Source organism: Hesperophylax consimilis, chromosome 9 (genome assembly GCF_061612785.1).
Source record: "Hesperophylax consimilis isolate HC1 chromosome 9, BYU_Hcon_1.0, whole genome shotgun sequence".
Classification (NCBI taxonomy): domain Eukaryota; kingdom Metazoa; phylum Arthropoda; class Insecta; order Trichoptera; family Limnephilidae; genus Hesperophylax; species Hesperophylax consimilis.
In genome coordinates, this window is record NC_142844.1 from 31,599,049 (window position 1) to 31,716,319 (window position 117,271).

At 33.6% G+C, this 117,271-nt stretch overlaps 3 protein-coding genes across 8 annotated transcripts; 1 reads left to right on the top strand and 2 right to left on the bottom strand.

Annotated features, from left to right (window-relative positions):
- The first annotated feature begins 3,885 nt into the window (after nt 1-3,885).
- Nucleotides 3,886-87,250, top strand: mv (lysosomal-trafficking regulator mauve). 4 transcript variants are annotated; one of them, XM_089635906.1, is made up of 50 exons: nt 3,913-3,948; nt 4,296-4,451; nt 9,607-9,692; nt 11,975-12,305; nt 21,609-21,754; nt 24,930-25,022; nt 25,108-27,752; nt 32,077-32,255; nt 34,985-35,119; nt 35,232-35,358; nt 36,273-36,396; nt 36,495-36,700; nt 36,813-37,022; nt 38,192-38,299; nt 40,486-40,689; nt 40,799-40,939; nt 41,033-41,184; nt 42,338-42,592; nt 43,052-43,126; nt 43,556-43,673; nt 43,778-43,941; nt 45,367-45,540; nt 46,514-46,663; nt 47,712-47,966; nt 51,330-51,473; nt 51,915-52,393; nt 52,688-52,791; nt 54,274-54,401; nt 54,490-54,615; nt 54,892-55,152; nt 55,900-56,034; nt 56,145-56,321; nt 56,900-57,161; nt 58,232-58,411; nt 58,533-58,601; nt 58,753-58,967; nt 59,808-60,028; nt 60,380-60,714; nt 62,076-62,247; nt 69,900-70,130; nt 71,348-71,609; nt 73,062-73,215; nt 73,624-73,764; nt 76,643-76,857; nt 80,131-80,286; nt 81,016-81,208; nt 81,547-81,683; nt 82,561-82,808; nt 83,651-84,160; nt 85,587-87,250. In XM_089635906.1, exons 2-50 carry the CDS (start codon nt 4,371-4,373, stop codon nt 85,717-85,719), a joined length of 11,547 nt encoding a protein of 3,848 aa, XP_089492032.1. In that variant the 5' UTR covers nt 3,913-3,948; nt 4,296-4,370; the 3' UTR covers nt 85,720-87,250. The 4 variants fall into 4 exon arrangements, with proteins under 4 accessions (XP_089492031.1, XP_089492033.1, XP_089492034.1 ...); XM_089635905.1 differs by having other exon boundaries at nt 3,886-4,451; XM_089635907.1 differs by having other exon boundaries at nt 3,886-4,451; nt 56,900-57,113.
- A 68-nt stretch (nt 87,251-87,318) lies between these two features.
- On the bottom strand, nt 87,319-100,260 carry LOC149421243 (aminoacylase-1-like). Of its 2 annotated transcripts, XM_089635435.1 has the most exons (11): nt 100,186-100,260; nt 93,025-93,148; nt 92,438-92,607; nt 92,156-92,327; nt 91,596-91,742; nt 91,306-91,376; nt 91,111-91,227; nt 88,413-88,508; nt 87,857-87,990; nt 87,469-87,667; nt 87,319-87,356 (listed from the first exon to the last, which is right to left on the bottom strand). In XM_089635435.1, the coding sequence occupies exons 2-11, from the start codon at nt 93,116-93,118 to the stop codon at nt 87,330-87,332; spliced, it is 1,227 nt and encodes a 408-aa protein (XP_089491561.1). In that variant the 5' UTR covers nt 93,119-93,148; nt 100,186-100,260; the 3' UTR covers nt 87,319-87,329. The 2 variants fall into 2 exon arrangements, with proteins under 2 accessions (XP_089491561.1, XP_089491560.1); XM_089635434.1 differs by having other exon boundaries at nt 87,346-87,667.
- A 1,656-nt stretch (nt 100,261-101,916) lies between these two features.
- Nucleotides 101,917-109,536, bottom strand: LOC149421244 (aminoacylase-1-like). Of its 2 annotated transcripts, none has more exons than XM_089635438.1 (9): nt 109,416-109,536; nt 109,041-109,210; nt 107,286-107,457; nt 106,672-106,695; nt 106,354-106,424; nt 103,369-103,485; nt 103,101-103,196; nt 102,499-102,632; nt 101,917-102,371 (listed from the first exon to the last, which is right to left on the bottom strand). In XM_089635438.1, exons 1-9 carry the CDS (start codon nt 109,507-109,509, stop codon nt 102,167-102,169), a joined length of 1,083 nt encoding a protein of 360 aa, XP_089491564.1. In that variant the 5' UTR covers nt 109,510-109,536; the 3' UTR covers nt 101,917-102,166. The 2 variants fall into 2 exon arrangements, with proteins under 2 accessions (XP_089491564.1, XP_089491563.1); XM_089635437.1 differs by having other exon boundaries at nt 106,549-106,695.
- Nucleotides 109,537-117,271: the final 7,735 nt, after the last annotated feature.

Below are 117,271 nucleotides of genomic sequence, written 5' to 3' on the forward strand. Positions count from 1 at the left end.
ATAAGTATTATATAGTAAAATAAAACCAATTATGGATTTCCTCCTTGTGACTTTACCTCTACTGAGACAGCATAATAAAAGGTTAAAAAGCAGATAATATAAGCTCAAATGCCAGAACCAGGGGATGTAATTATTGAAGATGATTATCGAGAGATGGTTGGAGATGTTAAATGTGGCGATTGAGAGTCTAAACAAACTCACGTTGAGTTAGCTGACTCTGCCTGAGGTTATTGTTGTGTTGATTGTTAACCCTAGAAGCCTAATCTATTTTATAGGTATATAAAGCCTAAACATACGTTTTAGAGGCGTACAAATGTAAAGGACAGCCTGTAGGCCAACATACACCTACTTGTGCCCTATTTTTCGATGGAAAGTTAAGGTTGGTATATAAACTAATAATAAAACACAGTTTTATCAATGAAACTACTATCACAGGTATTTATTACAATGAATCAAAACGTTATGCTTATATTCAAACAAAAAAATCAACTTGAACATATGTTTTTTTTTTAATAATTCAATATTTTTTTAACGATAATTACTTATTCTTAGGGCAAACATTAAAAGTAATCATGCTTTTATCACAACCTACACCAGAGGTTCCCAAAGTGGTCTATATGGACCCCCAGGGGTCGATATCGGCATGCTGGGGGTCAATGTCAGCGAGAAAAAAATTTGGGGGTCCACGAGATTCAAATGGGGGTACATACGAGCGGACCCCCATTTACCTCTAGTCAACATTTAGGAGTTCCGTAAATGACACAATAGACCTAAAACAAATATAATAGAATGAGAAATTACTTATTTGATATTTGTATTTTATATTTCGTAAAGTTGTTGATTGAGGTATATAAATAAAGTCTACGTTCCTTTTCTCGTCAGAAGTAATATATTGCACATTGGAAGCCGCGAATTTTCCTAGTTCCCCAAATTGTTTTTGAAAAAGTCCTGGGTAATAATGACGTTCAACATTTAAATGCACTTCACATAGACTCAAAACTAAGTTTAGGGACATTTTGATTATGGAAATGAAACGTTGAAGAATCGGATATCATGTGACAAGAAGAACTGACCGGAATAAGCACTGACAAAAAAATTAAAGGGCAGTTCTGTAGGGCCAGTTACAGAAAGAACTTCCCGTTGCTTATCCTGCTTCATTTTCATTTGGTGTAAAACCTCAGAAGGCCGCCCCTGTCTGCACAGTGTAAAGACAGAGGAACTATGTATACCGCCACCCGATTGTTGGAAAGGCAATGAAAGGGAATCTTTTTACGAATAAAATAAATGATTATCATTTATTTTTACCTTAATAGTTTTAGGAAAATTCAATATTCGGCAGGCAGGGGGTCTACGGAAAACAAAAAATTTGGCAAGTAGTCTACGGAGCAAAAAAGTTTGGGAACCTCTGATCTACACAGATATCAACTTTGTGGTCAGAACATACTGACTTTTTGCACTTACAGCACACTAATTTCGACATTCTCTTTCTTTTTAGCAGCAAAAAGTGCAGTATTTACGTTTTTGCTCCTAATTTGTAATAGCCTTAATTTAACTTCACCGCAGAAATTAATCTAATTTCTTTTTCGGACAGTATCCGTGTTCCTACCAGGATTGTGAGTATTGTGAAGCCCATAAATATACCACTCTGTGAAGCCGTAGTGTATCGTGATTATATCATGCAAGGTAGAATTCTATCGTTCTACCTTATTCATTAACTAGCAGACGGGTACCTGGCCATTACCCGGCGTTGCTTGGGGTTGTGAATGATTTAAAGCTTTGAGGTTGTGAATTCTAGGATAAACATCGACTTTTCTCTACTTTCCATAAATATTATATATTATAATCTTCTGGTTTATGATTCTGAAAACCCTATCAATATCCGTTGCGTAGTTTAGAAGAACCAAACACACAGACAGACGCGGACTTTATTTTATACTATTTAGAGAATCTGTACCTATAATTTATTGTTTTGCTGAAATAAAAAAGTCGCTGAGTTTTTCATTTTCCCATAAATAAACTACAGCATAAATAAACCACTCTAACTCCACTGTATCATAACTGCATAAATAAACCGAGATGCATTACCATAAATATACCACTATCTGCATAAATAAATGCATTACTGTATTTTCCTGTCGCCAGGTAATATTTTGACATTTCACACATTTTTTTTAAAATATCTTAGGATAATGGGGTAGGTTCTGAATGAGAACCATATTTATGGTCGCGCCTTTTTTTGAGTTTCCTCTATCTTCGTCGATGGTGTGTGACGTAGCGAGAGTGTCTTTATTTATGAATGTAGCATGAATGAGAGTGGTTTATTTATGGCATGAATGTAGCCATGGACCTAAAAAAGCCCGGACGGAGCTATTCGGGAAGATGTATGGAAAATACAAAAAAACGTAATTTTTAATGGTGTATTCCTTGTCTATTGAAATACCCCCAAAAATTATAAACCATTACAACTGCACGAACAACACAAAAATAAAATAATAATTGTTTATTATGCACCACTTTGCATACAAATCAGTTCAAAAGTTAGTCATATTAGATATTTTCTCCCACCCTAGATTTGGCTTCAATATCATTCATACAAAATCGCACTATTGCTCTGTCAAAATTGTTTCATACTTCTCCGCCTACATTGAAACCTCCCCTTCCAATGAAATTGGTATCCAGGATAATAATTACAAGATTTGATTATTGAAGACAAGGACTAGGTCTTAGATGTAAACGTGTCTTTACTGATTTTTATATTTCAAATTTCCGTTTAGGAACCGCTAATATTGTTTTAAATAATGAAATATTACAATTTGAAGTTTCAATCATCAAGTTATCCCAAAAAATAAAAATACATAAAATTGTTTTGTTGTTTTTATGACGAATAAATTTGTTGTGAAAATTCGTGGGATGAGTTCATATATTATGAGTTATCATGAAACCGAAAATGTTAACTTATTGCAAAACATTTTTTTAAATCTATTTCACTATCAAAAATATTTTTTTAAACTCTACCTCCCCTTAGGGATGCTCTGGAAAAAATAATTTCCCTCAGGGCCTGTGTCGTCTTTTGGGATACTGGGAAGGAAAAACGTTTTAGGGGCGTGTAAGAATCTGGGGGTAAGAGGGTCCAGGAGTGACGGTCTTACGAAACTATTCCTCCCACTGCGGTGCAATGCGATTAGTCCGGCCAGAAAGGTCAAAACGCCTCCCTCACGATCCAGCCCACCACGCAGCTGGTGGGCAGGCGCATCCTCCACCAAGGCCTGGTAAAACCTTATCTCAGGAACCCCTGCTAAGTCACTAAACGTCGCTTATCACTTGCGGTGACCTATGGCAGAGGTGTTGGTTATCATAATCATTATAATTAGTGATGGACGTATGAATCCATCCCTCCCACTGTGGTGCAGGCTATGTGTCGAGAGAGTCCGGTTGGAGAGGTCGAAGGATCTCCTTCAACTAATCTCTCCTTATCCAGTCCGCCAAGCAGTAGAAGGGCAGATGCATCCGCTACCAATACCTGGAAAAACCTTACCCCATGAACCCGGGCACTCCTACTAAATCACCAATAATATTGCAATAATACCCAAACTAAAATTTCGGTGATCCATTTAATTTATTCGATTTCCAAATATCATTATCGATTAAAAATCAGTTGGATTTATTTCCCCCCTTGCAAATTTATGCAGGTACTTTATTTGGGAAACTTTTTTGGCCGTTATTTTGTAGTTTTGGAATAGGAAATAGATACAAATAAGTGAGTCTGTTTTCGCAGTCAGAGCAATAGCCACGGTCATTACTATTTTTAGGTATGTAAATATTTGCTCCGTTTTTTTTATAAGTGCAACATTATTTTCCCAGATTTATTATTATTTTTGGCACTGACAACTGACAGTTCGTGTAAATAATATAAGAGAAGTAGCTGGTATAAAAAAACTAACTTCTATTGTAATGCTATAACACGGAAATTATACTTAATTTAGAATTCATGAATGTACAACTTTCGAAAATCTATAATGAGTTTAAATCAACTTCCATTTTGGGAGTATAACTAGTGCGCCATATTAAAAAAAGTGTATCCTTAAAATATTGTGAAACAGTATTATAATATAGTAGACTATTGAGTGATTGTTTATTTGTTTTCAATGAAAACAACACATTCTTTAAAATTTTATTGATTAAACGTCTCGACTCTATTGAATAAATAAAAATAACCCGTTTTTTTCGCCATCTATTGTCCAAAAGAGCTTATTGAGTGATATTTAGGAATTAATGTGATATTTATAATATTTTAGCAAAAAAATTTGCACGGAGATGTAACATATGTAATGTCGAAATGTTGTGATATTGTTTGATTCTATTATGTGAACATGTCTGCGAATTTGAGTCCAGCAAATCAAATTAAACTATTTTGGGATCATTTCTTCTATGCAGAAACTGGAACTTATGAGGTAATAAGAATTTTTAGATAATAGCACAAAGTTTAACCAGATAATTATTTTGAAAGATTAATTATTTCTGATATAATTTGTGAAATTTTTATTTGTATTTAGGACTAATATGCTTTGTATTGACTTGCGGAAATTTTATTATTACACTAAATATCTTGGAAAACAAGAGATTTCTGATCTGTAAATCAAAAAAGTAAATATTCGGGATCGCTGGCCACGCATAATACGATTTAAAAAAATTAACTTTTGATTCACCTTAATTACTGTATAAGGCAACCAGAGATGTGCTTTATTTCAAATAAATTCATTTCAAATGGAAATGCAAAATGCGAAATGGGTATTTTCCATTTTGCATTTTAAATGCTTTTCTAAAAACCATTTTGCATTTTGCATTTTAAATGCTTTTCTCAATGCATTTTCTATTTTAAATGCTTTTTTGCAACATTCTTCCTACTATCTCCACTCATCTTTTTTTCATAAGCCCCAAATATCAGTCGGTCCTCAACCTCGCTATGAAAGATAATTTCCATTTGTCAAGTTGCTCCCTGGTAGGAGCCCTGGCAATTGAGTGATACCATTACAAAACTTACTGATTCAAATACTGAACATGGGGCCATGACGCTGTAATATTAAATGTTAGATAGCAGTTTCTATGTTTTTACGTTGGCAACATTAGTCCCGCGCAAATTTTTTGTGGTTTCATAATCTGTAGTCGTGGTGTTTTTGGATTTACCATCATGTAACATGTTTGTTCTACATTGATTTCCATTATTAAATGACAAAATTTTTTAAAAATTCTATAATTATTTTAATTGTTTGACCTGAGAAACCATTTTGCATTTTCAATGCATTTTGAAAATGGGTATTTTGCATTTTGCATTTGAAATGCTTTTCTAAAAACCATTTTGCATTTTGCATTTTCAAATTGAAAAGTTTTGACCCATTTCCATTTTGCATTTCAAATGGTTTTGGGTACCCTTTTTGCACATCTCTGAAGGCAACTAATCTGCATTTGGGAAATTTTTGATTTTATCATTCAAATTTTTAATTACGTAAAATGAAAATTAGCTTTCGTTGTATGGATGACAACCATTTAGAATAATTTCTGTCTACAATATTTTCATATGTTGGTATTCCTGATACTGCATACGATGCTAGAAGAAACATTATTATTCATGCATATTATTTAGGCACTATTTTGGTGGTTACTCTGGAAAAAATAAAATAAAATTAGGTTGTTTAGGCAAGTTTTTTCAGCAATTTTTAAATTTTTTTTTGTAAAAAAAACCAAACATAAACTACCCTTACCTAATCTAACCTAACCTACCCTTACCTAACCAAACCTAACCAAACCTAACCAAACCTAACTTATACCAACCTAACCTATACTAACCTAACCTAACTTAACCTATACTAACCTAACCTATTAAACCTAGACTTTAAAAAAATAAAATTAAAAAAAAACTCACCCAAATATTATTATTTTGTTTCCACAGTTCGTCAAAATTAATAATTTACACAGAGTAAATGGTAATAACGTCTTTTCTAGCCACTTGTATAATATCGGGAATAACAACATAAGAAAATGTCATCAACAGATTATTTTAAATGGCCGTCATCTCATATAACGAAAGCGAATGTTCATTTTACATAATTAAAAATTAGAATGCTAAAATTAAAAATTAGAATGCTAATCCCTAATAATTAATTACCACAAAAAATTGCCCTTTATTTTTTCATCCATTGTTGTAATTTTATGCATTACTCTTTTCTAAAATACTAAATTATAGGTTATTTTCGGTTATCAAGCTTATTGGGTATCGTAAATAATATAAAAACACCAACCTTAATTGGTTGTGAATCTTGTAAAACAAAAATTGTCTTTGAATATTGCATGGATCAATCATTATTTTAACCACGTTGGAAAAAATATTTGAATTCTGTGACGCATTCCATTGAATAAAAACAAATGAAAGAGAAAATTTTAGTTATTTTGAATGTAAATACCTAGCAGACGTAGAATATAAATTGTATATTTATTATCTATGTACGTCGTCATGTTGTTGTCTCAGGATTTAAACTAGTTACATAACATTTTTATTTCATATTATTAATACATTCTTATTGTTGTGGAAAATTACAATCTTTTCTGGAATGTTCTATTTCTCACACACCTACGTTTTTGTGTGTTTTAATAAGTGTAATATTTTGTCTTATTGTTTAATGTTGTTGTGTAATGGTAGGAAAACTTCAGCCTGTGGTCTATCTGCAAAAGATTTGATGAATTTCATATATAATTTTTTTTTATATTCAATGAATAAATTTAATTAGTTTGCATTTGATATGTTCCTGTTTACGTCTCTCCTATTGTTTCACTAAAAATGCAAAATTTCTGTAGATTTACTGATTTCGTATTAAAGGTACCAATCTACCGAAAATTATTAAAATATACTGAAATTTATTAAAAATAGGGTTTTTTGCCCCCATATTTAGTTTACTTAAGACTTACTTAGTTTGATTCCAATTTAATATTTTGTAGATTTCTTTGAGATTGTGGAATCTATCTTTCAATATTCTATAAAATGTAAATGTTTTAAATCTTATATCTCCGAAAGTTCTTCACCTTTGATTGATTGATTTGGAATTTTGACACAACATTGCATTTGAATACGCACATGTTTTTATATACCTATATTATATAGATGTCACCTGTGACAGGTAAAAGTATGATTTTTTTTTAAAACAGCGCAATCTGTTGGACAAACATGCTTTTTTTGATAAACAGTGCATCTGTTGGACGTAAAAGCAACATGTGCTTATTGTTTCTCTATCTGCACAGACAGACTGAGCTACTTATTAATAAACTATGAATTGTTACCAAGCCTTTGTTCATCTTCCTAGTTTGAAATAAAATTTCCCGCCTTTTATTCATTGCATTTTCACGGTCTTCGCAATCAGGATAATATCCTTCCATAGATAATAGCCTATCTATGATAATAATTAATTGTTAAACAATCACTTTTAGATATTGTCTATACCAGGGGTCTGCTTGTGAGTCTCATGCGGCTTTTCAAACACCAATTTCAATTTCATCTCCCCCGACCAGTCTTAAGAGATGGAGCCGCCTAACGATCTTTGACATGAACAGCATCAGTGTCGCTAACTCAGCTCTTTTAGAGCTAGATTTAGTTCCAAATCTATATCATCAGTTCCAAATAAATGGTTTATCTTCCCCTCAGGATACAAATATATTCTTAGAAACCAGTTTCTTTTTTTTTTCAGAAATTCTCTAGCCACCCCTAAGTTGCTAGAAAATACAATTCTCTTATACAGCACTTTAAAAAAAAAACGCTTTGGGCCTGTAACGTAGCTCAAAGTCCCAAAACTAGAGATGGTTGGTACCTGAAATACTTTGTCACTGCGGTTCCAGTTACCGGAAGCCGGCATGGGATCAGTTCTTTATCCATTTAAAAAAAAAAAAGTTATGTGAAACCGCACAAAAGTCCCAAAAGCTCCCAACCGTCTGAAGCCAGTGAGACTATGGCATCCCCAATTGGGGTGTGTTGTGTGGCTGAAGGTAGTGGGGAGGGGAAGGAGATGGGGAAGCGGAAGGTAGGGAAGTATCTGGCTATTCAGAATATTAATATTATTCCTGGTATTCTGGAATGTGGCGCAAATATACTATATGTTATTTTTAATTAATAATTTGTGAAATAACACAAATTAATCAAATATTTTTTTGATAAAAATTTTTCTAATATTTTAAAGTTTTAAAAAATATTTAACAAGGAACTCGGAGAAATCATATCTACGGTTCCAGTGACAGCAAAGGATCCGGTTCCATGTAACCAGGACAGGAGTATCGACCATCTCTACCCGAAACAAAAGATCACTTAACACATTTCTGGCGGGTATTTTTTGCGCTGGCGTTACGCTGTCTCCGCCGAAAATAAAGGTCCCGCGCGAATTTCTTTAATTTGTTTTAAATCACTATAGCTTCGACAATAATTAAAAATATTTTAATTAAAATTTCTACGTAGTAACTAAGCATACCCAAGCTATAAAAGTACTAAACAGAAATCGAATATTATTTAAAATGCAACTAAATTAAACTTCTAATATTTTTATTAAGGTCTGCCTATTGGTATTTGCCCATACCTGCTATCTTTAAATACGCCTGACATCTCTCGCTCGCTTGCACATAGGAGTCGAGTAGGGCAGGACAGAGAAAGAGAATCGAATTCGGTTTCACGGTTATAAAAGCCCTCATTCCAGGAACTGAATTATTACAATAACAAATAATATACTATCCTTTTGTTGAAATACCGATGTAAATGAAAGGCACGAAGATAAATATAAAAAGAAGATTTGCATTATGATTCGACAATTATGTACATATAGTTGGCAACTTTACAAATAGATTGGTATATAATATTAATATAAAAACATTGAATAATTCCGTCTTCTCTGCCATTGAAATGAGGCTGGTACAAAAGGTAGAATTACCCTTCCAGGCCGAAGTGTGTTAATACTTGGACATTCTCTATATGTACAAGCCTGATAATACTTTGGTAATTTTGGTACTCGGCTTTGCTGGGGATATACATATACAAGCTTAAAAGATAGACATATACCAACCCGGAGTTTTCTGTAGGCCTTTTCAAGATATACAATTCCGTAGTACATTATTTTGATGTATCTCTTAAGGTTTAGCCAGCGTTAGAATGTAAGTGCCTGAAAATATACTATAGTTTCATTCCGAATACTAGTTTTAATAAATAATAGTTTGTATAATTACCAAGTTATTATAAACAAATCATTTGTAAATGCATTCAGAGTTACTTGACGCAACTTGTTTTGCAGTAAATTCAAATCTCCTGGTGGAAAATGGACTTCAAGCTATGTCATGACTTTCTAACCTTCACTCTACCCCCTCGATGAGTGAACTTCGTAAAGTATTCTATGAACCTTGAATAATTCAAATGGTTGTGAAATAATACTTACCTACACCATTTTTCGGTAGACAAGCTTTAACTTGTTTGCAAAGTTCTTCCGAATGCTGTAAATAAAAGGCAGAAAATTTTATTTTGCTTTGGAAATCATCAATTCGGTGAACTTATTATAGAAATGTTTTAAATACAAAATTTTATTTCAGAAATCCTCCTGGTTGGACCTTTTTTTGGCAGAATTCCTCATTCAATTAAAAGATGGAGGAGAAGTTTCTTCAATATTATCATTCTGGTGAGTCTATTTTAAGATCTTAAATTATTTAGAGGTCAATAACACCTTGCACAGTCAGCTGTGATTATATATAAACACAGATGGTTTCTAAATTGAAAGACAAAATCTCAAATACTAACAAACATTTACAATTTTTCTTAAGTTTTAGTAGCGACATTTTATAAATTAAAAATTCTTTTCAAATTTAATGTTTCTGTGATAATTAATGTAAATAATGTCGCCGGTAAAAATAAACCGATTCGTGGTAATTTATCGGGGATAAACAAATACATAATAACAATTGTTGTTGGACTGAAACCAAAGATGCCTAATTACATAGTTCAACAAATAGTTTGTAAACAAATAAATAAGTAATTTACAATGTTCATATTATTAATGTGTGTCATCATAAAATAATCATAGAAAAGCAATACATGCATACAGCGAAACCTCTATCCCATTGAAATAAACTAGGAATGCCAGAATATAGAAAAAAGCTACATTCATACTTGAATAAGGACGGGTTGTTTCGGAGAATTTGAACAATTCATCAAATTTCAACGTTCATTTTCAAGTTCTGTGAAAGATTTTTTCAAATTCTGTTTTTATTTCAGTTTTGTCAAGCAACTAGCCTACAATGATATAATAACAGAATAAGTCTTTCACAGAACCCGAAAATGAACGTTGAAATTTGATGAATTGTTCAAATTCTCCGAAACAACCCGTCCTTAATGTTTAATATTCTGAGATATCTGATTTCACATATAAATGGATGTGTTTAAATAAAAGTGCTGTGATTCTCAAGGACAACTAATGTCAGAAGTGGCCACCAGCAGCAATCAATTAAGTAAAATAGTACAAAAACTGAGTGCTTTAAATGATTAATGCGATAAACGATGCTCAGAGGAATGATCTATTATTGCAATTTTTTTTATTAAATTAATTTGGTGTTGGAAGAAATAAACGCAACGTGCGGGAAAACGATTATTTGAGGAAAGATCGATCGATATTTATGATTTAGATTAAAAAATACTCTTTGTATTTAAAATAATAATAAATGTTTTATTATCTTCGTTTTTTGTAATAAATAGAGATAAATATATCTCACTGGGATCTCATTAGCTGAGGATTTAATTTACATTTTAAAATTTAATTATTTGGAGTTACAATATTATTATGTAGTGTTTTTTCAGTGTAGTTGGGTGGTTACTGTGTTATGATTTTTGAATTTGGGTGGGATTTTGTTTTAGTGAGTTTAGTATTTGTAGTTGCTTGTTGGATATGTTTTTGTCTAGTTGTATTCGTAATTGCTTGTTGAATATGTTTTTGTCCAAATATTGTATTCGCAGTTATGCACTAACTTCGGGGGTGATTCTAGATGATAGTGTAAGTAAAAAGATAAATAACTTTTTTTGAAAATCCAACGACTTAACACTTTGCAGGCCTTTGCACGCGTGCTAAGCGTATCCGGCCGCGTCCGTACGCAGTTTGTGACACAGTTATCTCCCGACTGGCCGAGTTCCTTCAAGTAAACATACCTCATCCGTCCGGCCTTTTTAGCACATATTCAATAATTATTCATATTTACAAAACCATTATTTAAATATATATGTTATTCTTTTTGAATATCTTAGAATGATTCTTTATTATTATATTTTCAAAATAAAACAATCCATTTTATAAATTAGTTAATTTTTATTTACAGACAAACGCAATCTAAAAACGAAAACAAAAAATCCGCTAACACAATTTATATTGTAAAATCTAAATGAATAGTTCTCGTTCAACCCGATCTACAAAAAAATTGCAGTTAGATAGTTACAATATGTCAACCATTTTACGCGTCTATCACACACCAAGCTTGCTCAGCAACTGAAGCACTTGAACTCTCGCCGTACAAAAACAGTTTGTTATACAGCAACGATTTTGGGACTGAGTGTAATTTATGAATCCCACTTGACTCTAAACTTAACACCTTACGAACAGGACGCGTAGTTTATTTAGGAAAAATATGCAAACCATACACAAACACAGTTCGGACTCAACTCAAAGAAAAAGGCATAACGAACAGGGTCCGGGCATGGCCTGGAAAGTGTTAATGTAGGTTTCAGGTGAAAAAAAGTTTAATTTTTTGTATGAAAAAATATTTTTGTAGGGTAAAAATCTTGAAAAAAGTTATTTGTCTTTTTTACTAATGTCCATTATGTAGAATCACCTCCAGAAGTTAGTGCACTTAACGCCAGAAATCCTGCACAACCATGTTAATATTGGGAACAATTCTTTAATGCAGCCTTTTCTTACAGTCCATTGGGAGGTATCGTGACACTGGTCGGCTGTGAGCTCCTATGCGGGGTCCACTGCGTGACGTCTTCCTCGTGTGCACAATACCTTCAGCTGGCCAGGAATGACTTTGCGCCCCAGCCGTGTCTTCCCAACTTTCAACTCTGTGAGAAGATCAATGGCAAGGACTTTGGCAACAAGACCCCGTCACCCGGGACAAATTCATCCTCTGCTCAGAATAGCTTTCCGCCTGTCAACTTTCCACTGCCTTCTTCTATACAATCTCTGCAGAAATACATTCTCAAAGGATCGGCTTGGAGATGTCTTGCTTTGTTGCAGGCTTTGGGAGTTGAAGTAAGTTAACATTTGAAAATATTTTTTATACCATAGTCAATGAAAGCTAAGAACATATAGCGAAACCCACATATAAGGTATTATCAACTGCCTCCGTAGTTGAGGGGTAGGACTCCTAACTAGGAATCTGGAGGTCTTAGGTTCAAATCCCGACATGCGCAAGTAAATCTTATTTATCGTTTCACAATTAATTGATTTAGATAATATAGGTAAGTATTGTATATTTGAGGCACATTGCAAAGTTGCCCTGGTGAAAGAGCATAATTTAGAATTGAAACGTTGCTTGAAATGGTTTTAGCCATGTTTGGTGACCAGATCTAAATAGCCAGATACTTCCGCACCTTCCTCTTACCCATATATTTCCCTCCACACTACCTTTAGCCTCACAACATACCCCAATTAGGGATGCCATAGTCTCACTGGCTTCAGACGGTTGAGAAGCAGTTGGGACTCTTGTGCAGTATTCATATAAAAAAAGGTTCCCACGTAAGAAGTTTCCATACTCAAGTCTTTCTGTTTTTCAGTCCCTTGAAGTATGACATTAAAAATAGCCCAATTTATCCCACACAAGATTTTTATTCTGGTGCCTTGAAAAACTTTGTAAGAGAATTCATTGTATACAGAAAAAAATCTAAATTAGCCTGAAATAAGTATTGGAATAATATGACTTGTTTTGATTTTCGAAATAGACTTTTATTTAATGGAATTTTATGCCTCTTTGTTCTATCTCCATATACATTTTGCGATGTATTAATAATAAACAATAGTGCTTCTCTATCCCTAATAGGGTAGTTGTGGTTAGCAGATTTTTAGAATTCTGTATTTCAGAATTCTTCCATCTTTAATCGGTGATCTCCCCTACTATGTATGGGGAGCACATTACATAATAAAAACATTTTTTTATAATCACCTTCTCATAATCGCATTATTTTTGCCTGATATCAATTTTAGGAAATGGAGTTGTATTTCTATCCATAACTATTTACTATGTATCGTATAATTGATCAATGATTTTAAAGTAAAAAAAAATATTTTTGTAAACAAGATTTTAAGGTGATAAAATTTCCCTAATATGAACCTTAATCTATCTATCTATCTATATAAATATAAATGTTCGTTTGTTCAAAATCTTAAATCTTCAAAAGTTTTTGGGGATCAAGAGAGAGGCACGAAATGAAAGAAAGTTGTGAAGGTCACATGTGTTTATTGATGAGTCAGTTGCCGTGACGAGGAGATGATGTAGGACAAATGTTGAATACTCCGGTTGCTGCGAGGATGTGCTGGTCAAGCGCGGGTCAGTGAGTAGACGCCGGGCGCTGGTGACCGGGACTCGATGAAGGTCAGGCACTGGCGAAGAACGTAGGTCTTCAGGCACTCCAGTGCTGACGAGACGGCCGAAGGTGCGGCGGACCTTGTAGGCGGTTGAGCGGGAACGATGTAGACCAGTGAGGATGCTGCGTGTCCTCGTGGTGGTCATGGTAGCGTGGAAGAAGCGCTGGTCAGAGACACTGGAACCAGGGCGCTTGTAATCCGAGTAGCGCTGGCCACGGACGTGGCCGAGGCGCTATGATGGTGTCCCGATGGAGTCCACGATGGTACGGGCGAAGCCGGGAATATCGTCCTTTGCGCTAGTAAGAGTAGCGCGGGTTAACACTCGTTGATCCTTGTAGACTGACGGCGGAATGATGACTGACTGACTCGCTGCGTCGGGCATATTTATACTACACGGCCGACGGCGGCAGTAGGTAGGTGGATGGCAACTAAATTCTAGGCACTCGCACAGACTGTGTGTTTCGGGAACCTTCGATAGCGCGGCAATTATGCCTAGGCCGTAGACTCGTTCCTTCTGGCGAGTTCTCGTATGTGTAAGACGGCTCGTGACGTATTGTCACCTGGTAGACAAGTAGGTGTTTGAAGTACGTAGGTTGTTCTGTTTACGTTGCGGTTTGGACTGCAGGTACATAATTCGGGAGTAGGTACTAAGTAGGTCGAGCGGTTTATTATTAATTATTTAATTTAGATTTTTCTCGACGCTACAAGTTCTTCACCGATTGCTTTGAAATTTTGACACAACCTTGCATTCGAATACGCATATGTTTTTTTATACCTATATTATATAGATGTCACCTGTGACAGGTAAAAACATGGCGGACCTAAAAGCAACACGCGCTATTGTTTCACTATCTGCACAGATAGACGGAGCCACAACAACACGTGGCGGGGTACAGCTAGACTATTACATATATTTTCAATATGGTTTGACCAGTTAAAGTTGACATCTATCGTAAGATCAAGGCATGTATAGTTGTACACTTTTATATGTTTAGGCATTTACTTTGCATAGATTGGTTTTTGTATGCCAACAGTCGTACATATGACTTTTTATACACATTTAGTATTATCAAAAAAGCATATTATCCTAGGTGGATATTTTCAATTGCGTACTTACCAAATACAAGATATCCATAAAATAATATTTCTCTGATGGTTTGTGAATAATGTTATGTCTCTATTGTTTATATTTCTATTATGATTTAATTTATATCTACAACCTCTCTCCATGGATATAAATGTATTGATAATTGTTTTGTTTTGTAATTTTTCGATCTATATAATCTTATGTTTTGTATAAATTTTTGAATTCATATTCCTTTCTTACAAACTTAATTTACTTATTCCTTATTATTCTGTTTCAGTAGAGGTAAATTCACAAGGAGGAAATCCATAATTGGTTTTATTTAATATTTATGTTCAAACTGAAATAAATGTAAACTGTCGATTTCCCGAAAATAAATAAATTTCCTTATTCTGACAACTTACATATTGTGAGTGTGTAAGCATATATTCATTTTTTTAACATAAATAATAATTCCTTTGTCGTAGGACTATTTAAATATATTATTTAGATTTGTTTGCAAAAATTCCACAATTTTGCGTGGATTTGTTACCCTATTACTTATGGTCTACTGAAACTACATAATAAATACATAAAATTTAAATTGTATGAAAATAAATAATAACACTTGAAGTTGTTTGTTGTTCTGTTTTCCTTTGGCTGACTTGTGTCAATCATTATTCAAGATACAAGACAACATTATATGAAAAACAACCAGCATGATGCTATTGACCCTGAAAAAATTTACTAAATATATAATATTACGTACATCCAACAAAATTTTGGGAAATCAACAACTAAACGCGTATACATGTGTAATTTATTTTTATCTCATAAGTTATCAGGGTACGTGATAAATGTTACGAACAATGTGACATGTGTTAAATTATGTCAAATATTTATTCAAGATTAAAATATCAACTGGTGGTTTATTACTATGCAGTTAACATAGTAATAACTTCCTGATTGCAGGGCTTTAAAACCGTAATAATATTATTTTTATTCTATTTTTCATTTCATTTTATTTAGGAAACAGTCATTTATATATTTAGCATAAACGGCAATTATTTACAATATTAGACCAATAATGTTACATTAATTCTAGTCGTTGATTCAATATTTGCACCTATACAATATATTTATAAGTGACAAAGAAATACAGGGTTTTCCAATAAGAGGTGTTATTTTGAATAGCCCGCTATTTCGGTAGATGTTACTTTTGAAGCTGTCATTTTTTGACATTTGACAAGTAGAAACTTTTTTTTCTTCTTATATTAACTCCACACAGGAGGCCCTGAAGAAAATAAAACTACGCCATTAATAAAAATGGAACGATACACCCTTCAACAACGCATTGAAATTATTAAAATTCACTTGAGTGAATCAAATGCAAATCATCTTGAGTGATGAGGCCCATTTCCACCTCGGTCAACAAGCAAAATTGTCGCATCTGGGGCTCGGAAAACCCAAGAGTTATTGTTGAAAAGCCTCTCTATCCTCAACGTGTGACTGTTTGGTGCGGTTTATGGTCCGGCGGAGTCATTGGACCTTACTTTTTCGAAAATGAGGCTGGAGCAATAGTTATGGTGAATGGATTGCGCTATCGAGAGATGATTAATGATTTTTTATGGCCGGAATTGGATGGTATTGATCTGGACAACGTTTACTTTCAACAAGACGGCGCTACGTGCCACACAAGCAACGAAACCATTGATCTTTTACGATTGAATATCAAAATAACACCTCTTATTGGAAAACCCTGTTTAAAGAATAAACACTATAAGGAATTACAAAATGTTATAAAAACAGTTAAAGATAGTTAGTAGTAATACAGTTTTCGCATGGTTATAATAAAAACAATAAAATAAACTAAGATGATAGGATTATTTCACAAAATAAAAAATCAAGTTATCAGTTTAGTAAGTTGCATTTTATATGTTTTCAAGTTACACTTGAAAATGTCTACATCTCTAGAGGCATTGTGAGTTTTACAGATACGTCCTAAAAGAGTTTTGTGCATATTTGGCTTTACAGTGTTGTGTTCTAAATAAGTTGTTTGATCCGGTGTTGTGTTTAGGGAAACGAAATGAAATCTTTTCCAGCAGATATGATGAATCAACAAGACTGTTAACGATTTTGTATAAGAATAAAGCATCAGAAATTTTTCTGCGTTTATATTTTAACATCCTTCCATTATATCTAAAAAATATTGAAGATATTCAGGAATTTAAAATAAAATTAAAAAATTACCTAAAACTACTATAAAAGTCCATATCTTACTCTTATTATTATTTCCTTCAAATCTTGAAACTGTATTATTGATAAATCTTGCCTATTTCTTACTTATCCCTTTGGTTTTGCAAATATATTATTTACTTACTTACATGATTCCATATAATTGAGCTAGGATTCACTCACCAAACACAAGAGCCTCGTCTCTTTATGGTGAGGAAAAGCTATTATTATTTACCTTTATAACACTGTATAATATGTATAATTGTATATTTATTGTAAAAAACATACAAATATTAAATAAAAAAATAAATAAAATATATATAAAGCGGTAGGGTCAAACCGATGATCGCTAAAGCGATACGATAGGTGTTTAATAAATTTGGATTGGATATTTTCAATGTATGTTTGATATTAACATACTTATTTTAGCTAGTCTTAAATCCTGTATTCGTCTAGGATAACTTGAAGCCTGTAAATTTGACTGGGGAATCCTTCCTAGTTGGACAGTCAAAATCATAAAATGTAATCAATATTATATTATAAAAAAATAAAAAATATTGAGGATTCCAAATGACTGAGGCAAACTCGAGTTGTGACCTTACATATGACATATATAGCAGAATTAGTGTGTGTGCTTAGTGATAAGCTTTGTAAGGCGTATAATAAATCCCAATTGTTTATAAGCTTTTTCTAAAATATGTTCAATATGGTCCTTAAATAACATTTTAGAATCTAGCAGTACTCCAAGATCTCTGATTAAGATCTTTGAAATCTTATATATGAGTCGTGTAATTTCTATACCCGCTATATCAACTTTCATTGATTTGGAGAAAACCGCAAAAAACTGTCACATCTCTAGCGTACATAAGTAAATGCATTAAATTTTTTTATATAATGAATTGGAGTAATAAAATTTCGAAAAGCATTTATTTTTCTATATATGTCTAGCAATAATTAAGTAATTTCGATAAATAAAATGGATATAGCGGATTTTGATACTCACTTCGTGATTTTGAAAGTCAACTGAGGCGACATGGCGGGTTTAGAAACTCACGCGTAGATCATTTTGACACAAGAGCGTGGCGTCAGAGCGGCGGCCATATTGTATTTTGGCAAAATAACTGCTTGTGATTCGTTGAATCCGATATAGCGGGTTTTGATAGTGACTTTCTGTATGATATAGCGGATTTGGTTTCTCACTCGCAGTTTTAACATGGTTTTTGGTCATGATAAGGAGGGTTTTGAAACACAATTTTAGGCTCCTCTTGTTGCTCGCAAAAATGTGAACAAGATGTCATACTCAGATCATTTTGTCAAAAAATCGGATATAGCGGGTATAGAAATTATAGGATTCATATATAAATTAAAGTTTTTTGTTTGTCCCATACACACTCCTATACCATTCATCTGACTGCGATTAGAATACCAAGAGTGTTTAGAGAGTAAGTTTGAATTGTAGAAGAAGTCGGGGATGCCCGATAAAGACTTGACACACCATTTCTGCACTGGAATGAGATATGGACTCGAATAAAAATCAATATAATGTAGTTTTTTAATAGAAACATTGTGGCATAAATTAGTGAGTGGAAGAAAAAGTCAGAGATGCCCCAGGAGGATTTCATGCATTATCTCCAAACTGGAATGAAATACTTATTTATTTATTTTTTACATTAACTCCACACAGAAGGCCCCGAAGGAAATTATTTCCTTCAGGGACTATGTCATCTCTGAGAATGCTGTGTGTAGGGTCTTTTTGAGGAGAAGGAGGAGGTCTTGAAGAGACCCATGTTGTAGGAGGGAGAAAACACAGAAACCGGCAAATCGTTCTGCCGCCGCACTGTTGAACTTAAGAACGAGTCGTAGAAGTGATCCGTTCTGTGACAAAAGTTAACCTCGTATATATGTTCGGAGCGTGTTTGGCGTGTTTCCCGATTATGCACCGGTGCCGAAGGGATCAATGAAGCTAATTCCTTCCCTCTTCCATTGTAATACCGGTAGAGCAAGGACAACATACCTACCTGACGCCTGTCCTCTAAAGATTTTAATCTGCTTGTTAAGATAGGGGAATAAGAATCAAGAAGTTACTTTGTACTTTTGAAATTATAGATTTTCCTTTGATATGCATCTTAGTAAATTTTAAATGTTCGACTAAGGAGCCACATATCACTGCCGCAAAGTAGCGAAACAAATAACAATATTTAAATGTTCCATTAAGGTGCCACATATCACTGCCGCAAAGTAGCAATACAAATTACAATATTTTTAAATGATTATGTTAGCTAAATGGTATGATTTGAGATTTTCACGGCCAAAAGTATTATAGTGATTTGTTTTTGGGGTATTATGCCATGTTGCGCTACCTCCTTCTTTAACCAACTTTTCGAACAACATTGCAGTGTCCATCATAACACATCTGCCCTGATGATGGACACTGCAATGCTGTCCGAAACGTTGGCTAAAGAAGGAGTAAGCGCAACACGGCATAATACCCCAAAAACAAATCACTATATGTTAGCTAAATGTTTATGTTATTTTATTTAGCAAATATAAATAGAATCGATAAAACAATATAATGAAGTTGAGGTGGCAGAGTGATTCAGCGCAACATTGCTATGCGTACTTTGTATACATTTTGGTGTTAACGGCCCTACTAGTGGCGAAATTCCTGTAAAATTGCATGATTTTTTCAACATGAATATGGCTCTCGTAGGGCCGTAACACCAAATAGTGTACACAGTACGCACCTCTAAAATTCTGATGAGAAATATTTTCCATATTTACACCTACGATATTGCCTAGTAATGCACCTGCAGTTATGTATAAATTGTTTTCGTTACTTTATTTCATATAGCATTGAAAGAAATTGATGCAGCTGTTTTACTTTGCCTTGGCAAAGTAGCAGTTTTACAGATTTGCATTCCGAACTACGCCGTAAAAAATGGAAACAAATAATGCAAACAACATTTTATCAATATTCTTTGTGCTCGGCTAAATATTAATGTGGGAAATAAATCATGTGCTTTTATAATTTGAAAGTTAATCGATAACCTCGGCTCATGTGAACGAGTTGGCAAGTTGATAAGAAGTCTCCCGACTCTAATGGGTTCTCCATTTTACACAATCGAAGTAAACATGTTAATGTAAACAATATAAAATAGGACGAACAACTTCAAAAATCCATTAAAATATTGCTACATACATCATCCACGAATAGCAAAATATTCTACATAGTTTTGTGTCAAGTTGTCTTTACTTTTAATGGGCTGTTTCCTAGTTATATGGAATATTTTCAGTAAAATATAATTACATATATCTGTTAGTCTTATCTTTGGTGTACATTGCACTCTACTTCTTCATTAAGTTGTGAATCAGTAAAGTTGATTGTAAAGTTTTTTTTTAGAATAAATTAACAAGTAAAACCATAAATTGTAATATTTATTCATTGAAGACAATATTAGCGACTCTAGCTGATTCGGTCGCATCTAGGAATTGAACCCAAGACCTCACCCTTGCCTTTTGCGAATTACTCAGTGATAGAGCAAATCTTTTTAATTAGCTCAGTGATAGACCAAATCTTTTTCTGATTTTTCTGTTTCAAATTTTCGTTTGAGAGTCGCTAACATTGTCGTCAATAAAGTTCTTTGCATTCACATACATAAACCTGAGTAGTATTTTTATCTACTGTAGACTTAACTTGTGATAATATTATGTACATATTTATTTTATGACCATATTCACATGTATTATTATCTTAACTAAATTTTTTTTACGCGCTAAAAAATCAAATTTTTGTCATGCTCCATTTTAATGTGTGGTTCGTTGAACTTGAAATAATCGTATATACCTTTGCTCTGAGCGAAATTCGAATTAGAGTCTTCGAAGTCAAAATTAATGCTTAGACCACCTATGGGTTAGCCAGCTCCAAAAATTGTCACAACCAAAGGGTTACATATTTTTTTTTTGTATTTGAAGGACAAATAAATACCCCACAACGATGTATCGTAAAAAGTATCATTTTCCTTTTAAATTTACTGAGAAAAGTCAGTTGAATACAACGTTGAATTCTTGAAATAAATGTAATTAAGTTTAACACTTGCATACTCTTGCATACACTTTCTGGGTTTTTTGTCCCGCTTTCTAATTTAACCTACATTTCAGATCCTAACTCTCACAATTTTAAAACGCAAACAGCATCGTTGATAGCTAAAGCAGTTCTTTTTTATTTGTCCATGTATTGTAAATTTTTCTGCTAATTTATGCAAAAATCTCATTTGATGTCTAAACCCGCTGAACTGATATTCTAGAAGTGTAAACTTTAATACCAATTTAATAACAAAACTGATGTCGCCAATAAGACCTTTTGATTCCTAGTCCCCATACAGGTTGATGAAATTGTTTGTTTGCTCAAGAAAGATTTGCGTTTTTCGAATTTGAAAATGTTCCATCGATTTCACTAGGATATTCAATTTCAATTTCCGCATATACATGCCCATAATATTATTTTTTCAGTTTATATTTTCAGTGGTGTAAAGGGTAACCGGATAAAACAGAAAACTGTTAAAAAAGATCATGATAAAAAATAAGTTAAGTTGGGTTAGGTTTGGGCACAGTTATGTTTTGTTCATGGAACCAGTTGAGATATAACCACTTAATGTAATATAATTGATTGGCAGGGCCTATCATGCAGCCGGCAGCTGAGTGGGGTGCTGGTTTGGCTGTACGGAGAGCTCAGTGGGTCAGGCGGAGTGTGCCACGGCCCTAATCCCTACTTACCCCGCTCAGAGGAGAAACCCCTCATCCACCAGCTGTTTGTCAACAAGTAAGTGAAAGTGTCGTGTTTCAGCACGGCTTGCTAAATCACTCTGTTCGATTTGTTCATTTCATGACTACATTTTACTGATTTAGGTTGAATTTGATAACCATCAAATCGATATTTTGTGTTTTTGACACTTTAACGGTCCCTGTTTAATGTCAATTCTCGACCCGTTTCGGCTTTTGATCAACTTTTGATAAGCTACATTATATAAAAGTCCCAGGGAGAGAAGTTGTACGTATGTCATCGGCAAAAAATCTTCGTTCCCACACATCTTCTATGAAAACAAAATGGACAGAAAGTACTAGAATGATGATGTCACGTACAACCTCTCTCGGGACTATTATAGCATGACCGCTACGCTTGTCAGTTGATTCAGGTACAATTTGATCAAAAGCTAAAACGGACCGAGAACCATTCAAACGTGGAAGCGAAGTCCATATGAAACCGATTACAATTCGAATTTGAATTTAAATTCGTTCCAAGAAGAGCAACGATATCGGATTCCACATTTGATTCAGATTTCGTTAGACTAACGCTAAAGATACAGACGCACCCCAAGGTTCGTAGAAAATATATACTTAATGAGGTTTACTAATACATGCACTTTTCCGGAAAAATAACGTATTGGGTCACTCGCAAGCTCTGAAAAAACTGGAGCTCTGATTTGGATTTCAAGACATGTTGGCATTGTGAGTAATGATATTGAGGATTTGTTGGCAAAATAAGGAGCATCCAACCCCATTTTTACTCTTATATAATCTGAATGATAGATCCCGCAAGGTTTGGGCAGGGTATTGGCAAATTCCTAGTCAATCAAAGGACTATCCCATCAAATCACCTTGGTTTCAAAAATTCCCCCATTTTTTCAAAAAAATAAATTTTCTTAGTTCTTTGAATAAGAATTGGATATATTTCTGTTCCTTCTCACCTTTTCAAAATTCACTTGCTTAGTTCCACATATTTTGGTTCGTCGTTGGTTGTCCCTCTCTCAACAAATTTCCTCGATTCTATCGAGCCTAATCCCCTCTGTTTAACATCTCTTCTCGTCTGAACTGGACTCCAATCTTACATATGATTATGAAATTCGCCTATTTGAATAAAAATATTACATAAATTCACCTTTCCTCTCACCATAATTTAAAATGATGGCCTAGAACCCCCTTGAAGGGTGAAAAAAATAGTTAGATATATCCTTGTCATGGGAGTTTGCTAAATGAGACATTCAATTTGATAATTTGAATGTCTTTGAAGGCAATATATACAAGGCGCTAATAACCTGTACATCATCAATGTAGATGTAATTCTGGAAATATTTCTGGGAATTTTCCAGATATTATTCCGAATATTATTTTTAAAATAATTAGTATAATATTACAAACGTATTATAAATAACTCATTTGCGAATGCATTCAAAGTCGCTTGACGCCACTTGTATTGTAGTAAATATAAATATTTCGGTGGAAAATGAACTTTAAGCCATGTCTAGACTTTCTGACCACTCATCGCTCTACCCTCTCGATGAGCAAACCTTGTTAAGGTGATGCACTACGAAGTAATGCAAAATTATGTGATCACTTAGGAAAATCTTAAATGTTTTAATTAAATACTGCTAATGCTTACTATGCCCGAACATAAATAAAGTATCAGGCCTTGAAAAAACAGCTTCAAAGTTAAAAATCTCCTGCTTACAAAACCCCTTTCGGTTATGATTTTATTGTATAATGTGGGAAATTAAGTTATTTAGAAAATGATCATAAAACATTTAAATATTTGTGTCTGAACTTCGAAAATTAAAATAAAATAAAAAATTGTTATTGCCAGCGGCCCGATTTAGAATGTTACAGGACGTGGTGCATTGCCTTGAGTACATATTTTCTACCAACCTCAGAATCACCCCCCCCCAGAGTTTGAAACCGTTCTTACCCATTTAAATCTCAAGTTTATTTTTACAAACTAATTTCTAACATTTATAAAAGTCAGTTCTTAGATTAAAACAAAGCAAACTGGAATGTAGTGTGCATATCTGTGAAATTCATAAATCATTCTGTTTCGGATTGCCACTTCAGTCAAACATAAAAACGGGATATTTGACCCTTGCGAACTATGTTATAAAAAAATTGATATCTGCATATAAACAAGAATTCCATTTGCAGCATAGATACTGACAATATTTACAGTTAGTTGATACCATAATAATTCATCTAATTACTGTCAAACATCCGTAAGCCTGATTTAATTTATTTGCTTACTAACACTCAACTATTTTTAGCTTTTATAAGAAGACAAATGATTTATACATATTACATAATTGTTTATTAATAGATATTGATACCATTGTTAAACTTGGTAAGTTTTTGGCCTCTATACCAGGTGTGGCGAACCTTTTTGGGCCCGCGTGCCAAAAATCCTCAAATATTATTTCTAGATTGTGTGGCGTGCCCAAGCTGTAAAAAAAATTAACCAAATAGATAAAATAAAATAAAAAAATATTTTTATTAATAAGCTTAAAAATTACAATAGAGTTTCATAAAAATAAAGTCATAATCAATAAATGTACATATTAGTTATTTATCAATGAGATTTTTGCTGTTGTACATTCGATGACAAATTCTTAATTTCTGGATCATATTTCGTCACTTTTAGTAACACACACGACCAACTGGATTCATCAGTCATTCTCGTTCTTGAATCACATTTTATGAAATTCATTTCTGAATATAATGACTCACAAAAATATGTAGAAGAGAAAATTGATAATATTGCTCTCGCTAGTTTTTTTAAATCGCTAAAGATTTCTGGAATGGCTTTCCAAGTTCTCATTATTTCTTCTTCTGCATTTTTATTATTTATGTTCGTTAATCGATCGCTTTCAATTATTTCCAAATCATTTCTCAAATCGGGCACGCGTGCCCTAGGTTCGCCACACCTGCTCTATACCATTCATTAAGTTGGATTTTTGGTTTCTATGCCATTCATTAAGTTGGAACACATTTGCATATCAATATTTGTGTTAACACTAATAACTTACCCTAGTCAAAACACATCTCGGCTCAAAATATTTATTCACCAGGAAAATCAGAATTAGTTCAATGTGTGTTGACCTCCCTGTTAAAATGTGTACTACCAATTACATTGGTTGTAGTCATATTTTCATAACAGCTTATTGTTTTTCTGTTAGAATCTGGATCAGGCAGAAAATCAGTGGAACTAGTTTTTCTAGAAGTGTTAGTATTAATATTGGGAGTCATGAACGAAGTGCAAACCAATTTAGGTGAGTAATTTTACAGTGTTCTTTCATGCTTTATTAATTAATATTTCTTAAATCAAATGATAATTAATTTAATCTAATTTTTCAGCCGAAATCGTAGAAAAACATTAACAAAGGTCTCAAATGGTGATCTTAAAAAACCAAATGCCCGAAGATCGTTATTTTCTAAAAGCAAAGCCAACACAATCAAAGATGCCCAGCAGTCGAGTGATTCTGAAGAACAGAGTGACGAATTAGAGCTACTGAATCGTTCATTCACATTGAAGGCTCGATTCAATCCTAATGACTTTGACTATTTCACATCCGTCGTACGAAGTGATGAAGAAAAATCAAATGATTCACTTTACAGTCCATTGAGAAGATCCCAACAGAAAAAGAAAACAACTGTAGAAGATTATATAACAGATAGACACAGGGAAATTCTTAAGTCAGAGATAAGCCAATTTGAGTTCAGCGAAATGGCAATAAACCTTTTATACAAATTATGCAAGGCGGAATCTAATACCTCAGGCTCAGAAGCTCTTCATATCAATGTTCAGTGTGTCAACTTTGCTGTCAGATTCTTGTGTACTCTTCAGTTTGAGTCATCTCCGGCATCGCGAATTAATCTGACTCCACCTGAGGTGGCTCATTTAAAAGCGTCGCTCACCGAACTCTTGGTCGCATCATTTGATAAAATTCTCACTCATCCTGATTTATTTATCAAAATCATACACAATGGTATATTGCCAATGCTGTTAAGGCTTCTTGAAGATTCTACATACAAATTGTCAGTCCGCTTACAACCCAAAGATGAATCAAATCCAAAGTTAGACTATTCAAGGGGTCACAGTGAAAATAATCCTACAAATGCGGCAGTTATGGAAGCGGATGAAGCCGCGGATTTAATAAAATATTTGTTTGGCATTAGTTACTGCACAATTGTATTTTTCTACTGCTTATTGATGCAGCACCGATCTTTGGATAAAATACACAATTTCACCGAACAATTCAAACTATTTGGAGACTGCCGTAAAGGGCTAGTGCTGAAGGAAAGTATAAGTCTTATATTGAGGATACCGAGTATGGATAAATCACATTCAGTCATGTTGGTAAAGAAATTGTTAGATTTATTAAGTAGGCTGGTGATTGCCATGAAACTGGTCCGAAGTGAAGCCATCCACTCAGCATCCTGTTCCCGGACTAAGCACAAGATGTGTCGGTCTAAAGTTTCCCTCATGATGCAGCACCACCATGATATTCTAGGTACGAGCTTCTGCCACGCTGGGAACATGGGCTTGTCTCCCGTGTGCTGCGTGGCGACTCTGTATGCCACTCTTACTACACTGCTAAGTGACGAGGTTCTGACGCAGTATGCTAATCTGCGCTCAAAGTTACTCCGCTGTATGAGAGTCTGCGGCTCTTGTTGTTGTTTCTCCCCGCAGTTTTTGTTGGACAGAGTTATTAGAATAATCCGCACACACCACGGCATGGCCAACTTATGCTTTTCCGTATTGGAGCAAACTCTTTACGGGGAACTAGGAGCCCTCAAACTCATTCAAGACATTGAACTAGTGCCTTGTGCTACTTGCGAGAGATATTTTATTTCCGAAGAAAACATTGCCAAAGAAATACTGTCTTCTTCAGTTAATCAAAATAGAGATGGCCGCAGTAAAAATTCACCATACAATTATTTGTATGACGAAAGTATTAATAAAAATGCTTTGGAGGCCTCTGAGAATAAGGCAATATGGCCATTCTTATCCAAATATCTCCCCTTACTTCAAATAGAAGACTATTCAATCTTGCATGCCACCATGAGTCACTTATTACGAATGTCGGTTCAATGCAAAGAATTCATTACGCACGATCTTCTCTTCTGCATTCTGTATCCAGCGTTCATGACTTCCAAGAAAAGATACCTAGTGACAAGTGGCGAAGCATCATACTTTGTGACTCTCTCTTGCCTAAATTCATTCTCAAGTCTGCTAAGCTGCACCTCCTTTGCTGAAGAATTCATTCAAAGAGGCGGTTTAACTAATATATTGGAATTAATGGGTCTGCCAGAATTTTCTAAGCAATGTTGTTCTATCTTAGAAATAACAGCTATCGTTGAGATATTCAATATGAGAAACGACTCAAATATTTCAATGTCTTTGAAAATGTCTCCCACGACTTTGAAACCAAACGAACTGGAATCGCTGTCTTCCTTGCAAATGCTATTCAAGTCTTTAGGTGATGTAACAGACAAGGCGTTCAAATATTTTAAATTAAAGATGGAAGAACCAGTGTTTTACAGTCTTATTGATCTATCGAAGGAAGTCGATGCGCCTTTCAGTAATGTAGAAGAAGATGAAGAGATTTACAGTAACGAAGCTGGAGAAGATTCTAATATTGATGAAAACGGCTATCCTTTAGCCCTTAGGAAATCACGACCGATCAACATTATAGGGAAAAACAGGTCACATAACAACGCTGTGTTTGATATGCAGTTTGGCTCCCTGGAGCAGAGTATGACCCATCACATAGAGCTGCTGAAGAACATCTGGACGTATTGGAGGACTTGCGCAGCTCTCTGCCTCTACTGCCCTCTGTTGAGGAGGTATTTAGTTAGGCAGAAGATATTCCGTGACTCGTACAAGATGCTGAAGTTGCTGCTTCATTGTATTTGCTTTGTGCCGTGCACCATGGCAGAAAACAAGCTTCTCATCAAGATACTAGAGTCCATAATCTCCATCAACCTTGCAGTCTCTGGTGAGTCAAAAATTCCACTAAATACTTAAGTAACTTAAAAAGAAATACTTTTGGGAATTTTTTAACCAACCATACGAATTCAACAATAAGGTATCATTTTGACTTTTGTTAGTTGGTATGTAAAATAAATAATACCTACATGATTAGTTTGACAATTTAATATATTTTATCACCTGTCAAACATAAAAACAAAGTTCAGAAAAATATTTTTTTACAAAATAAAACCAGTTTTAAGTGTTAAAAAAATAATCAAGTTTTACATAGATATGTAATGTTGAACATTGAACTAAATATCATAAGAATTAGTCATATAAATAGATTATTTTTGTTTTGTTTGTGTGAAAGTGTCTTTTTATTAAATTTGTAAGTAAATCACTTTCTGAATATTTTTAATAATTCAATGACTAAAACAAATACGCCTTTAATATTAAATTTTTGTCAAGATATCTTCAAACTTCTATTACTTTAACAACCTTAATCTTATTTACTTCCCCTATTTACTACATTTGCTCTAGATTTTGCATTCTAGATTACGTAGATTTTCTTATTCTGAAACAAAATTTTATTCTGACAAGGTGACTGGTATGCAACTTTCTAAATTGGTCTTTAATCGATAAAAGTTTGCGGATTCACAGTTAGTAGATGTCCCATTTTAACTTCATACTCTTAGAATAAAGGCGCTTTGCAAATTATCCAGTTATTATTACATTGTTTTATTGTTAAATCACTCACTATATTTGTTTGGTGCACTGTCCAACATCTAATAAAAGTTTTTATGCCAATGAGAAGACAAGCAGTTGTCCGTGACATTGAAAAATACATTGTGCTAATCATCAGAGCAGATATATTGGACACTAACGCTGTCCAAAACATTGGCTAAAGAAAAAGGAACCACAACACAGCAAAGTAACCCAAAAATTAATCAGGAAGTAACAATTAACCAATCAAAAATGAATGAGCCGTGAAAATCTCAAATCAATTGATTGTGAGCTTGTTATTGCCATGCTCAAGTGGTAGACTTGAAGCTATTAAGAATCAGGCAATAACCTTTTTATAAAATATACCACTATTTTGTTGTTACATTTCTCTTTGACGGCCTCTTTTTGACGGAAGTTACTCTCAGTATAGCCCTGATGTAAGACCACCATTCTGAATTGAAACGTTGCTTGAAATGGCTTTGGCCATGTTTGGTGACCAGATCAGAATAGCCGGGTACTTCCCCAACCTCCTCTTCCACATCTCCTTCCCCTCACCATCAGATATGTGCTTTATTTCAAATAAATCCATTTCAAATGGAAATGCACAATGGGTATTTTCCATTTTGCATTTTAAATGCTTTTCTCAATGCATTTTCCATTTTAAATGCTTTTTGCAACATTCTTCCTACTTTCTCCACTCATCAGCCCCAAATATCAGTCGGTCCTCAACCTCGCCATGAGAGATAATTTACATTTGTCAAGTTGCTCCCTGGTAGGAGCCCTGGCAATTGAGTGATACCATTACAAAAAATACTGATTCAAATACTGAAAATGGCCATGACGCTGTAGTATTAAATGTTAGGTAGCAGTTTCTATGTTTTTACGTTGGCAACATTAGTCCCGTGCAAATTTTTTGTGGTTTCATAATCTGTAGTCGTGGTGTTTTTGGATTTACCATCATGTAATATGTTCTACATTGATGTCCATTGTTAAATGACAAAATTGTTTAAAAACTCTATAATTATTTTAATTGTTTGACCTGAGAAACCATTTTGCATTTTGAAAATAGGTATTTTGCATTTTGCATTTTAAATGCTTTTCTAAAAACCATTTTGCATTTTGCATTTTCAAATGGAAAAGTTTTGACCCATTTCCATTTGCATTTCAAATGGTTTTGGGTACCCATTGTCCACATCTCTGCTCACCATTACCTTCAGCCTCCCAACATACCCCAATTGCCAATGAAAAGAAAAAACAAAATTATTATGGATTTTTCATTTTTCAACAATAATTATTTCTTTGAATGCATTCTTTAATTTTGTTAACATCCTTATATTTACATATATATTTTGATGAGCATCGGAAAAAACCAATCTTTGTAGTGGTATAATGTTTGTACCTACGTAAATGAAAGTAGTAAAAAAAAAGCTCTAACTATTTTTATCTTATATAATAATAATTAATTATCTGTTTCCTATGACACCAGTTAATGGTTTACTCGGGCCATCATGCAAACCATCTTGAGTTTATTCTGTTTGTGAATACAGTAACATGATAATATTGTATAACAGGTTTTATTGGAAGTGGCAATAAATTTGAACTAGTTGGGTAGGTATGGTAATTTATTTATGTAATGTTAATATTATTATTTTCGATAGACCATCTTCTGTAAAGTTACGCAATATATACCAGGCATCATTCTATTAGGTTGTCAATGTTACTTGTAATTTATATCATTATTATTATTTTATCACAACACATTTTTTTTGAAAATTCACTATTTAACCCAAATTTAATATTAACTTTACTGATCTGTAGTTATGAGCACCAAACTGACCTAGTGTAACTCTACAAACATGCAATGTAACAGAATTTTTTTTTCTTTACTAAATAAAGAATGTAATGGCAACTTTTGGAAGATCCTATGAATTTAACAGTGAACATTGCAACTTCACAATATATAAGTTACCTTGTGTGCAGTATTTAAACACAATTTTCAGCATGTTTGACTCCCGTCCCTGGCGAGGTAGGTTCAATCCTGTCAAAAAAAATATATATATACATATATTTTTTTTAATGTTTTAACCTCCGGAAAGTCGTTTGTGTACCAGTAACAAGATTTTTTCTGGCTGATAAACCGTTCATGCGCTCCTGGCTTTGGAATTTCGCCCTAGCTGGAATTTTTTGATATGCGATTTAAACCTGTATGCCATGAGAAAGTGTATAAAATTTTTGAACAGAATCGCTTGCACTTGAAACACTTTAAGTTCATTTATGATTCCATTTTTGAATTCCTTCAAATAGGGTCTGGTGTTTTAAAGGTTAAAGGACATTTTATATGTTCACAGCAGTTACGAGCCAGCCAAAAAAAAAAAAATATATATTTTAATCAACTCGTAAAAACAAAGTTTTTTTGCTGTAATACATCTCTTTTTATTAATAGATATGTAATGGTAAAAGACTTGATTTTTTAAATTTATGTGTTTTTTATTAAGTTCACAAATACATTAACGAAATAACAAAAACCTTTACAAGGCTATAGAACTGCCTCTCAGATCTTAATGTACCCACGCACACGCACACAAGGTTTAGTTCTTGAAATTTGATACTTTCACCTTGGTGAACAGGAATCCTTACAACTAACCAATACATGTACCTGTGTATACTTACCTGAATTGTTAGTTTATCTTCCGCCCAACCTGGTAGTGTTTATCTTCCCATCCTCTGCTCTTTACTTTCTTATTAAATTTACAACTTAAATAGTTAAATTTAATTTCTTTAATAGTTATTCTGGTGAAGGCATTGTGATATTAATGTTTTTTCATTTATAAATCCTTGCTAACAATCTGTTTTGTGTATCTAATTTTGGTATTTATATTTTAGTTGAATAAAAGTTAAATACGCAAAGTAAAACAAGTGAAGTGATGTCATGTTGTTAATTAAGGTAAAGGGACTAGACTTTTCTTATCATCCGATAGAGATTACTTAATTGATTGCTAAGAATTTTCTCTTAGGTTTAATTTTTAAGAGATATTTCCAAAGGTCTGCTAGACTCTCTAAAAATAATAAAATGTTTTTACTAATTTTTTTTACGAAGATAAGGAAGCAAATTGTTTACACCTGCGTAAGTTATTTTTAGAAGCACTGCCATGATCAAGAGAATAAACAGGTTTAACAGGGTTATTATTATTCAATATTGTGCTTCTTTTTCTTTTTTAGAAATTAAAAACATGTGACACAACAAAACCAATTCTTGAACAACATTCTTGCATGGTTGAGTTGTTGAGGTCAGCTCTAAAAAAAACTTGTGTTTCCACTATCCCAGTACTTAAAAGACTCGTTATTCCCCGTAAAAAATCTCCTTAGAAAATCCCCAAAGATGACACAAAAACCTCAAGGCATCCTGTGAAAATTAGCAAAAATAACAAAAACGCGATTTGAGATCATGGTAAATAATCAATGATGAATTTCTTCCTTTTTGTCGCTCACATACGTTCCCAAGACAACTTATTCTACAACTGTTACCGTATGCTCACAAATCAAACAAATGATTTATATAATATATTATTATGTACATACATATTTATATGCAAATCGAAAAATAATTATTTTAATTCTATTGACAGATTGCACCATGGACCGCTCTAAGGGGACTACCGTAGCATTATTAAAAGATGCTCTTTTGACGGAGAAGAGTAAAAGGCTGGACTTGAACAATGTGAGGTCTCTGTGTGAGATGTTGATTCGAGCAGCCACTACGCAAGCCAGTCCTGAACAAGTTATGCCGCCTGTTAATAAGACCAAGGTAATTATGCACTTCATGTTTTTATCAAGAAGAGTGTGTTATAATATTATTTTCAATAAAGCATCAAGAAATGTGTGAATAAAATTATATGAGGGCACTTTGAAAGGTTAGGTTAAATAATTTATTTTTCAACATAGTTTATAATAATAAATATTTGGTAGGTAAAACAGTTATTCTACAATTTATCAAATCCGTAAGTTTTGGAGTTGAAAATGTTGAATGTACATACAATAGCTGCTTTTCATTGTAAAGTTTAACATTATTTTGTTAATGGGGCTGACAGATTAAGCTATAAGCATCATGGCTTGGCCTATTTCAGCATATCGCTCGCCATACAATCCCAATGGGAATGTATGGTGAGCGATAAGCTGAAATAGGCCAAGCCACCAGAATATGGCGTGATCTGTCACAGTTCCAAGGGTTAAATGATAATGTAAAAAAAATGTTATGTTAAGTTTAACATATGTTAAACTTTACAGTGAAAAGCAGCTTGTGTATTTAAAAATAAATTATATTCAATAACCCTTGCCACAAAACAAAGCCTTAGCAATTTTCATAGAAGTTACCTTCGATAAGTGATGATTTAAAATTTGGCACACATAGCATTATTAAATGATTATAATCATAGAACAAAGAATAATAACACAAGAAGTGCCTTGTGGGTGTGTTTCGTGATCCAAATAAAAGGCCAATCTGGGCCAAATGGGATGGAGATCTACAATGTCAGGAGAGTGTAAGTGAAATGGAACGATGGGCAGGTGGGCTAAATGAAACATTTGTTTTCATTCAAATTTGAATGGAAGGCACTTCTAGTGTTATATTCTTTATTCGATGATTACAATCCATAATTTTGCGGTTCCATGGCAACTGAAAAGTGAAAATTCAACACCCTTTCTAAAAGTGATATTAAGTTTTTAAAAGTGATGAAAAAATATGTAAAACTCTCCTATAAATCTAACCTAACGTATCCTATTTCACACAGTGTTTTTTCAATACTTTTCTCCTAAATATGCGGAAAATGTTGCTTGTGTCATGATGGAGAACTTAGCCAGCCGAGTAATTGAACTCACGACTCCTGGGTGGGACCCAAACGCGATGCCAATTCAGCCCGTGACCAGTCGACTTTATATCACTTTTCAAGAGTGTATTGAATTGTCACTGTTCTGAGTTACCCTGTTACCAATTTTGCATATCTGCTGTCCTAGATAAAAAAAACCTATATTCATAATTAAAATATTGCTGGAAATGGTTTTAAAGATGTTTTCCCCAACTTTTTTGCGAATATTATTCCCTTTCTCCAATATTACATTATTATTATACAGGGTTAACAGCTCGCACCCGAAAGATTTTAACCAGCGATTCCTGAGCAGATTTGAAGTAAAAAATGTAGATGATATTTTTTTCAAGAAACAGAGCGCGTATCACGTCACTCGCTAAGCTGATACCAATTTACCCAGTGGCAATGTGTGATGGAAAAAAATATTATTGAAAAAAAAATGACATCTACGTTTTTAACTCCAAATATGCACAGGAAAAACTGGTTAAAATCCTTAAGGTATGTTCTGTTACACCCTGTACATATGTATATTACTTTCATGTCATTCTTGGTATTAATCATTCATTGATTTATAATCCCTCTGTGAACTCATGTGCAACACTCTAACTAGATTCATGAAGACATTGCATATTAAATTACAACCACAGTATGTATATTGTTAGTAGGATATTATTAATCAGGTATGTACTTACTTGGCAGGGTCACTTGGAAACCACGACCAGAGACAATTTTTTGTGCAGTTTACTGAGACATAACAAATAAAATTGTTCATGTGAACATAGTATCAATTCTCAACCATTAATGAATCTTAAAAAAAGATATATGTATAAATTAATAACTAGTTTTGCTACCCGACTATGTCTGAGTTTCAACACCTTTTTTACTTAGTGAACAATAAAATTGAGAAGTATGAACTAAATTATGTTTCTTATTTTTTGGCAATTAAATGGATGTTTAAAGCTCAGTAGCTCATGATAGAAATGACATTGCATACTAAAAATACATGCATTGACCTTCCAGATAGAAAAAGCTGTGTAAGTTTCATTATGCCAGAACTCACCTTTCAAGAGTTTTTGCTACTTCAGATTGTCAGTGGCATAGCAGCCATTTAGAAATCGAAGAGCGTTGAATTGTATAAAAATTCTTATATTATTGAGGAAAATTTACATAATCTCCTCTACCGTAGGTCACCGAAAGTGGTTTGCTATGTTTGGTGGCTTAGCAGCAGGGGTAATTCTGGACTTTTCGTGAAATATCTAAAAATACAATGTTGTATTTTTCAATCTTATCTCTCTACCTACTGAAAAGTCACGGATGGCCATTGCTTAGCAGGGGTGCCCGAGTTCATAGGGTGAAGTTTGCTTAGGTCTTGGCGGCGGACGCTTCTGCCCTCCGTGACGGGCCGGATTGCGAGGGACTTGTTGAGGGAGACCTTTTGACCTCTCCAACCGGGCTCTCTCTACCCATTGCCTTGCAGTGGGAGGGATGGATTCGTATTGTAATATTGTAGCGCCCTTCGTGGCAGCCGGACGCGTCTTAACGCGTCCTAAGCGTCAACCGCTTTGTGCTTTTTTAGTATTTTAATAGGGAAATGAGGCAACATCCTTAGCATCCACCTAGCATCGAAACATCATGCATTTAAAGAGTTAACTATTCATTGTTATTATTTCAGCTGCCGCCATTGCTATTTGCCTGCCATAGCGACGATGAGTCTCCTTCAAGTGGAGAAGATGATGAGTGTGCTAAACTAAAGCCTTATATGAGCGAGGGGAGTGATGTCTACCACTCAGCAGATGAAGGATATGAGGTTCGTTTTATTCCAATCAAAACATATTCATTTTATAACATGGTGTGTTTTTTGTAAATTATTTATTGATATGAAATCAGCAGTTTGTATAATTTAAGTACTATGTTTACAGGCAGATGTTGATGTAGGAATGGTGGAGCAAATACTGCCTGATTTGGGCTTGGAACGTGTGTTTGTTTCTGAAAATATTAACCAACATTTGGAACATTCTATTCACTCAATCAACAGTCAGCAAGCTGGTAAGAACTTATTCTCGTAAATTTAATTTTATTGCTTAACCCCTCAATCCTCTGGCAAATTGACCGTCGTATGTCTTAAGGTCGCTGTCAGAAGGTTGGAGAATTTGGGTGTATGTCCACTTTGCAAAGGTGATGAAATACGCTTATTGATAATAAATATTAGCATTTTGATTGTAAAGATAAAAGTTTTAATAAAAGGCTCACCTTATGTTTTAAATGTTAGATTTTGAATGCAAAGATAAAAGTTTTAATAAAAGGCTCACCTTATGTTTTAAATGTTAGCATTTTGAATGCAAAGTTAAAAGTTTTAATAAAAGGCTCACCTTTTGTTTTTTCACCTAAACACTGAACTAAAATTACTGATCCCAAAAAAAATACTATTTAAAAATATACATTTTTAAGACAAATTTACTATAAACTTTATTGTAACCTCACTTTTTTGTCATTCATCAGTAACAAAGTTTCACAAATATTCTTCAAATTGCTGTCGGAACCTTTGGTTTCATTAAGGTGTACATTTTAATTGTTCTGTGGTCAACTTCTAAAAAGCAAAGCCTGGTTTTTTTCTCTTTTTAACATCATTTAGATCATATTTATCACCATGATAGTAAGGGAGACAATGATTTCTATGAGACAAATTGACTCTACGGGTGATAGCTGTTTCTCCACAAAACTGAACAAATTAGCCTGAGGGTTAAGAATATTCAAAGATTTTCACTTATTCTGTTGCTTTAGTTATTTTTCCGTTACTTTATTTTCCGTCAGGTCTTCTGGTCAGTGAAACCTAGCATGCTTTTAATTTCCACCCAATGGTACTTTATTCTCTTGTATTGTAACCATATTTTGTATCCATATTATGTTAGTACAGTATTCATTGGATTTTAATGTGTTTATAATATTGAATTTAATTTCAGGTCCCAGCAGTCGACCTGCCAACTACAACGTACTAGAATACAATGAATACAGGAAAGTGAATGCCATCACTCATCCAGAATTATGCATTACTGTTGTAGATGTTTTACTAGATTTAATAGACAGGTAAAAGAATATTCTTTTCTTACCCAATCATTCAACTATGTAAAGTCAGCTTACAAAAAAATAATCTCTTTTGACTTATAACCTTTTTTTGCTTTTAGATTACTACTAAGAGCACAAGATGATTCTGGAGGAAATGACCCAGCAGCCTTGTCCCAGTTGATGAATGTGGTTTGTTCCTGTATTGCTAAGCTGTCTACAGTTTTCTATCATGATATAAACTGTTCCTCCGGCAATGGTCTCATCACTCAGATTCTCTGCAGTCCGTCTATAAGGCTTTTGAAAAAAAGATGTTACAACTTAGAGGGTAATTATTATCTATACCTATAATGGAATATGGCTCATTATTGCTAATTATTTTTCATTAGCTGGTACATATTTACATAATACTTTTCGATATCTTGTTTTTCTCTTTCCAGATTTGCAACAAAGTCTATTAAAGTTAATCTTCATCCTGGCGTCTAGGAGTATAATACCATCTGAGCTGAAGCTGTACCTCCAACTGTTTACCCATCCCGATGTGCCGCTGAACATACTCCTTGATCCTCTGTGTAAACTTGCAGAGAACGCACACCAGAATGTTCCTGACTTCATAGTCTGCTTTCCTATCGATAGATTTTCACAGCTACGTAAGTTTCCAACTAAGAACAGTATCAACCAAAGATATTAGAAGAACGAGATGTGCTATGCGCAGTTCGTACTGAGTGGAATTGTTTTGCCGAGTGTCGCCGGTGTTGTTAACCAATACTACTGCACACCTTCGCTTGCGCTAAGGTATCCGCACTAATACATAGAACAGATTTCTGTGCGTACACGTCCCGATACCGTTCAAAGTACCCTAATTAGGTAGTACTCCGGCTACGGTCCGGCGGCCAACATAGCATATCTCGTTCTTCTAATATCTTTGGTATCAACTGACAAATTCATTTCTCCAAAGAAAGGCTCAAAGGGGTAAGGCTCTCGACTAGCAATCCAAAGGTCGCGTGTTCAAATCATGAAGTGCGCGAGTAAATTTTATTTATTTATTTATTAATTTAAAAAAAAAAAACATTACATATTACAGTGATCTTTGGCTGTCCAACTAGGAGATTACCTGTTTTAGGACAGTCAGAAATAGGCAGATTTATTAAATGCGATTCTTGTTTAGTCTAGAGTATTGACTTTTACTTAGTTATTACACTTTATAAATAATATGAAAAGTTTTCTTGGTTGATATAAGAAGTTGATAACTATATATTTTAAATAATATGAACGTAGAGAATAGACTAAAAGAATATTCAAATATGATAATTCAAAAATAGCAATATAGTAAAAAATTATTGACATGTGAGTTTATCAAAATGAAATTTTACTTTTTATTAAGATGAAATTAATATTTTTAATTATAATTTTATTTGATTAATTTGGGTTATTTCACAAATTATTCATTAAAAATAACATATAGTATATTTATAACGTGCTCCAGAGTTGAAGTTACTCTCAGTATCGCCCTGGTGTAAGACTACCATTCAGAATTGAAACGTTGCTTGAAATGGCTTTGGCTGTCTTTGGTGGCCAGATCTGAATAGCCAGGCATTTCCCTACCTTCCGCTTCACCTTCTCCTTCCCCTCGCCACTACCTTAAGCCTCACAACGTACCCCAATAGGGGATGCCATAGTCTCACTGGCTCCAGACGGTTGGGAGCAGTTGTGCTCTTGTGTGGTATTCACATTTAAAAAAATAATCTTAAATTATTATTTTGTATGAGTTTCTTATAAAATTCTAATATATATTATGTATGTGCATTACATTTTGTAGGTACAACTCCTGAAGAACCTCCACCACGTCTATATTTCAATCAAGAAATCCATATTTCCCCAATTGAGACCATGGCAAAGAATCTTCACCGTCAGCATAATAAATCTGGTAGGAAATGATATTTTTAACATACATAATGGAATCCACAATTTTCGAGTATTAAGGCTATACTTAAAAGAATTCATAGTTATGCTTTAAAATATTCAGATGATGCAATATAGGGTGGGTGATTCAATCCAATATTGTACTTGTATGCCTTTCTTGAAAGAAATGAGTTTTTATGCTGACAAAACTATTACTCATATTCAAATTGAGTATATACAGGTGAAATCAAATAATTCATCTTAGTTCTTAATTATTCAAAGGATAACTTGCAAAATTGTGTTTTCCTAAAATAATTAAATTAGCGCAATCTATGAATTATTTTAATTATACCCTTTATTTTCATTCAGGTTTTCACTTAAAATAAGATTGCCATAATTTTTTTTATTATTTTGATTGGTACACCTACCTATCTTATTAGAATTTGTAACTTTAAAAAAAATAATATCAAAAATATCACCGATGCTCAATCATGTGCAGCAAACGAAAACGAATTTCTGCCCTGAGTAAAATTACACACTTTTTGATAGCATACGTCTTGTTTTAATGCACAATGAGTAAGAGATTCACTAATCATTCAATCTATAATTATAACAATTTATTATAATAACTAGTACAGACTTGTGAAAGTCACAGGATAGTCATAGTGGCTAATATCTCGTCCAAACATGTTCCACTATTATCACGTGAGCCGCAGTGGCGCGAGGACCGGATTTGGTAGTTTCCGGCCGTTCGGTGTTTGAGCATTGGGGATTGAATTGGACTAATTAGAGAAGTGGAACCAATTTTTTCGCTTCACATCTCATCTAAATGGATACTCTGAATTCTGAACAAATCGGTTCCAATTTTTAAAATGGCAAAAATAATTTTATGTTAATATTTATAAGTATTTATATATTTATAAGACTTAGAAATATTCTCAGACTAGAAAACCTAAAAAGAGTGTACTATGCGATTGTTCAATCTATATTACAATATGGTATTATTGGTTGGGGAGGAACATATAATAAAATTTTGAACCCACTTAAAGTAGTTCAAAGATTGGTAATCAAAGTAATTTTGAAAAAACCGTCAAAATTTTCTACCGAAATTCTTTTTACAATTTTCAAAGTACCTACAGTAGACAAAATGTATCAAAAATATTCAATAGGTACTTCAAATTTACAAATAAATACAGTCAAATACTCATAACTTGCAATTCAATACATCAGCAAGATACCAGAAAACTATTAAAATCCCAAAATTTAACACTAAGCTCATTCAAAATACCTATCTTTATCTTGACATAATTTATTTTAATAACCTTCCATTAAATTTAAAAAATATCGAAAACATTCAGGAATTTCACCTTAAATTAAAAAATTACCTTAAACTATTATAAGTCTAAAATACGTTCACTACTTACATCTAGAAGTAATATTGTTTAAATCTTGTGTTGTTTCTAAATAATTTATTTACCATACTAACATGTACACATTGAACTAGAATTCCCTCACCAAACACAAGAGCATTGTCTCTTTATGGTGAGGAAAGGCTATAATTTCTATTGTTTTATATCTTATTAATATCCTGTATTTATCTATGTTAAAAAATATTTTTTTCATATATTAAATAAAAAAAATTAGAAAATATTTTAGTTAGCTACATTATTGAATTTTCGAAGCATGTCTTCCAATTTTGTTAATGAACCTCAAATTTTAAGCAAAAGTTCTTTAAACCGGAGTCACAGATGGGGGCACAACAAAATTAGTAAAAAACTTTTGGCCAGAGAAATTTTAGATATTTTGCAACAAGGCTATATAATGCTCTCCCACTAGCCATTAGACTGAACGAATTTCTTTTGAAATATAAAACAGACATCAAGTCTTGGATCATCAGCCAAGACAGATCCATGATCAAAAATTTTATAAAAATCCCTACATAAGTATGTACTCCAACTAGATGCTGATTAACAAATTTATTTATTTATTATTATTATTTATTATTTTGTATCTTTTTCACAATGTCATTTAATGTAATGAAATATTTTATGTATCAAAAAATATGCAAACATTAATTCATGTATCAAATACGTCTGTCTCGACACAGGTTTATCCTAGTGAGACAGACATCGAAAAAAAAAACCTGTAAAAAAACTTTATATTGATGATAAAAAATAAAAAAAGTATTTTTAATAATTGTTTGAATTGCAGCAATCCAGTCATGTTGGTCAGAGATGGGTTTGTGGTGTCCCATTGAAGGTGTGAACTGGGGATTGTGGCTCCAAGGTTGCTCATTTGTCCTATGGTTGAGGGTGCAGGAGTTCCAATCTCCGCCTTGCAAATCTACAGAGCCTTCACAGTTGGGCTCCAATGACGGCTCTGTCAGCGATGGTACCACTCCTTCTATATCTAAAGGTTTGTCCTTTATTTTCTCATCTATATTATCAATTCCTTTTGTATTAGAAGTCTCAAGTTTTTTTTGGTGTTTTATACAATGCATTAAATTGATTATTTATCTTTTCAGTTTTTAGATCTCTAAGCAAAACAGAAAGGAAACATTCTTCAAGTACAATACCTCCAGCAACTAGTTCTTCAAACACCTTACACATGTTGTCTATTGGTCATGATACCATGATATTAGAATTCTGGGTTGACACCAAAAATGGTAAGAGTTTCTTTTAAATGTTTCTTTTGATCCAACTAAATCCAACTAAATCCAACCCTAGCTCATGTGTGGTAATCTTTTATATTATTGTAGGTAATTTAACGATAAAACTTAGCCGTCCCGATCAGGAGAGCAACAAAGTGCTGGGTGAGACGTTAGTTGAGGGTTGCCTGCCACTGCATCAATGGAACCACGTGGCCATGAACGTCAAAGAAACAATGCAGAAAAGGAAAATATTCATTGAAGTAAGATGTAGATTTAAATGCCAATTATTGTAAGTTTCAACAAACTCCACCGGTTTCCCAGAGCCACACAGCCAGTCTGGCTGAATAACCTCAGAATCACATTATTACCTTTACCAACTCTCCTCCACCATACAGAAAGGAAGTATTGAGTCGTTGAGATGCAAAACCTGCTCTGGAATTTTCGGCTGGTTTAAAAAGTACTTGAAAATAAATATAAAATTTATATTTTTCGCCAAATATCGAAAGAATAATCTATAATTATTTAGTATAAAATGTATATTCTTTATATATTCAATGTAAATATATATGTCATTAAGTTTGTAGTTTTAGGCCTTAGTCGTAAGTCACTAGATATAAGTCTTAGATGTAAGTCACTAGTTTTAAGTCAGTAGTTATTTTGTTATATTTCGTATTCTAAATATTAATAAATAACTACTGAATTTGGCTGAAGCGGTTTATCATAACACATCCGAAAATTAAATAAACGTAGAAAATACAACAGAATGTTTTACGGAAGGAAGGTTTGAGAATGTTTCCAAGCGCGTCACGTAGACAAAATAATTCGATCTCGATGTCAAGGTCGCTGGTACTGTACCGTCGATTTCCTCCTCACTGTCGTTTATATAGGTGAAAAATAAAACATTCTCGAACATTCCAGTTGCTACAGTAACAAATATTAAAAAATAAAAGAAAATCCAAGAAGCTTGTTTGGCAAAGGCCGAAACTTCTAGAATGACGTCCGACTCAAGTAGTGGTGTACCACTACAGTTATAAGCCTTATTCGTAAGTTACTAGATATATGTCTTAGATGTAAGTCACTAGTTATTCTAAATTCTAGTTGTAAGCCAGTTATATTTATTATTCAATGCATATATTTTTACAGCGCCCTTGAGTTGATTTTTCACGAAAATAGCACTATATAAATCAGCCAAATATTATTATTAAGATGTTGCAAACAGTTTTTCTCCAGAAGTTCGAAAAATTCCAGAGCGGGTTTGGCAACTCCACGACACAATTATTTTACCTATTGCAGCTTTTCTTGCAATTCTATCTTATAATCAGACCGAGAGACCGAGAAAATACCCGAGTAATTACAGGAGCTCTTATAAGAACTCATCAAACTGACCTCAATGTATGTATGTCTTCCCTCTAGGTGACAATATTTATCAACAGTTCCGAGAGCCACACAGTATCCGTGCCTCTGAACGGAATCTTGCTACGAAAAGCCCGGCCCGCCTGTTTTATGGTGGGGCATTCCATATCCAGTGAGACGGAGGCGATTGCCAGGCCGACTGGCTCCTGGTACTTGTCAGGCCTGACGTTGTTCAGGGCCCCCATGCTTACGAGAGAGAATGTCATGTACCTCATGGCTTATGGACCTAATGTAGGGGCACTATCATCTTGCCAGGTTAGAGGCATTAATCTTCATTATTTTTACAAATTCTTACAGATCACTTTAAATGACATACTGCTGAGAGCTCCTTTGTAACCTCTACCTCTTTTTCATGGTCGACGCAAAGGAAGTTGCAACAATGCCCTCACTTGCAGGATTTCATTGTTTTGTTAATTCTTAAAAATAATTTAGATAATCATTGCTAAACTGTCCTATATGGTTGAAAATGTCAGCAGTCTATTATTTTGCATTCTGTTTATTAGATAAACACATTCTTACATTTGCCATGTAAATATTATGCGGTAATTAATGACAGAATTGTGAAAACTTATTACCACAGTGTACATATGGTTAAAAAGTCCTTAAATATATTATATACCAACGCATATTATATACCAACGCTAAACCGGCGCGTAAGATTCTAATGAGTAAGACGGAGTGAAGGCTTGGTTGTTAATTTGAATTTTTTTCTAGGTTGGCAATCTGGTGCCTAATTTCACAACATTGTTTGCTCCTGATATAGTGTCGTCAAATATTGATTGGGATCAGGTAAAATTCTGTTTTTTTTATACAGTTAACCACTTAATACTCGGTTTTTTTTAACAAAAATGAAACTAAAAACATCAGGTTATTTTATTTTTTATAAAGATTTAACATAATTTAAAATTGACCAGTTCAAAAAAAAACAGAACAGAAGCAATAAAAAATGTAAAAAAACTCAACCATATTTAAAAAAATAAAACAATAAAAAAATCTGGCGAGCGCAGTTCGTTTGTTTATCTTGTATAATGCAAACAAGTCAAAAGACGCGAGCAGTGTTTGGGTTGTCGCGGTAAGATACACGTCCCATCCGCGAACACCGCTCGTTCAAAAGCATTAAGTGGTTAAAAGCAATTTATCAGCTCCAACAAATTTATCTTAATTATTATTTTAAAATTAAGCTACCTAACCTGATTAATTTTGATATTTTTAAATTAGGTTTTAGAAATGTCATCTCTAAATATAAGAGAACTGCGCGATAATCTACTGTTAACATATTCTGCCCACAACCCCACATCCATGGAGATTTACCACCAAACCACGGCAAATCCAATAGGTATTTACATTATGAACTAAATTATTTCAAGTGTTTTTAATTATGAGGTTGGTGTCATAATTTAATTTCATGATCAGCTCCAATAATAGACAATAATTTTTCAGTATTTGCCAGCCGAGTGGCGAACTCCAAAGTTGGTGTTGCCAGTGTGCCTGTTCCCCTGACGGCCGCCTGGACCGGTCAGGCCCTGCCAAGTCAACACCGAGGACTTCTGCCCTCTGTATACCTGCTGGGGGGACCGCACATACTGCTTTACTTGTTTGCCAGGGTAAGCCCTGAATCATCTTATCATTCTTTCGACTATGCACTTTATGGCCACGTCAAGAGTCAGAATAATAGAAGAGTATGTATGAGACGATGTACGAATGTGAACGAGCAAGAAGTGTGCCAAGACCGAGTTGTTTGGCGGTCCGTCCTCTCTGCCTACCCCTGCGGAGAAAAGGCTTGATGGTTAGTTAGTTACAAGTACTCCCTCCCTAAACAAGAGTTATTCTCAATTATGGAGGTGTTAATTAAATTAACAGCTTAGAACATGTATTTTTTTTTACATTGCTTATTCGCCCTTGAGGTGATTTCTCATGAAAACGGTGCTATATAAATTATCAAAATATTATTATTATATGTCTGGCATTTTCGTTTAATATTATTTTATTTCGTTGAAATTAATAAAATACTTCGTTTTTACCACTTTTATTGTTTATAAATACCAACATGTTTCATGAGCAACACTCACTTCTTCAGGGTTTTAATAATACTAATTATAAATAATAGACATAGACAATGGTGTCAATAGAGAAGTAATAGACATAGACAATGGTGTCATTAAAAAATAATAGACATAGACAATGACAACAATGAAAAGATAAAATGGATAGGGGAAAGAGAGGCAATATGGAACAATTTACAAAGAGAATAGGTTTAATATTGGGTCATTTAAAAAATAATTTTTGATTGTTAATAATATTCAATTTTGCATTCACACTCTTTCTAATCTCTAAAATTTCTAGTTTATCCAACTGGATGCCATTGACATTACAATGTATTAATTCTATTTCACTATTGAAGTTAAAAGTATGACTAGTTTCCAACAAATGGTTGGCAAACTCCGAGAAACTGTTATTGTTTAAAGATTTCATATGTTCTTAAAATTAAAAATAATTAAAATGGTGCCACAAAATAAGTTTGATGTGTTAGAAGAAGTTATTTTATTTCTTTTTATATAACTTAATCTTTGATAATTACTTACGGTAACTTCTAATAATGTTAATCTCTTTTTTATATGAATTATATTTCAATAAACAAAATTAAAAAGAAAAAACAATAGTTGATAATTTAAAATCTTAATATGAAAAACTTATAAATGTAAAAACAACTTGATGAAACAAACATTAAGGACTTGTTGTTTCGCGGAATTTGAACGATTCATCAAATTTCAATGTCAATTTCTGTGAAATTCCTATTCAAGTTCTGTTATTATATCATTATGGGCGAGATGCTTCATAGAACTGAAATCATAAAATGATTGGAATAGAACTTTCACTGAAATTGAAAATTAACTTTGAAATTTGATGAATTGTTCAAATTTCTTGAAACAACCCGTCTTTAAGTTGTCAGTGTTATCACTAAATAAAAAGTGTTCAAATTTTAAAAACTTGAATGTTGTTATATGTAAAATGATGTATTTTTTATTTAGGTTGTGGAAATGGATGGAAGTGCAGAAGAGCAAGCCAGTGCGTTGGATTTACTATTCCGTGTCAGCTTTTCTGACACTCGTCTGAACTCAATATTCCAACAAGATCAGTTGCTCGATATGCTGCTAGTTGTTTTTGCTTCCGCAAAATGCCACGTGGGGCATCATTTCCTGAAAGTGAGTTACATATTTAACTTTTGTCTTATTGTTCCAAACTACATTAAATTAACCACTAGAGTTTTGATAAATTCGCTGTTTTATAACGTATTTAAAATATAATACTGTTTTTTAAAGCAGATGAAAGACTCTTTCAGAATTTAGTATTGCAAATCGACACAAGAATATTAAAATTTTTAGCACAAATATACATAAAATAGCTTACCTTATTATAAAAGTTATTATTATTTATTAAGAAATTTGCAAACCATGACATATTTTTCAAATGCTAAATCTAATCTAATCTAATATATTATAAAAAGAAACCCTTGTTTCCCTACCTGGCAAATTTTCTTCACAACCAGCCACTGCCACCCACCACTGGTGGTTATGGTGGAAGTGGGTGACGAAAATGTGCTTCAGATTATTTCAAAATGGGCACGTTGACTGCATTGGTGAGTCTGGAAAGTTCCAGAAAGTTCATGAAGGTTCTCGAATGCTCTAGAAGGTTCTGGAAGGAGAAAGCTCAAGGTTCTAAAAGTTTCCAAACTGAGTTGCGGAGTGTATCGGTGAGTCTAGAAGATTCCGGAAAGTTCGAGAATGCTCTTGAAAGTTCTGGAAGGAGCCACACCAAGGCGGGGTACAGCTAGTGTTTTCATAAAATTATTTTTAATTTTTCAGGTGCGTCTATGGTAATCTTTTGTACGCAAACTGAAAGCATGGTGTTCTCTCTTTCTAACACTGTTTAAATCATATATCTCACTGTAATACAAAATGAGATAGCATGAATAGAGTCCGTGTCAGGCTAGGATAATATATCTTCCAAAAACACAATGGGTATTTAATGTCTGTGAGAAATATCTCCCAAAATTGCTCCAGGGGTTAATAAAATGCATAATGTGGAAATTATTATACATGATATGTTCCTACATTTTGATAATTTGGTGCTTCTTTACTACATATTACTAATCTATAATTGTTTACATTTTTGCAGGCTATGCTAGATGCTGCTTGCAATACTTCCGTACTGACAAAAGATGGTGATAAATTTCATTTGGTGAAGCAATCAGATGTCATTATATTGCGTCCACAAATTTTGGTGGCCCTAATCAAAGGATGGCGTGAGCTGGAAAGGCCGTCAGAGGTAAGCTATTTTATTACCTATAAGAATTTTAATTGGTTTAAACTTTTGATATGATGCTGATTTTTAAACATCGTTAATGTTGCATGAAATCTTCTTTATGTATTTATTTACATTATGATGTCACTTTTATAAATAACTCATCTGCAGAAAATCTCTTTGTCGCAGCAAAAACTCTGGCGTCATGAAATTGGCATAGCTTTTTTGTCTGGGATTTCTCACAACGCTTCCATCAATTAGCAATTGCCTTACAGAATTGTTATTTTGTATGAGCGAAACTAAGAAGTTTTATTATATATCATGACTGGACTATTGCAATGGCATATACGCAAGTCTCCCTAAAATATACACTGACAGACTTCAGTCAGCTTTCAATGCTGCAGCAAGGCTGATAACCGGTGTTTCCAAATATTCCCACATCTACAACATCGGCGGAACCCCCATTGGCTTAAGTGCCCTGAGAGAAACCAATTCAAACTCTGCTGGATGGCTTTCAAAGCCGTACATGACTACTTGTCGGAACTGGGCATTTCAAGCGATGTTAATATTAGCCAAGCAACCCTTTGATCAGCATCTTCAATAGCCATACGTAGTCCCTCAGTACCCTTGTGCAAACCCAATACCGATTTTGGAGACTGGCCTTTTGCAGTAGCAGAAACAATCCCCCTTCTCATTTGCGAAAGATTGACAGCTCATCTGAGTTCAGAGCAAAACTAAAGACCCACCTTTTCAACTTGTCGTATCCAGAATAATGACCGCTTTTTTTTCAGTAGTATTTCATCGTTGTTCTATTTATAACTCTCTTATGCCCAAAGTAGGCCATTCATGGTTGTTCGTGCATCGTCTTCATTTGTCAAATATGATACCATATTCTTTCTTCCAAATTTTTCACGGTGTTGAAAATCAAATGAAGTCGTTAAGTCACTCCCTAACACTCCCAACAACAAATTATGATATCCATTGACAGGAATCAAACATGTTACATCTTGAACCAAAATATTACAAATTCACCACATAGCTAACTTGCTCAATAACCTTTAATTATTTTTAGGAATCTTCACTTGGGAGCACTTCGAAGGATGAGATCAGTGACGAAGTTGAAAAGTGCGAGAAGATGGACGCAGATCAGGAGACCAGTCCCAGGCTCAGCGAGACGTCCGGGTCTTCTGAAGACGGCGGTGGATTGCTGAGCACTTTGCTCTTCGCCATGGACGCCATGCTCAGGGATGATCACCCCTACAGGGCCTTCAACGTCTACCAGATGAACCGAGTGAATATAGTGGAATCTCTGCTTATCTTCTGTAAAGTGAGTTCAAATTATTTTACATTTATTGATATTGTTTACACCTAAACTCACTAGTCCATACTTGTTCTATGCAATCAAGTGTTTTCTTTTCACAATATAACACTCCCAAACAAAGTTCCTGAAATGGAAGTTGGTGCCTCGTTCCATACAGTGAACATATTATTCTATTTGAGATTTGGCTGTACATATTTACTTACAAAGCAATTTTATTTACTTAATAATTCCATATTTATATATATTTTTTTATTATTTAAAGAAAGCAAGACAAAAATATATATTACAGTAAATAATAAGATAAAATAGAGAAAAAAACAGAAAAGTTCCAATAAACTACTTTTCAGTAGTTTGTCGATGGCAACATTTCACATAAAAAATATTAAAAAAAGATAAAACTTATTTTACTTAATGACAACAGTGATAACGATAAAAAATAATAATTTGTTTTAAAATATAAAAAAACATATACACAACAGTGATAGTATCTACCAATAGTTTGTATTAGACTCTAATACAAACTATTTCTTTCAGCGAGCCAATTTTTCAACATAATATTTGTTTTTACATTTGTACATTTTTTTATTTCAGCAGGAAACATATTTAAGCAACTAGGTATCATGTAGTCCAGTGTTCTTTGTCCATATTTGTTTAAATGCTTAGGTACAATTAGTCCTTCATTTAACGTAAAACGAGTATTGTAAGTGTGGTCCAGTCTATTTATGTATATAGGGCTATTCATATCGTCGCATTAATTCGTAGAATGCGTAACTCCCAAATGTAAAATTTTACAGGAGGCACAAAAAACCTCGTAGTGAAAAAAAATGAAAGACGGCTTATTCTTTTTATTTATGTTTCGAACATATAATATATTTGGAAATTTATTTTCAATCATTAAACTTTTGTAAGTTAAGGCTTTCTATTTCAAATCGGAGTTAGGAAGTTTACGTAAAAACCGAGAATGGAGATACGCATTTTACAAAAGATACATACTTTTCTGCGAACAGTTTTATGAACAACCTAGCGGAAAATTTGGGAGATAGGAATTTTACATTTACAAAATAAAACACAACAATGTATGTGTATGTCGAGGCAGTCTATTTAGATGCATTTTAATGATTTTAATGATGCGGAAGGTTATCGTTAAAGGAGTGGTAATCCTTTTCTAATGTCTGTTTTAAGTCTTGTAAATGCTGGTACTTTTCCTTCCTTAAGGGATTAAATCTGACTCTCAAGTGAAATCTTCAAACTCTGGAGATCATTACAGATTCGGCGACGGTTTTGTGCTGGGTGAGATCTACACTGACCGGGAGTAGTCGTGTCAGAGATGATCGTTAAGTGACGCTTGGAGTTGATGAAGGAGATTGTAGAAGAATTTTATCTGACATTGTCGATCACCCTTGTTGTCCTGTAGAAATAAAACTGATGTACTTACTAGGGTTTGCAAGACTCGGGCAAAGAGTAGCCATGACAGGAAACGTTGTGAAAGAGACTCCTCAGAGTGTGAAGATAGGTGGGAGAGACTTGAAAGTGGAACTGGTGAGCAAACATGTGCTTTAAGCGTAGAAACTCTTCATGCTCAGCATCACTTTAGAGTAAAGTGAACGCTTCATCTTGCCCGGCTGGTCGATCCCGAGGCGAGAAGAAAGGACGTCGATAGATGCGTGCGTTCCTGCGTACAATGCAGGACAATTGACCCTCCACCATCATCCCATGAAGCGGGTAATCTTAATGTTGTGACAACCTGGAGTCGCTTGGCAGTTGATGTTACTCATTTCGGTAGGAAATGTTTACTCACATTTATCGATTGCGGTCCAAGTAGATTTGCCGTGTGGCGGGAAATCGAGTCAGATAATGCAGCTTCGATTATCAGACATTTGGAAGAAGTGTTTCGGGAAAGAGGGTCGCCCAAAGTAGTTCTCATGGACAATGGTACTGCATTTTGTTCCTACAGTGTTACAGATAAGTGTAAGAGATGGAATGTTCGTCAAAGATTTTGCGCGGCATACCGACCAGCTGGAAACGGTATAGTTTAACGACATCATCAAACAATAAAGAGAACTGCAGCCAGAAGTGGAAGCGATCCCCTGCAGGCAGTGTTTCGGTACAATCTTTGGCTGCAAAAAGTCAGGATGATCGAGGTATTGCGCTGTCTAGTATAGTTCACACTTCACACTCGTGGAGACACCCTTCTGCGCAAGTGAATATAGAAGAGGAAGTATTGACTGAGCTCTAAGTGGGCGATCTTCTTGCGGTTAAACCAGTAGATGGGAGATGCACATCGTGCATGGAAGGGTGACAGGACTTACTTCAGTCAACAACATCGAAGTAAATGGCATACCAAGACATGTGCTTGACCCGCGGAAGATGCCTGACAGAGAACGGACTGTGTCTGAGGAGAGACGAGATGGAATTGCCGCACGTTCCACCGTAAATATTTTGGGTTTGTTTGAAGAGGACAGTGAAGAACCGGATCCGGATATGCATCAGGAGGAGATACACTTGCAAAGAGATGGTGACCTTGAAGAAGAGATAATCACAGAACAAGGACCTATTAGGTATTTACGAAACCGCAGAGGCACATAAAACAAGAGAGCTACGGCAGAGCGTCACACGGTGCAGAAGACGTCAGTTTAGACTACAGATACAAAACACTATTCGTGACTTCACAATTAAAATTAAGGTTATAAAATGTTCAAAATTGATTAATCAACTTATCTCAGTTAATTTCACGGTAAAACTATTACACCGTAAATAAATTTCCTCAGTCAAAAACACAACAAGCGTGCACGGCTCACCGGCCAATACTGAATTAAGGAGTTACGAAGTATTCGCGAGTAAAAATGGCACCATAATTTTACGCAGTTTTCTAATTTGTGTTTATCTAAAAGGTTAATTTTTTTTTTAATTTTCGAGTTTTACTAGTCGATGCGGGTCTAATTTTAACACCAGATGGCATTAAAAACGTATTTTCGAAAAATTTGGAGTTACGCAGTCTACGAATTAATGCGACGATATGCTGAAATATAATTTTATACCACAGAATTGATCTTACTGAGAAAATTTTAAGATTCTGATAAAGGTATGGAACACTATGCCTTTGTTCGTATAAACTTTTATGAGCTAATAATTTAACTAGTGAATTTTGAACTGATTGAACATGGTTTATATTTGTTTTACATGAAAGTCCTAAAGCTGTGATTCCATACCTTATAATAGATTCAGCTAGTGATAAATAAATTATTCTAAGTGTACGTATTGGAACATAGAATTTTAATTGATATAATCTATTAACAATAGATCTCAGACGTTCACAGACTTTATGATATGTATTATTATTTACTTTTATATTGATATGTATTATTACAGGAGCGCTTCCTCAACTCAGATATGGAAAGGTTGAGTGAATCAGTGAGTTGCCGCCTTGTGGAGCTCATCAGGTCTCTGATGGGTAGCCCCCCTATCATGCACCATGTGGCCCTACTAACTGATTTCTTAGTCCTCATGCACCAGGTGAGGGTCCATATTAAACATGATGTTCGGAAACTGGTGAATCTACTTCACATTTGGTGTCGATTTCTATAACTTTATCATTGTATCGATGCTATAACTTTTTTGATTTGAGCTTTCATTTTGAAATCGAGTCCAAAGTTGAAATATTTTATGTCAAATTTGAAAAAATCGGTAGCTTAAAACTGGCTCCAAAGTTTTTTTTAATCCTTTAGTTAAAAAAATCTAAATACTCAGGTAGAAAAAAATGAGTTTTTTGAGTTCTCTGTGCGATGTAGATTCACCAGTTTCCCGCTTGTACAAATAGTTTCTGGACACCTGAAATATTTTTCGGATTGTAAACCCCATAATAATTATGATTACTATTCTTTCATAACAACAACAAAAACACTTAAGTGTACTGGTTCCCTTTATTTGTGAAACATAGCATGATTGTTGTTTTAGGCCAGTGCGACGTTTATAACACACTCAAGGTCCAGCTTCTACTTCCTTCTGACTGAAGTATCTCAGGCTACCGCTAATCACAACTCCAATTTCCTCGGCTTGCCTTTACCGTTTTCGAGCAAGCGGCGTAACAGAAAAAATGCACGAAGGAGACGCATCAGCGGCACCGCTAGCAACTCCGACACCGCGAATACTAGCCAAATCTTTTCCGGAACACCGCTGAGGAATATGTCATTTAATGAGAGTGAAATTCAATTCCCGTCCGGTCCAGAAAGTGATAACTTTTCCACTCCAATACAACCAAATGAAACTTTTGAGATGGTTCCAAATGACCCTCTGACTTCTGATCCCCTGAGCAATATAGAAAATACTCCATTAAATGATAACAAAATCATACCAACTAGTTCTCCAATAGAGAAACATAATAAAGCAGTTGCAAATATGCAATCTAAAAGGAAACCATCAAGAAAAGATAAACGGTAAGAGAATTTTTTTCATACAATAAAATAAAATATTTTTTGTTTTAAAACCACATTTTTTAAAACAAAAATTATTTTATTTTATTTTATTAAATATGTCAAACCACAAAGTGATTGCTTTCTACGATAATATAGAATTTTTTCATTTGATTTTAGTTTAACTTTAATATTAAACAGAAACTTATGTTAAAAATTAAATAAAGTTGTTTTATTAATGACATGATGTTATTAGCGAACGGTTTAATTATACACTTATTACATAACAATGTAACCAAAACTATATTTTTACCTTAGAAAAAGGCACCGTTCAAGAGGCGATAGAATTCCGGCGATGTTAAAATTACCTGGACCATCGACAAGTGCTGAAGCTGACATGAAAAGCAATTTCTCTTTCAATGGTAAGTCACTAAATAACTTGAACAGATGATGATGAGGTTTCAAAACTTTCAAACAATTTTAACATTTATGATTTTTAAATACAGTTATAACGAGCACGAGCGGACCGACTAAATTTGCTCCTTATAGCCGTTAATCGTTTTGTATCCAAACTAGGTTTTCTAAAAATCTTCAGTATATTTTCAAAATACAAGTAGGTATTACTTATTACAAAAATAATTAGAAATACACAATTTTATTACTCAAATTTATTATTGATGATTATTTTAAAGATTTTGCTTTCATGCTTCTCAATATCCTCTTCAAAACAATCAATGCATTATAACTATCATCACCTGCTTCAAGGCTTCCAAGAAAAATATCACTACCTTGTGCTTACTGTACCTACCGCTTGTAAAATCGCACTTGTCATAAATAACTAGCTTGCTGGATTGTTTTGGTTTTTGCCTGTAAAATTTTACTTGTCACAAACCAGTGATGCACAACCCGCGGCCCCATCCTTGCGGCCCGCATGTCAATTTCATATGACCCACTTGGCTATAGAGAAAAATCTAAATGTTTGGGGTAATTCTTGAAAACCCTGGCTGAGAACATTTTTTTATTTAGTTTTGGTTAAATTACGCTGCATTTCCTAAATGGAACCAAATTTAAAGAACCGGTTTGCATAACACGAAATTCAAATCTTGAATATCACTGTCAACCCGCTACCCCTCAAAGGAAACTAAAAAAAAATCCGCTTGTAGGTCGCGGCCTGTTTGAAAACTAAGCAAAGCAGCCCCTCTGCTGAAAAAGTTGTGCATCACTATCATAAATTTTTCCCCCTGCAGGGATGTAGGTACTCGTAACTAGGAACCTTCATAAACATTTTTATTGGTTTTTAAAACAAAATTGACGACAAGTTGTAATACAAAAGAAGACTTAAAAAGGGACCAATTTTGTGAAGCTCAAATTTCGCATGACTTTCGCAGATTTTATAACAATTTTACATTATGCCCCAGGATAGCAATAGTTCACATAGCCGACAATCTTACACAGGTAGTGGCATAACAATTTGCATCCGTACCTAACGGTATAGATATTAATTATATAAAATAGAATTTTTTCAGACCCAACGTATTCATGTATTCAGAAATTGTGTGCTCGGTATATCAGTGAATCGACCTCGTTATAATAGTCATCAATTTTATGAAGATAAGGCTGAACTAAAATATCATTTTGTAATTGCTCATTATAGCCGTTAACTCGCTATAGCCCTGATCTTTATAACCAAGTTCGAATGTATATTGCATTGAAAACCGTTTTTCCCATTTTCTCTGTATTTTTTTTATTTGGGGTATTAGAGAATTAATTAATTATTAATTAATCAATTTTGTTTAACTTCATTCCGTTAATGCCTTTAATTAACGGAATAGATTATAATAGATTTTCTAAATGTTTGATTGACCATTGAAAATTGTTACAAAATTTTTCTTAACTAATTTCAGGAACAGACAATAGATCTGTGACAGCGTCGCCTAATACTGTAAGACTCACAAAAGAATATGTTATTATTGATTCAGATGACGTTGATGTGCAACCAGTACAGAATGATTCTATCTCAATGTATCAGCAGGTATGAATGATATTTTAAATACATAAAGTTACCCACGTAAACTTGTTGTATTGTTGGTTAGGTACTTAATTTTTTTTTTTTTACATAGTTACGGAGTCCAGTGTTGCTGCATAATTTAAGGACTGGCTCTACAAGAAGTTGGACTGTGAGTGAGGGCTTATTATTGCTGCTGAGGGATACAATATGCATAATGCCAGATGCACTTCTCAATCAGGTAATATATTTATAATGCTACTACATAATAATAACAACAGTTAATTTATATAGCTTAGTTTTGTGATAGTTTACCTCAAGTGCGCAATATCATATATTGTTGGGGTTACCAATTTTGGGACATAAGTGATTGGATTGATCGATAATTAAGGCGTAATGTGAAGTTCCCTTGTGAAATGATAAATTGAGTTATTATTATATCCAATAAATTCAGATATAATTCACTAAGGAAACTGACAATTCTTTTTAATATTAAAACAAAGTTGTTTTTCTTTAGGTGTTTGGGGTAGTGCTTCACAGTGAAATGTTACTGATCCTGGGTAACCACAAGGAGGTATCGGTGCGAACAGGAGTTGTCAGAGTGATCTGCGCTCTAATCCAGAGGTGCTCACTTGAAGAACTGAAACTCCTGGAACAGAGGTGTTACTTCTATCACCTTGCTAATCAAATATCGCAGTACCCAGCATCGTACGACCTCGTGTCCGCCTGTGTGACCCTTATCACTGGGCGGAGAGCGCCTCTTGAAGATCAGCTGGAAGTAAGTAGTTATTTCATTAGCTTTCTGTTTCTTGTATTTTCTTCCTTTGTTTTATTGACATGCATACATCGAGAATAAACCAACAAAGCAGGTCATTCAAATAGCAAAATAAAAATGTATAGCTTTGAATGTTCCTGAAAATCTTCATGATAATTAAAGCCATTTTACAATAATAAGATCACAATTATTGCACCTATTTATACATATTACATAATGTATATGCATATTGCCTATATAGATAGGGGCTTCAGCACGGGTAAAAAAAGCACCCAGTGAGGCTCACATTTTCTCATGATATTTTAAAATATAGTTATCCTATCAAGTAAAAAAAATTATTAATTATTATAAGCAATAATTATTAGTCTGAAAGACAAATATAAATTGAAAAAATCTTCCCAGAAAAAATAAATTTACCTTTAAGAAAAAATATCTTTAGTTTGCTTTCTTATTTATTGGTATTCCTAGAACTCCATTTAGTTTAATTTTTTTTAGTAAAAAGTAAATAAAATTTAATTAAATATGTAAAACTATTCTAACAGTTTGATAATGTCCTTGAACACCAAAACGGCTATCACAGTAATGAAAACTAAAAACATTAAGAACAATATAATAACATGTTCTAAATATTATTGAATTTGATATTTTATTTTAAATGTTAATATTAGTACTCTATCCATAACATTATTTTCATCAGATTGTTGGTAATTAGATTTAACAAATTATGTACAAACGATATGATATTTGTAGAATGAAGCTTGGACAGAAGTAACCGAGAAAGAAATTCTGAAGTCACCTCCATTACTGGCCGTCTTACCCTGCACCCTACATGATATTTCACTTACCCACAATACTACACTGCTGCTGAAGAAAATTATTGAAAAGGTTCGATATGTTATTATTACAAATTGCAGATCATGGGTCTCTATAAAATTGGTTTGGTTAATTTAAGCGGTGCTTATCTGTTTGAAGTCATTTGTTATTTGTTTTTTCAGTCTTGCATCAAGACTTTGAATGAGATTGGAATAGTGGAAGCAATCCTGAGATGCCTGAGAGAAGTGGGAACTATCAGAGACGCCAAGTTCGATGGGAGGGAACTGATTCTTGATGATTTACGCTTTATACTGAATCAAATTGCCCTCAAAACAATAGTGTTTCAACATAATTTGCAGGTACAGTTTTCATGTACAATCGTACATCCATACAGAATTATAATAACTTTATATAATTGTTTATTTATTTGTTAATTATTTTGAAATATTTACCATTCACCATTATGCCGAGGTCACACACATAAGGACAATACAGAAGACAATATAATATTATACTGTTTAAACTCCGTGAACAGTCTAAACATGGGACAATAAAACAATTTGACAGTAGTCCAAATGCGGAACGCTGCAAAAATAGATACACAACAATGCACGTTACGAGCGAGTTTTTAGAAAAAATATTTAGGTCGTTTATACCAATATGTATTGGAATCGTTGGAGCTTGAAGCGACTGGCTATTTTGTCCTACTATCTTATCCAAGCGAGTTTACATACGAACAACGCGGCCAGGCGTGGTGGTAAGACATTGTCCTGTCTTCGAAGAGTGTGTTCACACTAGGATAGTGGATCCAGAGCTAGGACAGTACAATATTGACCTGTCCCCGTGTGAACGATGCATTAGATAAAACACATAGTGACTAATCCTAACATTCATATTAAATGACTGACAACTGATAGATGATTGTCTTATTTTCCAGATGAGAATGGACATCCACTACTTGCTCTGTTACTTAGAGTTGGTGGAGAGGACACAATCCCAGAGCCACTTGGAGGTTTGCCATATTGCCAGTGTGATGCGGGACACCCAGTGCTCACTGTTTGAGTCCGAACTGAACTTTCTAGAAGAGAAATTGAACTCCGTCAATACTACTGCCAACACATCTTCAAGAAACACTTATTATATGTCTTCAGGTGAATATCATGACGTTTGTGGCATTTTATTACCTGTCAAGGGAAACGGTATGTACTGCAATTTTACTGTAAAGCATTAATAACTTTTAAGTAATAGTTAAGAAGAATATTTAAGTAAAACGGTAATGCATGCTGGTGAGTGGTATGCGCTTTTAAGAATGCAATAATTTGTTTTGATAATGGTGGCCAATGAAAAACTTTATTTTTAATAATAATTAGTTTCAACACCATTTGCTCTTTCTGACGAACGACAGTGGCTATAGACAGCAAAAATATTGTCACCTTATTTTTAAAACGTTGTTTGCCGGAGATTTATAAATACGTTTTTTCGCATACTTTACATTAGGGTCATCATTTTAATAATATAATGTAAGAGATACAAAATTTTATAAGTGAAAGGTAATTTTGCGAAGGAGTCGCTCGCTTTTTGGCGGTAATAAAAATTATTTACCGTCCAAGATTTTTAGTTTCATCTTTAAGAAACTTACCAAACAGACTTTTGAGTGTTTAAAATATTTTAAATTGACAGTAGTTTAATTTATTTAAGTAAAATCAAAATGGTGGCCTCTGATAATTTACTCGCAGATTTTCAAGAAAAAAAGTGCTAGTTTATTGTTTATAAAAAAAAATTAAATAAATTTTTAAAAAATCCTTGGACAAGGCACTATTTTTTTATGCTTTCAATAAACTGTATAAATTTTATTCAAATCCATAGAGTGGTTTTTGTATTACAGTGGTTTGAAAACATAGTCCAACAAATATATAACTTGGTCTACAGTAAAAATGAAGTTAAAAAATAAAATAATAAATTTAAAAAATGTCAAATTTTTTCTCTTTAATACTCATTTTTTTCACGCCGCTGACTATCTTTAACCCCTTTAAAGCCGACGTTATATTTAAATATGTATCTTAAAATTAAGTTTTTAATTAAATTAATTCTAGCCCAATCTGATGACAGTTGAACAATGTGATTTTATTATTATTATTATTATTATGTAATCAGCAGGCAGCATTCTGCTGATGCGCTCATATCTGATTTCACAACAAGTTTGACAGTATTTTGTGACCAAAGCAACAGACATTCATTAGTAGACTTAACAATGTATGATTGTTTTCAGCCGTGTCTGGTGGCACCTCAGGGGGTAGTGATTATGAGACGAACCCGAGTAATCCAGATACATTATCACCCAACTCTGTACCTCAGCACCAGGATTATGGCCGCAAACTTTCCAGATCAGAACTCCTCAATAGACATGCTGCTTTACTCAACAGGGCTGCACACTTCTTAATAAACAGAGGTTATTATTTTATTTTAGTTTTTTTTTTCTTGATTTTTCTTACTTGAATCCATAAAAGCTGCCAGCATTGTTTTACAATCATTTGACATGTTTATTTATTTTTCTGATTGATTCTGTTTAGATGCCGACGCAGAGATGTCTTGTAGTGAAATGGCCATGGTTGAACGCGTTTTCATAATCATTATAAGCAGTAAGTTATTTTGCTTTTTACGAAAAATTATTAATTTATGCCTCTTTGAAGACAAATAAATTGAAACTCTTGTTTTCACTATAATTTTACTCTGGCAGTTACAGTCACCTTCATTAAACTTTGAATAAAAAGTATTAACTGTTTTTTTTAGTAATATCAGGAACAAATCAAGGGCTCCGTTCAAAGTGGTGGCACACCCTCAGCAGCAGTGATTGGCATGGAATCCTCTGTGAAATGTTCAGCTGGATTATATCCCCCACCAACAAGCAGATATACCTGAAGAAAATGGCCATCAGGGCTGTGCTCGATGGCCTACCACTTGTGCAGAAAATCATCACGCCCGGTGATCCAAGCAATATGAGAAAGGTACCATTGACACAATTACTAGAAAGTTCTTGATAAATGCTGGTTTCCCTTAAGTTAAGTTGTTCATATGGTTTCATAGAAATAGTTGTCTACCTTACTCTCACAGTGAGGAATAATAATCTAAACGTTACAAAGAGAAAACACCATGCTTTATATTCATAACTAGAAGTTAACCACAGAAGGCTTAAAATGTACACCTCTATGAAACCAAAGGTTTGGTTGCAATTTTAGAAAACTTAATGAAACTTTTTATTAAATATTTTTATATAAAACAACAAAAAATGAGGTGATATGTAGTAATGTTTGTACAGCTAGTTTTAATTAAAAAGGTTTTATTCCTTAAAGCCACTTATTTACAAATCGTAGGTCTTCTTCTCCTAACCAAGAACACCATCCAATGATATAGAATACCAATGGTCATCTGCCCAGCATAGTTCCACTCAAGTGTGGAAATTGTAATGGTAATGTCAGCTGCCTATCTCTTGCTCCTAATGTACCCATTAATCATATTATTTTCATTATATCTTTGTGTGATGCCCATTTTTATGATCTTGGTTGGGGTCCATATTATTTGTACTTCAAATGGTCGTATGAAAAATCTTTAGAATAAATCCACTCTGATTATAACTTCCCACCCCACACATCTTCCCCCTATCCTAATCGGGTCGCATCGCATTGACAAGGCTTCTCCGGGCGTCCCTGTCTTGTGCTACTTCAGTGGCTTCCGTTTATAGACTCAGCCTCTGGTTTTGCTCTCCCGACTACGTCTTGGGCGGCCCGCTGGGCTTCTTCCTTCTGGAATAGAACTTTACATTTATTCCTACCTAAATATGATTCCAGTTGGCAGTGTACCTAACCTGCGCCCTGGAGGTCCTGCCAAATGCAGATCAGGATGAGCAGGAGCTCCACAGGTTTGCCTCTGGCTGGGCCCAGAGCCTCCAGCCCCCAGAGCTCAGCTTGCAGGCAGGGGCCCCCACACTGGGGGAGGCCCGCCACCTGCAGGCCAAGGACTTGGAGAGAAGGCAGAAGAATGAGGCGCTCATGTATAATGCCATACACAAGTATGTAGTATTGGAATTGTTTGATTGGCCATCCTATTAAAATCAAAAGAGACATTTAAAATATTTACTACGTGACTAAAATGTTTGATTCCAATATTGCTGTGCAAGTATTAAATTGTGCAACTTTCACTTTTTTTTGAGAGAGAAAGTTAAAGGATTTTTACTTCTTGAAGTAAAATCCTGTATACATGGATACATAAGCTATCGGCAATGTTTCTATTTACATATCTTAACTATAAATCAGAAAATATGCCACAAAACACTTGAAAGGTCAGCTTTGGGGACTCTTGTGTGGTTTTGCTGATTTTGAAAAAAATTTTTTTAGTATTATACTTATACTTTGTTCAACAGGAGTGTCTTTACTAAAGACGCCCTCGCTACCAAGCTAACAGTGACCGCCATGTCCATCACCCGCCTGGTTGTGGACACCCAGAACGCTGAGAGAAAAGCTTTCCTTGACCATCTGAGGAAGCAGCAAAGCGAGTGTGTGGCTAATGCCCAGAAGTGGCAGAAGCTAGTGGAGCAGCACGCCCACGAGCAAGGACTCTGGTTCATCAGAGAGTCGTATCCCAGGTCCTGGGAGATAGATCCCACGGAGGGACCCGCCAGGATGAGGGTCAGGCTGCGGAGGTGTCACCTCAATATTCCTGAAAAGTTTGTCCAGGAAGGCTTACGGGAAAAGCTACGTAAGTTTTTTGTATTAAAACATAGACAAACATTCCCGTGTTACAAATAATCTAACAGTATTTTATAACTTCTACTACCTAATTATAAACAGAAGACGTTGATTGAGCAATGATGGAGCAATTATCCAGCAGAGGAATTGAATCCACTACGCCTAAGTGGCATCCCGACACATTTTTCACACTGATACACCGGGTCTAACCAGTCAGTTTATCAATGATGATTAATGATTCGACCAGTTGAAAAAGTGTCTGGGTGTCCTGGGTTCAATTCCTCTACTAGCTAAGTCCTTCATCAATGCACATGCAACATTTTCCGCTTATAGATAATGACAGTAGGAGTTTTTAAAATATTGTCAGGTTATTTGTAACCTTGGAATATTTGTCTTTATATATACATATATCAGTATGAATGTTTGTTGGTTTGTCTATAGACTCAAATACTACTGGATCGATTTTGCTGAAAATTTCAAAGTTTGTGCTTCATATTGCCAGGAGTGTTTAGAGAGTGATTTGATAGGTAGAAGAAGTCGGGGACACCCGGGGAAGACTTCGCATTATCTGGAATGAGATACGAAGTCGATATAATGTAGTTTTTTTATAGTAACAATGTGGTATATAGTAGTGAATGGTAGAAAAGTGGATTAAAGGTCAATATAATGTAGTTTTTTAGTAGTGTGGCAGCAGTAGTGAATGATAGAAGTCGGGCACGCCCGAGGAAGATTTGGAACGATCAAGTGAGACAAAAACTTATAAAAAGTTAATTTTTCAATTTTTTAGAATAATATTATCTCTACCTTAAAAATAGACCCAGTTTTCAGGTACACTAGAATTAACAACCTCAAAACATTACTCCAACCCATTCAGTCAATTAGTTTTTTATGAAAAAAATATTAAATAAATCTGTGGTCTATTTAAATATGAAAAGTGCAAAACTGACAGCTCTCCAGAGAACAGTTTAAAACTTTCGATATGCCACTGCCGTGGTGCTCCATTCGATTTAGTTGTTTTCATAGTAAATATTGATTATCATAATAAATGTCTTGTTTGACATTTCAAAACACAAAACATTACTTTCCATGCAATTATCTTGCCGAGTGCAAAAAAATAACGAGTTCAAATATTAAATTTCCATTAAGAATATGATGTGGAATCATCTCCTTTTAGGAATTACAACTAATTCCTGAACACGGTTTGTTATTGATGTGAAAAATATTCGCTCGAACTGTAGTGCTTATTAGATTATTTTTCCTTTCAACCATCATCTTGTTGCCATGTAAAACCATTGGATGATTGCACCGCCCTCCATTTTAGTCTTCTTTATTTAGACAGACCATAACTGAATTTAACATTTTGTTTTGCAGAAAGTACAGAGAAGCCGCAGCCTCTGTCCTTCCTGCTGGAGTGGCCGGATAACCATGTGCAGAGTGGCCTACTGGAGCGCCTTCACCTCAACGAGAGTGTGAGCTATATGGCCCGGGCTATATATGTCACCGTTAAGAATGAGCAACACGGGGAGCTACTGTTAAGTGACAGGTAAGATCTTATGTTAGTAGCTTATTGTCTTATGTCCTATTTTGCATATTTATCATATCTTTGTAGGCGTGCGGGAAAAACCAGGTACTTAACAGTAGTGGAAACATGTTCTGGAATTGAAGTAAATTCTTACATATAGGGTGTCCGGGGTGAAAGTGCAGTAACTTCAGGAGGTGATTCTACATGATGGTAGAAGTAAAAAAGGCAAATAACTTTTTTTGAAATTTCAACTTTTAGACATACTTTTCAGCTACAAACGAAAAATTGCGCCGGCATCTGCGTACTGCATTATTATTGCTTTTGGATCATTTGAAATCGGCCGGCCGATCCTATAACTAACACCCGCTACCTCCCCTTCCCGCGCTATATGACGAGAGGCATCTAGCAGAATTTTAAAAAAAAAACACTTAAATCAACATCGCATACCGACCCTTTGGAATAACAATGTTCTATCTGACAAGCCAAAGCCATGTGAATGTATCCTCTAAAGTAACTTTTTTCAAAGCCCATTATCGCATAACATTACGGTACAAAGTAGTCTGCTATGACAAAACATATCAAAAAGATGTGTCACAAATACAAGCTATTTATTATTAAAAAAGCAACAGTAAAAATACTTTCATGAAAATTAATGCCATTCCTAGGATTAAATAACTATCTTATGGTTATTCCTTATGGTTTTTACAAAACTTCATGCAGCATTTCATCGTTTAATGGTAACAATACCACTTTATAGCTCATAAAGTAACAGTTTGCTCACGCCGAGCGGTTAAATCATACTGGTCTAGTAAGCCACGCTCAACTGTGCCTAGTTGAGTTTGTTTGACGTGATGTGCCCAGTCACTCTAGTGCCATCTCCTCTTCCTTCTTTTCTCCATGGTTATATACCTTATATTCTTAGGAATACATATAATATAAGTACATAAAAACTTTAGCTGTGAATGCTGTTTGTTCCATCAGTATTTCAATGGAAGACGCTCATGAATTTACCAGATGAGAAAGGTGGCAATGAGAATCTTCAAGACTCATTCTTATGTTCAAAGCAAAGCTTTGGAATGCTGTTTGTTCCACCAGTATTTCAATGGAAGATGCTTATGAATTAGCAGATGAGAATGGTGGGAATGAGAATCTTCAAGATTCATTATTGTTTAACGACTTAGCAACTTTTGTATTAACTTCCCTCTTGTGATGAAAGGCTTTAAATCACAGTGAAAGAAAAAACAGATAAACCATAGCTGCAAGAAAATATGCAAATTATTTATGAAAACGGACATGCTAACGACATCTGGCGGAGAAAGAATTGATCCAGCTTGCTTGCAGTAGACTCCTGTAATAGTTGAAATTAAATCAAGGTTCCGGGACGAGAGCAGAGATGTCGTAAAATCGTCTAGGACGACTGGTACTTCCCCTTTCCTAGGCCTATAAATAAATATTGAATTTTGTCAACCAATAGATCTGAACAAAGAGCTATAAAATTTTGAGTAACCAATCAGTGAACGAAGAGGCGTACACCAAATACAGACAAAGGAATGAACTGTGGATCGGGCAATTAAAAAGATAATTAACGACATTTCGATTCTCACAGAAATTAGAGGTGAACGCACTTTAGGGTCAACATCGACTTTCAAGGTGACAAACTCCTGGGAATATTTACAATGACTGAGACATTTATGGGGTATCGAACCGTTGAAATCGAGTGCTTTGAAGATTTTACAAATTGAAAAACACACGCACGAAAATGCAATGGAAAATTTATAAACGTGATAGTATAAAAAAAAGGACGGAAAAGCGAAGGAAAGTTACTGGCGGAATTTCAACTATAGTGCAATTATTTATGATAGAAGGAGGGTGTCATGTTCGATAAAAATCGTACTAAAGAGAGGAGTGAGTGTTGGAAACAATGGAAATTAATCGTTATCAATTTAAGATGAAACGGACATATTGGTAAATCAATCTTGAATGAAAATCTCGCAAAAAAAATACACATTTTAGAAAAGTGCGGCGATCGAATGGAAGGTTAATACAGATATTTTGGACTGCTACGAAGGTCCTAGGGACGTGGAAATCGAGTATCAGAAGAAGACAGTAAAACTAAACATATATCGATAGATTAGATTCAGGAAAAGTAGACATTTTCATGATTATTAGGTTAGATATATATTAGAGTTACCCAATATTACGGAGGGATCGAAACAAGATAAAAGGTTGGCGGTCTCATGTATATTTTGAAGGATAAACAATCGGAATTTGAACATGATTTTTATTTACGTTAAGGTAATAAACGATTGGAAAAGCGATTAACTTTAACGTGGACCTTATGGAAGTATTTAGATTAGACAAAAGAGATTAAAATTAATAGGTTTGAAATTAAACTAAATTTACGAGTCGAGTACCAAAATTTTAAACATAAACAGATGTCAATGCATATGTTTTATGTGAATCCTGGTATGAGAAAGATAGAAAATTGGGCGGAGATTGGGTCAGGCAATAAAAATGACAGATATCCCAGAGTCTAATTAGGTATATCTCCCATGGAAGTGTGGAAAACTATATATTAATTAATAATAGATGAAGTATGAAATTTTCCTGGAGACCACACACATCGGGAAAAGTGGAGAAAAGATAAAAGGAAGGGTAAAGAACGGAGATAAAGAATAATCCAAGTGGAGAAAAGTGGTACAATTCAAATTTATCCGTGAAATAAATAAATACGACTTGGAAAATAATTAGTTATAGAGTTATGAGAAATAACAAAAAAATAAAGAAGAAAATTGTGCAAGAAAACGTCGCGGATAAAAGAAAATCCAAAAGATAAGGAAAAATTCAAATCTGCGGCATTAAGAGAGAAAGTACTGGTGAAAATGGAAAAGCCCATATAAGGGACAATAAAATTGAGTAGAATTTAGACGAATCGAAATTCAAAAATGCGTAGTAAAGATTTCAGCATGGATTTAAACAATTTCGCACGAGATGCATAAAATTGAGATCTATATATATGTTATTGAGGATGGACCTATCGCGAATTGAGAAAAAAAAGGAACACAAAATCATGAGATTTTAACTACATTTTTGTATGAACAGAGGACAAAGGGAGCTTGGGCGATTAACGCAGACTTACCCGATTCGGACCCTATCGACTTAGATTTGTGAGATAAAAACTAACTACCGCCCAGAGCCGGAAAGCAGAACATCTTATGGAAGCACAATCGATATTGATGGGAGGGATGTTCGGATTTACGAGTTGATAGGAGATAGAATTAAGCATCAAGAGAAATTCAGATACGTCTTTTGGAACCTGAGAGGGGTATAAAGGATGGAACACATCAGTCAGGAGAGAGTCGCGCCGAGGGTTTGAAAAGTTGTTACATGGCAGTACTACGTCTATTGGTAAAATTCTAGTGAAATAATCTAAGTGTTAAATTCTGAACAAGTCCCTGGACTTAGAAAGTTTTGTAAAAAGTCTTAAATTCAGTTTCTAAATTCTGAAAACCCCACCAGTGAAGTTTTGTTAAATCAGTTTAATTTGGTTAAACAGTGAAAATAAATATAATTTAAACTCAGTGCTTAAAAGTGTTAAGTGAAGTGCAAAAAGTGAATTGTGAATTAATTAAAAATTTAAAAATAATTATTTCATTCAAAGTGAAAACATTCAAATTAAATTTAAGAATTTGTTATCGTTAATCTAAAGTGAACGTGATCGCGTATTGATATTTAAAAATAGATTATAATTTAACGTCAATTTGGTTAAAATATAATAATAATAGTAATAAATACTTCATCTTAGGTTAAAAGAAACACAAAAACAAAAAAAAAGGATTCGATAATAATAAACGTTTAAATCTTTGTTCTAAAATTAACAGTTAGAAAAAAATTTAATTTATTAATAGTCGAGTAAATTAAAAGTTTGCACAATTTGGAATAAATTTTCTTATCAATTTATATAAAAAGAAATTTAGAATTAATAAATTGTTCAATTAAAATCCATCGTGCGTATAGCGACAGTGTTAAAAGTGTTTGTCGTTTTAACCGGAATTTTAATCATCAGTCTATCATTTCGAAAAAGAATCTGAAACAGCTATCATTCAAAAGCCTAAACTAGAAAGGTGTTATTAAATCAACGGGTTTTCTGGATTAGGATTTCGTTCGGAAGAAAAATTAAATATCAGCTAATTTATACGATTCAAGCGAGAATAAAATATTAAATAGGAATAAATAGTCGAAAAGATTTATTTTGAAATTAGTTGAAAAATACAATTAATTAGGTAGGATTTCTTCATCAAGGTTGTTGTGTACTACCCGACCGGAAATACCTTGACGTGGGTGAGTTTTCCTTTTATAAATAATTTTCAGGTCCCAGGAGACACAGAAGGGCTGTGAAGTGGAAGTATATCAATTGAATATTAAATTAAAACAACAAAACAAAGAATTACATATTAATATATGTATATTGTATATTAGTATATATATTTATAAATATAAAATAAAATATTGTATATAAAGAATATATATATGAGTAATGTAATTATATATATGTATTTTATTTATTAATCGAAACATCGAAATGGTAGCGATTTTTAATACCTACCCGAGGACATATCTATATTATTGAAAAAGAAAATATGTATTTATTAATATTCAAGACCATGTAGAATCATATACCTTATATTTATTTATTAATATATGTAATCTTATTTAACGAATTTTGACAATCGAGATATGTGTACATATTTATATATTTATATTATTTTCACCTAACTTCTAGTAAATTTACTAAATTCGGAAAATGGAAAATAGTTTAACTTCAATAAAGGATTTAAAAATATTTTAATAAATAGTGCGCAATAAAAGTAAAGAGGCACAAATGACTTCTAAGGAATTTTAAAATAAACAAATCTCACATTTAGGTTAGTGTGTCAGGAGATGTTTATATTATTTGTTTACAAAACAAAGGATCACTGGAGAATTGGGTCAACCGCATAGTTTGAAAACGACCTTGGCCATAATTAGTTAGTCACAAAGGATTTTATTAATTACCCGAAACAGCTGGAAGATGCGTGTTCTCAAATACTTATCAATCACAAACGACAATTGAAAAATCACGGGTTAGCCAGATTTATATCAAAAAATTACATGAAACATTTGAATACCATTGATTAGATAATCGCACAGTTTTTATTAGTTACCTGAAACTGCTGGAAGCTGCGTGCTTACAAATACTTATCATTCACAATCGACAATTGAAAAATCACGGGTTAGCCAGATTTATATCGAATAATTATACGAAACATTTGAATTTTATTGATTGGGTGCTCATACAAAACCCCATCAGTTGCCTGAGATATTTGAGGGTCGAGTACTCTCTAATGTGGCAATCAACCACTTGAAACAATTGGAAAATCACGGGATAGGATGAACAAAAATTAATGTTGAACCCTGGAGGTAAAATTTAAAACAAATACAGTTCATCAATAGGAGGCAGTGGTCGCTCCTATAACAAGACCATTAACCAAATCCAATAGAGATGGCGATTCTCTTAAATAAAAACGTCAAAACCAAACAAACAAAAGCCTGGAGTTCGATAGCTCTCCAAAACAAACTATCAAATATGACCTTATTCTACTAGTATTTATTAGTATCACCTTATTAGTACGTATATATTCGGTTACCAGACCTAGAGCTTCGCAGAGTTCTTGGCGCGAGATCCGAGCTCGGGATGCGAGGTAGATAGCCTCGTATTGTGAGTTATAAACCTTTCCCAAACTGTATGTATACATATATTTATTCGTATGTACTGTTTACTGGAGAATGCGGACCTGCATACAGCTTGCATTTTAGGTCTTATAGACCACCCTCGCATTTTCTCTTAAACGTGGAATGAGGATTCACGACCCGTAAGTCCACACCAACCGTGAGTATATGATTGTATATAGGACGAAACCGGTTCGCCCTAAGTAAATTGTAGTCCAAGGAGGGGTCGGAATTTGGGGGTATCGGGACTCGAGGGGAAACTTGAATGCAGTACATGATGACGTGGAAGGCTTTTTGGGACGCGATAACTTAGGTGTCAATCAAAGAGCCGTGTCAAAGGATTGTGCAAATTTCTTGTTGACTCACGATCATCTCGTTTACTTGCAGGAGGATTTGGAGCCAAATTATGCCAGCAAATGGGCTATTCCGAGTTCGTCAAATATGCAATTAACTAATTACATTAACCTACTAAATCAATCTTTACATGTACCTTATAGCAGCAGAATCATAAAGGAGTGGCGCCAGACAGACACAAGAGTTTACCAAAATCAAATTTACTAACAATTAACCATTTGAGTTATATTTAATTACCTGTCCAAATAAACATGTATAATATCTTTTATCAGCGTTTAACTACGACTTTGTTAGGGTGCAGGGAATCAGAATAATTACATTAGGAAAGTTAGCTCATTCAGGGAATTCATTTAAGTCTAGGTTTGCAATGGAAAGACCAATTAAATTGTGAAACTCAACACCTCGATCAGAACCAAGGGGGTTACCACAAAATGAAGGTAATTAAAATCCTATATCATAAATCAAAAAAATTACACAACGTTTGATGGAATTTAATTACAATATAAATACGGAAATATTTGCGTTCAAGTTCGTAAATAACGTATTAATTAGTTGAGTACATATGTCTATGAAGATATATAGTACAAGAGAGCTTTAAGTAGCTTTCTGTAGATATCAAAGAAAAGGGTCCAATTTTCATGGAGGCTTATGTGTTGTAGGGGAGGAATTTTCCATCCCTGCGAACACATATGCAAAGCCTTAGAGAAAAAATTAAATATCGGTCATAGCCAAGAGAGAAGAAAATTTTATATTGTTTTAAACAAATAAAAATAAAAGAAAATGGTGAAAAGGCGAAAACATTACACTCTGTACATACACACATAAAAATTAGTCTCTTGAATACCCTGGTTCACTTCCTTAAAAAACCTCTGCACAGCATCTCCTCAAATGCTATAAGCCTCCTATGTGGGGTTAGTATTTAAAATAACAACAATAACTAAATAAATCTGGGGGTTCATGCTAGAAGTACCTCTGTCAAGTACGTACATTTTTGTAGTGATATTTAACCCTTGGAATGCCAACAAATCCATTGCGGATTTGCTAAGAACTCACCGCACTTGCCTCGATTTTATGGAATTTTGAACACTAAGAAATGCTACTAGCATACTTTTGTTTGTTTGACAAAGAAATAATTATTGTTGCTTGTCATTTCGTCACTGGTAAACATTGATTTTTTATCTAGCATCGAAAATTCTTTGTCAAATGTCTTAATTATTCATTTTTGAAAGATTTGGTAGTGTATCTATTCACAGGATAGCCTCATATGACTTATTTTCATTATGAAAGCGCTTATTTAGCAGGAAAATATAGTAAATGTATAAATACATTAGCTGGTAAGAAGATACATTTTCCATAGTATCATTTTGCAAAAAACAAGAATATTACGAAAATAGTGTCAGCCTGCGCATGGCTGCTGGGCATTTTAGCTGGCACACTAAGGATTAAGAGCGCTTTTTGATACAAATCTCAAATTACCAAAACCTCATTAGGTATTAAACTAAATTAATAAATAATTATGTTTTTCTTCAATATGAATGTTTTAATTCCAGATGCATCCATTTCCTGCCCGAATCAGGGGGTGGCGACCTGGGCACCAGCGTGGCCGGAGTATTCTGGCCTCTGGACGGCGTGGTGAGTGTGTACACTCGGCGCTGGCAGCTCTCGGAGCGCGCCATCGAGGTGTTCCTCTCCTCTGGACACGCACACCTCATCGCCTTCTGCACGCCCGGCGACAGGGAGAACTTTCTCAAGGCGCTGAATAACAGCCATCTACCTAACAGGTAGCTAAATAATTCTCTAATTATTGGTATCGCAGGCATAGTTGGGTCAAACACAGTGCTTACACATATGCATTGCGTGCATACGGCATATTTCAAACTTGTTATTCAACTTCATGAAAGAAAATTTTAAAAAGACTGTTCTATTTGTAAAATAATAAATGGAAAAAACATTAAAAAGTAACTGTAAAAACTTTTCAAATTCGATAATCATAATCACTTGTTCCTTTCTCGCTAACAAGTAGGTGTAAATGAGATAAATGGCTGTTTAGCAGTGACTTTTGGGAAGGAAATCACTATAGGAAATGTATATCCACCAATAACACAATCCTAAGCTAACAATATAATCCTCAACTCTAATTGCACAACCTTTTAGCAGACTGTACATCTTGTCGCTCTTTAAAGCATTTAACTCAACAATGCCAAAGTTATTGTTTGAAGTCTAGATTTTAAAATTCATGGTGTTCCATACGATATTATGAAAAACACAAGCAAAAATAAAAAGGTTGATTGATTTTATAGCTTGGTAATTATTAATAACCAAAAGTTGGTAGAATGCATTGTCATTGACAACTTATTAATTAATTTCGGTATTACAATGGAAGATGCTCTGAGGAACTAGCGTCATTGATCCCTTCGGCACCGGTGCGTAGTCGAGATACACGCCAAACGCGCACCCAACATTTGTACACAGTTGACACTTGTCACATGAGAACGGGTCGCTTCTACGATTCGTTCTTATGTTCAACAGCTCGGCTGTGGAACGAACTGCCGGCCTCTGTGTTTCCTCCCTCCTACAACATGGGACTCTTCAAGACCCATGTTCACTCCTTCCTCTCCACAAAAAGACCCTCCACACAGCATCCCCAAAGATGACATAGGCCCTGAGGGAAATTATTTTCTTCACGGCCTTCTGTGTGGAGTTAATATAAAAAAAATAAAAAAATAAATAAAAATGACGTATACTCTCGTTTACTTATCTTATTAAATAATTATGTATATTGTTTCAATTAAGAAGTTGATTGAAATTGCTTTAGCTTAGTTTATTGACCATATCTAAATAACCAGATTTTTCCCATCCTTCCTCAAGACCCCCTTTTCCTTCACCTTACCATTTGCTTCATTTTTATACATTAGAAACAGGTATCACAAAAAAAACTGACAGAAATCTTTATAATGATATTAAATTATAAATATAATTAATTCTTAATATATTTTAGATATGAATCAGATTCCCTATCTGAAAACGTCAGTCTTTGGAGAAACGGCGTAATAACCAACTGGGAGTACCTCACGTTGCTGAATGGTTGGGCAGGTCGTACTTATAATGACCTTATGCAGTACCCGGTGTACCCTTTCATCATCGCAGACTATATCTCCGACAAGCTGAACCTCAACACGCCCAAGTCTTTCAGAGACCTGAAGAAGCCCATGGCCGTGCAGGACAAGAAGAATGAAATGCATTACATCAATAATTACAATGTAAGAAAATTAATTTGTTAAAAATAATGAGTATTATTTCAATGTGTTTGTGTGGGAAACCAAAATTACAGCCACGAATAATATATTATGTTGAAAACAAAAATTTAAAAGTTAAAGTAAAATACCTACGTAAATTGAAGTGAAAATGGACATGTTTAAATTTGCCCTGTTCAGTTGTGTCAAAAAACGAAACAAGAAATCCAGTCCAGTGATAATAATTCGAAACAATGTTGGGGAAATAAAATTAGGTTGCATACATGGGTGTTATAATCCCCATCACATTTGATTTTGAACATCTAAACAGTTCCTGTTAAATGCCGATTCTTGACTTATTTCAGCTATTGATCAAACTGGCAACTGATCACAATTTGATGAAAAGCTGAAATGTACCGACAATTGATTGAAATCCAATCCTTAGTCTATTAACATATTACTTTCGTTACTTCCTCTGTTCGACGCTGTTTACATTCTAATACAGGGTTTTCCAATAAGAGGTGTTATTTTGAATAGCCCGCTATTTCGGTAGATGTTACTTTTGAAGCTGTCATTTTTTGACATTTGACAAGTATACGCCATTAATAAAAATGGAACGATACACGCTTCAACAACTCATTGAAATTATTAAAATTCACTTGAGTGAATCAAATGCAAATCATCTTGAGTGAGGCCCATTTCCACCTCGGTGGCTTCGTCAACAAGCAAAATTGTCGCATTTGGGGCTTGGAAAACCCAAGAGTTATTGTTGAAAAGCCTCTCTATCCTTAACGTGTGACAGTTTGGTGCGGTTTATGGTCCGGCGGAGTCATTAAACCTTAATTTTTCTAAAATGAGGCTGGAGCAACAGTTACGGTGAATGGATTGCGCTATCGAGAGATGATTAATGATTTTTATGGCCGGAATTGGATGGTATTGATCTGGACAACGTTTACTTTCAACAAGACGGCGCTAAGTGCCACACAAGCAACGAAACCATTGATCTTTTACGATTGAATATCAAAATAACACCTCTTATTGGAAAACCCTGTAGTATATTTTGAAATTTTTAATACATCTATTTAAATTTCGATTTAAGTTTCGTGAATAAATGAATGCCCGACATCCGATCGAGCTGAAACTCGGCAGTTAGGCTAGTTGTTAATGACAATGCATTCTACCAACTTTTGGTTGTATACACACGCGGACATATACGATACACGAATTTCTCTGAAATTAGATGAAATTTCAGCAGTTAATATACGAAATAAATGTCAGTCCTACCCAATCGGGATTTGGCTCAGTTGTTAGCGCGGTTCACTCCGGTCCCTGGGGAGGATGGTTCAATCCTCAGTCAAACAAAAAAAAATCAATAAAAATAGATGTATAATAAAACCTAACTTAAATCTATACACCTGAAAAGCTTTGTTTTTGCTGGTTAATTTTTTTATGTTCTAATAAAATTGTTTTTTTTTTCAGTATCTGAAGCAAGCCCGCATGGAAGGGTCTAGCCTCATATCTGGGGTTAACAAAGAACCCTATCATTACGGGTCTCACTACTCCAACTCTGGAACAGTCCTGCATTTCCTTGTCCGGCTTCCGCCTTTCACGAAACTCTTCCTCGCTTACCAAGGTAAACAAATAATCATTTGAGCGATGCGGTATTTACAAAATAAATGGCCCGAGCGATAGTAAAATCCTACCTTCGAATATTAACACACTTTAAGCAGGCGAAAATAGGGTCCCGGTTAAGAAAATGGATTTTGCTTTAAAGCACCATATTTTTTTTTACGAAGAAGAAATTTTCCTAAATTTAGGAAGCCATCGTCGCGGTCTAGTGCAATCAGACCTTAATATGGGTAGCCATCGTTTGACTGGATGATGGAAATGCTCCCCACCACTGACTAGGTGCTGCATCAAACAACAGTCAACAGTTTATCTGTTTTCGTATCACCAGCGCTCAATGCATTTCATCGTCAACATCTTGGCGCTCCAGTGGATAATAATTGCTGATTCTTTTGTATGTTTCGTTTTTTTTCAGATAATAATTTTGACATACCAGACCGAACCTTCCACTCTTTACAAACGACATGGCGTCTCACGAGTTGTGATTCAACCACTGATGTGAAAGAACTCATTCCTGAATTCTTCTGCCTGCCACATTTCCTTTGCAATTCGGAAGGTTTGTATAATTTGCTTTTAATTTTGTTAAGCTGTCCAAACTATTGATTCCAAATGAATTAGATAAAGAGTCCAAATAAAATAATCATTTATATTCAATTATATATATATTTTTTAAATCAACTTAGTATAATATATATTGTGTGATATAATCAATATCTATCTATATAAATAAAAATTTTAATGTTTTTTTGTTCAAAATTATAAATTACCAAAAGTTCTTCATCGATGGCTTTGAAATTTTGACATAACGTTGCATTCGAATACGCGTGTGTTATTATATAGATGTCACCTGTGACAGGTAAAAACATGTTTTTTTTAAAAAACAACGTTATCTGTTAGACAAACATGATAGTTATCCTCTTCTGCTAGTCAAAATTTGTTGAATCGGACTTCAATCTTCAAAAAAAACAAAATGGCGCTGAATGGGCATTCAATGAAAATGTTACTTATGAATTTCTGTGGAACAACTGGGACTACATAAATGTTTAACCTTTTGAACGCGTTAATTTGCTCCGTTTTATCTATACCCGTACGCGGTACATATTTTCAAATACCTATGCATGCAATTAAATGTCAAATTATAGCATTCTGGCATGATTTATTGGACTATATAGACAGAACAGATTATTCTCCACAATATGAAAACAAATCCTCGTGTGTCAACACTCTTAGATGTTTATAAAAACAAAAACATAAAATTTCATACAAAGACGTACCGTATCTTTTGAATGTGGTCCCGCCATTCACTCGGCGTCATAAATAAACCACTCTCGGTGTGTGTGTACTTAGGCCACTGTGTTTATAGACACAAGTGGGACACCATGATCACTTATCATTCTTAGTTATGAAAAGTTGTGAATGACAAACTAGTACTAACGCCATCCGTTGACAAAAATGTAAACTAAAGGACTAAAAGGCGCGAAGAGGCGCACTTGGTTATCGATCTTTTTTATGAAATACAATTTTATTTTTGAGAAATTCTTGTAGATGTCAGCATCTTGATAGTTCTACAAATGTCCAAGTGAGCCAGAAATACATTTATGACGAAAGAGAGCGGGAATATCGGCCGTCAAAGTTGCCGTATCAACTGTTGATACAGCCGCGTGTGAGTATAGACTTTTTGCCGTAACAACAGTTGATACGGCCGCGTGCAAAGAGTTAAGGAGACCATGAAAAAAAAATAAACAAACAATATTAATTACCGATTCTGAGGAACAGTATTAACTTTCAAAGTATACATTTTGAAAACACTAATTTGACAACAAAATAGGAAAGTACTCACGGCAGGATGAAACACGTTATATATAAATAAAAATGTTAATGTTCGTTTGTTCAAAATGATAAATCTCCAAAAGTTCTTCGCCGATTGCTTTGAAATTTTAAAACAACATTGCATTTAAATACGCGTGTGTTTTTATGTACCTACTAGTGGACCTGGGCAGAAGTTGCCCTGCCACAAACTGCCTTCTATGGAGTGAAGTTTAAATTTGTGGTTTTATGTATTTTTGGATGAGAAAAGTGAAAAAAAAAAAAATTCGGGATTCAAAATTAACCCATATTTCAAGCTGGAACCAACCATACACATTTACAAAATTTCATTAAAATTGGTTGGGCGATTTAGTAGATTAGCATGTACGACGAACACAGTGACATGTTATTTTTATATATAAAAATGTAAATCTTTCAAGATATTATATATATAAAAAAATGCTTTATTTTTTAAATAACACCATTTGTTGGATCTAAAAGCAACAACCGCTATTTTTCTCTATCTGCACAGACAGACTGAGCTACAGCAACGCATGACGGGGTACAGCTAGTTATATTATAATATGACAGATGCCCAGTGTTTAGCTTACTTTCAACGCTTGAATCGTTTTTGAGGTGCAGATTTTCTATATTCATATAAGTATTTCTATAGTATAAAGCACATTTATTGTATGTCCAGAATAGTTAGTTTAGAGAAAAACGCTTTTGAATGGTTGATTCACTGTGTCGTGTGTCGTTTTTGGTTTTGAAAAAATTATTAATGTACTTACGTGGGTTAGAACGTACAGTGTCCGTGGACTAAAAAATAGATTTAAAGATTTTTTGTTTTACTGTATAACTCTAATATTTTGGTTTATAGTTCATATGCCAAGGGTAACAAAAAACAGTTTTCGTAAAGCAAAAAGGTTTTCCAAATATAAGTATTAATTTCCCCTCTGAACAAAATCCGACTTATTCATAATAGATAATACAAAGGGATAAGAACGGGTTAGTAGAAAATGTTATTCATATAATGTGCATAAGTACTGCGTAGTATACCGGTCATAATACGGCAGTATTAGTGGCTGACAGATTCATAAACCGCCTGACCCCCAGGATTAGGGACGTATTACAATCCAATCAAAGACTTTCTTAAAAATCTGGTTGATTTTACAAATATCGATCGGTTGCGTAATGAAAATGTAATAACATAGTAAAACCCATTTGCACCACTATCAGAGGAATATTTTAAATCGAAATATGAATTTACCAAAGTAAGTACAGAACGCCTAATTGAATTTCGAAGCAATTCAAAAAACACCAGGACTGTGACATCGCAAATGTCATCTGAAGAGACTAAAGAAACTGAGAAACTAAGCTAGCAACTAAACGCGAAATGCGAAAATGTCCGTGTTTTTGAGGATTGTAACATAGTGGTGAAGTGTGTCACTGTAATTTACATGAGACCTTTTGACTCCTAGGTCCCAGACAGGCCAACGAAATTGATTAGCTGAAAATGTTTGATCAATCTAACCCGAAGTAAGGAAAGTAGTTGATCTTAATTCTAGCACACAAACACCCAGAACACAATTTTATCTATACATTTCATTTTTTCTTCTTAAATGCAGGTTTGGAGCTTGGTGTCCGCCAATGCGGGATAGCTGTGAATGACGTGGAACTGCCCCCCTGGTCCAAGGATGCCCGCCTCTTCACCCTGATCAACCGTCAAGCCCTGGAGAGTGCCTACGTCAGAGAGAACCTGCCCCTCTGGATTGATCTGGTGTTTGGCTTCAAGCAGACAGGGCAGGCCGCTGTGGATGCGGTGAACGTGTTTCATCCTGCCGTGAGTACTTTCATATTTTGTTGTTAAATTAGTGTTTTCAAAATGGATACTTTGAAAGTTAATATTGTTCCTCAGAATCGGTAATTGATATTATTTGTTTATTTTTTTTCATGGTCTCCTTAAACATTTATGCAGTCGCAGTTGTTTCAAAGAAATTCATATGTAAATTCGTATTGATTTATATAATATTGTATGTAATTAATGTAAAAATTGGGAAAAATAAAGGAATTAAAAAAAAAAAAAAAAAAAAAACATTGTCATCAAACGCCCATTCACCTCTCGACTGTGAGTCGGACGCCGGCATCCGAGAAATATTTTTGCTTGGTTTTTTTTTTTTAAGTGCTATTTTAACCCTTATCTATAGAGAAATTGTATGAAGAACAAGGTCAAAATCGCTTGCGCTAATATCAGTCTAGAAGATACCTTTTATTTTATTAGTGTAGCCTCTTTGGTAGCTTTCAAATTGACTTCTCTATGAAAAGCCGTTGACATCTTTTTTGTGCATCTTTTTCAACGTTCGCTGGTGGACGGACTGCTACAGTAAAGACTGTATTATACGACGAATTTCCCAAAGAAACGTAAGTAAACATGATTTTATGCATAGTTCATTGAACAAGTCATGTGTTTTTCATAAATATAATTCATTTTTGCAAAAGACAAATACGTAAAATTCCTGTCAAAAACTGGAAGTGTTTTCGCTCTGAAAATTTATTGTGTTTGAATCAAGTTATTTATGTCATATATTACATTCTTTGGAATGATTTACATGTTATTGTGTAGAAAAACCATTTGAGAGAATATATAAAAGCTTTTGTTTTGTCAATATTTAGTGTTTATTTTATGAAAAATGAATTACTGGCCGAAAATGTCAAAAAAAACTTGCTTCTAAAAAGTTCGTTTTTGTTTATCAGTATTGACATCGTAATATTATATTATTTGTAGAGATTCATATGTCATTATGTAGGGAAAACTATTGGCATTGTGTTTCAAAATCATTGTTTAGTCAATATTTAGTTAAAATATTATAAAAAAATAAGTTTTGCATCTCAGCAATTGACACCAATACAATCAAGATTTCCAATTTGTTTGAATGTATGTGTTTACGGAATTTTACGAAAGCTTTGAAAAATGACTAGTGTCGCCACCTGTAGTGATATGTGAATATTGCAATCTCCATACAAAAGAAACAACCACTGCAGGGTGTACTAGAAAATGTAAAACTATTGTTTTATTTACGGAAATATTTTTTTTGTTATTTATTTTATGAAAAATCGTAATAAATATCACAAAATTAGATCAGGTGTACAGGATGTGCTAAAAAAAATTATAAGATTTTTTTTTATATATGATAAAAAAAACAGTATGCAATTATAAATATCTTTTTTAAAATTATATAAATACAAGTATATGTCTGATTGCTTCTATCGCTTTGCAGAATGGAGACCACAATACAACATGATACAGGGGGCAGAACCACCAAAGACACCGCATCGATCGCCATGACGGTATGTTTTGTATTAGTAGTAGTTATATTAGGTTGATTGTACGCTTCATCTTTTCCAGAATTGAAAGACATTAGTGTAACAATAAATGTTTACTGTTTCAGGTTTCAAATCGGCCACATAAGAGGAACATAAGAGAACATAACATAAGAGGAACTGAAATAAATACGATGAAAAAAAACTTTTTTTACTAAACATTTTTTTATTGAACCCCACAGCACTTGAATAAAAAAATGTATTTCATGTAATATAAAATTGAAATAAATATGATGAAACATAAATCTCCGACTTTTATTTTTATTGAACCACCCAGTTACTTGAAATTGAAAAAATGCATTTTATGTTATATAAAATTGAAATAAATATTATGAAAAAAAATATCACTAAAATTTATTTTTATTCTCATTGAATCATGATTCTTTGCACCACTCTGTATTTCGATAAATATCTGTATACAAAAACGGCGGCCATTTTGGATATCGATGTATTGAAGTTGGTCAACTGTCTGAGGTAAATATTGTATATATTAGCATTGTTTTGGATATAAATTCATTATCGAAATAATAGGTGTGAGGTTCCATTAGAAAGGTAATTCTATCTAGTTTATTTTGATGTAATTTTTATAATATTTCGCAATATAATTGTGTCAAAAACCAGGTTAGTAAAGTGACAGCGAAAATTTACATCATAGTGCATAAATATATTTTTAGCATTATTTATTTACAGGTTTCTAGTATAAAAAAATATTATTAGTAACAACAATAGTATGAACTACCAAAAACTGAAAGAATTGCTTTCATAACTTTATACAATACGACACAAAAAATTCTAAAGTGCACGCTTGGCTTGACATTTTTTTTTTGAAAAGCCTAAAATATTTTACATTTTCAAAACAACGTAAATGCCATTATTTCTTTGAAAACACTTTTGGTTTGTTTTTTTTTCATATAGGCTATTTATTCAGGTTTGTGTAGAAATAATAAAATCCGTTTATATTCATATACATAATTTTTTTGACAATTGTTTCCCGAACGGGGGAATTTTTTATTAATTTTTCAGATAAAGTTAGCTATTCTGGGAAAACGTCTTACGATATAATCATGAACTATATATGAATAATTAGCTACATTATCTGGTAAACAGAAAACAATCGAAAAAAAAGCAAATACTTAGTTTTCATTAAGATATTTGAGCAGAACACATCGAGGTAATTTTCGCGCCGTTTCAGAAATTTCGTCCCACATTCAACAGGTTAAGCGCCATTTTGTTTTTATTTTTTTAAGATTGAAAAATTCCCGTTAAATGCCGATTTCAACAAATTTTGATTAGCTTAAGAGGATAACTATCATGTCCCGTTGGCGTCATGTATCTTTTATCAGGAGATTTTTCAATGTGGATGAGTGTTTCAGGCTAATAATAATTGCTTGTAAAATAACTATCATGTTGTTAAGCTTGTCAGCTTATTATAACTTGAATAGTGTTATGTTACGCTTGTACTACTAGAAAAGGTTGATAGGAAATAAAGTGAAGTAGAAGTATAAAAAGATCATGGGGGCAGTTTTACTACTTTGTGACATGCGTCAAAAGATATTTACTAAACTGTCTGTAAGTGACGTTGGAATTGTCAATTGTCAAAGCAGCACAAAATCTACACTAGCGATGCCACTGACTCCAAAGTTAAGTTTGGCAAGCTGTATGTGTGTTTGTTAAGAACCTGGATTGCAACACATTCATATGTACATAGTAACAGCACAATAATTTAATCTTGCAGACTTACATTGGCTTCAATTTGAATGTAATCCAAGATGATGTGGAGAAGAAGGCTTGGGAGACCATGGTGCGTACGTATGGACAGACACCCCGACAGCTCTTGAAGCAGCCACACCCTCACTCCATCACGGACCTGCAGCATATTCCAGAACCAACGGTAAATTATTACTATCCAAATGCCAAGCGTGCTTTTTGAAGAGCTGCGTCTTTATAGAAGGAGATTGTTGGATCAGAACAGAAAATATGACAATCTGATGGAGCAAGATGGAAAGAATAGAACTAGTATAACTGTAGATTAGCTGCTTTTGTAAGTTTAGCAATCTGATGTTCTCCCCGTAAAAGGCACAAATGATTGTAGCAGTTTTTGGTGCCTTTACTCTTCGGCTAAAGTGAAACAAAAGAATATATCGGATATGTTTATTTTGTGACTCCATTTTCTTAAGCCTGCAATTAAAGAATTGAATTGTTTATTGAAATTTGCATGTTTTCACAATTAATTCGATTAAATGAATGTACGCGTAGGTTATTTGCGCTCCAAAGTGGAAAATATTCTCAGTATTCATCTAACTGTAATTAACACAATGTGTTATCTCGAGTGCAAGGTAATGAAGAAAAGACATTGGATAAACGGTGCACTCTTTTATAGTCCTTTTTTCTTGCTCTCTCATGCCATGTCTTTCAAACTAGATGTCAGTTGCACGGTCGTTACATTTATAAAAGGTGGCGCAAAAGTCATCACCCTATCAGAAGATGCTCTCATTTTTCTAATTAGTGACTTATGTCTCCATTCACAAATCATGGAACGCTATACTTCTCAAGTTACTGCCTTATAAACTGTCTTTTGCGCCACCTTGTACGTATGTTTATATATATTTATGTATTTTAGTTAGAGGTCCTGAGCAGCGTGCGAGGTCTGAGGTGGGGCAGCTATTGCGGCTCTCCCCAAGAGCAGCTTCCCACAGTGGTGTGGAGTAGAGTCTACAGTCCCCCAACTCTCAAGTTGATACCGCTGCTTACGGGCGAAGTCTTAGGGATGCCGAGTCACACTACACTCATGGTCACCTACTCCAAGAGTAGAGGTAAGGTTATTCTAGAAATAATTTGCGTAAAATATCATTTTTGTTTCTTCTTATTTTCATTTTATTCTATTAGAATTTTCACCGACATTTCTTAGCAAGGTGTTCTCGTAATAACCTTCTTTTTTTTGTTCTTCTCACTTTCCTGGGTTACAAATAACTTGAAACTGTTTGAAAATCTTCTACTACCATTAGAGTAAGCGGAAATGTTGCTTGTACCGAGCTGGAGGACTTAGCCAGCCGAGAAATTGAACTCACGGCGCCTGGGTGGGACCCAGACGCTGAGTTTCATTGTTGAGGGGTTTTTTGTTTTCATTTCATAGCATTTTGTATTTTTGCAGGTCTCACAATGTTTGGAAACAATATAATTAGCACAATAGGAGTTATAACATGGGGTCACTCGGACGGGATTCTTAGAATCAAACAACGGAAAGAAGTACCACCTGAACCCTTGTTTCAAATTCACCAAGTGGATCCCGTAAGTTAAAATAATGGCATTTAATATTACTGTTCTTTATTCTTAATTCGTAACTATACCTTTATCAAATTATTTATTCGTTAATATTAAGATGAGTATAAACAGGATAAAATTTCCGCGAGCCGAGCCGCAAATTATGGGAAAGGAACTTTGACTATTTACTGAAATTTAAAAAAACCGGACAAATACCAAATATGTATCTGGAAAAAGACTAAATTAATTGTGATCCTTATTCCCAATAAACCATCAGAGGATCCGAAAAGCTACCGGCCTATCTCGCTTTTAAGTACCATGTACAAAATCCTAGAGGGAACTGTGCTCCGCAGGCTTGCTCCAAATCTGGAGAAAGTAGTTCCACAAGAACAAGCTGGCTGCTGTTACTGCTGCAACCAGGTGCAGCCCGATTTGGACCAAGCCTGCGGAGCACAGTTCGCTCTAGGAGTTTGTACATGGTACTTAAAAGCGAGATAGGCCGGTAGCTTTTCGGATCCTCTGATGGCTTAATGGAAATAAGGATCGCAATTAATTTAGTCTTTTTCCAGATACATACATATTTGGTATATGTCCGGTTTTTTTAAATTTCAGTAAATAGTAAAAGTTCCTTTCCCATAATTTGTTGCTCGGCTCGCAGAAATTTTATCCTGTTTATATGTAGCATAACTTGTTTAGTCACCAAAAACTATCATAGTTAGGTTAGGTCAATGTTATTTCTTGTAATATAACCCAAAAACGGTGTTTTTTATGCTAGAATATGATTTGTGGTATGATTCTTATTATGAGATGATCATTCTTATAACATTCAGATTATTAAAACAATATTTTGTAGAATCAATAACCTATATGAATGTTTATTGACGTGTTATCATCTTTCTTTCAGTTATGTGTGGTGTCACACAGCATAGAGAGCACGATGGGCGGTCTGTGGCTCGGGCTGCAGTCAGGCCGCATAGTGGTGCTACCACCAGCCCCCGTCAACTCAACCCCGCCCATGCTCAACTTCTCGCGGCGGCCCGTGCACCTGTCGGGGCACCGCACGCGCATTGTCGCCATTCACGTCAGCGCCGCTTTCGGCGTGGCCGTCAGTGCCAGCGAGGATGGCATCGTCATCGTATGGGATATACACAGGTTATTATGTTGACACATGTATAATATGCTTGCGTGGAATTGATATCTGAATCGAAATGTTATTCAATAGTTTTTAGCTATGTAAATTCAGATTCTCACAGACTTCCTTCATCCTTCCTCCCATTCTCAATATTGGGTACTAAATAACATAATCATAGTCCACTAGCTCTGGGCAGTAGGGATCTTGTGCGTTTCTTGAAACTATAATATTATGTATGTAATCATTTAAAATTATATGGGTTAGTGAAGAAGAGTTTTTAGTATGGAAGAGATGGAACAAAGAAAGAGAAGAGTTAAAGTGAAGTGGTAGTGGAAGGCGAAGCATTAAATTAGCCAGTGCTTTAGTTGTGGATTAAAGTGGTGCTTGTTAGGACACTCCCTGTGTCAAAGGACTGTGTGGCGGTTCCTAATTATTGCTGCTATTAATTACTGCACTTGTATCACCACGCCAGCACACCTGTGGCCTGCACACCCATTGCGGACCATCTTCCTTTCAGTCCTTCTGATATTCATTTATAATCAATACGAAGTGTATTTGTATTCAATTAACTAATCTGTGGTATGCGTGTCCTTATTCAATACCTCCCGTAACCCCAATGTGATCTTAACACGCAGCTTTCTGATCTGAAGTCAGATATGTCATCGATATCAGTATCCGCTTTACATACTCCTTTCTCCAGTACATACACATTTCTCCTCTTTCACTGTGTGGTTTTAATGAATTGTTAACAAATACCATTGTGTGTGTGTAATTATTAATGAAAGGCCCAATTTTATCGAATTAGCATGCTCGGCATTAATTGGCAAATTTACATCGCTTTAAAATGTTTTTTATTTTTCAGTTTTACATATGTAAGAACGATACCCAAACACGCTTTTCCAGTTTCGCACGTATGTATAAGTGACACACTTTCGGACATTGTAACTGTCCACCAAATAATTGCAACGAGGTCTCTCCAAACCATCAGCAACATCCCCAAAACCAATCCTGTCAAGGACGATACTAAAAAGCACGAACCTGCGCAAGAAAAGGGCTTAACTGAAGAAAAGGAGAAGGTTCGTAGTACTTCAGAGATTGAAAGAAAGAGACCGCAATCGATGAAACATAAAAGTTCCACACTTGTCAAACCCAAATCCAAAATCAGGGTTCACACGATTAATGGAGACTTTATTGGAGAAGTGAACACCTTGGAGAAAGTAACTTGTGTGTGTTATTCAAACGCCCCTGAAGGAGTAAGTGTGAACTCCATACTCGTTGGTTTGCACACGGGAGCTATTCGACTCTTTTCTTCTTGGGACCTCAAACCCGTGGCTCATCTCGTTCCATTCAACTATTCGCATCCCTTGTTGAGGTAAGTAATCAATCTTTTAAAGCATATTATTAATACTACATATTGCCATTTAAAACTTTTACTCTTATTGGTATAACATATTGTTGTTGGTATTTATTATTTATTAACGCCCTTTTACATTTAGTATGTAAGTATAGCAAGATAAATATAGTAATTATTATTTTTTTGGCAAACTAATGTTTAAGACAAGATTTTTTATGCATAGCACAAAGGGTAACAATTATTTTACAAGCAATAATTATACGCCTGAAACATGACCCGTTGGCGTCATGTATCTTTTATCAGGAGATTTTTCAATTTGGATGAGTGTTTCAGGCGAATAATTATTGCTTGTAAAATAATTGATAAATATAGTAGTGTACACATAGCATAACAGTACATAAGTATAATAAAATATTAGAAATTATTCTAAAACTCAAATATTGTGCTCCTGTTATATCAGAGAAGTTTTCCATTTTCAAATAATGGTTACTTACAAAAGCCATAATTTCCTCCTGTAAGACTTTTAAAAATACTTAGTTATACATTGCCTTCCTTTTTATTATAAAAGCAGTTAACAGGAGGAAATTGTGCCTTTTGTAAGTATGTAACCACTATTTGAAAACCGAAAAACTTCTCTGACACAACAGGAGCACTATATTCGAGTTTTAGAAATATTTCTAATATTTTATTATACTTATGTACTGTTATGCTATGTTTATACTAATATATTTATCCCGTTATACTTACATACTAAATGTAAAAGGGCGTTAATAAATAATAAATACCAATATATATATTGTTTTTACTGTGTTTTTTGTATATTTTAAATTAATATTAAATTAAATTTTTTGCACTTACCAGGTTTGATGATCTGGCTGTATGTTGATGTCAATTGCGTTTGACATAAAATATAATCTAATATTTGGCGAAAAAAAATCAAAAATAAAAATAATAAAACGTTTTCTATCTAATCTAATATTATTTTATTACATTAAAAACAAGTGTTTTAGAACACACGCATATATCAAAAAATGCAAGAAATTTGCTGAATTCGCAAAAATAATTAAAAATTCAAATTATTTTTTCATTGATTTTTATTTTAGGAATAATAATAATTTTGAGTTTTGCAAAAGTAATTTCAATACAAAGAAACAGTCTTTTCATTTTTCGAAGTAGTTTTAAAAAGTCCTAGTAAGTTCTAGAACTTGTAAACATGCAAAAATAACATAAATCTTAATTATTTTTGCGAATTCAGCAAATTTCTCACATTTTTCTTGAATTTTTTCCTAAACCCTTAAACCTAATACAATAGTTTTATTTTTGGTCATGTTTTGGTGTTGAAATTTTTGATTTTGACATGTTTTTGTCAAGTTTTGATGCGCAAATTTTTGATTTTTACTTTGCATTTTTTCTGCTCTTTAATAATATATAATTTATTTTCCAGTATAAGCTACAGCCATGACTGTCATCACTTGTACGCTTCTGGATCAGACGGAACAGTCATGCTGTGGGAAGGCGACACCTCGGCAGCTAAAGCCCCCACTTTCCGTATCCTCACTTCCCTGGCCATCTTTTAACTATACTTCTGGATCAGACGGAACAGTCATGCTATGGGAAGGCGACTTTTAACTATACTACATATCCTGAATTATACTTTATATTATATTTTAAGTTCCCCATTAAATAATTTTACACTTACATACTAATCATCAATCATTAATATTTTAACATTATGAATCCTTTAATGAATGGCAAATTCTTTCTATGTTAGGAATATCTAGTCAAAACAACAATATTAATCAATAATGTGTGAATTATATATTTTTATTAGTTTTGAATTTGTTTATTATTAATTAATGTTATTTTCTTGATAATTTTATATTATCTTGCAGCTTTTTGGTGTTGTGTTAAAGTCTAGAAATGAACAGCAAAATATGATAGTGTTCACTTTTCTCCATCACAATAGTATTATGTATTGGTTTCATTGTTAGCATTTAGTACTCAATTTAAAATGGCATTTCGTTAACTAGTAGAATATAAATAGTGCTTTCTTCCCCCAACTTGTAAACTATTGAAATGTTGTAAACTTCTGCTAGCTTGGCCAACCCAATTAACATAATATTTCATGTATCCTCTCAGCTAACATGTTCACTGTATTTGATAACTTGTTTTATTTCTGACTAAAGTAAACTATTTAATTGTAATTTGAATGCATCATTAGTACACTATTATCTTTCATTTTAAAGAAATATTTTGGGGCATCGTAATTGTAAGCATTAACGTAATTTTATTTTGTTTGTTATTGATGTTAGAGTAACCTAATTATTTTATATATTTTATTTTGTTTGGCTTTTGTTTGTTATTAATGGTAGGGTAACCTAATTATTTAATATATTTTTTTAAGTATTTTTTCCCGATGTTGTGTTTATCTCACTTCCCGAGAACTGGCAATTGCCTACCCAAAAAGTTTGCTTTTTACAGAAATGTATGTAAACAGTTAAAATCAATTATTAATTAAAATATTAATAGTTTGACAAAACAGTTTTTGCTCTTGACATGATGAAATAATCTTACAAAATAATCGTATTTATTAAATGGGATGCATAGATCAATAATAATCAATACTCATATAATCATAAGGTAAGTGTTTATTGTGTATTTTTGTTATTTTCTTTCACTTATTCACACAATTTATTGTTACTAAATCAGATGCGGCTTTATTGCGATGTGGAATCCATCATGATAATTATCTAAACGGTTGTGCATCATACAATAGATATACTAAGACATAGGTTGTCTTATAATTTCTTTTATTCTAGATAGGATTCCTGAAAATTCGGAGAAGAATCATTGTATTAAAATCTTTATTAATTTTAAACTTTAAATTTTATCTGTCAACCATGAGAAGTTGTGTTGTTAAATTGTTTTGTGTAGAATTAACCGTGTGATATGTATTGCCTAAATAATATTTATTCAGACTGTAGTTTCTCGCATCGTGTTATATATTTTTTCTAACAATTTTTATGTCTAGTTGTAATATTATTGATATGTATTTAAAATGTATGAAACAAATTAATATTATTGATATGTATTTAAAAATGTATGAAATAAATTAAAAAATCAAAATGATTTGTTTTCTTATAATCTTCATTCAGTAAATTACAAGATATTTATTTAGATTGTGTACCTACTCTGCTTCATGCTCAGCTGTCATCTGCAATTTAAAGAAATAAAAACATTCAATCAACATGCATTTAAATTTTTTTTTTTCAATTTTGTGTAGAATACTTAAAATAAAATAAAACAAGACATGCTTTGGTTCTTACATTGGCCACTGCAGTTATAATCTTCTCGTAAATATGAATTCCTTTCAGGAATATGTCGGCCTGAATATGCTCATTATCGTCGTGCAGCAGCGGGGGGGTGTGGTTCATGGGGGAGAACCCTATGGCTGGTATCCCAAGCAGGCGGATATGACGACTATCAGTTCCTCCGGGGAATATATTTTGTTTCAGTGTAATGTTCCTGAGAAAACAAAGTCTTACAGCGTTTCATAATCAAGGAAGATAGGATGGAGGGGCAGACTGGGCTACCTCAAATATTTTCCCACAAAAATGTGATGGCTATTTTTCTATTGTTTTCAAATATTTTTTGCAAACTGTATAGAAAGTGCATATTAATTGTTAGAAATCAAAGTGAATATCATATGCTTACAGATCATCAGCTGCTTTTTTAAACGCTACCCAGAAATAATTAGAACTGTCAAGCTTCGTGATACCGTTTTTAGGATCCTTCTCTTCGTATTCGAGAGTTATTCCTTCACCTGCCTCCTTGCACCAGCCATTGATCTAAAATGAGATTTGTTAACATTATTATTATTTATTTATATAACTACAAAATAATAGCATAAAGTTAGACTTATTGTCAGGTCGCAATTTCATCAAACCAACTCAGAATTTGAATAATATTATTTCTAATATGCAACGGTGTAGAAGCTGCAACATTTATGAATTAAATGCATTTTTGTACATATAAAACGGTATTCAAAATAATATGGAAATACATTCCATTTAATTTTGGATGAAAAAATAGGTAAGTACCTATCTGCAAAAATCTTTTTTTCCGTATTTTAGGTGGATACTTTAATTAAAACAAAATTGTTTTTAAAAGGAAAAGGGGAACAAATACTTGTTAAAATAGCATTCATTGTAAAATAACGGAACTTATTCTTTTTGATGTAACCGACTGAATTAAATATTAATATATCAACCATATTCTCGAACTCAGAATGATCAACATCCACAGCTAATCTTATATCAAACATCAAAGTGAGTGCTTCTGGAACCACGTTAGCCTGAACACCGCCCTGAAAAACAACAGTACTTATTATTATTTGGGTAAAATTTCAGAATCGCTGGACAAGCTACAAATATATTGGTAAACTTTTAGAATCGCTGGACACGGTAAATATAAAAACGTCAAACAAGAAAAAAAACATGGTCAAACTCTCAAAACACATGAAATTTTGAAACTTTGACCAAAATTGGAACTTTAATGCAGTATTATCCATCTACCCTGACGTAAATACATAATTAAATTTAGTCAAAATGTTATTTCAAAAAAATATTTGTAAACGTGTGGCTTTAGGATCAAATCTTTTAAGATACTAAAAGATTTCCAAATATTTTTTTTCTAATATCTCTTAGATTCAACTTAATTACTATAAAATACAACTATTTTTAGCCAGGGGAGATGGAAAATACTGCATTAATGATCCCTTTTTTTCAAAGTTCACAATTTCGGAGTCTGTATCTAATATGTTTTTATTGTATTTTTTAATTACAATAAAAAAATATTTTCAATGAGTATCAATTTTTCCATTATTTTATGATTGATGTAAAAAAATCACAACTACTTTTTATTCTTTACTATAAAATACAACTATTTTTAGTCAGGGGAGACGGAAAATACTGCATTAATTTTCCCTTTTTTTCAAAGTTCACAATTTCACTTGTTTTGACATTTTCCACAACCATATTTTTGATCTGACGTTTTGCCGTAGATTAAGTTTTAAATATAGGTTAGCAACTACGCATAAATTATTTAAATAACCGAGTGTTGAGCAAAACCTTGCCATATCCACTATCAATCGTAACTTATTACTCATTTTTTTATTGTGGAATAACTGAATGAGTAAAACGTCAAATTTAAATTTTCCATCATTGCAAACGAAAGATGTGAAACAGAAAAGAACTAGACCCAGGACCTCTTCCTTGCCGGGGAAGTGCTCTGAGCAGGGTGCCAATTCTCGACAAAAAAATATACGTTAAAAAAATGAAGATAATGTTGGTAGCTCACAGTCGAAGTATGATACAGTTGGAAATGACGTAAATTGATACGGTTGAATTAGCTCAGTGGTCAGATCACTTCCCTGGCAAGGAAGAGGTACTGGGTTAATTTCCTAGATGCGACTGAATCTTTTCCTGTTTCAAATCTTTCATTTGAGAGTCGCTAACCCATAGGGGACAGCAAAAAACTTCAATAAATAAAAAGATTTTTTTGTCAAAGCCAACACGAAGACAATACCATACTTGATAAAGTGACATTTTTATTTTTGTCTTTAACTAACCCAATAGAGGTAATATCCAACGACAAAATGAGAGGAATACCACAAGACCCATAGAGCTACAATTAGAGGCGATACTTTATACTAATAACTCGTCGAAACTTGTTCCACTATTAGAACGCAATAAGTGATGCGCGTAGACCAGATTCGGTATTTTTAGTAAGAGCATTGGGAGAGTTGGAGGTCAGTTGGAGGTAAAAAAGCGGAACCCTTTTTTCGCTTCACGTCTCATCTAAATATAATACATCAATGACAAGACCGTATTTAAAGTTAAAGATATATTGATTGAAAAATAAGTTTATGTACAAATATACAGGGTGTATCGGCACTAACCCGACAAACTTTAATCAGCTATTCCTTAGCACATTTGGAGTAAAAAATGTTATGGGCACTTTGCTGTCCGGTAGCATTTTTTTTTCAATTAAAAACAAAAAAAATAAAAATTTCCACACTACATCACTGTCATTGGCATTGCGTTTCGTGTTCAACAGCTGTTATAAGCAAGTATGTCAAAAAGCGTCTTCGCTCATTCGCACACACTAAATAATAATAGTTAAAAATGAGACGAATGGTGCCGTGCCATTTCGTTGTGATTGTAGAAGTGCGCCAATATAGGTACACACGTGCATTATTCAACGGAATTCGAATAAAATATTTGCCAGATGGGTTTTCAAACTTTGACAAAGGATAAAACAGTGGTGACATGTGGTGAAAATGTGAATAGTAAATTTTTTATTAAAAAAAAATGTTACCCGACAGCAAAGTGCACATAAGATTTTTTACTCCAAATATGCTGGAATAGCTGGTTAAAGTTTGTCGGGTACGTGCCGATACACCCTGTATACAATATACAAATAAAATATTGGATTGAATCACCGATACTATATTGTATTTGTACGCCTTTCTTGAATTGAGTTTTAATACAGACAAAACAATATATTCATGTACAGGCCATAGAATATAGAATAACACAAGAAGTGCCTTGGGTTTTCGTGATCCAAATATTTGCCTAATTGAGGCGTAAATTTCCAATATAAAACTGTGTTAACGAAATTTAAATGGGATGGAGATCTACAATGTCAGGCGAGTATAAGTGAGACGGAGCGCTAGGCTAAATGAAACATTTGTTTCCATTCAAATTTATATGGAAGGCACTTCTAGTGTTTTTTTTTTATTCCATGGTACAGGCGCAAACAAACTATAATATTTTAAAGCATAACTTGTAAAAAGTGTTTTTCCTAAAATAATTGAATTAGCGCCATCTATGAACAAGCAGTTTATGAATAATTTTAAGTTTACCCTTGTGAATATTTGCATAAGTAAACAGGGTACAATTACTTACGGATATTTTTGTCAGGTTGACAGTTGTAACGTCAGAAATAGTTAATGAAGGGTTATCGTCCAATTTTTTCTTCTGGGTTGCACGATAATCCATAAATCTATCTATTATTATCCGCACCTAAAAGAGTTTTACGCATTTATTATGTTATTATTATTTCCAATGACATAGTAAAAAAGTAAGATTTTTTATAAAAACCTTTTCCCCTGCAGTATTTGGCAGTAGAATAGAACCATGACCAGATTGCCCAGAACAAATAAGTGACAGATCTGAAATGATTGAAATCTTGTCAATAGTGAACAGCTAATTTAATTAACTACCTAACCATCACGCCATTTCAGGAAGAGAGGAAAGACCGCCACACAATTCTGTCTCATGAGTTAATCTTATGACCCGATTCAAGTATTTGATTCACTTGATGGTGTCATGTCTTCATAAACAGCTATTTGATATACATATGTACATAATAGATAATGCATAAAACTTACGCCAAATGCTCCTCTCTCCATTGAATACCAGAAAGTCATCTCCAGCATTAGCCACCCCTTCGTCTAGTGATAAGCCAATGTTCAGAGCCCTAAAGTCATCCATCTGAACAAACTTTTGTACTCCTTGTCTTCCACCTTTCTCTTCCTCTGAAAACATTACTTTCACCCTCATTTTGTTGAACAGCTTAGAACTTTTGTGAAATTCGAAGTAAACAGTAATAATATTTCTTCTCAGCATATTACAACTTATCTTATCAATCAACTGCTGGAAGGGATGGTAACAACACATGCCAGGAATGCTGAAAGTGTAGTGCGGCAGCCTACTGGTTCCTCTAAAAGACTCAGATATAGATGATTAATTAGATTAAGGGTTTGCCACTGTACCTCTGTACCATCGTCGACACATACACAAATGTCTATTAAGAAAAACTGCCACTACACGACAGGTAGGGTTTCCCGGTCACAGAGAAGCTTGTGGTGTTTAAGCTTTCTGGATCTAAAACCTTGACTGTTTCATTCAACCTATATAGGTGAGTACATATTTGAATTTCCAAACTTACCGGGAACAAAACAAATATGGACGGTTCTCTTAAAGCGAGTTCCGTTTTCTTTAAGATTTCTGACAGCCTCCAAATATTGCATGCCCACGCTCTTCATATCCTGGGCTCCTCGGGCATAGATTTTTCCATCTTCAGCCAAGTGGGCGCTAAAAGCGGGGTATCGCCAGTTGTCCTGAAAATCATTATTAACAGATAACAATAGTTGCTGATTCAAAGGTATTAGAGAAGTGGTGAGCAGAACACTTTTTGTGGTAATAATGTCGTAGTATTTTATAAACTCACTGGGTAAACAGGAACTACATCCATATGGGAGTTGAGAAGTATTGATGGCAATGATGGATCTGTTCCTTCCCATGTTATTATTAGTATAGGTTTTCCAGGCGCAGGAGAATACACTTTGTAAGGCAACTCGAGCTGTTCTGCTTGCTTTTTCAGAAAAGTAATGCAATCATCTGAAAATACCAATCAGTTCAATTTTTTACTGCTCAATATTATTATGTTGTATTTAGTAACCGGGCAAACAAAAAAAACAAGCTTAAATTAAGTTATTAGGCCATTTTAATTTTTTTTCATTACTTTTAATGACTTTATATCACATTCCAAAAGTGTGTTGAATTGCCACTGTTCTGAGTTGCCATGGAACATTTGTACTTATTACGCTCTAATCAAACTCACTGCCTGGTTTACACATTCATAAAACATGTTTTCAACCATTAGTTCAACCAAAGTATTCTGCATGTTGAGCGTAATAATAAATATGTTGGGAAATCATTTTTCAAGGCGGTTAATAAACATATATATTTTTTTGTTTATATTCTGAGTGACTACGCGATGGTACATTCAATTTAGTAAAAAAATTTTTTACAAACCATAATTAATATCCGGATGAACAGATGGAATTCTGAGGTATTCCCGGAACCTCTGTATCGCTGGATTGTTTTCCCAATCACTTAGAGTTGACATTTTGAATTATTACTTGTTTCTGTATGTAATCTAATGATTTATGGTGTATTTCGCATTTAATCAAATATATATAGCAAATATTATTTACCACGTATACCACAGAATATTTTTCAATTCGCTATCTCTGTGCATCATAAACCTAATCATTCTAATCAATAGTAAAACACTTAAACCATAAATAAACCAATCACACTTAAACCAAAACCGCGGAAACAACATCCTGTAACTCAATACAGTGCCACCCAGTAAAGGTGATGCGTATTTATCGTACCCAGTAAAACTACTGGGTATTTTCATGCGATACTTTGTACTTGTGACAAATCCCCAAAATACTCACTTTTTTTAAAATACAAAGTTTTTTATACTGGGACTAAATATTTTTACCAGGTACTTTTACCAGGTATTTTTGATAGGTATTTTTGATCGATATGTTTAATGGGTATTTTTAATAGGTATTTTTGGTGGGGGGAATTTGGGGAATTTTTCGACAGGGAACTCCTTAGCCACCCCCCATGGATTTTGAAAAATTATTGTGGGGAATCACATATTAATTTTTGTTTGTGGGGAATTTCTTTTCACAGAAGTTTTGTAACAACCCCTCCCCCCCATGGATTTTGAATAATTAATGGGGGAATCAAGTTTACGTAGAAAATTTGTGGGGAATATGTGGGTAGAATTAATGTGAGTGCAGTTTAGAAATTACTTATTCTGAATCTCAGGTCGGTATTAAATACTTTTGAGTATTTTGTCACGGTTATTTATTTGTACCTGTACTCATTGTACCCAGTAACGAAAAGTACTCATAGGACCCACCTCTACCACCCAGTGCCACCCCAGGGATTGCAGATTGGCAACTCTATTTTGCGAAGAAATAATTTACTTTTTATTTAGGGAATACCTTACTTGAATTTATTGTTTTCACCTATTGGTAGGTTGTCAGGTTAGTTAGTAAATAAATCTATAAAACCATTGTAATTATGCCTTTAAGCTGATGATGTAATAACCAAATAATCTTAAGTTCAGCAGTGAAAAATGTATAATAAAATTATTGTATGTTGGGTACCATCCCTTATAACCCCTTCCCCTAAATATTGTGTATATAAACTATAGTTTAAGGAATAATTATACCAGTCTGAAGATGGTTGGCTGAAGATTGAAGATTGGCTGAAACTGGTAGGTAACGGTCAAAAATAAAGATGTGGAAAAAGTTTAAAATTTATCAGAAGAATGTTTTATTTTTTGGTAGTATTTATGAATTTCTTTGTCATCAAATGTTCTTCTCTGTCATATCAGTAAACTTCATTATAAATAATGTTTTCATAATATCGATACACATAATAGAATCAGTGACATAGGAACGAGGCGGGTCAAGAAAAGCCTTTTTGTACCTAGCTTCTGTGCAGTTAAACAGATCCGCTACATCTGCGTACCTATTACTAATTTCATGTAATCTAGGTACAAGCGAGTGTTCTTTTTGTGTGAATTTTTTGTATTGAATCTCAATGTATTTTATAATGGGGGGACCAGATCGAGGAGTTATATTCGACTTTACTTCGAACTAAAGATGTATACAAAATTTTCAAGGTTGAAATATTTCTGAAGCCTCTGGAGTTTCAAAGAATGAATCAGAGCATTTTCATTCCCTTATTGTTAATTGAGTTTATGTGAGATATAAAGTTTAATTTAGAGTCGAAAATGATGCCCAGGTCATTAATTTCTTCGACAAAGGTAAGGGTTGAGTTATTAAGTTCAAATGAATAAATAATTGGTTGACTTATTTTTTTAAATCTTATCGAATGGCACTTATTTATATTGAGATATAGTTTATTTAGAGTGAACCAATTAATTAACCTGTTTAAGTTATTTTGTAGACTGATACAATCTTCAACGGTTTATACTGTTTTAAATATTTTTAAATCGTCTGCAAAAAGTAATACATTTATATCGTTATCAAATACATTAACAATATCGTTTATGAACAGTAAAAACAATATTGGGCCTAAATGAGACCCCTGTGGTACACCACTTGTAGCTATAAATTGGTTGGAAAGGAACGAATTGATTTTTACTAGTAGAACTCTATCAGTTAGATAGCTTGCGAACCAGTCTAAAAGTTTTCCATCGATACCGAGCTTACATAGTTTGACGAGGAGAATTTTATGACAAACTTTGTCAAATGCCTTAATAAAGTCCGTATAATATGGAATCGACTTGTGTTCTATTAGCTAATGCGTTCGATATATAGTTTTTATATAATGAGAGATTTAACAAAGTTGATCTGCCCGACAAAAATCCATGTTGATTCGGAACAATGAGGTGGTTAATATAAGGTGAAATTTTATCAAGTAATAGTTTTTCAAAAATTTTCGGTATTACGGATAGCTTACATATTGGTCTATAGTTGGTTATATCAAATTTATTGCCCTTTTTGAATATATGTGTCGGATTTTGAATATAGGGAATTAATTACGTTTAATTAAATAATTACAGATGTTAATTACGTTTCCAAATGTTAGGGAAGCAACCTGTATCAAGGGAATGATTAAACAATAAGCAAATCGGCTCAGCCAGTGAATCAATACAATTTATAAGGATACTGGGATGCACATTATCAGTTCCGACCTTTTTTTTTTGTCTAGGGATTTAATCTTAGTTTTAACGTTGTTTATATTGATATATATATGGCAGGGATTTGTATGGTCTCGTTAATGGATGAAGGTGGGATGTAATTGTCTGGGATATCTTCGTCATAAACACTTTTGAAGTAGTCAGCAAAATAGTTAACCTTTACTTTCATATCAGTACTACTCTTTTTTTTGAAATGCATTGAGATGGGTAAGCCTTGTTTTTTTTTTTCTTAGAGAGTGTTAACATGATTGAAAAAGTTCTGAATATTGGAAGGTATAGAATTTTCGATTCCATTTATGTAATTAATGTACGATATTTTAGACATTTTTTGACATTGAGATCTATAGTTTTGAAATATCTTGTAGTCGCTTAGGGATTTCGATTCTTTAAAGTTTTTGTGAACCATTTTGGGAACTTTGCTTCTTTGAAGTGTGAAAGTGGTACATATTTTTCAATGGCCTTATTAATATGGGCAACAATCTAAAACTTTTATCTAGTTATCTTACGGGTAGGTGCTCTTCGGTTGTTATTGGGAAAGAATCAAGTGATCATAGAAATATAACATGTGGTGTACCACAGGGCTCGATTCTCGAGCCTTTATTATTTTTGATTCATATAAATGATATTGCAAAATGGGGGTTGAAAGGTACCCTTCAATTTTATGCTGATGACACAATATTATTCTATCATAATACTAATTTAAACGAAATGGAAAAAGACATGGAAAGGGATTTGGGTCATCTAGCCGAGTGGTTAAGAATCAATAAACTTAGCCTTAACATTAAAAAGACTCACTTTGTGCTATTCGGGAATAGGAAAGGACAATGCCTAAACATTTCCCTGGGAATAAACAAACTGGAACAAACAGATGTCGCGAAGTATCTAGGACTTTTAATTGACTCACGGCTTACATGGAAAAACCATTAACTCTGCAGTGCTGATGATGCTGATCAACACAGACAGCCAACCTATTAGCGTCTCCCACACTTCAGAGCGACTTCAGTTCACTGTGAGACTTTTCTGCGTGGCGGCCTGAAGTGGCGCGGAACTCAGTCGCTCCGAAGTGTGCGTGTGGAAGACGCTATAAAGATTGCCTCACGACGCCCCTGGGATGATCCCGCGGCGCCCCGGGCGTCGCGACTCACAGTTAGGGAAGCCCTGTACTATGCTATGATTCACTCCCACTTGGCATATCTTTCGAGTATCTGGGGCTTTGCTACCAAAAAAATGATACCTGTTAAAGATATTTACCGTCACGCACTTGTTTTGCCATTTAAGATGGTTCCTAGCTTTGAGATAACAAACACCATTTTAAATATTATTCAGTGTAACACCCACACAAATATAAAACTGAACTATAACAACGATGTTCACCAATATAATACACGACAACATAACAAACTACATATATCAAAAATACACTCAACAAAGTTCGGACTGAAATCATTAGAATATATTGCCTACACTAACTATAACAAATTGCCTGAAGAATTAAGACAGGTATATGCCTCTAACAAATCTCGAAACGATATATTGAAATCCTATTTTTTCAAATGTTATTTGGAAAACGAGTCATAAGTAGGTACAAACTCTGTTCTGATAGCCGTCCTAATTATCTCCAAATACCAAACTTTGTACATCCAGAGATGATGGGCTTTTTATCTTCTCATGTATTTTGAATGTAAAACATCTTGTATTAGGTCTGTTTATTTTTGAGCCCGTACTTTTTAATGTATTTTCCTGATTTTGTTTTTATGCATTTCTATAGTCCATCACTGAGGATACTTTTTCAACTTTTTGACACCAACAGTACATAAATCAAATGAGTGATTATAATAATTCATAAAGTCTTATTAGACAATTTTTTGTGACATATCTGTAAAGTGATTCTTCATATGTTGTGTCTGTATGTTGCTTCTGTGAAATGTTTTCTTCATACATTGTGTCTGCACATTGGGTTGGGTTGGGTCTAATTTTTCTGTACAAAACTCTTTTTTTTATTTTTTTTACTCTTCTATTTAAAAACTACCAATTGGCGATCCCTTAATGAGTTTAATAACTAATGGGAATACAACATCGTTTGTTGTATGTTTAAAAAAAAAAAAAAATAATTGTGTAAAATAATTCCATATTGTGATTAATATTTTTGTTATTGTTGAGGTGAAAAAATGACCAGTCTTCATTAGCAAGATAATGTTTCATGTTAGGATAGTCAGCTTTAGAAAAATTATAAGTAAGGTTAGGCAAAATAGTTGTGTCATCTAGTGAGTTACTTGTCATAATGTTTATGCTTACAGCGGGGTGGTGACTAGGGGGAGGAGCTCATAAACTGATTTAACAACATGAATTGAGAGATCACTGGAGAACACTAATCCAACAGTCTATTATTGTTATTGTAGACTTGATTGACTTGATGTAGCGATAGTAAGTTCATCATATCTATTAATTCGCGAGCATTTTCTTGCACGCTAAAGTTGTTACAAGAGTCTTTATTCGTCTAATCAATGCTAGGGGTATTATAGTCGCCAAATAAAATTGTTCTGGCATCCGGATATTTATTTTTAAAGATTTCGACGTCATCAATGTGGTTTCTGTAGACTGTGATGTTGGATCCAGGAGGAATGTAGACACATCCCAGGAGAATTGTACTTGATTTATTTTTTAATAATACGAATACCTGTTCCACGTCTAAATGTTTACATAGTAATCGAGTGGATGGCATTGATTTTGAAATGGATATGAGAACTCTTCCTCCTCTGGTTTTAGTACTAGCTGCTGGATTTCTATCAAGGCGGTAGGTGTTGTAAGATGAAAATCCAAGTTCCTCGGTATGAATATCAGGATCAAGCCAGGTTTCAGTTAGAAGAAATACATCAATGTTTTGGAGTAATGGAAGAGTAGTTTGCAATTCTAAAAGTTTGGTACAGCAGTCTCTGATGTTTTGGCCGTATCCTTTGATGGGTTTGAGTTTTTTGGATAAATCTTCACTATTGTTGGCTTGTTATTGTTATTATATATGAGTAATGAAAAGAAAATTAAGAAATATACACGAAGTGAACATAATGAGCAGTTAAGCTGAAAAGGAGAAAAAAGCAAAACAGAAGTTATATTACAATTAATTGTATACTTTAAATACTAAATTAATTATTATGTTTGGTTTGGAGTAAATAGGTTTGGAAAAATAGTGTTCCTTTAGATTTTATCCAGTCCGTGATCTGTTTTTTTTTTCAGTTGATGGCTTGGTGAATTATCAGCAGGTTTTTTCAAGGAGCAGTTTTACAATTTAATGGAGTAGTAGTTAAAGAATCTTTGTCCGTGGGTCGTGTGCTTTAGCGGGATGTTGATTGTTAGGTTCGTTGAAGACCGGTTTATTCTTGAGGACTGAGATAGTAAAAGGATATGTAGTTTGTATTTGAAGAGGTGAAGAATAGACGATTTTGCATAGAGTTGTCCGATAGACAAAACTTCGAACATCTTAAAAAAAATTTCGGAGTCTGTAACTAATATTTTTTTATTATATTTTTTAAATACAATAAAAAAATATTTTCAATGAGTATCAATTTTTCATTATTTTATGACTGATGTCAAAAAATCACAACTACTTTTTATTCTTTACTTTATAATTATTGCTTTTTCGGGATTTGTACCACCGTATTTATATATTTAGTTAGGTGAGGAGTCCATACACCATTAGCATACTCCAGCATTCTTCTGTTAACGCCATTGAACACGGCTATGATTGCATCTGTGTCATTAAACTGTTTTTATTTTCTGATGACAAACCCCAGGAGTTTGTGGCAAGCTGGAGTGAGCCGCGATATGAAACCAAACTTTTGTTCACCCAATTTAGGATTTGCAGTGAAGGTTTTTATTCATAAGCAGATTTTATTTTTGAAGAATAAATAGTAAAACTACAATCCGAGTTACCTATAAACTGTCAGATTCTTTTATTGACAAATCACTGAAAGGAAGGGAAGCCCCCCCCCCCCACACCCACTTCCGTGCGCAATTTGTTTTATACCCCTGGCCCTTATGGGCCCAGTCTATGTGGTATTCTATTGGTATTATTTGGTATATGGACATGTCCATGAAAACTGAAAAGCTGTGCCTACCCTGGGGAGAATGAAAGAATTAAAAATTATATTTATATAGTGGGGTTCCTCAAGGGTCCCACTTCGGCCCAATATTTTTCTTATTATTCATCAATGACATTGTTGACCAATTTAATGATGTAGAAGTTCTGCTATTAAAAATATATAAAAGAATACAAAATGTATACGATTGTCAAATTTTACAGACCAACTTAGAACAGCTTCATCAATGGTGTGAACAAAATGCTTTATTTTTAAACATTCAGAAATGTCAAGTAATACCATTTTCCAAAACTCGTTATAACATATACCTACATGAATATACATTAAATAATATTAAATTAATACCAGTGTCACAAATTCGTGACTTGGGTGTAATATTCGATGAAAACTTGTCATTCATTGCTCACATCAACTGTATAACTAATAAGGATTTAAAGATGCTTGGCTTCCTTTGCAGAACTTTAACTGATTTTAAGTCCATAGATTGTGTGAGAACCCTCTTTATTTAATTAGTCAAAAGTCAATTGGAGTATAATTCACCTATTTGGTCCCCTTTATATAAAGTTCACTCCAATAATATAGAAAGAGTTCAGCACAAATTTCTTAAGTACGTAAATTTTAAGCTCAGAATTCCTATTGATTATATTAATTATGTCAGTTTGATGAATCAATTGCGTCTAATAACACTGTCTGACAGGAGAATTGTTTCAGACCTGGCTGTGTTACACAGAGTCATTAACAACTTAATTGATAGCCCTGCCATCGTTGCCACTATTAAATTCCATGTGCCAACTAGGAATACAAGACAAAATATAACATTATTATGCAAAAAATACACAACTAACTATCAGACACACTCACTGACCAATAGGATGCATGATCTGGGCAACAAGTATGGGGGTGCTATTGATTTACGAGTATTTATTGACTCCATTTATAGAACTAATCATAATCTAAACCAACACTTTGTCGAATCCTACAAATTAGAGTAGCGTTGGTAAATTAGTTAAAATGTTTTGTCATATATGTAGTGTTGTTGTAAATTCTTTTTTACTTTACGTTACTCGTTGTTTTACTAATATTGCCTCATATTTAGTTTTTTTTTTTGTTAATCATTTCATTCCGACAGTCGCAATACTCTTGCATTCATTCATTTGGCGGAATAAAAATACACTATGAAACATGGCTGCCTTCTCGACAGGACTGACCAAACTATTTTCTCATTATACTTGTAATCACAATTTTACAATTGTGTATTTTGTACCTACTTTACAGTGGATTACATCTATATACTGTCAGTATCTCCTGTATAATACAGATATTCTCCTAAGTACACTGCAGTACAATCATCATGTATCACTTTTATGTAAAAGCCTTTTTAAGCGTATAATTATAAATAAATAAATATGTTATATACAAAATAGTAAAGGATGTACGATTGCTATTTGTTGAAATACGATACAGTTAAATGTGGAATCATACATAAAGATAGCAGCCAATAAAATCCTCACTGGGTTATTTCAAAAATAAAAATAATATGATAATTGCAAACAACGATACCGAACTTTTGTTTCTCTTACGTGTTTTCCCCACTCCGCCCGCTCAATGAATAAATCCTATTGTATCTTAAAGATCTTCTTCTGTTGTACTAAGTGAGTAATAATGTATAGGAATTGCCCTATGACTACAGAACACATGCATGGTCCAAGTACTACATATTGACTGCTTGTAATTTAGATGTTTTTTAGAGGAAAGACTAACATTCCCGGGTTACGAATAACCTGACAGTATTTGAAAATCTCCTACTACCAATACAGTAAGCGGAAAATGTTGCTTGTGTTGTGATGGAGGACTAAGCAAGCCGAGGAATTGAACACACTACGCCTGGGTGGGACCCAAACGTGATGTCAACTCAGCCACCAACCGGTTAGATAATTGAGTATTTGCTTCTTAATTTATTAAAACTTTATAATACATAATACAGGTGGGCTTTTTTCTACCAACCAACCCATGGTATTAAGTTTATAAAAATATAAATAAAACATTTTTAATTAAAAATATTTATTTGTTTCCGATTTTGTCAAAACAATATGCATAACATTTGAATAATATTTGAATTCTCTGTAAGTTTTTAAATGACAATTATGAAAAATTATCTTTTTTGCTTTAGTGTAACAAAAATAATTACTTATATTAATTCAATGATGTCACAAGCTAAAAACAAATATTTGTTTAATTTACATTAAATAAAGTAGTTTATAGCATTTCGACATCAAATATTGAGACATTCTAACTTAAGTTTTTTTAAGAGAGTTACATAGTGTTGTTAAACATTAGCAACTGCAGGAATAATCTTTTCGAAAATATCGATTCCTTTGAGGAATATGTCGGCGTGAATATTCTCATTATCACTGTGTAGTAGAGCGGGGGTGTGGTTCATGGGGGCGAATCCTATGGCAGGGATACCAACTAGGCGAATAAAACGACTGTCGGTGCCTCCAGGGAATACAAAGGTTTTCAGTTTAATATTCCTGAAAACATCAAAATATTTTAGAAAGCTTTATCAAACAAAATATTATGTATAACCTATAATCATATACAGGGCTAAACCAGTTTTTGAGTCGTTAATAACAAGATGTATGTAGAAAAAAAGCTTACAAATCATCAGCAGCTTTTTTAAACACAACCCAGAATGGATTAGAATCGTCAAGTCTGGTAACTCCATTTTTAGGATCTTTCTGTTCATATTCAAGTGTTATTCCTTCACCTGCTTCTGCGCACCAACCTTTGATCTGTAATTTTTTAAAGTGAATCAAATGATACTGTTATGTATGTAGTAATATTACTGACCAAAACAATTCAAAAAAGTATTCCTCTAAAAAAAATTACATTGTTATGAAGTAAGTATTTCTGTAGAATTTAGCACTGGTTATTTTATTAATTTCTCTAAATAGTATAAAACAAGGTCACTATCTGCGTCTGTCTGTTTGTGCGCTTAGTTCTTTTAAACTATGCAACAGAATTTGATAGGGTTTTCACTATGATTTAGAGAACTTCTTCCGGGAGGTTTATATATATAATACATGGAAAGTAGTAAAATTCGAGACAAGCTAGTTAATTTATATTATTGTTTTCAATTTACAATATAAAAAGGACAGATGATTTTAGAAAAACAGAAGGGGGAAGTAATGCAATGACGTGATTGTATCAAGTATAATGATGTTAATTAAACTTATTATCAATATATTGTATGTACTAACCATATTCTCAAACTCAGTATGGTCTACATCCACGGCTAATCTGATATCAAACATCACAGTGAGTGATTCTGGAACCACGTTTGCCTGAACTCCTCCCTAAAATAAATATTTTAATATCTGAAATAATGAATTGAAAACAAAAGGGAAAAATATTCAATGAATTTGATCATCATAATCATAAAACCTAGATAAAAACATATAAATGTATACATATACATGTATTATGTTTAACACGAATGTACATGAAGGAAATTAAAATAATACTCACAGAAAGCTTGGTCAGATTTACAGTTGTAACGTCTGAAACAGTTAAGGAAGGGTTGTCTTTCAATATTTGCTTCTGGCTTGCACGGTAATCCATAAATCTGTCAATTATTATTCGCACCTAAAAATACATGTTTTATGAAAAGATCATTTTCAATTTTATGTAAAAGATTCAGATAAAAGACAATGTGTTGACAATTTATAAGTAGTTAGGTTTAGTTTGACAAAAAAATTGTAAAGTGGAATTAAAATTACGATGACAACACCGAATTTGGACCAAATTATAGTACAATCAGAATTCAGATGAAAAGTTTAACTTGATTCCCGAATTTGACATTTGATGGGAAAAATAGCATAAGTCAATTATTTACCATTTTTATTAATACTGTTTTTGCTTAAGCTCTTGTAGGTCAACTATCCTTAACCTCTTGAATGCCAGCATATCCTTAAGATAAATTTATTTATGTTATAATCTACGCGGAATAAATTGTAGAAAAAAAAATCGGTTGATTATTTCAATATAGGTACCAAGCATATATTTTTTCTTTCGTGTAAAAAAAAATTAAAGAACTACCTATATTTTTCTATGGTAAAGTTGTTGAATTCCGCCTTATGTAAAAAAATAAAATGCATTAAAAAAGGAACTCTTGAATTTGAACTTAATTACTTGGGTCTTAATTACTAGCGCTTGGGTCTCACCCGAGCGTCGCGTGTTCGATTCCTCGGCTGGCTAAGTCCTCCATCACAACACAAGCAACATTTTCGGCTTTCTGTGGTGGTAGTAGGAGATTTTCAAACATTGTTGGGTTATTCGTAACCTGGGAATGTTTGTCTTTCTTTAAAAAAAAAAAAAAAAAAAAAAAAAATATGTGATAAATATTTAAACTAGGGAGAAGTAAACATGCACAAACTAAATTATTAGGTTTTTTTTTTAATAATTTATGCATATTTCCTAACCTTAAAAATTAACTTTGATTGAGAAAAAATTGAACTTTAAGAATAAAAATAACATACGTTATAATCTAAACGTTCATAGATGGAGGTAATTTAACTGTTTTATTCAAATACACTTTTTGCAAGTTATGCTTTATAACATTAAGATGAATTATTTGTTAGCGCCCGTATATAGGCAATTTCTATGTCTGGATTCCCTTTTATGTCGTTAAGTATGTTTTCAGCTAATGCTTTTTTTATAAAACTTTGTAACTTCATGTTTTATAATTAATATACAAGAAAAATTTTGTGAAGCACAAAAAAGCGACATTCTAATGATTTTTCAAATCAACATTAACTTTATTATATAATGAAGATCAAACTTTAAAATTGAATTTACTCCAAAGCATGTATTTGTAAATCACTAACTGTTGGCAGTAAACCCACCATACTATATGGTAGGTTACATACTATTTTTTTAAATACATGATCACATTATCTAGTAAAACGGTACAATTTACAAAAACTTAATTTTCCATAAAACAAGTAAGTTATCAATAAAATAGAATAAGCTGGTGCGTGGCAAAAATTATGCATCAGCCATCAAGAAGTTAACTCTTCAGGCCTCAAGCCTATTTTGACCGAAGGTCAGAGTATTTCCGCGTTGCAATAAAATCCAAATAAATGGAATATTTCTGAATGTATCCGAAAACTGAAAACTGCTTTAGAAAGGTGATGAAATACATATTCGAATTATATTATAAGAAATAAACAAATATTTTTTTAATTACAACTTTTTTTATGCGTACCTATATGAAAAAAAAATTAAATGGTTCACTCTACGTTTTTTGTAACTAAAATTACTGATAACGAAAAAATATAACAACACACCTATTTTATTAGACATAAACGATAATTTCACCTTACTTTTTTGTCGTTTCATAAAAAAATAATTAGTAAAAATTGCAGTCGGAACCTTTGGTTTCATAAAGGTGCAATTTTAATTGTACTATGGTTAACTTCTAGATTTGAATATAAAGCGTGGATTTTTTTCTTTCTAACTCCAATTAAATCATATTTCTCATCCAAAAGCGAACAAATTTGCCAGAAGGGTTAAGGTTATATTAAAAAAATCATTTTTCTGAATATTGTGGGGAAACTACTTTTTGTAGATTACATACATATTATCTGGTCATACGGTATAATTTACAAAATCGTAATTTTGCAAAAATCGTTATTACAAAAATAGAATCAGCTGGCGCATAGCGATAATTTGGTGCCGACACACGCTGAGTTAAAGTGCATATTTCTTCCACATCTTAATGGTAAACGGAACATAAGAAATAATCTGTACATTCAGAGAAAGTGCCAGTTTAATTATTTAACAAAAAACAATTTTTGCAAGTAATGCTTTAAAATATTAAGATGAATTATTTGGTTGTAAAAAGTGTATTTTCATAAAATAATCAAATAAACGCCATTTATGAATGCGTAGATTATAACGTACGTTACATTTAGCCTTAACTATTAAATAAATTCTTTGATATGTACATTTTAGAAACATGAAAAATAAATCTATACATTTATCTCACTTACAAGACGTGCAAAAATAAAAACCGCCGCTTGCAATTGTTTCATTCCTTTCCCGTAATTCGTGGCTCGGTTCGCATAACGTGAATAAAATGCACATGAACCATTGTACTTTTTTTAAAGTTACAACCTTTTACTTTTGAATCATCTCAGTGTTTCCATTTAACCCTTGGGACCTTCTAAGACCCAAACAGTCCCAAATGCCGTGCGCGCATTATACTCTCCTAAGACCATATTTGTCCCAGAACGACCGCACATTATTAAAATACATATATCTCTCTTCCTCTCATCTAAAAATTAATTATTTCTTTTATGTCAGAAAGAGAACGAAATAGTGCTTGTTATGGTCTTGATTGAAAAAATGGAAGCTTGTAGAAGGTTCGATCCGTGCAAATCAACAACGTCTCAAGGGTTAAAGCAATGTATATCTACAATTATTTGTACATAGAAGTGTATAAGTTAAAACCTTTTCTCCTGCTGTGTTTGGCAAGAGGGAAGAACCATGACCAGTTTGTCCGGGACAAGTAAGCGCCAAATCTGAAATACAAAAATACAATAAAAACGTTTTATTAACGGTTAGTAGGAAAATACCATATAGGTCGGTTTGGTATATGTATAAAAAATATAAGACTTATAATAATACGAAGAGAGTAAAACTCACGCCAAATGCTCCTCTCAGCATTAAATACATAAAACTCCTCACGAGGCCCTGGACGTCCTTCGTCCAGTGATAAACCAAGTTTCAGAGCTCGGAAATCATCCGTCGGAACAAAACTTTTCATACCTTGTTTGCCGCCTATCTCCTCCTCTGAAAAATATAAATTTAATTTTGAAGAAAACAAAAACCATCAAATGAATGATTTCGCTTTACACCTGCCTTGCATTTTTACCACGTCTGTTCTTTGACGATAAAGTTTTATTTCATCAACTTGTAAAGAATAGAGTAATATCCCTGTTTTTTATTAGTGAAAAAAATTACGATAATGATAACAAATAAATTTTCTACGTCATTTTAATGGCGGCAATATTGATTTTCTTGCAAAACGAGATGTTCATTTTTGTTTGTGAATTTAGCGGCCTTGACATCATGTCGGGTAAAGTCGGTGACAGCCGTCTTACCAGACATTGGCGGTTTCTTTGGCCATAATGTCGTTGTAGCCAGTTGGAATCGTTTCAGAATGTACGATTTAATTTTTTTTTTTTTTTTAAAACTATGCGATCAGAATTAGAAAAAAGAACTTCATATCTTTCGCACATTTTAAACATTATTCATAGTTTGTAAGAATACCTCATTAAGAAAAAACATTCATTAATTTAAGGACAGCTTGGCTTTGAAAAGATAATAAGACGAAATATTAGACATTGAAATATAATATTATGTAGACTTCCATTACTCACCAGGAACAAAACTAATATGGATGGTTCTCTTCAAGCGAGTTCCATTTGCTTTGAGTTTTCTGACAGCCTCCAAGTATTGCATGCCTATACTTTTCATATCCTGGGCTCCTCGGGCATAGATTTCTCCATCTTCAGTCAAATGGGCGCTGAAAGGGGGGTATGTCCAGCTCTCCTTAAAATCATTATCAATAATTTGCTAATTGTTTTATATGAACCTAAATATGTACACAGTTAATGGTTAAATGGAACCCAAGCGGTGATTACTGATTAGAAGAGAGCAAAAGTAACAATAATGTTATTCCCTCTTAATTACAATCATAAAAATAATTATAGTAAGTAATAAGAGTTACAAAAATTATAGTAAAATAATAAGAAAAACAATAATGATAGTAGAGTAACAATCATTTCATTACCCCTTACTTATAATCGTAACAATAATAATAATAAATAATAAGATTAACAATTTAAATCGGAAAAATATGTTGTTCCCCCTTACTTATAATCATAACAAAAAATAATAAATATTATATACTTATAATCATAAAAAAAACTTATATCATTGATGTCGCTATTCCAAATTCCTGTAATATTTAAAAATCTGTTAATGAAAAAATAAGAAAATACACAGATTTAGGAAATGAGATAAAAAGAATTTGGCATTCTCAGACCATAAAAATATAACCATTTGTTATTTCGGCTACTGGCATTTTAACTAGCTCTCTCATTCAAAATTTAGGCGTATTAGATCTATCAAAAAAATTATATTTAAAAATGCAAAAATCAGTCATTTTAAATACATGTAGGATAACGAAAGATTTTTAAAATATTTATGTTGAGGGATCAGTAGGATTTATAGGCCCTGTTAGGAGTTCTACCGAGCCAACAAACCCTCTGATATGAAAATATCTGGAGTCGATGAATTATTTTCCCATTTGATCTCTGGTGAGTTGACGTGTTGTTCTTGTATTGTTTTGTATTTATTTTGCTTATATAATGCACTTGCATAATGTTGATTGACTAGATGATCATTTGTGGAAAAGTGTGTGGAAGGGTTTAGTTTTTCCTATGGGGAAGATTTAACCCGGACATAAAAACGGAAAAAAAAGCATAAGAGAAGACAGACCTCTGTAATGTTCCAAAGTCTGCTAATAATTATTTAGAAAATTCGCCAATTCAGACGCTACACAGACTAGGTAATAATTATAGTTCATTCGATGTTTACTGCCACCACTCAGCGGCCAAACCAAAAATAAACAATTGTATCATAATATTTGTAACTGATCCACAAAATGTCTTTTTTCTTACATGCATAGTTTATCCTTTTAAAAAATTTTTTAAGTTCCTGGAAACACCCAATCTGACATAATAAATGTTTGTTTATTACAAATTTGCTTTACAACAAACCATTCTTTTTATTCCTATACTAATGTTAAGCTATGTTCTGTATAGTACCCAATCTAGCATTATAAAGGTTTGCTAAATACTAACACGTTCTGTTACTAAATATTGTTCCGCTACTACATTCAAAGTACCTTTATTGTACTCTTATATTATTATCTCTTTATTAACAACTTTACTATTACATGAATGTACAACAACTCTCAAAGATAACTAATATTGTACCTGCTTATATTATCTGTACTCGGCCTATTATGATGCCGTATTAAAACGGGCATAACTATACTAATGCGGAACCGGTGCATATATTGTAATAATACTCTAACAAGCAAGACAAATGGTATTTTATGAACTCACTGGGTAAACAGGAACCACATCCATATGAGAGTTGAGAAGTATTGATGGCAATGAGGGATCTGTTCCTTCCCATGTTATGATTATAATAGGTTTCCCAGCCACAGGCGAATAGACCTTGAAGGGCAACTCAAGCTGCTCTGCCTGCTTTTTCAGGAAGGTTATGCAATCATCTGTAAATAACAATCAGTACATTTTGATAACTCTATCAAATTCTAACCAAACATACTCCCTAAACATTTATCGAAACACAGGTGCGGTTTCCATAATATTATTTTTCTTGGTTTATGTTTTCAGTGTTTATGTTTATGTGTTGATATAAATAATTAATAAATTGCAGTGATATGGGTAAATAATTTTAAAACACTCTTTACCAACCATAGTTTATATCCGGATGAACAGATGGAATTCTGAGGTATTCCCGGAACCTCTGAATCGCTGGATTGCTTTCCCAATCACTTAGAGTTGACATTTTCAATTATTACTCGATTCTTTAAATGAACAAATTAAGTAGGTGTGTAAGGTTAATTCTCATTTGGTAGCGTATTTATAACAAATACGTTTCCACTGAACAGGAAATACCTAGAAGTATGATTTATCCTGATTTCAAAGAAAACTGTAATGTTCATCATTCAGCACCTACTCTCAAGCCGCAGAGAGGCCAATGAAATTGTTTACCAACAGGTAAACAAAAGATAAAATTTCGATATGTGAAAAGTTTGATTAAGTTTTGAGGTGAGGGAAAAGTAACCTTATTTTGAGAAACATCTCCCCATGACACTTTTCTACCAGTTTATTTATTCAGTGCATATTCCCATAGCCAACCACATAATCGTTTAAATGTTCATATCTCCTTCTAATAAATCAATGGTTAGATTATAATATTATTGTTCGAAATTTAAAACAACATCCTGTTTTTAATAAATAAGAAACATTTCAGCAGGTACTTTTTAAATATTGGATCCTAACAAAACCCACAAATAAACCACTAACAAACTTATTAATTTGTTTTACTGGTTTAAATAACTCAATTCGGATTTCCAATGTTTAAATAAACCTACGTTTCAAAATATTGTGCCTTTATTGTCCATAATGTTGCTGCAGTGTGGAGGATGTACCTACATAATATTTTTTTCTATTATTGAGAATTTAATTTGGTCACTATAGATTTTTCCTGTTTATTTCACTCTTTACTATTTCTCCCTTTACAGTAAATTCTGTTTTTATGCAGTTTTGAAATAACACAGACAACAAAGTATGGTGGTAATATCCATTCTTATTAGAATCCTAGAATGTTTTCCACCCCTGTGCATACAATACCTACTCAATACGTAATAGTGTAGGAATAAACAATAATCTGGTGTTTTATTTTTGACATTCTGGAGTGATTTTCACACACAATATCTATCTATCTCTCATTTCCCAATAAATGATGTATTTTTTATTAAGATTCGGAAAATGAATTAGCCGTGTACCAAATATCCGGCATATACCTTTACCAGACAGCCGGATGTCCGGTCAGTGAACTTGAAATATGCATGCAAGAAATGATACGTCCAAGGAGATGGTACGAAATATTGACCCTTTGGGTCTAGTTATAGATAGCGCTTCCCGACGTGTGCCTGGGGTGTGCCTGGGGTGTGCACCAGGGAGCGCGTTTTAAATAAAAATATATTTAATTTTGTCTACCTGTTTTATTTACTTTTCAACTATCCGGCTTCGGTCGGGTAGTAATAAAGTGGCTGGATACCGGATTACAGATACGATTATACTTTTTTTTACATTATATTAATAGTATTGCATTATGAGTTGCCCTTTCTTCAATTAATCAAGCATCCCTACGACTTCAAATCATAGAGGACACACCGCATCGATCACGCAGCAATATTATAGCGTAAAACATGCCTTGGTCACGTGCAATCAGAAGTATCACCTTATATGGTGATACTTCATGTGCAAAATGGGTACCCAAAACCATTTGAAATGCAAAATGGAAATGGGTCAAAACTTTTCCATTTGAAAATGCAAAATGCAAAATGGTTTTTAGAAAAGCATTTCAAATGCAAAATGCAAAATACCTATTTTCAAAATGCATTGAAAATGCAAAATAGTTTCTCAGGTCAAACAATCAAAATAATTATAGAATTTTTAAACAATTTTGTCATTTAATAATGGACATCAATGTAGAACAAACATATTACATGATGGTAAATCCAAAAACACCACGACTACGGATTATGAAACCACAAAAAATTTGCGCGGTACTAATGTTGCAAACGTAAAAACATAGAAACTGCTATCTAACATTTAATATTACAGCGTCATGGCCCCATGTTGAGTATTTGAATCAGTATTTTTTGTAATGGTATCACTCAATTGCCAGGGCTCCAACAGGGAGCAACTTGACAAATGTAAATTATCACTCATAGCGAGGTTGAGGACCGACTGATATTTGGGGCTTATGAAAAAAAGATGAGTGGAGATAGTACGAAGAATGTTGCAAAAAAGCATTTAAAATGGAAAATGCATTGAGAAAAGCATTTAAAATGCAAAATGGTTTTTAGAAATGCATTTCCATTTGAAATGGATTTATTTGAAATAAAGCACATCTCTGATGGTGATAGATGATAAAAAGCAGTAAGCGCTAACGCAAAAATCATGCCATTAAAAGGGATGATTAACTACGGACGAGGGGGAAATAAGAAGGGGAGAGACGAAACAGGAGGGAAAGGAGGAAACAGAGAGGGAGACAGAGAGTTCAATTGCGGGAACCCTTCACTTCAGTTCCGAGAGCCGTCGACTTCAGTAGTGGGAGGGGAGACGAGCCACCGTCCACTGCACATAGCGGCGAGGCCGAATGCAGATTTACTCACTCTGGAAAGTTGAACCACGCGATGGAGACCAGAAAAGCAGCCCAATCGTCCCACATCGGTTCACCGCATTAAGCACTTTAAATACCTACTACCTTTAACAAACGTAATGAAAAAGAGCCAGTAACTTACAGCATACAATTTTTTTTTTTTAATTGCCGACTCCCTGGGCTAAAGGTTATAAAACCAAATAAATAAATATCTAAAAAAATAATTCGAGATTGTTACAAGGTTATCATTGAATGTACATAGTAATCATAAAACGAAAAATCTAAAAAGAATTATTAGAAGTTGTTAAAAGGTTTTCATGGAATGTATATAGTTACATAAAAACAGGAATTTTATAGGAACTTTATATTCACATAAATGCTAGTGTCTAAATCTAAAAATAATAACATATCAAAAAATAGTTTAAACAAAAGTTATTGATAAACTAAGCATGCGTAAAACATAAGCAGTTTTAATAAGAAAGAGTAAATATCTATAAATTTAAATAACACATGTATATAAATAGAGTTGAGAATTAGACTAAGAAGGGTAATTAGACTAAAACTAGTAACTTACTGATCCATGCCCTTTTTTGTGTAGTAACCATGTGTTATGTTTAGGTTTTTTTGAGTGTTGCAATAAGTGGTTTCTTTTAGGAAGGTGTTGAAAATGAGAGGTGCTAGGAAGGTTTCATGCTTTTTGGCAAAGGTCGAATTAATTATTGGCACTTGAAGTTGATTATGTGATTTTGCTATTGTGTTATGTGGATGAGTAACGTGGTATGGTGAGGATTTTATGCAGTTTATATGAATGATCTTTTTAATGAATAGTTTCCTAATTTTAATAAAAGGAGATTTTCTGTTGGATGCAGATATGAGTTTTTGAACATAATCCAAATTAATGTTTTATGAGTTGTGTTGAGGGGCTTAAAAAACTTGTCAGTGGCTCTCCACGCTGATAAACCGTACGTTAAAAGCCTTTGACATAGTGCAAAGTAAACATTTTTTATTTGTTTTTTTGACATGATGTTTCGTATCGTTTTAAAAATGAATGATAGTTTACGGATTTTCTTTATGGGCAAGTTAATGTGAAGTTCCCAGCCTAGATACTTGATATTGTCAGTATGTTCTATTTTTTCGCAGAGGTGGTTTGAGGGAGTATATGGGTTTAGGTATAAAGGCGGAAGGGATTTTGGTTGCCCAATGATGGTTTTGCTGAATGTTAGGTATTTTGTTTTTTTTTTGTTTGTTTTGTTTTTTTATATATTTAACGCCCAGAGGGCTTTTACATGGTTGGTAGTATAATTTTAATTTGACAGATACTTTGAAACATAAAAAATAAAAATAAAATTACATTTGATAAAAGCTATGCAACAAGTCATACAAACACAAGAAACAAAAACAGAAAATTACAGCTATTTGTAGGTTTACATGATGTGTTTAGGAGTATTGTTGAAATAAATGTTTTAAATGATCCACAAAACTTGCCAAGTTGGTATTGAATATGTCAACATCACCCAAGTAATGATTTCCCATGGTGTGAAGTCGTTGTATCGGAGAGTGGGCAATGTAGTTACGCTTATGTGTGCTGCTGTAGAATATTTTATTTTGTCGTGTTGTTACTGTGGGTGTATGTATGTTTATAAGTTGCAGGAGTTCACAACAGTCGAATTTAAGTTAAGTATTTTGAATAAGAACGTTAAATCGTTTATTTTACATCGATCTTCTAATGTATGTATTTTTAGAGTATTTAATAAGAAATTGTATTTTAAGTCTTCGACAGGGATATTTAATTTAAAATTTATAAAACGTAGAAATTTTTTTTGTATTCGCTCAATGTTGTTAATGTGAATTTTGTAAGATGGAGACCAAACTACTGAGTTATATTCAATTAGACTTCTTACTAGAGATACGTGTAATAGTTTAATGGCTTGTAAAGAATTAAAGTTTTTAGTTGTTCTTAATACGAAGCCTAGTGTTTTCATACCTTTGTTCACAATTTGATGGATATGATTGGTGAAACTTAGGACGGGTTGTTTCGGAGAATCTGAACAATTCATCAAATTTCAACATTCATTTTCAAGTTCTGTGAAAGACTTTTTCAAGTTCTGTTTTTATTTCAGTTTTGTCAAGCAACTAGCCTACAATGATATAAAAACAGAACTTGAATAAATCTTTCACAGATCCCGAAAATGAACGTTGAAATTTGATGAATTGTTCAAATTTTCCGAAACAACCCGTCCTTAGTTTTTCGTCCAAAATAATTCCAAGATCTCTCATTTCCGTGACTCTTTCTAAAGGATTTTTGTTTCTGAAGAAAGTCAAGGTTTTGCACTTTACTACATTTAAAATTAAATTATTTTGAAAGCACCAATCTCTAAACTTACTAATATTTGACTGTAGTATATGGCAATGATTTATATCAGTTATTTTCTTGTATATGTAGTTTGATGTCATCTGCAAAGAGCAATACCTCAACATCGTTGAAGCAATTGGTTATATCATTGATGAAAATGAGGAACAAAACCGAGCCAAGGTGACTACCTTGCGGTAGGCCACTGGTAGCCCGGAAAGCTTTCGACATCCAAGATTTTATTTTAACGAACAGTTTACGATTTGACAAATAGCTACTAACCATTTTAGCATGTTATCCCTTATTCCTAGAGCAAATAGTTTTTGGATTAGTAGTTTATGGGATACTTTGTCGAATGCCTTCGAAAAGTCTGTATATATACAGTCGACTTGTTTATTTTCTGCAAATGATTGTATAATGAAGTTTTGAAATACCGTTAAGTTAGTTGCGGTGGATCTTCCTTTGATAAAACCATATGTTTTTGATTAATTAATTTTATTAATTTGGGATAGATTTCATCAAGGACCAATGATTCAAAAAGTTTTGGCAGTACTGACTATATACAAATGGGGCGATTATTAGCTATGTCAATATCGTCTCCTTTTTTGTAGATCGGTGTAATGAAGCTAGATTTCCAGCGGTCTGGAAAATGTCCAAGGGACAAGAGACGGTTAAATAGTAATGTGAGTGGTTTAGATAATGTATTAGAGCATTTTTTGAGGAATATTGGTGGAATGTTGTCTGGGCCAGCGGATTTGTCAGTGTCTAAGGAAAGTAATTTTTGTTCGCAACACTTTTGTGTGATTTGGCAGTTTGTTAAGTTTGTGGTCATATTAAATTTGTATTCGGGTATTTTATCATCTGGAGTGTCTTCATCATATACATTTTTGAAGAAGTCCGAAAAAAGGTTTACAATATCCTGTGTATTGTTTGCACTGATTCCATTCATTTTCATTATTGGCAGGTCGTCTGTGTTTTCATTGTTCAATTTTTTAAGAAATTTCCAAGGTTTTTGGATTTGTTCGATGTTATTGTGTTTCGTGGTTAATTTTCTTGCTGACAACTTCTGTTTTATTGCAATTAAAACTCCTCCATCTCTTGACTTGGAACTTGATCTGATGTTTCTGTCGCAACGGAATACTTTGTAGTTAGTAAGACCGAGTTCAGTCGATTTGATTTCCGAGTTTAGCCAGGTTTCCGTAAGTATAATGATGTTCTGATGATGAGAAGGTAGAGCTGCTTGTAGGTCATCGAGTTTTGATCGCAGTCCGCGGATGTTTTGATAATAGATTTTTATAGTTCTGGTTCGGTTAGGTGGGATTGCTTGAATATTTTTGTAACTTCCTAGTTTTTTGGTCGATTCGGCACGATTCGGGGGGTGGAGTTAATGTATTTTATGGTGACATCTTCACCATTTTCTTTCCTTTTCTCCAGCTGAACCCTCAGATCGGGGTAAATTCTGACATTGTTCTTGAGAAGACTTCGTTTGCTTAGAATATTTCTCGATTGTGTTGAATTTTGTAGTTCAATTTTTATTGGTCTAGGCTTGTCATTTAATAATTTTCCAACCCTATAAAATTTAGAAATATTTTCATTTGCTGAATTGTCGATTACACCGATTATACGTTTATATTATTATACGTTTTGGGGATGTTTAAGGTAAGAAAGTTTTTGTCTAGCAAATTTTTTATTTCTGAAATACCGGTTTCCGCACTTTTGAAGGCCTTTTCCCAACTTGGAGCTTTGACTAGAATTACCGTATCATCTGCGTAACTAATTACCTTATAGTCGATAGATTCCATTTTAATATTTCAGTAAGTTATTTTATGTAAATTAGAAATAGAAGGGGACCAAGGACGCTACCTCGAGGGACACCATACTTAATTTCTTCCAGATCGCTGTAGCATTTATTTAGTTCTACTATTTGTTTTTTGTTTTTAGTATAGCTTATTAGCTAGATTTATTATTTAGTTTTCTAGATCTTGTTAAGGCTTTTGATACTATCTCTCGTACAGAATGTCATGAGAGATAGTATCAAAAGCCTTAGCAAGATCTAGAAAGACTCTGATCACCTTGGATCCTTTATCTTTGTTTTTAACAATGTAATTAGTTAATTCAGAGATAGCCTGTTCCGTACTCATTTTAGCTCGAAAACCGAATTGACACTCTGAGAGTAAGTTATGTTTATCAAGGTAGATTAATAGTCTTTTTTCATTGCTTTTTCCAGAACTTCTCATAGTGAATTTAATAGTGAGATAGGTCTGTAGTTAGAAATTAGAGTTTTGTCCCCAAATTCGTGAATTGGCGTTATAATGGTAATTTTTAGTTTGTTCCATGCAATTAGGTTTAAGATAATTTCGTAATATTATGCATAACTTTATTACCAAATAAATGGTATGTATATCAGTATAACAGAATAAAGTGTTTTCATTTTGATGGTTCCTTGAGAGATGGCATGAAATAGAGATCCCTGAGAATGTTAATACATAAATACAGGTAAGTGTTATATTTATTTTGACCACATGGAAAGTATCACCCATGTAAAAACAGAATTAAGTGTATCATATTTATAGATCATGAGCCCCCTTTTTCAGTTCAGGGAGCATTTCCGATGCATTCAATAATTTTTGGAAATATCACATTTGAATATCTTTGCATTGATATATTTTTTATAAACTATGAAGCATTTTTTATTGGTACTTCGCCACTTGACAGAGTTGAATCTGGCATTCTATAGGTTAGTGTTATGTAAATATTTTTTACACTCACTTTATTTTCATTGCCCACCGTGAATATGATCTTCATGACTCAATATTAACGTTAGGTAAAACCACTATCGGGAAATTTGGTATTACGTGGTTAAAAGTGTGGTTGAATAATAATAACAATAAAACAACAATAATTTCATAAGATAACATGTCTTAACGTGTATTTGAAACGAATACAATATCTTGATTACAAATATATGACACATTTTCTATTTTGCTATAAGATTTTTCACATAAAAAAGTAGTTACGATTAAA

Excerpts from the sequence above, each read along its gene's own strand:
- mv (XM_089635905.1), top strand. The coding sequence starts at position 4,371 with ATGTCTGCGAATTTGAGTCCAGCAAATCAAATTAAACTATTTTGGGAT. Across the intron at positions 60,715-62,075 it reads AGGCTTACGGGAAAAGCTAC|AAAGTACAGAGAAGCCGCAG; the intron begins GTAAGTTTTTTG and ends TTTGTTTTGCAG. Across the intron at positions 73,765-76,642 it reads TTTCCTTTGCAATTCGGAAG|GTTTGGAGCTTGGTGTCCGC; the intron begins GTTTGTATAATT and ends TCTTAAATGCAG.
- LOC149421243 (XM_089635434.1), bottom strand. The coding sequence starts at position 93,118 with ATGTCAACTCTAAGTGATTGGGAAAACAATCCAGCGATACAGAGGTTC. Across the intron at positions 91,228-91,305 it reads CAAATACTGCAGGGGAAAAG|GTGCGGATAATAATAGATAG; the intron begins GTTTTTATAAAA and ends AAACTCTTTTAG. Across the intron at positions 87,668-87,856 it reads AAAAAAGCAGCTGATGATCT|GAACATTACACTGAAACAAA; the intron begins GTAAGCATATGA and ends TTGTTTTCTCAG.
- LOC149421244 (XM_089635437.1), bottom strand. The coding sequence starts at position 109,509 with ATGTCAACTCTAAGTGATTGGGAAAGCAATCCAGCGATTCAGAGGTTC. Across the intron at positions 106,696-107,285 it reads CCATATTAGTTTTGTTCCTG|AGGAGGAGATAGGCGGCAAA; the intron begins GTGAGTAATGGA and ends TATATTTTTCAG. Across the intron at positions 106,425-106,548 it reads TGCTGAGAGGAGCATTTGGC|ATTTGGCGCTTACTTGTCCC; the intron begins GTGAGTTTTACT and ends TTTGTATTTCAG.